The sequence below is a fragment of the Cupressus sempervirens genome, chromosome 5 (assembly GCF_028749045.1).
Source record: "Cupressus sempervirens isolate cs-2001-9-10 chromosome 5, ASM2874904v1, whole genome shotgun sequence".
Classification (NCBI taxonomy): domain Eukaryota; kingdom Viridiplantae; phylum Streptophyta; class Pinopsida; order Cupressales; family Cupressaceae; genus Cupressus; species Cupressus sempervirens.
Window position 1 is genome coordinate 1009874590 of NC_143122.1, and position 144179 is coordinate 1010018768.

General features: G+C 35.3%; 1 pseudogene; it reads left to right on the forward strand.

Annotated features, from left to right (window-relative positions):
* The first annotated feature begins 109906 nt into the window (after nt 1–109906).
* LOC149559359 (uncharacterized) lies at nt 109907–112140 on the forward strand (annotated as a pseudogene).
* The last annotated feature ends 32039 nt before the right edge of the window (nt 112141–144179 follow it).

Consider the following 144179-nt stretch of genomic DNA (forward strand, 5'->3'; position numbering starts at 1 on the left):
GAGGTACAAGTTTCTTCATTATTAGCAGTCACTATTTCTTCTCCCCAAAGGAGGGAAGTGAGAGGAACAAAGTCTTCATCTTGTGCAATAGTAGCAATTACGAGAGAGTCATCATCCTCCGATTCACTAGACATGAGCAATCTTCGATCATAGGTTGGTATATTATTGTTTAGCCCAAAGCCTAGACCAGCGTTGTCTTGAGCATCACGACCTTGAGTGTGACTTAAAGGTTCAACTAGAGCGTTCTTACAACCAGTTAAGGACCCTGTTGGTCTGACTTTTTCTGTAGTAAAAAAATTTTCAGTTAAACCATAGAAAGGTCAGGTGATCTATGTCTAAATGAAGTATAAGGTTTTGGATAAACCATCTGTGAGAAATATTCGCCTTGTAAGCCTTACATTCATCTCTATTTATGAAAGGTCGGGCGCGAAAATTTTCAAAATTCAAAAGAAGCGAATATGCTTCCATATTCCTTTTCCTCTCTCCCGGGTTACCTTTCTTACTGTTTGTCCCAACCGTCAGATCTGATTAGATCTACCGCTGGCGTTATCTCGCTATTGAAAGTTGCATGCTCATTAAGTATAGCGAGATAGCGAGTGTCGAGTTTTTTAAGCGGTGGGACCATGAAGTGAACGTGCGGCGATCGAAGATTTGCTATTTAATTGCTTTATTGTGCAGGTACACTTAGCAATTCGCCGTAAAAAGGGGGAAAAGGACCCACTAGAATATCTGACATCAGAGCCGGAATGTTGATATTTTTTCGGAAGTACCGCCACCTCGCTATCGGAAAATTCAGGCACTTCACCGTTAGCGAAGTAGCGAGGCCACGTGAAAATCTTAAAATGATGACATTGCATCTTGCTTGTGTCATAATTACACCAGGTGGCATGACCTGTCATAAATACTGTTGTCAGAATCAGTTTTAATTAAACAGAAGTAATTACCGGGTACCCCCTTGCTTTTTCCGGCACGGAATCCTTTAAAGTGCCGAAGCTCGCTACCTCGCTATCGGAAAATTGAGGTTCTTCACCGTTAGCGAGTTAGCGAGGCCCCGTAAAGTGGTAAAAGATCGGCAAGATCTATGATGACGTGTAATGACAGGTGACTGATAAAATTTGACATGTGCTAGCTGTGCAGAGATCCGATTCTCATTAATGCCTACCTGACTAAATGTACAAGAAATCTGGAACGTCAGTTTGAAGTGAATCAACGGAGCTCGCTATCTCGTTATGAAGAGTAGCAAGGAAGATAATTATAGCGACATAGCGAGATGGGCCCATCGCCTTCTTTCTTAAGAAGCCCTGTAGCGTATCTTTCGATCATTTCTTGATCCGATCAACGGTTGTCGCCGCCTCGTTATGGAAAGGTGCTTGTTCTTTATGCATAACGAAGTAGCGACATGCTGACACGTGTTCTCCGTCGTCAGTGGGTTTAAAGGTAAGCGCCATCAAAAGAAAGAATTATGTACATGGCAAGCTCTCATTGGGTAATATGACTGACATGGCAAGTGTAACTCCTAGTTGTTCTCTTTGTACCGCATGATCGTAGGATCTTTGAAGATCAACGGCACAGTTTTAAATTAAAAATGTAGTGCCACTCTCTGTATTAATTAGACAAGAAAGCTTCGTCCGTGAGAAAAAACAGAGTATAATACAGAGAGATTGCATCAGTTTCATTTCACGCGAGAAAAGATTTGAAGCCATTCCTGTGCAGAAGCTATTACTGAAAGAAAAGCGTGCCAAGGTTGATAAGAAATTGTCAAGTTATCTGTTCGCTGAAATTTTGCAGGAATTCAAAGGAAAATTGAGACAGAATTCAAGTAAGTAAAACTGCCATCATCTTTGTGAGCTTTTAAGTTTTAAAGAGGATAGCTCAAGATGCCTCCTAAGAAGGGATTTACAGGAGCAGTAAACTACCTGGATAGAAATGTGCATGATGATTTGCTTGAGTTACTTCCTGAGTCCACTGTAGAAACGGTGCAAGTTAAGAGGTTGACCTCACTCAATCCTAGGCTTAGGGTAGCTGATGGATTGTATGATAAGGGTAATTGGGTCCGGGATGCTCAAACTGCTCAGACTGGTTTGAGTTTATTCAAGAAATGGTTTGCAGAGAGAAAGTTATATGCCCCTCATGCCAACATTTGGAATTTTGATCTTGGGAAGCTTGTTGTTCCCAGCGTGTTCATGGATTTTGACCTGCTTGAAGCCATAGCAAAAAACTATGACCAAGCCACTAAGGTAGTGAGGAGAATAGATGGTGAGGCTTTAGTTACCATCAGTCCCGAGGAGATTAGGAAGGTATTCAGTCTGGGACCCCTCACCATGTATCATGTGCCCATTAATCTGACAGATTTAGAAAAGGAATATATATCCAAGAGGGATGTAGTTAGACAGGGTGCACTGAAAGCCCACATAGGCCGAATTGGAGGCCTCCCAACCATAACATCATCTTCTAAAGAGCCCTTCAAGAAATCATGTTTTAATGCCAGGGTAGTCGAGATATATAGAACCCTGTGCAAAATCTTCGGAGAGGGCGAAGAAGATTTTATTCCGGTGAGCTTCATGTATATGATCACCCAAATCTCTTCTTTTGGTGTGGAAATAATTTTTGATTTTGCATCTTACTTGGCAAATGAGATCCATCATGGATTGGTGGGGATTGCACAGGGCAAGGTGGAAAAGGTTTGGGGTCAGTATTCCTTACTGATGCATATGTTTCTTTTTAAAGGGGCCACTTATTTTGGTAAAGAAATGGTTTTAAATAGAGAACAAGAAGGGGAAGCACTACCAGTCCAATTATGGAGTGCAGACATGACCTGGGAAGCAGAAAATGCTAGCTTCGTCAGATTTGATAGGCACTTTGCCTCCAAACTAAGGTGCCTCTTATTGAGTGACAATCCCAGAATCCCTAAGGCATTAATGCACCTTATCAGGCCTATGGACAAAACCCACAATCTAAAGGTTTCACATAATTGGGGAGATATTATCCCATATTCAGTCTCAACGGTCATCAGGGTCTATGGTTTCAAAGGAACACCCCATGTGTTACCCTATCAGGTACCCTTGAAGGTAGGGATAGCTGAATTTTTGTGGCAGTTAGGAGGAGTGGAGGAGGCCTTTTTGCACAAAAGGGGGACAGGATCAATTTTTCCTACTTGTACTATAGCCCACCAATTTGTGATAACTAAAGAAGGGTGGGCCTTTCTCCATAAATTTTTGGATCAATACAAAATGGCAGTGTCTCACTCTCATTTTTGTGATACAGAAGGTTTCTTTAACTCTGCCCTTAGATTGAGAATCAAGCTGCGTCCAGTTCAGCATGAATTCTATTTTCCAGAAGATGTAATAAGAAATGAATATTCTCTCCATGAGCAAGAAATAAAGAAAGAAAAATGGAGAGTCTATTCAAAAGTTTTGGAATTCATTAATTGTTTTGATAAAAATTTCAGTCCTCTTAGTAATGCTGCAAACAATGCAGATAAAGTACATAAGCTCATGAGTAATTTCTCTGAGATAATGGAGGTAATGAATGAGAAGAAACAACATTTTATTAATTCTTTTCCAGATAAAGCCAGAGAAATTATGAGAAAATTGGGTTTCACTCCCAATATTGGAGTAGGTCCACTGGTGGTACGGAAGAAAACAGGATATACTATTGTCCGACAGCAGGTGCCCGTTGTGCATAAAGAAAAACAGATTGTTGGATCTTCCAGCACTGTCCTAGAAGAAAGACCCCCTGAACCTTCCCCCAAAAGAAGAAGAATAATAAGGGAGGAAGAATCCCCTGATGAAAGTGGCTCACCTTCTCAAACCCCAATGAGAGTGGAGGAAGAACAACTCACCAGTGAGCAATTTGAACAAATGGGGTCACAAGGAGAAATTTTTGTTACACAAGCAGAGATTGATGAAGGCAACCCTCAGGAAACCCCTGTACCAAGTTTTGAATTAACTACAACAGATTTCAGAGGAAGGGAATTGGACCCTGTTTTGGAACAAGCCAGTCAGCATTTTTTGTCTGATAACAATTTTGTAAGATCTAGAGCTTTCCATCAGTTTGCGTGGAGAGTAAACATGCACATTTTTGAGCAAAGGTGCAATAATATGAGAATGGAACATCCAGAAATGGATGAGACCTCCATTCAAAATACAATAAAGGAACAAATGGTTCAAGAGTTCCAAAATATAACCCCTGATGAGGGAAGACAAATGGTAAAAAATGCTAATGTTTTATTATTGCCCAATTGGGACATTGCTGACGCATTAGTTTTTAATTCTGTTTCAAATAATTTAGGACTCCAGGATCTGAATAAAGAGGAATTCTTGGGTACAACATTCAACAATGATCAAGCTGCCCTTGTTATGTGGTCCCTGAGAAGAGGATCCAGAGTTACTTCATCACAGCCTGATGACTCAGGATTGACAGGGAGTATCATTGTAAGAAGAGTTGCTGACACTTCAAATGTACAGGCAGCCCACATGAATGTGGATTATTCTAAATTTGCCCTGGCTACTGCGGAAAGAGAAGAGAGGGAAATGATGGATATGCATAATAAATATGAAGTAGTGGTGGAAGCATATAATCAAGAGGTGAAGAGGAGAATTGAGTTAGAAAACAGGATATCTCAACTGGAAAAGGTACTTGGAAAGAGAAAAGTGGGAGAATCCAGTACATTGAGAATTGCATATCCCCCACAGTCATCTGTGGGATTAACCCCTATTATTGAGATACCTGACACCCCTGAAAGACCCCAATTCTATACTGCAGAGGAATTTGAAGCAGAAAAAACCAAATTACATGAGTGGCAGATAGAATTTAGAAATCAGCAGGAAGAAAAATGGAAGCAGGGTGTGACATACTTGAGGGATAAAATACAATGGTCAGATTTTTATGACCAGCTGACCAGGATTGTAACCCTCATAGATGAGTTAAATAAAGGAAAGAATGGACTAGACTCCCTTGCACAGAAGTGGAGACAGAGGAATAATGATGTCACGATTGTTTGTATCTCTGCAGTTCAAATGCCTTACCATTAGGTTGAAAGAATTTTTGATTTATTAAATCAATTAGATAACTTTGAAAATAAAAGAGATTCTTTACAGAGGAAATTGACACTCTGTTTTTCAAGATATCTTGCTAAAAAATTCACCCTATTCCCTTGTGCCTTAGAAACTGTTGATACAGTAAAAGAAAAGGACAAATGGAAAAAGGAAATGGATGAATTATTTGATAACAGAATAACAAACATCATCAGTGAGACTGGCTGTTGGTTTTGGGCGAAGACAAATGAAGAGCTGGTAAAGATACAATTGTATTATGCTGATATAAGAAAAGAATTCGATGAATTAGAAGATAATGCCAATTATTTAATAAAGATACAAAGAGAAACCCTAAGTTTTGATTGGCTAGATGATGATACTTTCAACAGATGGAAAGATCAGTTTAGTGAACAGATGTCAGGAGAAGATGACGGTGAAGATGTAAGAGTAATAGTTACTCTTGTAGTCAGCAATGATGACATAGAAAATCCCCAGGTTAAAGTGATTTTGCATGCAACAGAAGATGATACATCACTTGCAGACCTTATGGATATGTACTCTGAAGATGAGGAATGATTGCAAGAACAGACCATAACAACCAAGAAGCATAACAGAAAGGGACCCGCCAAGAAATGCTGTTGTAATCAACCGTTCTGTTATTCTTGTTTTTTGTTTTTCAAAAGAAGGACACCTGTCACCTACTGTAGCCTGAAGCTTGTTGCATCTCACATTATTTAAGTGAGATCCCAAGGCTAAAGAAGGGTCCGAATTTGGTTTTCACTAAGTGTTGTGCTTAGTTCCTTTTTGGTCCAAACATTTTTGGAAAGAAATTTATAGTATGCTTTTTCTGTCAAAATCTCTGAGAGATGGATGAATGTAAAAAGGACTGTGCTTCTTCTCTGAAGGTTTTTCTGGGTCTTTTGTAAAGGATATATCATTTTCAAAGGAAATGAATACAAGTTATGAACTGTCCCCATATCTGTTCTTCTCTGAATTTTGTCTCCTTTTTAATACTGAGTTACCTTGATGTTGTGTGAGTAAAAGCTTATGCAATTGATTGCAATTTAGTAAGACTGTACATCCATTTGTTATTGCTGTTAATTCAATGAATTAAGTAAAGGCTTTTATAAATGTGATGAGGTTGCTTGGGTGTTAATAAGGATTCTTGAATGATAAATTCTGGTAAGAATTGCTGATGAAAATTCGTTGCAAGGCAACAAATTAGATCTAAGAATTTACTTGAATCTGAATTCCCAATGGATTAGGCACTGATCGAGAGTATTTCAGCCAAAAGAGAAGTATATTATAACTAGCTTTTTTCAAAATACATCATAAAATCAATTTTCATTTATCTTTCCTGTAAGATTTTCAAAGTTGGCCAGCACTTGCCTGCCTAGATTGTTTTAGCTTCATTTAGCCACTGTTGTTGGAAACATCTGCAGAGCTATAGAAGATTTCTTGGCCATATCTGTTCAAGGGATGTGTTTATCAGTTATTTACTTATATGTTTAAGGATTTAGAGATGAGAATCAAAATGAAACTAAGGATAATTCTCATACAATTATTCCATCTTTGAACCATCCCCGGGTGCACCCGCCCTGGTTTTACAGAGCCACAAGAGTAGAAAACCGTCTAAGGTTTTATTGAAGTTGGGTCCTAATACTTTGCATATGCAAGTGATAATGACAATTGGCTATTCTTTAGGTTGTGTATGTACTGATATCTAGGTACTAAGCCTTTTGTCGCCTAGTAGTTTTAGTACTGTTAACATCAAAATAAAACACCAACAGACCCGTCGCCTTGGTAGCCCATTTTTGTCAAAAATTTATAGCCTTTTCCATATTTTTTGGGAGAAATAGGGGTAGTCATTGAAACCTCCTCATCTTCCTCTTCTTTGTAGATCCAGTCCCTAATGGCTTGTTCTTCCTTCTCTACTTCTAGTGGTATGGGAGATTGCACAAAAGCACCAAAAAAAGTCATAGCAGAAGCAGAAGACTTCTTTGTAATAGTTGGTTTCCCATAGGACCGAGGGGAAATTGGTAAGGCAACAATAGAGTCCAAAGTGTACTCGCCCATACCAAGGCTCATCATTTTAAGTTTTTGTTCACATTCTATGAAAGATGGTGCTAGCTCATGAGAAGAGCGATTGTGCGGGACTAGTGTTTCAGCAATAGATAATGTGTTGATAGCCATGGAGTTGTCACTGAGGACAACTACTTTAGTACCATTAAAAGGGAACTTAATGCACTGATGGTATGTAGAGGGTACTGCTTACATATTGTTAATCCATGGCCATCCCAACAACAAGTTGTATGCAAGTGGTATGTCTAAGACTTGAAAAATGACATTCTTCTCAACTGGACCAACTCTGATTGGAAGTACAATTAGAGCTTTAGAAGGCCTTTCAACCTCATCATAGGCCTTTATAGTGATCTTGCGCTTAGGATCGATGGAAAATTTAGACGTGCCCAATTATTGAATTACATTGAACAAAATGATATTTAACCCTGCACCATTGTCTATCAGGACTCAGCGGATGTAGGTACAAAAGATTTGAACTTCAACATGAAGAGCAAGATTATGGGGATGACTGAGAGCTCAGCCATCTTCTTCAGAAAAGGTGAGATAGTGAGGCGAGGAGATGTGGTTCACCATAGCTTGAAATCATTCTACATCAATATCTGTGGGAACATTGGCAGAATGTAAAGCTTTCTCAAGGATATCCCTGTGCAAAGGAGATAACTCTAGCAATTCAAAAATGGAGATTTGTGCTTGTGTGCGTTGCAGTTGGCTAACAAGATCATAGTTGGAGATCTTGGAAGTAATTGGTTGTTTAGATGATGAAGCATTTTTAGGATCATTAGCAACTTTTAGGACAACCTTAGATTGCCCCCTAGTGACAACGTTAAGTGGTTCACCCTGAGAAGATGAAGACTCAGTCACTTAGAGTACCACCTTGGGTCTAGTATCAGTATGATCTTGAGGAGTGGATCGTGTCCTTAAGACCTCTCTTGGTTGTTCATCTTCAGCATCATAATTTGGCCAGTTGTCATTGTTGGAGCTTGCCATAAATATGTATTCAACAAGCTCAAGCATGCCTATAACATTATCAGTGTTAGCATAAGTATAACTGATTTTGGCGTCATGATTCTTTTTGGTAGCTACCCTTGAGGTCTCACCCTTTTCATATTCAAGTAATGGTTTTTGGAAAGCCTTATGATCAATATTCTTAACAAGGCCATCTGTAACAACTTTTCCAGCTTCGATGAGGTCTTGAATTACATCTTTGAGTTTGAAGCAATTCTCTGTGTTATGTCCTTTACTTCGGTGATAGTTGCAAGTATGATCTTCTCTCCACCATGGAGGTCTAATGGGTGGATCATAAGGACATGAGTTGTCTAGTAAGGTAACCAATTTTTTTGCAATTAAGGTTTTTAAAACCACTTCATAAGGTTCGACCATAGGTGTGTAAACACGTCGCTTCTTCGCAAATTTAAAGCTTTTGTCAAAGGGTTGTGGTTTTGAACCTTCTTGTTGCTTTGCTACATAGATGGCATTGGAAATGTTAAACACAGGCTCCTTAGTCTTAGGAGTGTCCACTAATTTGTCATTGACAACATACTTGTTTTTGTTGCAAGGTTTGCCTTTGTCTTTACCATTTCCATTGTTAACTCTATCCTTGTTTATGGAAATGTCACCTCTTTTGATAGCAACATCCTCAATGCGATATGCACTTTCTACCATGGCGTTGAAGGATGTGAATAACTATTTTCTTAGATCAAAGTATAATTTGGGTACAAGCGTATTGACAAAAATGTCAATTTTTTCAGCCTCAAGCACTTGCCAAGGATACCGAGAGTATAAATATCTCCATCGTTGAAGGTATATTGCAAAAGATTCTCCTAGTTTTTTTTTGATGTTGCATAAGTCTAGCATAGTCACAGGATGTTGAATGTTGTATGAATATTTCTGGATGAAGCGTTGCACAAGTTCATCAAATGTTTTAAGAGGAGGACTTAATTTTGTGAACCATTCCATAGCTTGTCCTCTTAGACTTCTAGGAAACAAACGCCTAAGAAAGGTGTCTTCATGCATAAAGTCCATGCTAATAGCATAGAAATGTCTCACATGGTCATGAGGGTCACCATTTCCATCGTATTTGTCATACTTAGGAACCTCTATATCCTTAGAAAATGGCAGCATGTATAGACTCCTATCAAATGGAAGAGCACAAATTGATTCAACAAATGATGTCTTAGGAGGCGCTTTTGAAGTTTGTAGTTGTGCAAATTGTTTCCTTAGTTCCTTTATTTCTTCCCTTAAGATTTCAGCCTCAGTGGGATCTCATCTTGGAATAATATGTTCAACATTAAAACCTTGAGGGAGTTTCCATCCCCTAGCTGCCATGTATCTTGTTGAAATTTGATCACATCTTCACTAGTTACTTCTTCATCACTATCATGATGAGATGGTTTAGGTGAAGGACATGCGCTAGCGTCATCTCTATGAGTCCTCGGAGGCGTGTGATTACCATCATTGTTCTCAAAAGGATTTCGAGGACAAGCTCCTTTATATCCTTCATAGCGTGCCTGATCGTTAGTTTCAACTTGTTGATTTTCTCTCTCCCTAGCGTATATAGCCTCCAAAGTCTTTTGGGTTTCACGTGCTTTTTCTTCTAAGCGACATTTAATTTCATCAGGGTGCACCATAGTGACTATACCACTCGTATCCTGGGGTGTCTCAAAGGGTGTACCAAATGGATTTTCAAAACTATAAAGTGGGTTGTGCCAAACGTTGGCCGTTTGTGTTTGAGAAAATTTGAGATTCTTATCACAAGGTTGTTTGCGAGGACATTTGGGTGGTGTTTCCAATTGCTTGAAAATGAAAGGCATGTGGCTATCGTTACCAACTTGATATCTAGTTGTGATCGGCATGTAAAGAGTTGTCTTTGTTTAGTAGGACAAGAAAAGTGAGCCAAATTTGAAGCTTTTACAATTAGGACTAGTCACTTGTCAAAATGTGATAGATGGCTTGTCAAACAGTGCTCAAGATCTTATAGCACGGGTGACTCGAGCCGAGCGGATGACCGAGAAGCTCAATAGCAGATAGCTAGAATAAAATAACAGCTAAATTTTGATAAGTGATTCATCAAGATGTTTCAAGACTTACATTCGATGAACTAAACCCATCTTTTCAACCTAGGACAAATTCTTCACATACTGATACGTAGCCAAGATCAAGGGTGATTAACGTGACGCTCCTTAGACCAAATAAATCCAACTGCAAACTCTGTTTTGACCCAAAATGACTCTAGGCGATACTTTCTCAAAAGGAGGGTGACATAAGTTCAAAAATAGTTTCGCATGATAGAATTTCAATAGGGGTATGACACTTTTTGTCTAAGCGACAGATATTTGAACTGAGTGCGATAGAATCTTGGACACAGTGTGACAAAATTTACTACTGACATGCGACATAATTTTTGAAAAAAAATGTCGCACGATATTTCTCATGAAAGCGTGTGACAGAGTGCCAATTTTGTGCAAAAAAAAGTCAATTTTTGGTTTGAAGTTCATTTCAAATTGTCAATTAGACAGTCGTTTCAATCAGACAATGTTTCGTTTCAGTTCATATCAGTAAACATTAAGGTTTGCAAACAGTAAGTGTTGTAACATGTCTCATAACAATTGATCAAGGGTAAAAATAGCCTTGTCAATACGCATTTGGGATATTAGGATGGCCTTCCTAACAACTTTTTATCAAAATGTTTATGTTGCAAGAATGTTAACACTGGTCAAAACATCGAAAACAATTGCCAAGCAATCTACCTTAGAGTCATGGTTCATTACTCAACAACTTGGCCCACGCTTGATGTTCCTTTGCCTCACACCAAGTGGTTTCCCACAAGAGATATTGGCTTTGTCATGGAAGTGCCATAAGCACAAACAAGGGAACACATATGGTGAGTGTAAATCTTGGGGTGATCCGGGTAGTCCACTAGGATCGATCCATGCACCAAAAAGTTGAGCGACTAAAAAGGTTAGTTAGTAACTTAGGATTTTTAGATCGAGCTTCTATTCATAGTGTTCCTCTTGCTGCTAATTATGGGACACCTCACCTTGTGATGAGTAACCGATCTCACGATCACAAGAGTACCTTAAGCATTCTTGCCTAGTGATCTCCCTATGGTTGAAATCCCATAAGTGATCACACTAGGCGAAGAAAAATACTATGTCTACCAAAGTTTTGTGTCCTTGGTAGCCTTGAGTTTATAGTGGGTTGGAAGAGCTAGGTAATCGGCTTGTCCCCACTTGGGTCGTTCCTCTTAGGTTGTCTGAGAACAGACCCTCTAAAGGATTCTAACTACACAAAGTGGATCAACTTTCGGAAGTCAAGATTTCTGGTTCACCACAAGGGTGAAGAACATACTCTCCTATTCCAATTGTTTTCTCCCAAACATGCCAGGAAGATTCAGTTACCCCTTGATTTTGAAACCAAATGGAAAGTCAAGATTTCTGATTCACCACGAGGGTGAAGAGCATACTCTTCTATTACCAAAAGACCCCAATCACAAGTTTTATGTGCCTACAAAAATGAACAATTATTCAATGCCGCACATGAAAACCAAAAAAGCAAGAAAGTTTGGGTTTTTATGCTTTGGGCAGCCCTGCAAACAATGTTAGTAGCCCTTGCACATTTGAATCTTTGACATGCATTCTTTTGTATGCAAGGTTTCAAATTTCTTTTTTTTCACAAACAAGGCAACCTGCAATCACAACTCGTTATCCCACAAGTTAGCACGAAATAATCACAAAAAATGTGAATTAAACCTCTGTAAAATAGCCTATAAATCTGCTTAAAAACAACAGTTAGCCAGCTAAGAAGAAATTTGATCACAAGCCTCAAGGAACGAGGAAAAAATTGTCAGGCAATACTTTTTGCTGAATAAATGTCACGCGATACTTCACAGTATAGCAGGGCAACAGATTCTATTTAGGTGATACTTCTTCTTCAGCCATGCGATAGAGTTTTGGACAGTAGGCAATAGAATGCAAGCTTAAAGTGCCACACTATTTCCAAAAAAGTGTCACACGATAGTACTGTGAACTGTCACGCAATACTGGAAAAATGTCGCCCAAAACTGTGACTGTAAAAAAAGAAAAAATGCAGAGCAGTAAGGGAAATGCAAGTGGAAATAGGAAAATGTAGGGTGAAATGTATAGTCCAGCCCCACGGTGGGCCCCAAAAATGTACACTTGATTTGTGTCACACTCCAAACCATTCTATCCAAACGATTTCGTGAGTTGGAATGCTTGGATGCCGACTTAGAGCTCCCTATCCACTGAGTGCAAGAAGTTAGTATTCAAACATGAAGGCTCTTAGCCAAGCCTTAGAAATTTACTTCTTGCTAGTAAACCATGCAATGGGAGGTTCCAAAGACAAGATGCAAGAATGCAAATGTCCTCAAGGAATCCCTCAAGAATGCAATGCACGTATGGAAACTAGGCTAAGATGATAATGCAAAATGCAACTATTCTAAGCATGTATAAGAGTGTTACAATCCTTGTTATTTAAACTATGTGAGATAGATCATTACAAGAAAATGACTAAACTAGCATGTAATTATGAATCTAAACTAGTGTGCAATGGTAATGAGAGAATGAAACAAGAAATGAGAAGTTCTCCACAAAGCTCCCAAGAAACCTATTAGAAAACTTGCAGCATAACAATATTCAAAAGATGGATGGATCCTTTGAGGGGGAAAGCTCTCTCCCTTTTAAAGTTGTATGGATGGTAGAGATCAAGATGAAGATGGTGGATGATCAACGGTGGAATTTGAAAATAGGTGTGATCCATGTGCACACACAAGTCAACCAATAGAATATAAGTTGACTTGTCACATAAGACAAAAGTCTCACAAGCCTTTTCTTTTAATTGTAAAATAGAAAAAGGACTTTATGTGTGCACTCTAAGTGGGTTAGAAGAATGGGGTGTTTTATTTAATTAAAAGGGGACACGTTCTTTTATTCAAATAATGAATTTAGGATAGCATAGTCAAACTATAGGTTATAATCAAATAAATTGATTATTAGCAAATTGGTCTAGATAAATGGTTAAATTAATTTAGACAAAATGCTGAGAAGGGGGCTAATAGTCTAGATGACCATTTTTAGGTGATTACACTACCCACCTTCCCACCTAGAGATCCAATTCAACCAGTTAATGAACCACAAATTACCAAGTTACAGGATTAGTTTGGGAGGGACTGGGAGGCTAGTGGACTAGAGTTTTAGGTGGATATTTCCCTCAGAGATTATATGGACTTGAGGATGAGACACATGCCCAAATCAGGAGGGAGAAATAAAAACTTTCAGCTGAGAAATAAATTTGGGAAAATACTTTCTTTACCTTATTATGATGCTTTAGGGAAGATGACTGCATGAGCTTTGGTGCAGAAGGTAGATACATACTTCTAGTTGAATCCTATGCTTGAGGAGGAGGCTATCCAGTATGTAGCTATTCATTTGTATGGTCTAGCACATGAGTGGTGGTACCATGGCATGGCAAGCTTGGGACATAATTAGATTGCATCTTATGAGGAGTTCATTGAGAGACTCATAGAGAGATTTGATACCAAATTGTTAGGATTAAACCTCAGATAGAAATAAGAATTACATGCAAATATAACCAATATCAAAAAATAATAGATCACATAGAATAGAACACAAGACACCACGATTTAACATGGTTCACCCAATCCTTGGGCTATGTCCACCAAATAGCAAGTCCAATATTATTACAATCTTGTGATTACAGCTTGATTACAATCCGTAATCCCTTACATCTCAATACCACTGCATTAACCAATTTTTGCATCATACTTTATGGAACAATCCCTAACCCTAAGCCCTTTTATACAAGTATTTTTTCCACTTTAGGGTTAAAATTAGTTACAACATGTCAACCATACATTGGAAAATATAAATAATATAAATAATAGCCAGTTGGCAAATAGTAACCCAAAATTTTGTGCCATTGGCAAATAGTAGCCCCAAAGAATTAATGAAGTATGTACAGTACTTCCCTGATCAGTCATCACAAACTAACACAAAGATCCAGAGTTATAGTTTAAGGAGTTGGCACAACTCAAGTAGCGGGGATTGGTTGAGACATATATTAGTGAATTTTAGAGGTTAGCTATCTTGGTCATAGGTATTTCAAAGATGAGGTTATTAGTGTTGTTTATGGACAGACTCTTAGATCCCTTGAGGGGTTGGGTCAAGGGGCATGACCTAGCTACATTATAGGAGGCCACTAAAAAGGGTCGCAACCTAGCACCTTCTTCTTTTAGGAGTAGATTTCAGCACAAGGATTCATATATGAAGGACAAGGAGAAGGACAAAAAATCTTTTCACAAGGATGCTCAGCCAAAAAGGGATAATAAGTTGGATAATGAAACCCTAAATGAGTTGAGGAGGAAGAAGCTATGTTTTCATTTCAAAGAGCCTTGGGACTTATCATATAAGTGTCCTCTCAAGGCTAAGGAAAAGAAAATGGAGTATTTCTCAATAGAGGAGTCACAGTCATAGAGGGAGGATCAACACTCTAACTTAAACGAGGATAACACTATAAAGGAGAACAACATTCTCGAGGATGAGAAGTCATTGGCATGATTAACAAGGGCTCAAAAGGTAATCACATTTAAGGTTAGGGGTACTATCCAGGGACATAAAATAATCTCACTCATTGACACTGGGGCTACACATAATTTCATAGGTGCACGATTGGTAGCCCAGAGAGGTTTATGGACTAAGGAGTACACTAGGTTTAGAGTCATGGTAGCTAATGGTGACAAATTATTATGCACTCAAAAGATATCTAATCTTCACATTAGGTTTGGAGATGGCTATGAGTTGGAGGATGAGTTCTATGTAGTAGACATGGGAGACTATGATGTCATCCTAAGCATGACATGGATGGCCTCGCTAGTCAAGTTCACACTTAACCTAGCAAAAATGGAGATGATTTTTTAGAATGAGGGCATAACAATTGTACTTAGAGGACTTTCAGATGGGAGCTGCAGAGTAATCTCCTTGAGGAGAATGCAGAGACTGTTTCAACATGATGATGTAGAGTGGGTGGTAGAATGTTTCACTATGCCAGCCTCACAGGAGCCACAGTTGAAGATTCATCCACTTGGTATCCAAGAGATACTTGATATGCATGCAAAAGTTTTTGGCAAGATTTCACATGGGGTTCCTCCTAATAGAGGGATGAAGCATGTTATTGAGCATGAGGAGGGAGCCAAACTAGTTATGATTACTCCCTATCATCATCCTAAGAAGTATAAGTATGAGATAGAGAAGGTAATGATGAAGAAATTTCATGATGCACCTATAGATGGACATCTAGAGGTCTTTAAGACCTATAGGTAGATCCATGAGTGATTCACATGGAAAGGGCTCAAGGATGATGTTCAGAAGTATGTCAGGGAGTGTGTAGTTTGTCAAAAGAATAAGGGAGAGCACACATATCCTACAGGGTTGTTATAGCCTTTTCCCATTTTAGATAGAAAATGGAAAAGTATTTTTATGGACTTCATCATTGGGTTACCATGAGTACAAGGGAGAGATTTCATCTATGTGGTAGTTGACTGGATGATGAAGTTTTCTCACTTCTTTGCTATTCCATCTAGTTACACAGCAACACAGGTGGCCGATCTTTTCTTCAAAGATATATTCAAGTTAAATGGGCTACCTAGTTTCATTGTCAGTAACTAGGATAGTAAGAAGAATTTTTTGGATTGTGTAGCACAAATCTTACACCTAGCACTAGTTATCATCCATAGATAGATGGATAGACAGAGATTGTGAATAAATGGGTGGAAGGATATCTGAGAAACTATGTGACTGCACAATAGAGGGCTTGGGTCAAATGGCTACCTATGGGAGAGTACTGTTATAATACCACTTATCATATGTCCATCAAGATGACTCCATTCATGGCATTGCATGATTATGAAGCACCTAGTTTCATGGATCTAGTTTTGGAGGATAGTAGAGTGCCCAAAGCAAAAAAATTCTTGCAAGATAGTTAGGATATTTTGAGGGTGCTCAAGGAGAATATACATCAAGCCCAAAATAAAAAAAAATTGTATGCTGACCAGCACTGGATAGAGCATAGCTTTGAGGTTGGGGATATGGTTTACTTGAGGCTATAACCATACAAATAGTCATCACTCAAGAAGAGCAGAGCATAGAAGTTAAAGCCTAGGTTTTATGGGCCCTACAGAGTGATTCATAGGGTGGGTGAGGTTGCCTATGAGGTTGAACTTATAGAGGGCAGTTAGGTGCATAATGTGTTTCATGTGTCGAGGTTTAAGAAATCCATCTATTAGAGGGTTGTGCCTTCTATAGATTTTCCACCATTAGATTGGGGGAGGGGGGGGAACTCATATTGATTTCATTGATTCCTAAGGTTATGCTAGATACTAGGGAGAGGACTATAAGGAATAGGATGATTAAAGAGTATTTAGTCAGATGGAGAGGCCTACCAAAGGAAGATGCTACTTGGGAGAGTGAGTAGGTGTTATAACAATCAGGAATGAGATTACTTGAGGACAAGAAATTTTGAGGGGGCAGACTCTAATGTCCCCACTTTTGCATTTGTCCATTTGTGTGACCATTAGCCTTTTATTTTATTTTATTTATCTCACATTACTTGTGAAAAGTGGTCGGCCCTATGAAATAGGAATAAAAGGAGAGCTTGTGGCTATTGTTAAGTAGGTTGAATATGAGAAGAAATTGGATGTGTGAGTTATAGATCTGTTCTTGGAATTAGAGGACATCTATCCTCTCTTGTGACATTCTAGACATTATTCCTTTGGGGTTTGGCCTTTGGAATTCATTTCTATTAGCTTCATTAACAAGTAGCTTGGGTGCATTTCAAGCTATAGCCAGATTGGGTGTTTGTTCATACCATTCTCATTCCTTGTCTGATACTTATGCCATTGTGGAGGAATGTTTTTATGAGAGTCTTGGACTTATTGAAGGTAGTTTTTACCATACCATCACTATAGCATGGCACTATTCATATTATTGTAGCAACAAGTTGGGTAATCATGATTGGAATAACATGTTATAATGCTAGAGTAATTAGTGAGTTGGAATGTTTGCTATGTATTTGATTTATTAGCTTGAAAACTAATATTATTTCAATAGTAGTTCAATCTTCAATATTGTATAAATTTCTTCTTATTCATGTTATGTGGTTTCAAATCCATGCAAAGACATTAAAATCACTATCAGGAGTTGATTCAATTTTTTGGGCATTTCTAGGGTGCTCATTACATATATGATATGTATTGAGTCATGAAGGACTTTGGGGATTTCGTATTGAACAGTGTCTTTGGATACTTGAGTTGGTTAATGATTTGAGTAGCTAATTAGCAATTGGTATGTAACAATTGGTATTGTGATTCACACCTTTGACATTGATGTCAATGGGGGAGAGAATGTAAATGAAAAACATTTTGAGAGAATGTACATAAGTGATAACACTTGTTGAGATGGCAATGGGGGAGAGTTATCTCTTTAGGGAGATTGAGAAAAATTCATGTAAGTGCACAGAAGGATGTGTAAGTGCACATATACAACCATAAATTATTGTAAGTTGTTTATTGTGAACAACTACTACCTATCCCAAAAGAAGAAGAAGAACAGTACAACATTCCAGAAAGTTTCAGATTGATGAAGAGGATTTGAGATGATGACAACAATAGAGTATAGTTTGGTATTCTTAGAACTTAGATGTTTTTCATCTATGTTTCCATCAATTCCAAAGGGGGAAATCGTTAGCATGAATGCTAATGATACTACATTGGGGGAGTATCCTAAGCATTGAAGAGTATTGATATGTTGTATTCATGACTCTATTTGTCATTGATGTCAACATAACAGCAATTCGATTAAGATTGGAAGAATAGCAATTAGTTATCTTAGTATGCAAAAAATATGAGGAAGTTTTAGATGATGCATAGTGGAGGACATGTTCCTAAGGTTTTTTTGGTGATGTGGTTTAAAGGACTATGTTTGATTCGATGTTGTATAGAAGTTACACTTGTTTTACTAGAAGCAATGCAAAAATAGAGCATTGGAAAACAAAGTTCTAATGATCTATCACTATCTTTCATTTGAGATGTAATGAAGGTGATTTATCAGATAATAGTGATAGAGAAAAATCATGTGGTGATGCCAGCATGTGTGCAAGATATGGTTTCACATGTATAAAGTTTTGTACAAACTGTGAGCCAACAATGTTGTTGTAATTGTGAATTAATTAATTTTAATTAATTGGGAAAGCCTCAAGGCTGACTCAAGAAATTTTTATGAAGATATGGTATAAAGGAAAGTTGTTTTCTTTGTTTTTAAGAAGAATTAGATTGAGAGGATCAAGTGGAATGTGAAGTATTAGTGCGTAGTGAAAGAAGGAGTAGAATTCTTGCTGAATGCATGTAAGAAATCCAAGGGATCATTGGATGTGCAATATGAGATTTGGTTACAAGATCTGAAGGAGAAAAAGTCTGGTTGATAAGATAGAGATAGAGGAAATAAGTACATTTTAGTTCTATTATTCTGCAAGGTATAATATAGAGATTATTTGGATGGTGGGTTCTTTGATCTTAACCTTGAAGCTATTTCGGCAATGGGTCTAGCTGTCTTCTAAAACTCATAACAGGGTTGGCACAACTCTTAATAGAGTTGGAATCCCCTAATAGGGATTCAAAGTCTCCTAGCATGGACTTATACGTACTAAATGTTGTAATAGACTCCTAACAAGGTCTATCCTCTAGCAAGGAATATTTATATTAGTACATAATCTTGTGGGTACCATCTACACTAGGGTTTCCCCACTGATCAAGTGTTTTCCTAGTTAACATATTTGGTGTTAATTATGTATGAGTATCTTGTTGTGGTTTCAGTTTATATTAATCACATGGTTAAGTTTGTTTATGGTTAATGTTTGTGATGATGATTGTATAACTGATTCACCCTGCTTCTTCATTATATCAATGGACTTTATATTCTAACACAAAGTTTGATGAAGCTACACCTAGGAGGTCTTGGAGATCATGCACAATCTACCATCGCTACAAGGCATGTTGATCTTGTTGGAGCCCTAACTACCAAAGATCTAAAAAAGAAGAAAGAAGACAACTAGACAATGTTAGAGATTGCTTCTACCCTAAGTTATGCTGACTTTGATGATATTTATTGTTGTGAGAATGCAAAGAAAATTTGGGATCCTCTTTACACCATCTATGGAGGTGATGCAAATGTTTTGAGAGCCAAATCTGAAATTCTTAGAGGTAAGTTAGATGATATGAGAATGCAAGAAGGTGAGAAAGTTGCTCAAAATTTCTCTAGGATAAAAGATGTTGTTAATGCAATATGAGGATCTACTAGTAAGATAGATGATGAGACTGTACTAAGAAAAGTTTTGAGAACACTATTGCCCATCTATGCTATTTAATTTTATGCAGTACAAGAATTGAGATGTGTACTAGGTTGTAATCCAACTCTTGAAGGTTTGCTAGGTAGACTCACTACTTTTGAGCTATTTAATTTTGAAAACTTCAAATATGAAAAGATGGATCTTCTTTCAAAGCCAAGATATCTTGAAGGAACCTAATGAAAAGAAGAAGAAAAAGGTAAAATACATTTTCAGTGATAGTGATACAAATGAGGACGATGTAGAACAACTTGAAGCACTACTAGCAAGGAGATTTCATAGAGGTAAAGAAAAATTCAAAAGTAAGTTACCTATAATGTGTTTTAATTGCAATGAGGTTGGTCATATTATTGCTAGATGTCCAAAGAAGAAGAATTGTAGAGGTGGAGACAAGTGTAAGGAAATTCAGGTGCAGAAACAACTTCCTACACTAATCTCTTAAGGAAAGTATTGTGCAAATTCTTTTAAAATCCTTACAATTATAGTTTCAATATTATGTAAACAATAATATTGCAGTTAATCATGAATACAAAAATAGATAGAAAAAGAAAACACAAACACAAAGATATGCAATTGGAGAAAAACCTTTTGGTAAAACAACCCCAACCCTCCAAAACCTGCACAATGTATTATCTTCAACTCAAAGATTACAACACACTTGTAGTGCAAGCTCTTTCAAGACATGGAAGGCTTATCTATTAGCAACCAAAAATTCACTACTCACTCACTCCTAACTATCTACAGCCCTCAAAGTGCTTATATAATGCACTTTCCATTTTCAGGGTATCTTCCAAAGGTAGCTCTTATGCATCATAGGAATCTGTCATAACTGTCTGTCATGATTTCCTTACACACAATTAAATCTTCCAAAGATAGCTCTTACACATCATAGGAATCTATCATAACCATTTTAGTCATGATTTCCTTACATAAAATTCAAGATGCTGACACATGCAAGTGGAGTGACACATCGACATGCCAACTAGACATGTACACTCACACTTAATTACACTATTTGCAAAAATAAATTTACAAAACAAATAATAAGAATATGAATTATCCAAGTTTGAGACACATTATTCCTAACATTCTCCCACTTATTGAACACCTTGTAAGAGCAATATGAACATAACAAGAACTAACCACTATAGGCCGAAAGGCCCATAGACTTTGAACACCATTTGAACTTGTTTGTGTCTAATAGTTTCATTAATGCATCTACAACATTCTTTATAGTATCTACTTTCTCCAAATTTACCTTTCCATCTTCCACCATATCTCTCACAAAGTTAAATTGCACATCAATGTGCTTCATTCTGGCATGGAAAGTTGAATTCTTTGCAAGACAAATAGCACTCTGACTGTCACAACAAATAGTAATTTGTCCTGCATCAACACCAATATTAGAACATAGTATCATGAGCCAAATGGATTCCTTACAAGCATGAGTATCAGCCATGTACTTAGCTTCTATAGTGGACAAAGCAACCATAGGTTGTTGCTTACTCATCCAACTAATGGCACCACCAAACATAGTGAGCACATAAACATTGGTGGATCTCTTGCTATCAATATCACCTGCCCAATCTAAATCCACTAACCCACAAATACAAATTGAATGCGAAGCTACAAAAGAGTTACCATGATATCAAATAGAGTAATCTAATGTACCCATCAAATATTTGAATACTCACTTAACTGCATCTCAATGTACCTATCCAGGATTAGCCATAATTGGCTTAGAACTCCCACTACTTGGGCAATGTCTGGTCTAGTAAAGACCATAGCATACATAAGACTGCAACCTATACTAGAATAGGTACTCTATTCATTTCCTCCACCTCACTAGGAGATTTTGGACAATCATCTACATATAACATTGTTCCCATAGAAATAGGAACACACAATGGTCTACAATCTACCATGCTAAACCTATCCAACTCAGACTTCACATACTTACTTTGACTCAACCAAAGTTTTCTATTAGACTATCTCTACTGATTTCCATACCCAAGATGTACCTTTTTGCCTCAAGATCTTTTATCTCAAACTGTGTTGACAACTGAGATTTAAAATCAAAAATTATATCCTTACCCTTCCCAAACAAAAACATATCATCAACATATAATGCAAAAATAAGAAGGCAATTATTTTCAACTCTAAAATAAACATAATGATTTGATTTTGATCTTACAAATTCAATTGACAACACAAAGGCATCAAACTTAAGGTACCACATCCTAGGAGATTGTTTCAAACCATACAGAGACTTCTTTAATTTGCAAACCAAAGATTCTTTACCTTTAACAATGTAGTGCTTAGGCTGTGACATAAATCTCTTCCTCCAAATCACCATGAAGGAAAGCTATCTTCAAATCCATCTATTTTATCTCTAAATCATATGATGTAGCAAGAGATAACAAAAATCTAATGGATGTAAAATTTTCAACAAGAGAGAATATTTCACCATAATTTATTCCCTCTACCTAGGAATACCCCTTCACAACCAATCTTGCTTTGTACCTTTCAACACTGCCATCTGCACAAAATTTCTCTTAAACAACCATTTTCTACCAACAATTTTTCATCCTTTAGGCAAAGGTACAAGGTCTAAAGTTTTTTTTTAATCCAATGAAGCCATCTCATCATCCATGGCCTCAATCTAGGAACCTACATCTTCCATATCCAAAGCCTTGTTCACAAATCTAGGCTCTTCAATGTTAGTAATCAAAGCAAAGGCACAATTGGAATCTAACATAGAATAACCAAACTTTTTTAGTTGCTCTCTTACTCTCATGGATCTCCTCAAGGGATGAGGTTGAGGTTGTTCTTCCTCTTCTTTTGAACTATCAGAGGTACTAGAGCTCTCGTTGTCATTAGACCCAACATGGTCTTTCTGTTCAGTCTTCTCAGGGGTAGGAGGCAACTGAACAATATCTTACTTCTTTTGTTTTTCATTTGGTTGTAGCAAAATAGGAGAAGATGTTAGCTCTCTAAAAATAACATTTCTACTATACAACACCTTACTAGTCACAGGGTCCCAAAGTTTGTATCCTTTCATACCAACACTGTATCCAATGAAAATACATTTGACAACTTTGTTTTCCAAATTAGATCTTTTCTCCTTTGGAACATGTCCATAATCTTCACAACCAAAACATGAAGACTTCTAATTGAAGGCTTCTTACCAAACCATACCTCCATGGGTGTCTTACCAATAAGAGCTGATGTAGGAGATCTATTAACCAGATAGCAAGCAGTGGTCACAGCTTCAACCCAAAAATTTTGTTCAAGACCAACTCCACTAAGCATACTCCTAGCCTTCTCCATTAGTGTCTTGTTCATTCTTTTTGCAACTCCATTTTTTTGTGGGGTATAAGGAGTTGTCTTATGCCTCTCAATACCTCATTCTTTATAGAACTGTTCGAACTCTACTGAGCAAAACTCACTACCACTGTCAATTCTCACACACTTAATCTTCTTACTAGTCTAATTCTCTACATAGGATTTAAATTCCTTGAATCAACTAAAGACTTGTGTCTTACTTTTTAGAAAATAAATCCATGTCCTTCTATTATAATCATTTATGAAAGATACAAAAAATATAGACTTGGAGGTTGAAGGAACTTTTATAGGACCAAATACATTAGAATGAATAAGATCCAAAACATCAGAAGATTTGTGAGAACTAGCGTAAAATTGAACACAATTTTGTTTACCATAGACACAATATTCACAGAAGTCAAACTCGAGATCACAATCATTTCCCTCAATAAGATTCTTATTCTTCAGGGTTCTAAGACCCTTCTCACCAATGTGGCTAAATCTCATATGCCACAACATTGTCTTTTCTGTAGGAAGCTTTCCTTTCAATGTGTTTACACCCTTAGTTACAAATACTACACTACCATCAAAACCAATAACCATAGTCTTCTTTATTGCTCATTCAGATGGTGGGGATGAAGTGATAGCTTCTCTCTTCTTTGAAATAGAAGAACTATTGCACTAAGAAATGCATGCATCAAGCTGAAACAAAGTACCTCTCCTAGTACGCTTAGTAAGCACCTTAGCTCCTCTCATCATCTTACATCCATCTTTAGAAAAAACAACTTGCAAACCTACATCTTTCAACATACTTACAAATAATAGGTTTCATGCCAAACAAGAGATGTGCATTACCTCATTGATCCCCTTTCTCATCCATCAGGGAATTTGATAGTGACCCGTCCTTGTCCAACTATCTTTAGGTGCGAATCATCACCAAAGTACACCTTTCCACCATCAAAAACTTCATACTTTGTGAACTAGCTTCGATGAGAGGTCACGTGGAAAGAAGCACCCAAGTCTATCAACCACACATCATCAGATGCATGAATTTCCAAGGCTACAATGAAAGCATTGCCATCTTCTTGAGATTTTTCTGAACCTGAATCTGAGGCCTTCATCTTCTTCTTTGGCTTTTTATAGTCTTTATAGAAGTGCCCTGTCTTATCACAGTTCCAACATTTTGCCTTGGAATTTCTAGGAGTCTTTGATTTTCCACAAGATTTGGATCTATCCTTTCTACACTTGTCATTTTTCTTGCCTTTGTCATTGGATCTACCATGAACAAAAAGAGCTTACTTAGCTAAATTTGATGACTTTCTCCTCATCTCCTTATATAACAGTGAAGACACCACATCATCCATTCTAAAAGTGACTAAAGTACTTCCAAGAACCATCAAAAGATGGTCCCATGAATCTAACAAGGAACATAACAAGGTCATACATCAATCCTCCTCCTCTATCTTGACATCAAATGATTACAACTATGCAATTAGAAAATTAAAAGCATTTAGATGATCTATAACAGATCCTCCTTCCTCCATTCTTAGAGAATACAATTTCTTCCTCAGGAACAACTCGTTCACCAGAGATCTGGCCTGATACATAGACCCAAGCCGTGTCCACAAACTATTTATGGTCTTCTCATCAAGAACATTTAGGAGAACTGAACCAACTAGATAGATTCTAATGAGACCCTTAGCTTTTTGATCCTTGAGATCCCAATCCACTCAAGATACTTTTGCGGGTCTCACATTAAGTGAAGTAGCCTCCCATAGATCACAATCTTCAAGAAAGTCTTCTATCTTGAGTTTCCATAACTCAAAATTAATGCCATTAAATTTCTCAACCTCAACTTTCCCATATGATGAACTAGCCATCTCAATCTATAAATAAGATTCAAAATGCTCTATGCAAAAATCACACTCAACTTGAGATTAGCTCAAAAAAACCTACCCAACAACTAGGATGAAAAGTTGATCAAGCTTTGATACCACTTGGAAGGAAACTCAAGTGTAGAAATAACTTCCTACACTAATCTCTTAAGGAAAGTATTGTGCAAATTCTTATAAAATCCTTACAATTATAGATTCAATATTATGTAAACAATAATATTTTAGTTAACCATGAATACAAAAAATAGATAGAGAAAGAAAACAAAAACATAAAGATATGCCCGTGGAGAAAAACTTTTCGGTAAAATAACTCCACCCCTCCAAAACCTGCACAATGTATTATCTACAACTCAAAGATTACAACACACTTTCAATGCAAGCTCTTTCAAGACATGAATGACTTATCCAATAGCAGCCAAAAATTCACTACTCACTCACTCCCAACTATCTACATCCCTTAAAGTGCTTATATAATGCACTTTCTATTTTTTAGGGCATCTTCCAAAGATAGCTCTTACGCGTCATAGGAATCTATCATAACTATTTCAGTCATGATTTCCTTACATACAATTAAATATTCCAAAGATAGCTCTTACACATCATAGGAATCTGTCATAATTATTTCAGTCATGATTTTCTTACACACAATTCAAGATGCTGACACATGCAAGTGGAATGACACATCAACATGCCAACTAGACATGTACACTCACACTTCATTACATTATTTGCAAAAAATAAATTTACAAGACAAATAATAAGAATAGGAATTATCCAAGGTTGAGACACCTTATTCCTAACAACAAGTACAAAAGTAGAAAAGATGAAGACAACAAAGATTACAAAGACAAATGTGAGAAGTCTTTCTATAGTGCTGCAGAGGAAACTAAAGATGGATCTGATGATCATGATGATGAAGTGGTGTATATTGCAATGAAGAGTGAATTTGATGAGGATGAGGAAATTGCATTAGTGTCCTATGTGAATAAGAATGATAGATGGATAATTGATAGTGGATGTTCACATCATATGAATAGAGATAAAAGTAAGTTTATTACCTTGAATTATTATGATGGAAATAGTGTAAGGTTTGGTAATGATGCACCCTGTCTAATAAAAGGAAAAGGTTCTACCAAACTCACATAAAAGATTTTATGTGATAATGCTTATAATGTTGAAGGACTCAACTATAATTTGTTGAGTGTGTCACAACTAAATACTTTAGATTATAAGGTTGAGTTTGAGAACAAGATTGCTAAGATATATGATACTGATGGAAAACTAATGGGAAAAGGTGATCAAACTAGAGGTAATATATTCTACCTTGATTTGTTTAGTTGTAGAATTTGATGATGTGTGGCTATGACACAAGAGGTTATGTCATGTTAATTTTGATAACTTGGTTAGTATCAATAACATGTTAAGAGCAAGAGGTTTTCCTAAGTTGAAGAAACCTGACAATATAATTTGCAAACAATATCAGTTAGACAAAATGACAAAGTCTTGTTTTAAGAGTAAGACTAATACCTTTAAAGGAATATTGAAGATTGTTCATACTAACTTGTGTTGACCAATTGATGTGCAAAGCTACAAAAGTGATAAGTACATTATGCTATTTTTTGATGATTATTCTAGGATAATGACAATTATGTTTTTGAAATAGAAATCTAATGCTTTCCAAATGTTTAGGTGGCACTTAGAAAGAGCTGAGAAGGAAACAAGTAAAAGTCTAAAATGTTTGAGATTTGACAGAGGAGTAAAATTTACATCAAATGAGTTTGAGATGTTTTTTAATGACAGAGGAATCAAAAGGTGGAACCCCTCTACAAAATGGAATTGCTGAAAGGAGGGATAGATCTATAATGAATTGTGCTAGGACACTCATGATGGAGAAAAATATTTCTTTGAAATACTTGAGAGAAGTTGTAAGTACAGTTGTATATACTTTGAACCATGTGCAAGTCAAGAAAGATACTCAACACCTTTTAAACTATGTTATGGATACTCACCCAATGTAAAATAGTTTAGGTATTTGAAAGAAAGTGTTATATTCTCAAGGATTTCAGGAATGGTAAACTAGATGCAAAAAGTGAAGAAGGTATATTCGTTGGCTATTCCACAAGAAGTAAAGCTTATAATTTTTTAAATACTAACATTAAAAAATTTGTGGAAAGTGCAAATGTAAAATTTGATGAATATATAGAAGTACATGAGGATGAACCTATAAAGGAACTAGAGGAATACAAATCATTTATATATTTTTATAAAGGTATGCCTACTAATGAAGATGTTGTAAATAAAGTTAAAAATCAAGAAGTTTTAGTGGCTGCCGAGTCACATACAATGAATGTTGAGTTGCATTCAGGAATTGAGATACATTCAAGTGATGAGTTACAGAATAAAGTTGAGGCACATTTTGATTATGAAATTGGTGTACATGAAAGATATGTTGAATTACTTGATATAGATGTACATAGTGATTCAGAAGTTGATAAACCTAATGAAGAAAATAGAGCAGAACCAAGATTATCAAAGTATGTCAAGAGACATCACCCTGCTACACAAATCATTGGAGATAAAGATGTAAGACCAATGACAAGAAAAAAGTTGTGAAATGATACATGCTTTCTTAGCATGCATGGAAATAAAATAGTAAAATATGCCTTAGAAGATGTGGATTGGAATAAAGCCATGAAAGAAGAGATTCAAAAAATTGAGAAAAATAAGGCATGGACTCTAGTTCCTAAACCAAAAGATAAAACTGTAATTGGCACCAAGTGGGTGTACAAAAACAAGTTAGATGAAAATGGTGAAGTCATAGGGAACAAGGCAAGATTATTTTATAATGGATATGCACAAGAAGAAGGGATAGACTATGGAGAAACATTCACTCTTGTTGCAAGATTGGAAGGAGTAAGAACTCTGCTTGCTTACTCTACATAAAAAAGTTTCAAAGTTTATCAAATGGATTTTAAATCTATATTTCTGAATGGAATATTGGAGGAAGAGATCTATTTAGAACAACAAGAAGGATTTGTTGATGCTAACAATAAAAACATGGTATGTAGACTACACAAATCTTTATATGGTTTGAAGCAAACACCAAGAGCATGGTATGAAAGGATTCACAATTATCTTGTGAAGATTGGATTTGGGAAGAATTATGATAACAATAATCTGTAGTTGAAGACAAAGAAAGACACATTTATTTTACTATTTGAAATTTTTGTTGATGATATCATATTTGGAGGTCAAGATACTTTATGTAAATCTTTTGCAAATGAAATGAAAAAAAATTTTGAGATGTCTATGCTTGGAGAAATCAAGTTCTTTGTGAGTTTACGAGTACATCATATGAAATATGGTATATACATCACTCAGTCAAAATATGTAAAGGAGATACTAAAAACTTTTGGATTGGAAGATTCCAAGCTAGTAAGCACACCTATGGTGATAGGACATAAATTGTCAAAGAATGATGATTCAGTTGAGGTGAATCAAACATTGTATAGGTCTATGATTGGAAAATTACAATATGTAGTACATAGTAGACTTGATACTGCATTATCTGTTGGGATAGTTACAAGATTCTTTTCTAATCCCAGAGAGAATAATTTGATGGATATTAAGAGAATAATGAGATATTTGAAAGGAATAGAAGGCTATGGTTTTTTTACAAGAAAAATGATAAATTTGAATTGAGAGCCTACACTGATGCTGATTGGGTTGGAAATATTGATGACAGAAAGAGAACTAGTGGAGGAGCATTTTTCTTAGGAAAAAGGTTGGTTGCATGGACTAGCAAGAAACAAAATTGCATATCTCAATCTACTGCTGAAGTAGAATATGTTGTTTCTATATTAATTTGTATAGACATTGTATGGATCAAATAACTACTCAAATGTATGAAGGAGGAAATCACTCAACTTGTGATACTTTATCATGATAATACAAGTGCTATAAACATATCAAAAAATCTTATGATGCATACAAAGACTAAGCACATTGCAATCAAGTATCATTACTTCAGAGAATTAGTTCAAGATAAAGAGGTGAAGATGGAATATGTTAAAAAAAGAGAGAAAATAGCTGATATCTTTAGCAAAGCATTACCTAAGGATGCTCATGAGTATCTAAGAGGTAAATTGGGGTGATACCCCTATCCAGGGCTATTTAAGAAGCATGAGGAGTGTCCTGCATCAAACAAGATGATTAACATATGTTACACATTGATGTAGTGGATCTTACTTTAGGAGCTACCCAAGGTAATCAAAGATCTGGAGCTAAAAATCAGTCACAAGCTAGGTGATAGAGGGAGAAACTAAAAATGTTCATATCTACAAATTAAGATGTGTAGTCTTTGGAATTATTGTCAAAGAGGGAGAAAGAAAAAAAGAGCAATAAATAAAGGGAGAAATCCAACAATCCAAAGAGGGATATTGTAGAAGATACAAATAGAAGAAACATGAAATATCTACTCAAAGGGAGATAGTGCTGAGGGAGATATAAGGAGTGATCAAGATGGAATAATAAGGATGAGTTGATTGTCTGTTGATCAAAACAAAATTTTATAACTTATACAGAAGATGAAAGTTGTTGATAGAGGGGGAGATTTCAATATAAGGAATTATTTTCCTTTTGGTATTATTGTTGGTTGTATTGGTTAAGCTGGTTTTCCATCGATGCTAAAGAGGGAGATTGTTGAAAACAAATTGATACAAGTATGAGAATGTGTTTCAATGATTGTTTTGTCACTGATGTCAAACCTACTACTTGTTGGTAAGACAATTGCTTAGATGATTTGAGTACTATCATTTATTTTATTGATGAATAAGATTTGATCAAATGAGGTACCAATAACACCTAGAGAAAAGGTTGAGTAATGATATGTAAAAGGAGTATAGAGATCAGTTAAGACAGTGATATTATAATGCATTGATTATCTACAAGGTTGTAAAGGACATATACATTGATTAAGTTTAGAAGAACAAGTAAAACAAATTGAGTCTACCAAGATTAACAATCTACATAGTAGGTGCCAAGAAAAGTTAGTGTAAGTCGAGTAGAAAATTAGTTGGAGCCAAGAAACGTTAAATTTTAGTGTATGCCGAGTGATACAATGTAAGTCAAGTAAAGTTTAGTTGATGTCAAGCACCAGTGAACTTTAGTTCATGTCAGGTGATTTGATAATGGATGCTAAGAAATGTAGTATGTGCTCAGCATCAAAAGCAAGTTAATGTCGAGTGACAACATTATGAGAAAGATCATGAATTTGATGAATCTGAGCCAACAACTTTGATTTCTTGGATTATGTGTGAACCGTGTGAAAGACAAGCTTAATGAGCTGGTGGCACAGAATTCAAGATGAATTGTTTTGAAATGAATTAAAAGAGGATAGAAGGAGAAGTTTCTAGAAGAGAATAAAAGGAAAAGATGTGTAGAATCATTGAATCCTACCTAACCCTAAAATGGAAAATAAAGGTTGAATGAAAAAAGATCTTAATTTTCTATTTATAGAGATGGCTGGTTAGAAGAAAAGGTTGTCATGTGTGAGAACCTAAGGAAGACAAGGAGTTTAAGGTATTGCTTCATTCAATGGCCAAAGAGAAGAGACTGCTATTGGAAAGCAAAGAAAAAAGGCTTAAGGGTATGGATACTTTAAGGGTGAACAAGCTATTAGAGTTGAAGTGTGTGAAAGTTGAGAAGAATGGAGGATTGAAATAGAGATCTGTAATTTGCAAGTGCGTTGTAAATTGTTATCAGATCAAGCCTTACTACTACTCTCTAATCATTGTACTTGTCTAGGGTAAATCATTTGGATTAAGGTTGACCTAATAGTCATTTGTAAATCCTTTAACCATGTGACATTCCAAGTGAATGATCTAAAGTCCTCTAATAAGGTTCACTCCTAATAGGGTGATTGAAATTCTCTAACCAGGTCACATTTAATAGTGTGCATTGTAACATTTAAAAAGGTTGGTCTTCCATAGGGCATCACTTCAGAAGAGTGAGAATGAGTAGCATGTTATTGGTGGTTTTTTTCAAATTGAGTTTCCACATAAAATCATTGTGTCAAATTTGCTATTGAATTTGTTATGTTTCATGCTTACATTTTTACAAAGTTGATTTGACAGTAACCTACAAGTTTAAGTGATTGTATGATCTAATGGATGCATGCATGATGAATATGTTTTATGGATATGGGTTGACTAAGCTGTGAAAAGTTTTATTTGTACATTTGGACCTTGGATAATTGATTCACCCCCCCCTCTCAGTGATTCTAAAGAATTCCTACAACAGACCTATAGCTAATGTAGTTAGCCAAGAACTTGGGTACCGTAAGGAAAATAAATAATATTTTGTGTTAATTTGGTTCTTTGATTATTTGTATTTTCTTCTATGTTCAAAATTTATTTCCTACTATTAGTAATGTTGTTTCAGATAAGAAGAAACTAGTAACTCAAAATGTTGTTTCAGATAAGAAGAAACTAGTAACTCAAAAAATAAACAAGATCATTAGTCAAATGGGTGATAATTTTGAGATAATAATGGATGGATATTTTGAGAAGTTTAAGAGAAAGATGAAGAATAGAATGAGGATTCTTCAATCCCTAGTAGATAGGTACTACATGTTGAGATAATGGGTGTTGCTCACATTGCATAATATTATTATATTTTATTATTTTATTTTATTATGTAATGTTGTGCCTAGATGGATGTGCAACATGTAAAGATTCCCATGGGATATACTTGATGAGTTGTATTGTAAAATTATGATAATATTTTATGTAATTATTTAATATTAGGAAAAATAATTAAATGCCCAATATTAAATGTGGGGTCAGTGGGTTAGGTAGCACATGATTTTAGCACATGGTTTATGTAATACCACTTAGTGGTTTTGTGGGACTTGCTACTATATAAGTAGCCACAAGGGTAGTTGTTGTAGAGAGAAAGAGTGAGAAAGGCAAGAGTTGAGCAGGACAAGGCTTGACAGGTTAGCCAAGGGAGCATTTGTGAAGGTTGAAAGCATGGCATGAGATGTGTGGATTCATGCTTGTTCACATAGTTTGCTCGATTGTGGCTATGGCCATGAAGCCTTCCATGGTTGTATTGCAATGATATTTTTTGCTGAATAATACATAGTGATGGATGCTTTTGGAGGCTGGGTTTTTCCCTCAATAAGGGTTTCCTAGGGTACATCTTGTGTCACAATTTCGTGGGTATCCTGTCTATTCTCTTGCATGCGGATTTTAATTCCGTGTTTATTTCAGATCTAATATGTGTTATGTGGAAACAATTATATTCTTTCTTGCTAAGTTTCCTTACACTAAAATGATGTCTATTTCCTAGTTGATACATATTATACATATGCCAAAGTAGTTATACCTAGGGTTTCATGGTTGAGACCTCTAACATATGAGGTTAACATTGATGAAGTGACATAAGCAATTACTGCATTATTGGCTAAGGAAGTTGATAGGATGTTGAGTCATTCGACAGGTATGAGATATAGAAATTGAAGATTACTATACAAATAAATGTCCTAACGATAAATAATAAGGGAATGAGTATGATTTAGAACTTGGAAAAAGCATTAGAAGAAGGAGCTAAGAAGGAGATGCCTCAACAATTAACTAAAGGTAAAGGTGAGTACATGAGTAGTGAGGATAAAGGAAAATATGACAATGAGGAAGAAGAAGTAGAAGGAAAGGGAAAAGAGAGAGTGGCTATCGATCCACATGAGAGTAAAAGTAAAAAAATTATAATTATCGAGCCTCAAGTGAAGAAGAGCCTAAAGATAGTCACTAAGCCTGCCCTAACACCAACAAGGGTCACTAGGTAGAGGACAGGTGCATCCACCACTATAGCTACAACTCAGCCAAAGAAAGGAGTAGCTACGGCTACAAAACCTATTCAAAGGAATATTTTGACAAAGAGGAAGGGTACTGGTGATGAGGAGGAGCCAAGAAAACTTGTGAAGAAGCCAAGGAGAAGGCTTGCAATTGAAAATGATGAAGATGATGAAGTGATGCAGTAGCATCCTTGGTGTAAGAGAAATCTTGCATCACTAATTTTTAAATTTTTTTTTTCAGTCTTTTCTATTTTAATAAGGACTAGTAGAGAGGGGGGTTACTATTTCTGGGAACTTGCTATTTTTAGTAAGTTTTTCATATGAGCTTAGAATGTTCTAATTTTCAACATGAAGGTTCATTTTAGAATTATAAGCCTACCATATAAATCTCATTGCTCCAGCTTAAGTATTAGAGAAGTTATTGTAGATTTTGGTGGAAATTTTTGGAGAAGAATCTTTGAACTCAGTTTTGAAGGCCTTAAAGGCCCTGGATGAGGTCTGAAAACTCAACGAAAGGGCACTTGCACAATTCTAAGCTTGTAGATCAGGCGCTAGCATTTCTAAAAAGTGGTTATAATAGCCAATCAGAGCAACAGTTCGAGAGTTTTGACCTTTCAAAGTTGGGCTACCAAAAATTCCTAAAATAAATGTCAAAAATGTATTTGGTTGACTCTATATGTATTGTTAGGGTCTGTTGGCCCTAGCTATTAAGTTTGAATGTCTAGAACCTTACTGGGTGGAATAAAATTGCCTATTTAAGAAAGACCCAAACATTGTTTAGCACAACTCTGGGTGGTAGTTCATAGCTTAGTCTTGCAGATTAATGTAATGAAGTTACCCATGTAGGTTAACATATTGTACTTGTGAATTTTGTAATTTTGCATTTGCAGTGATAATAAGAAGTCCATATTTTTTTCTTGCATATGTTGTTATTTCTTTGTTTCTATAATGTGTTTATGGTATTAAGGGGAGCACCATTTTATTAAGTGGTATCAAAGCTAGAGTTCTTGAGTGTGTGGACATATTATCGATTGTGAGGCAGTTCATACCATGACTGTGGTTTGTGCTGAGCATGTAGACAGATCATTGATTTTGAGGAAGTTTGCGCTAGGGTTTTAGTGAAATCACAAAAATACCTTCACAAAGAGAGCATGATAGAAGATTTGTAGGTATTACACTTGAGGGTTTTCAAGCCCTCTAAAGATAAATGCAAGCATTTGAAAAAAAAATGTGCAAAGGAATAAATCTTTCCATAAGAGATGAAAGTGAGGATGAGGACGAAGAAGAAGAAAATGCCGAAGTAGAGGTAGTTCTTGTAGACACCTAAAAATCCTTTAGAAAATAAAGTATTTTTATTTTCTGAAAAATTCCCGATGACATCATCATTTATTAATTAATTAATTAATTAATTAATTTTTATGCCATTAAATCCTTTTATCTTAATTAAAAATATTTAATTAAGGAATCCCTCCCAAAAATGTTTAAATCTTATTTAAACATTATTTCCTTATTTATTAATTATTTAATTAATAAATTGACCAAAAATCCTAAAATAAATAAAAAAATTATTTTTTTCCCAAAAGTTGGCCAATTTCCTTATGACCAATAACCTCTTCCAAAATCTTCTAATCCTTCTTTAATTTTGATTAAAGGCTAATCCCATCATTTCCTACCCCTAATCCCAACTCAAAATATTTAATTAAAATTAAATATTAATCCTCATGTTTATTAAAAAAGTTTTAATAAATATCTCCTCAACCCAAACCCTTGAAATAAATAAAACTTTATTTATTTCCTAAAAATCTAATTTATCCTCATCCTAAGAAGTTCTAGACTCTTCTAGAAAGTCTTCATCCTCATCCTAGGAAATTCTAGACTATTCTAGAAAGTCTTTATCCTCCTCCAAAATCTAGAATCTTCTAGAAGATGTCTTTAAACCTAATCCTAATCCCCTCCTAACCTTGTCACATTCCCTAAACATGGGTTAAAACTTACTAACCCAAGCCAAAGCTAACAAATATCTCCTCCTTCACCCACCCTCATTAAATGCCATCCACTTGCCTATCCCTAAGCTAATCCTAAACCATCCTAATCCATCCTCTAATCATTTGCACAAGCCTAAGCAAGCTTAAAACTTTCCTAATCAAGTCCAAGTCGAATTTTCTCTCATCACCCTCAAAATATCTCAAACATAAAACTTTATGAAGTCCACTAGGCCATAAATGACTCTTACAAGCCCTTTTATTGCTCTTACAAGTCATTATGAGGGTCTTTATGAAGATTTTATCCCTTGAGCCTCCTTTGTTGACTCATCCTTCCCCTTTCCTCCATCCTCTCACCATGTGACATGTGTCACTCCTTGATTGGCTATAAGGAAGCACAATCCATGTGCTCTCCTCTCATGCAATCTGAGCCCTCCATAAGCTTTTTCCCATCCTTGCATCTTAGCCCTCAAACCCTCAAGCCTCTTGCCTATAAATTGGATCCTTCCCCTTTGCAAAATAACACAATCCATGAAGTAAAGTTATAATGCTATTTTGAGAGCCAAATCCATACTAAAGCCATCTATCCACACAAAAAAATCCACAATCATCCATTGAAGCCCTTTTTGAAGCATAAAGCTTGAGCATACATCCTATCTATTTAGACAAAGCTACTCAACAAGAGAGCTTCTTATTGAGAGAGCCCATTAATGGCTCATATTCTCAATTAAGAGCTCATCTTAGTCTATCTTGAAGTTTATGAATTTTGTTTAGTTTGTAGAAGCTTTATTTAAATTTGGTTTCTATTAGCATACTAACATTTTCTCATATACATTTTGGCACGCCCGGTGGGACCCCGCATGGGTCATCTTCATTAGCTTTTTTAGTCAAGTTTTGTATGTCATTTGCTGATTTTGGCTAATTTTTCTTGTTTTTGTGATTGGTAGGATTGTATAAATTGGTTTTGTAGGTCCACATGAGCATGAAGAAGACAAAGGAACTCATAGTCTATCTCATAGTATTTGCAGATTTTTCAAGCTTATAGGTGGACAAAGCACTTGGAATTCTTCTTCCTCTTCTTGTCTATATTCTTCTTATTCCATCTACTTCTTCTTCTTCTTCTTGTGGGAGATCTTGGCCATTTTTTTTTAAGAAAGCAAAATCATACACACTTCTTTTTAGTGCTTAAAATGAACCCCCAAATCATACTTAAATCCATTGAAAAATTAAAAATTTGCAAAAAAGAAAAAATCTTTTAACAAGTGAAACTAAACCAATCTAATCATTTGCATCCTTGCAACATCAAGGTTTTAGATACATTCATGCAAAATTAGGAACACTTCATTTTTGGGAATTTAAAAAGAACTTCAAGTTTCCATTTCAAAAGGTTCAAAATCAACACTAAGTGCACACTAAAGTTCTTTTAAAAAAAATCTCATAAAAACTAAGAGTCCTAAAATGGTTGCCAAAAATTGTCCTAAAAGCTTTGTTATTTGTTCCAAACAAATGTCTTATTGCAAAATCTTGAATGTTTCTTAGGATTTTCATGCATCAAAACAATCTAGGAATATCATTTTTGGGCTTAAAATATGCAAACTAGAACACAAAATCTTGAATGAAAACCAAAGTCCAAAGAGTCATTTTCAATTTTAAGTCCAAAACAATCTTGAATGATCTAAGGTTAAAACAAAGCACTTCAAAGTTTTTAAAACAACACGCAAAATCTCAATCTTGAATGCTCAAAAGAAAACACTTGAATGTTTAACCACTTTTCTTTGAATGCATGTTGCTAAAATCACTCTTGAATGCTATGGATTAAAATAAAATTTTCCTTGAATGCATGGTTAAAACAACAAATCCAATCTTGAATTCTAAGGATCAATTAACTATTGCAATATCAAACACTTCATTTGGAGCTTCTAAAAATTGAACAAAACAAATCTCTTTTCCACATGCAATCTAGGTAAAGTTTGATTTTTGGACATTTAAGAAACCTTGTTAAGTTAAAATACAAATTTGCAAAAATCAATTTGAGTAGTTCCTTGGACTCACCTCTTTTCTAATCACCCATCAAATATTAACCATTGGTTGCAATCTCAGCGCCATTTATGGGGATGGGTCTACTTGAAAAAGGTGTTAAATGTTCCACAATCTAACTCACTCACTTGGTCTTTGAATGTTTGCTTTAACTTTATCAAAATTCTTAAATGATCAAAAATCTAGATTAAATCGATCACACTTCAAGTTTGGGCACTAAAATTGAACAACAACTGATGTGGAGAGCCTCCGGGCGCGCGCTTGAAATCGAATCTCACACACTTTTGTTTTGGGCTTAAAACAAACTCACACTCAATCTTGAATGCCTTAAAGAAAATTAATCGATACTTGACGTGGAGGGCCCCTGGGCGCGCGAGTTTGCTTTTGTTGACCCTAACTCTTCTTATTGTTTGCATTCTTCGATCGATTTACTTTTGTTGGCACTTCAAGTTGGAATTGAACATTGTCTCTTAAACATGAGTGCTTGCAAAGTCTAGATTAGCACACATAAGAGTCAGTTGGTAAAAGAACAAGCGTATTTTTTAGCCCAAGGTCATCCAAGTCTTCTCTCCCCTTGTCGTCTTTCGAGGCCATCTTGGGTGCATAAGATTAGGATCCAAAACCTTGTTTCTTTTTAGGAGGCCTGCTTGGGGATTTCATCACCCCTTGGACGACCTCAACTCCAGCGTTCTGGCGGAGTATAAGAATTGGGAGGTGAATCGAAAGACACCTCTCTTTGGATCAAGATTTTGTCACTCGGGCTAAGCCTCAAGGAACTTTATACCCTTGAGAAGTGAAAGAGGAGAAGTGGGTTACCGCTCCTCTCGGCTGTGTGACATCTTTTTGGTCTCATCTACGGATTTGGGCCTCACGTACCTTGGGTATATCGAGGACTCCTTAGCTAAACCAACTGTCAGCCTTGTAGACAACCATCTAGGATGTTAATGTGTTTGAGGTGACTGATCGAAACATTTGTAGAACATACACACTCCTTGGCGCAAGTATCACTTTCTGAGAATCAAAAACTTCTATCTGGTTGTTTCTATCTATTGCTTGATCTTTTATTTGTTGAATGAATGTTTGCCAAACTTAGTCAATCCTAGCTTAGGGCATACTTAGCGTAGTCACTGCCTATTCCAGAAGTTGAATGAGTTGAAGCAAAACAACCAAGATCTCTCAAAGCCAAGCAAATTCAGAAATTGATGTCAGAGCAACCCAAACCCAAACAGAAGTTCCACAAAGTTAAACTCAAACCATCTCTAGCATACCAAGAACTTTCAGCCAAGAGAAAAGAAATAACACCAAGCCCACGAATTGCCAAACTCCACAAAGTAGAGGAAAAAGCTACCGACGAAGCACTTCAAGAGGCCTGGTTAGAGCGCACCATCAAATTTAGCCAACATCCAGGAGTTAATCCTGCTTATGCCTTACCAACTAGGCATGATTTCTATGATTAGACACCCTTGTTTCTCCACATCTTCTTGGATAAGCTTCACTTTAGAGTCATTTTTGTAGAAAATCCAGCCATCTTAGGTTATCCCCTTAAGCATTATTAGCTCATCCATCTCATTTAGAATCAAACCATCTAGCCAGCAATCAAAACCTCACATCCAAGCCTTAAAAATTGTTGTCACTTTTGCCAAAAGTTTGCCACTCCTAAAATCTTCCAAATCCATCAATCTCACCAAGGTTATCCCTTTGACAGAGCTTTGTCTAGGGTGATCCAGCTTTGTCACTTGTTATCCCTCATCACCTTGAGCTAAAGGTTGGGATCCACAAGTGGTCAATCTCGTGTTCTTCCTAAAGGATCATCAGTCTATCCTTAAGTTGACACAATCACCACCAAGCTTACACATAGGAAAGTAGACCTTTTGTGCTTTGACAACATATCTTTGAAGTTAGAATCTCCAACCCAATCCTCCTTAGGTTTTGTCGTATAGCTTTGCCTTAACCTAGGAAATCATTTGCATAGAGAAGCCTTCCCCCTTTTGCATCCATTAGCATTATTGCATCTCATCCCTAGGAGCATTTTTCATGCCACCCGTCACTCGCTTAGCCAAGAAGAAAGAAACAATGGAGCCCTATCATTTGGATCAAACAGCCTCACCCCCCTTGAGCACTCAGCCATCCTTCAGCACAGAGAAAGCTATGCCATCACGTACTGACATTGAAGCTTTCATGAACCAACCAGGAAATGCAGTATTGGTAAATGCCATTATAGACAAAAACAAAGAGACAATCATGGCTAATTTTCGAAGGGAAAATGTAGGAACCTTTGACTTTGGAAGACCCCCTCCATTATCAGATCCATCTCACCCATTGTTTGGGCAGCTACCACCACCCATAGGCTCTTATGATCCAAATTATCCTCAATATATGCCAAAAGAAGAGCCTCCAGCCAATCCATATGATCCAACAGACCCAAACATACCATCATCCACCCAAGTTGAAATCTCCATGCCGCAAGCCAACCCAGCCACCACCACTCCATCCTTGGTTCATACCTCTCCGCTCCAAACCCCCTTTACCCAAAACAGCTCACCGTTCACCCCCTTCACTATTGCTGCTGCTGCTCCCCAACCCAGCCTTCCAAATCCACCCATCTCCCAAATCAGTGCTAGCATCTTTGGCCAACCTCAGCAATATACAACAGGGATGCCACCCATGGGGCCAAGTAATCAACCTTTCATCACCCCCAACTTGTTCACTGCAGCCCAACACACAATCCCATCATTTCCATTAGGTCTTGGGAGCTCAATACCATTAGCCACAAATCTACAAGCTACTACCCTCACTCTACAAAGCTATCAAATCCCACAAGCTACTACCAATTTTCTACCAAGCTCCCAAGTGACCCCAGCCCCTGCCACCACTCTACCAAGCTTCCAAATCCAACCACAAAGCTATCAAACCCCATCAGTTCCATTCCCAAGCTTTCAATTCCCACCACCTCCACCACCAACTAATCCATTACCTCCAATTACCAACTACTTTTCAATGCCACTTCTAGGAGGTAATCCACCACCCCAGCCAGCCACCAATTATTTGCAGATACCATCCCAAATGGGGGCACAACCCACATATATTGGTCAAACCCCACAAGCCCCCCGATCCTTTCCCCAAGCCTCTCAACCATCTTATACCTTACCTCCACAAAGCAATCCATTTATCCCACAGCCAGCTTATGTTCCTCAATCCCAACCTCAAATCCCATATCAACAGCAAGCCTCACAGCACATGCAGCAATATGCGCCACCTCCCCCTCAGCAACCTGTCATCCACCATGCAGCTGCCCAAACAATGTACAATCCCTATCAGCAAATCCCTCATAGCCATCCATATTCAGTGGCCCCATCCAGTACATACCTACCTCAAGGCACTCCTACATTGGGGGCACCCCAGCCATCACCTATCAATTCAGAATGGGAGCAAATGAAGATAGCTCTAAAAGCCATCCAAGAAGGGAATGATCCGAAGACATTCAAGTTTGAGAATGTGTGTCCTTACCCATTTGACAGAGCCATTACCATGACACCATTTCCCGAACACTTTGAGGTACCCAAATTTGACAAATTCAGAGGAAAAGGAGACCCTGTCACACATATCAAAGAATTTTACATGCACTGCCAGGATGTAGCATACAATGATGTCTTCCTCTTGCGCCTTTTTCCCAAAAGCTTAGCTGGACCAGCTCTTGAATGGTTTTATAGAATCCCCTATGGTACAATTAAAAACTTTGCTGAATTATCTGAGGCATTTGTAGCCCAATATGCCCATCTTGTTGAAACAAAGCTATCAATAGTTGATCTTGTCCACACCAAGCAAAAAGGTGGAGAAAGCCTTGCCGAATACCTGCAAAGATGGCAAACCCTTACCACCCGCATATCCTGCACCTTGCCAGAACGCCATGTTGTGAAAATGTTTATTGATAATGCCCATCCTAGCTTGGCTCACCACATGACCATGAACTGTTTGCAAACCTACAAAGATATCAAAGAGAAAGGAATGATCCTTGAGCAAGGACTCATTAAAGATGGTGTGGTCAAGCTTTACAAGGAAGCCAACCAAAATCAATCACATTCCAATGACAAGTCTAGGTATTGGAACAAAAACAAGCACGTTACAACAGATGGCGTCACGGACACCAGACATGTGAATATTGTTGGTCCTTCTCACAACCAGTCCAACCCACCATATCAACCAAAAAATCAACAAGCTATCAACTACCAACAACAGAATAACCAAAGCTATCAAAACCACAATCCAAGACCCAACTTCCAAGGGTCTAGCAATCAAGCTAATGCCATCAATGTAGCTACAGGACAAAAGCCTAGATTCCAACCTACACCTAGAAACTATACACCCCTTGGTGAACCATTGGATGTCATTTTTGAGAAATTAGTCAAAGAAAACCTCATCAAATTTCCCCCTACCCAGCAAATTGACCCAAGCCAATCCAAAGCTGCATGGTACAAAGATAACGAGTACTGCAAATTTCATAGGGTAAAAGGTCACACTACCCTCAGATGCATGAAACTAAAAGACTATGTGCAAGACCTCATTGATCGGAAGGAAATCACTGTTGGTGCCCAAACCTCTCCCAATGCAGGCTTACAAATCTATCAAAATGCTTTTCCTCCACACCACAACCAAAATCTTGGAAAAGCACCTATCCAAACCAATAACAACAACACCAACAACCGTCAGCCAAACCAACAGCATGGGAAGAACAATGACCACACTTCATCCTATATAGACTATGGTAGCCTTATAGGTTGTATATCCGAGAAAGGGCCTTCTGTCAATGTTATCAACATCCAAGGACCAAACAATGAGTGTGCAGTCACCACTCGAAGAGCGCGATTTAACATCGCAGGCCCACCTGTTACACCAACACCATCAGCTCCATCAAAAAGTCAGTACAATATCTTGGAACACCTTGGGAACATGCCAGCCCAAATCTCCATTTTAGACCTTCTTCGCACTAGTCCTGTGTACAAGAACATCCTTGACAGTGCTCTCATAGAATCCTGTGTCCCTTCTGATATCAATGCTACTAATTTTCGTAATCTTGTTGGACACCTCTCATCCTCATGTGCCCTATCGTTCAAACCCACCGACATACCCGTGGTCGAGCCAGATCACACCCTTCCGCTTCGCATAGCCATCATGGTATCCAACTTTGCTGTGAAAAGAGTAATGATAGATAATGGATCAGCCTTGAATATTTGCACCCTAAAATTCATAAAACAAGCTGGGTATACTGAGGCAGATATCATCAGTGAGGTTATCACCATCAAAGCTTATGACAACTTGGAAAGAACCACAGAAGGAACTATTTTGCTGCCAATCAAGGTTGGGCCAGTCATCCAAGAGACACTCTGCCATGTTATTGATCTAAACCTACCATTCAACATCCTCCTTGGTCGCCCATGGATTCATGCCATGAAATCCGTTCCATCCACTTACCATCAGTGCGTCAAATTTCCGCATCAGGGCACTGAGGTAACCATCCATGCCGATCCAGAACCCTTTGCTTACTGCAATGCGGTTGAAGCCTCATATACAAACCATTGCCCTGGAATTGATATCGGCACATCCATCGCCAGCTCATCCCACACTTATAATGACCCAGAAACCATCCTCGCCTCTACCCTGTCTACCGTGAAGATCAATAACAAAGGTTGTGGAGAGTATAGTCTGTCAGATGCATTTGCTGTTGGAGCACTCCCACTTGATCCACATGCCCATGGACGACCGACATATCACAAAGCTAAGGAAATTCCACCTCCTCGATACAAACAGTTTGGCCCAACAACCTTTGTATCCTCGAAAATCCCTCTTCATGAGGAGCTCACTCCAGATATCAACAAATGGTTACATAAGGATGCACCTCAAAGAAATCAAGCACGCCTTGATCACTTTAGCCAAAAGTATCCCCAAGAACATAAGCTCATCACTAACAAATGGAACTATCAAGGTGGTGGTCTAGGACCAGAAGAAAGAGGCATGCAGTGCCCCATCAACGCACACAAGTGGGAATCGAAGTCAGGTCTTGGCTTTGGCATACCCACAACTGGGGGCACCAATGAGAATGGTCACGCTTTTTCAAACATTCACCGCGACCTTGTTGAAATTGAAGACATTCCTGAGGAAGTTGAAAAGAGAGCCTACGACGATATCCTAGACCAAATCTCCCTCGGAGACTCTGTTCTCCAAGAACTATCCATCCACCTCATTGACCTACCACTCGCCCATCCACAACTCATAGATTGGGACCAACCAAGTGTCATACACATCGATGAGTTCACATCAGAGGAGGCACTTCTAAGATTCATGGGAGCTGAAACTCCTCACAAGAAAACAAAGCCAGATTCTGCCTATATCTACAAGCTAGATCCCAAGGGGTATTTTGGAGAAAATCCCCAACCTAGTTCCGATACACCCAAAACTAGAACTAAGGTGAATCTAAGACTAGCTAAGGCAACGAAGAGAACCCCTCAGCAAGAAAATCCAGAGCCACAAGAAGAACATGAGGATTTAGCATTGCCTCCTCAAGATAATCGACCAGAGGTGTCTTCTATTCTAATTGAGGATACTCGAGAAGTCAACATTGGTTCTTCAGAGATCCCCAGACTTGTTCACATTGCTGCATCCCTATCACAAGACCAAGCTGACCTCCTCTTTGAGGTCTTAAGAGAGAATATTGGCCGATTTGCATGGTCATATCAGGACATGCCAGGACTTGATCCAAAGCTTGTAGTTCATCATCTTGCAGTTGATCCAAAGATCAAGCCCGTCAGACAAAAGCTTAGAAAAATGCACCCCAAGGTGGCATTATTGGTCAAAGCTGAATTAGAAAGAATGTTAGCTGCTAAGGTTATCTGACCTATTGACTACTCAGAGTGGATCTCCAACATGGTCCCTGTCACTAAACCTTCCGGTGACATCAGAATCTGCACTGATTTTAGAGATCTTAACAAAGCTTGTCCAAAAGATGATTTTCCCTTGCCCAACATAGATATGATTGTAGATCTTACAGCTGGACATGAAATTTTGTCCCTCATGGATGGATTTTCTGGGTATAATCAAATCAAGATTGCAGAAGAGGATCAACATAAGACAGCATTCACTACCCCTTGGGGAACCTTTTGCTACAACATGATGCCTTTTGGCCTAAAGAATGCTGGGGCTACCTATCAAAGAGCTATGACAGCCATTTTTCATGATCTCATCCATAGCATTTTGGAGGATTATGTGGATGATATCTTGGTCAAGTCTCATACCTTCATGGATCATCTTGCTGACTTGGAGAAAGTCTTTGATAGGTTAGCCAAATATCATCTCATGCTGAATCCCAAGAAATGTGTCTTTGGGGTCACATCTGGCAAGCTTCTAGGCTTCATAGTTTCTAAACGAGGTATAGAGATCGACCCCAAGAAGGTCAAGGCTATCTTAGACATGCCTCCTCCCCAAACACTGCGACAACTTCGCTCTCTTCAAGGAAAGCTCCAATCTGTTCGGCGCTTCATCTCCCAGCTTGCAGATAAGTGTACACCATTTTCACATTTACTAAAGAAGGATGAGAACTTCAATTGGGATCCTTTATGTCAGCGCAGCTTCAACCATCTCAAGCAGTATCTCATCAATCCCCCTATCTTGGTTCCACCAATTCCTGGTCATCCCCTAATTTTGTACATATCAGCAACACCTACTGCTCTAGGGGCACTTCTAGCACAGCTTGATGACTACAAAAGAGAAAGAGCCATCTACTACATCAGTAGAACCCTAGTTGGTTATGAACTCAATTACACTCCTATGGAAAAAGCTTGTTTGGCAGTTGTCTTCTCAACTCAAAAGCTTCGCCATTACATGCTAAGTCATACCATCCAACTAGTCTCCAAGATTGACCCTCTCAAGTATATGCTCTCTAGAACAACACTTACAGGCCGTTTGGCCAAATGGGTTATGCTCCTTAGTGAATTTGACATCCAGTATGTGGATAGAAAGGCAATCAAAGGGCAAGCTATAGCAGATCACCTAGCTGATGCACCTCTAATAGATGCTTATCCGTTGATCACAGAATTTCCAGATGAGCATATCTGTCTAATTGAAGAACAACCCCCATGGAAACTTTATTTTGATGGCTCATACACATCTCATGGATCAGGGGCAGGAATATTGTTGGTCACACCTCAAGGAGATTACATTCCAAAAGCCTTCAAGCTACAATTCCCTAGCACCAACAATATAGCTGAATATGAGGCCCTCATAGCAGGATTAAAGATAGCTGTAGAATGGAACATTGTTGAGCTACAAATCTTTGGCGATTCTTAGCTCATCATCAAGCAAGCCCTAAATGAATATCAAACCAAAGATGAAAAGCTATTACCCTACAAAGAGCTAGTTGATCAGCTAAGCCAACATTTTACAAAGCTTCAGTTTACACAAGTGCCTCGAATATAGAACAAAGCAGCAGATGCTATGGCTACTATAGGCTCACTCTTGGAAATTCCCCAAGCAGCTACACAGTATGAGTTTTTAGTGGAGCAGCTCCTCACACCCGCCTATGCGAATGAGGATTCAAACCGTGTTTGTATCTTGGTTGGTTCCCAATCCCCTTGGTACCATGAGATTCACGCTTACCTTAACGATGGTATCATATCCCCTCACCTCACACGTACCCAACGCCAGAACCTCATCCGAAAATCATCCCGCTATGTTATCATAGCCAATACCCTATATCGTCGGGGTTATCACGATACTCTCTCTCGATGTTTAGACCAAAATGAGGCCGCAATGGTGTTAAAGGAAGTACACTCTGGACTTTGCGGTGCCCACACGAGTGGTATTGTCCTAGCGCGACAAATCCTTAGAGCAGGCTACTATTGGCCTACCGTTGAAGAAGACTCCTGTGACTTTGTCAGAAAGTGTCTCCCATGTCAGCAGCATGCAAATCTTGTGCACGCTCCAGCACAGGATCTACAGCCTATTGCACCACCTTGGCCTTTCGCTTGTTGGGGCCTTGATCTAGTTGGAACTATCACACCCCTCTCATCTGATGGACATAAATGGATAATAACAGCTACAGACTATTTCACTAAATGGGTGGAAGCAGTCCCCCTAGTCTCAGCTACAGGAGTTCAGGTCTCCAAGTTCATCTTGTACCACATTGTTTGCCGCTTCGGCATCCCATCCACCATCTTCACTGACCACGGAGGTAACTTTGAAAATCTCAACATGGAAGAATTATGCACTTCCCTCCGCATCCATCACCGCTTTTCTAGCCCATATTTTCCACAAGGTAACGGCCAGGCAGAGGCAACTAACAAAACCCTCCTCAAAATTCTAAAGAAAGTTGTCAATGATTCCGGCCGTGATTGGCACCTACAAATAAATCCAGCCCTATGGGCCTATCGAACTTCCTTCCGTACATCCACAGGCACAACTCCATACTCCCTAGTCTATGGTGCCGAAGCAGTACTACCTATAGAGGTTGAACTTCCCTCCTTGCGCATATCTTTGCAAGGGCAAATATCAGATGAAGAATATAGAGTAGCTCGGCTCACCCAGCTAGATCTCTTAGATGAGAAGCGACAACAAGCCTATGATCATCTCACAGTCTATCAAACTTGTCTCAAAAGGAATTTCAACAAGAAGGTGCTTCCACGACACTTTCAGCCAGGTGACATGGTCCTTAAAGAAAACATGAAAGTCCAAGCAGATCGAGAAAAGAAAGGCAAGTTTGAACCTACATGGCTTGGTCCTTATGTTGTCACTGCTTCCTTTGGCTCTGGAGCTTATCAGCTATCTACACCAGAAGGAGAACTCTTGAATGATCCTACTAACATCATTCATCTCAAGAAGTTCTATGCTTGAAGATCCTTGGTATACCAGGCTTTTGAAAAATACAAAAGAAAAAAAATAGTAAAGAGAAACAAGCGTCCAATGGTGAAAACTTGGCAATTCAAGCACCTTGGATAGGTACCTTGGTGAAAACCTGGTAATTCAGGCGCCTTGTGTACTAAAGACTAATCCATTATCTATCACTATCCTATCCCTCATCCATTTACCCACCATCCCATAAGACACACTTTCTTGTTCCCTTGGTGTTCCAACCAAATATCCAAAAATCTGATGAAGCTTGTAAATACCTCCTATACACCTTGTAAATCTTGTACCAAAGCTTGTATTATACCTTGTAAATCTTGTACCATACCTTGTCTATCCGAATCTTGTCCAAGGTTTGTACCATATTCCAGCCTATAAATAATCTTGTATCCTAGCTTGTATACTATCACGTGCACACACAAAACCCCATTTTCACTTAATCTTTTCGCAAACCATCTACCTATCCACCTATCACCTATTATAGACATCCCATCCTTCACAAACATTTCCATCTCACAAAAACCAAAACATGAAAAAACTTGTACATTTGTAACATATCTTGGTCCATCATCTTGTACATCCTCTTTAGCTTAGTACCATTGTATCTATCCAACGTTCGTGTCAGTTCGTCCTTGGTCAACATCTTGCACACATCACACACTTTGGTTAGATATTTCAATGCATCCTTTAGCTAGATTTCCTATCACCAAAGTGTTATCTTTCTTAGTTCAGCTTGCCAGATGCATCACTCATCCAAATCCACCAGCTTAGGTGCTCTCCGATAGGTCCTTGCAGGATTTAGCTTTCCTCATGTCTGATCTTGGTCCGTTAGTACCTCGTCCTACCCATCTCGTTGGCAAACGGTTCTCTTTTGGATTTTCACTTTCTTTTGATTTGGGATCTTCCCTTTTGGGTTTTGAAGTATCTTTTCCAAGCAATCTCCTTGTTCCCTCCTCAAGGTTGCCACGATCTTCCATATCATGGTATGCTGCGAATGGGGCAATTAGAGCGTAAGGTCTTGATCAGGTCTTTCGTTTGTTTTTCTTTTCTGCTTGTGGGTTCTCCAGTGTCGTTTCCACGCTGCTTCCTCTAGGATTCATGTGTGATGCTGGGGCAATCCTTGTGTGTTTGTTTTGAGTTAGTTTGTCAGTCCTTTGGACGGTTGGTGAAAAGGCCTTGATGTTCTTGGTAACCTTGGCAATTAACCAATAGTCCTATAGCAAATCTAGTGCTCAACTACATGGTGGTACTTCTCTTTGAAGTATCCCCCCGCTCAAAAAGCTTCAGTGGTTTTCCTTCATCTCCATTATCCCCCATCCATATCCAGCATCTGTCTCTCCTACCCCAGCTGATGCATCAGTATCTCTTTGAATCACTCATCACTCTTAGCTTTATTGATCCACAATCCTAGTCTTAGGGATCCACCAATCCAAATCAACCCACCAAGCCTCATCTTTCGAGATCCACAATCCTAGTCCTAGGGATCTCCGAAACCCATCTTCCGCCAATCTAACTCTTTGAAATCCTGTTGCATCAGCTTTATAATCCCCTCATCCATCTCCCTATCTTGGATTCCTTTTTATAGCACTCTGCTCCTTCATCCTCCACCTTCCCTAAGGTCTTAAGCTTGCTTCCTCTTGTGCATCTGATTCTCCTTTATCATTCTCCCATAGTGAGAGTTTGAGCTAATTCAACCTCTTCTCTTAATCCAATTTGAGTCTCCTTGCTCATCCCAGATTCTTGTATTTTTCAAGAAGCCACCAAGCCTCGCTTTCTCTCCCCGCTGCCTTCTTGAGGGGGCATCTCATAGTCCATTCTCTCCTCTTCTGCTCTAGCCTTGGGCATCTTATTTTCTTATCTTTGATGTCATGCCACTTGCGGCATCACATCAAAGAGGGGCAAAATGTAGACACCTAAAAATCCTTTAGAAAATAAAGTATTTTTATTTTCTGAAAAATTCCCGATGACATCATCATTTATTAATTAATTAATTAATTAATTAATTAATTAATTTTTATGCCATTAAATCCTTTTATCTTAATTAAAAATATTTAATTAAGGAATCCCTCCCAAAAATGTTTAAATCTTATTTAAACATTATTTCCTTATTTATTAATTATTTAATTAATAAATTGACCAAAAATCCTAAAATAAATAAAAAAATTATTTTTTTCCCAAAAGTTGGCCAATTTCCTTATGACCAATAACCTCTTCCAAAATCTTCTAATCCTTCTTTAATTTTTATTAAAGGCTAATCCCATCATTTCCTACCCCTAATCCCAACTCAAAATATTTAATTAAAATTAAATATTAATCCTCATGTTTATTAAAAAAGTTTTAATAAATATCTCCTCAACCCAAACCCTTGAAATAAATAAAACTTTATTTATTTCCTAAAAATCTAATTTATCCTCATCCTAAGAAGTTCTAGACTCTTCTAGAAAGTCTTCATCCTCATCCTAAGAAATTCTAGACTATTCTAGAAAGTCTTTATCCTCCTCCAAAATCTAGACTCTTCTAGAAGATGTCTTTAAACCTAATCCTAATCCCCTCCTAACCTTGTCACATTCCCTAAACATGGGTTAAAACTTACTAACCCAAGCCAAAGCTAACAAATATCTCCTCCTTCACCCACCCTCATTAAATGCCATCCACTTGCCTATCCCTAAGCTAATCCTAAACCATCCTAATCCATCCTCTAATCATTTGCACAAGCTTAAGTAAGCTTAAAACTTTCCTAATCAAGTCCAAGTCAAATTTGCTCTCATCACCCTCAAAATATCTCAACCATAAAACTTTATGAAGTCCACTAGGCCATAAATGACTCTTACAAGCCCTTTTATTGCTCTTACAAGTCATTATGAGGGTCTTTATGAAGATTTTATCCCTTGAGCCTCCTTTGTTGACTCATCCTTCCCCTTTCCTCCATCCTCTCACCATGTGACATGTGTCACTCCTTGATTGGCTATAAGGAAGCACAATCCATGTGCTCTCCTCTCATGCAATCTGAGCCCTCCATAAGCTTTTTTCCATCCTTGCATCTTAGCCCTCAAACCCTCAAGCCTCTTGCCTATAAATTGGATCCTTCCCCTTTGCAAAATAACACAATCCATGAAGTAAAGTTATAATGCTATTTTGAGAGCCAAATCCATACTAAAGCCATCTATCCACACAAAAAAATCCACAATCATCCATTGAAGCCCTTTTTGAAGCATAAAGCTTGAGCATACATCCTATCTATTTAGACAAAGCTACTCAACAAGAGAGCTTCTTATTGAGAGATCCCATTAATGGCTCATATTCTCAATTAAGAGCTCATCTTAGTCTATCTTGAAGTTTATGAATTTTGTTTAGTTTGTAGAAGCTTTATTTAAATTTGGTTTCTATTAGCATACTAACATTTTCTCATATACAGTTCTAAACTTAGAGGAAGAGAGGCTTTTTAAGGCCATCTCCAATATTGAAAAAAGACCTAAGTTTGAGGTTCCCACATTCTCTAGAAATATTAACCCAAAGGAGCTAATTAATTGGATTAATGAATTGGAGGAGTACTTTGAGTATGAAGATATTGAGGATCCTGATAGGATCAAGTTTGCGAAGGAAAAACTGAAGGGATGTGCAAAGATTTGGTGGTAGGAGGTTTAGTTGGAGCCAAATAGAAAGGGAAAGGAAAAAATCATCAGATGGGATTAGATGATAGCTAAACTAAAGTGATAATTCATTTCCATGGGTTATGAGGTTGATCTATTGAAGAAAATGCAAGGGTTGAAGCAAGTGGGAAAATCTATTCAAAAGTATATTGAAGAGTTCTACTGAGTTCTCATTAGAACCGACCATGCAGAAGTTGATAAGGAGAAAGTGGCCCATTATCTTAATGGGTTAAGGCTAAGTATTCAAGATGAGTTGAGTCTAGTTCGAACGAATAGTATTAAGGAGGCATACCATTTTTCCCTAAGAGTTAAGGAGAAACTAAGCAAGAAATTTGACAACAAGAACAATGGAAGAGGACACGGTGGAAGATATGGCACATGATCTTATGGTGGCCATAATGATGATCAAAAGAACAAGGATGAGGCAAAAAGTAGTAGTCATAACTTGAGGGGAACAAATTCCAATCTTTTCCATGATCAGAACAATAGAGATTAGAGAGGAAGCTACAAAGGACAAGGAACTGTAAGAGGAGGCTTCCGTGAGAAATATTTTCACTACAGAGAAGGACATAGAGCATTTGAATGTTTCAGTGTCAAGGAAGGATAGATCATAGAATAGAAGGCTAGGCTAGAGGTTCACATGTTCATGAAGATGTAAGATCATAACATTTTGAAGATGCTAAAAGAGGAGAAGTCCTAGTTAAGAGAAGAGTCCTATTGAGTGGTGAGAATGAACCTAATCAAAGAAGGAGCTTTTTTGCACAAGGTGCATATGTAAAGATAAGTGTTGTAATGTGATCATTGATGGTAGAAGTAATGAAAATCTAGTGCCAGAAAAGATGGTCACAAAGTTGAAGCTAAAGAGGCAAAAAAACCTATTTCCATACCATGTTACTTGGGTGAAAATGACCACAAGGTCATGATCAATGGGTAGTGCTCAGTAAAGTTCAAGATTGGAAGCTACCAAGATGAGGTACTATGTGATATCATACCTATGGACATATGTAATATGTTGCTGGATAAGCTATGGTAGTTTGACAAACATGCTGTACATGATGGGTGAGCAAATACCTACACTTTGACCAAGGATGGAGTGAAGCATAAGTTGATGCCGTTGAAGGGGAAATAAGAAAATGTATGTAGTGCTGCCAGAATATGTTTTTTTGATGGAAAAGAGTTTCTCAAAGGTATGAAGTGTAAGCATATGTGTTTTTCTATAATTCCAAAAGATAGTAAAGAAGAAGTAGAGGAAGTACATGCATAAGTTTTTGATATGTTGGGAGAGTTTTATGATATTGTATCAGATAATGTACCTAATGGATTTCCCCCAATGAGAAAGATTAGTCACTAGATGGATTTGGTTCTAGGAGCTAGTTTTCCAAACAAGGAAGCACACAGAATGACACCAGCAGAAAGTGAAGAGTTGAACAGACAAGTTCTTGAATTATTGTAGAAGGTTTTGGTTCGAGAGAGTTTGAGTCCATGTGATGTACCAGCTATATTAGCACCAAAGAAGAATGGAGAATGGAGGACATGCACAGATTGTCATGCTATCAACAAGATCATAATCAAGTATAGATTTCCATTGCCATGGATGGATGATATTATGGACTATTTGAGTGGAGCTGAGTATTTCAAAAAGATAGATCTAAAGAGTGGATACCATCACATTGTATTAGAGATGGTGATGAGTGGAAGACTACTTTCAAGTTATGGGAAGGACTGTATGAGTGGTTAGTCATGCCTTTTGGGCTAACCAATGCACCAAGCACTTTTATGAGGCTCATGAATGAGGTACTGAAGGAGTTTTTGGGTAAGTCTATCATATTTTACCTAGATGATATTTTGATCTTTAGTAAGACATTGGAGGAGCTTTTAATCCATATTCACAATGTGTTTCTCAAGTTGAGGGAGGAAAAGTTATTGATAGACTTGAAGAAGTGTAGTTTTGTAAAGAAGGAGTTGGTGTACCTAATATTTGTAGTCTCAACAAAAGGTTTGAAAATGGAGCATATAATAGTTTTATTCTATTGAAATAGAAGGTTATTGAGCAACTTGTTTTAGCACTTCCTAATTTTAAGAAGGTGTTTCAAGTAGACTGCGATGCTAGTGGTATTGCAATAGGAGCTATTTTGAGCCAAGAAGGTAGACCTGTTACTTATTTTAGTGAGAAGTTGAATGATGCAAAAAGAAAATATTGTGTTTATGATCAAGAATTTTATGCTAGCCGAGTTGGAAATGAGCTCTACTAGGGTTTGCATGGCTTTCGTCTGAATCCTTGCTGGTTTTTGTCATCTGTCATATCACATTTGCTATGGGAATACTTTTTTATTTATAATGAGCTCAACCTTCTTTGGCTTAGCAGTTGATCCTATTGCTGGAGTTGCTATTGCTACTAGAGAGAATGGCTCCATTGACTAAGTGCCTACACAAGTTCGTATCCAAGGTGTTTCATGAGGTAATTCCTCTCCTAATATTATTTTGAATGTCAAGAAGTTTGATAGTACATGCACATGGCTAGAATAGCAAACCCTCATTAGGTATTTTGTGGGTCTTACTCCTTCTAAAAGCATGCTTTGGGAATGGGTTTCCAAGGTTTGCAAAACCTTAGGGCGTTCACCTTGAAGGCATCCAAAGCCTTACCAAAGGCTTTTTTCTTTTTCACTTTGGCAATGCAGGCCAAGTTGAACATTATTTGTGTGAGGTCTTTAGACTGTCAAGTCCTCCCTCTTGGTTTTTCAACACTGGTGGCGAGATCTTACTATTTTTGATGATTAGAAGCTTAAGGTGCCTATTTGGGTAGAGTTCCCTGGGCTTCTTATTGCTTGATGGTATTTTTAAATTGCTATTTTATAAACCATCAACAAGGTTATGTGTCTTGAACCAGACAAGTTTTTCAACACTTGACCCTAGCATAGGGTTTGTGTTAAGGTCAACTTGTCTAGGGACCTCAAAGATATAGTGGAAATCCAAATAGGTGGTACCACCTTTAATCAAAAGGTGCTTTACCTTAACCTTTTGAATACTTGCTATCAGTTCTAGTTAGCTGAGCATAAGATTAGATATTGTTCCTTGTTGGACCATAACTGTCCCCTATTTTGGAAGCTAAGCCGACTACCACTGCTAAGAAAGATAAATGGACTATGGTGGTGAAAAAAGGGAAGGGTTTGAGTGCGGCTGAGGGGAGCTCAAGCTAGATACCAATAGAATCCTTATTTCCATTGCTCCCTCCCCCTTTGTTAGAAGTAGGGATTATTGGGGGTTGAATCAGTAATCTACAAACTTTAGTCACCAACTAAATATTATTTCTTACTTTAAACCATTCACAAAAAAATAATAAAGTAATGCTAAATAGTAATAGTAAAAATGCACAAAGACAACTCATAACACCATATTTTGTTAATCAGGGAAACCCCAAGCAATGAAAAACCCTTTTGGGGATGATATTCACTAGATAATATACTGATATATAAGTTCCTTGTTAGAGGATGAACTCTATTAGGAGTAAATGAGAAAATTTAGTATAAGGAGTCCTTGTTAGGAGACTTGGAATCCCTATTAGGAGATTCCAACCCTGTTAGGAGTTTTGGTACAATAGATGCAAGATGAGCCCATTACCCAAACATGCACTTCCAATTACAAGAAGAGCTCACTGTCTAAACAAGTAATCAGTCTTCTAGAATAGGTACTGTATCTTCTTCCTTGCCTGATCTCTATTCTTTAGCTTGATCTCAAATCACCAAATAGATCATATAAAACTTCACATACATCATTTTCACAAATGTTTTCATATAATCACAATTAAAAGATAGCACTTGCAATCATAATCACAATCTTATAATTCTCTTACACTTCACATTTCTTATCGCAAAATGTCCTTTGCATAAATACCATGCAATTACACAAACTCTTGTTGGGTCGGCTAAGACCACAAAACACTATTCCAACTTAGAGTAAACATCTAGGATGTTAGCCCTAATTGTACAAGTAATTATTTTGTAAACAAAAAAATTCTTTCCTTCAATTCCGATGTCTTGTTTCACTTCAAACATGATTATCTCTATTCTGTACAATTTGTATTGACTTTTGAGGTTATACATGTCATCACCAACATGTATACTATCTCCATCTAACTTTGCTAGTCATAATATGACATCAACAACACTACTGTAAACCAAATTCTATACTTGGACAATTTTCTGAATACCAAACATGAAATATCTTTATTTTTGAGGTTTCCTATGAGCATGCACATCATGTGTTTCCATAAATGACAACAATCACATGTCACTATTAGCCAATTGTCAACAATCTCCCCCTTTGGCATTGATGGCAACAAAATAGGGAAATGTGGCTAAGTGACAAAACTTAACACAACAAAAATAAATAACACCTTAGATTACATCTATTGCAATTTGTCCAACTTTACATATGCTCCCCCTTACAATATACTTTACAATATTCTGCAACTACTCCCAATTTTTTGCAATTACTCCCCCTTTGACATTAAAGACAAAGGTCAAAATGTCAGAAATCTATTCAAAAAAAATGTTGTCCTTCCTTATGCTAATATGATCTTCATGCAATCATCAAAGTTTGCCTTCAGATTATCCATATCATTAGTCCATGTCTCCTTGATAGATTTAGTTGAAGTGAGTATTGTATATACAACATATGATGCAATCTCAACTACATTAAGATCAGAATACAAAAAGTTAGAATATGTGTCCTTGGTATTAACACATTCCTCCAATTATTTCTCAACAAAAGATAATTTTAGAGCAATAGATTCTCTAAAATCTAATATCCTCTTCAAAATTTATTCCTTTTGAAGTTCTAATTTCCTAATATCACTACGAATACTAGACACTTGTCCTTCAAAATCATCTACTTTGCAAGATGGACGTTGGATCTTGCTGGATAGAGCCTCTAGCTCACTCATCTTTACTTCTATCTAACTATCAACGTCTTTAGTTAGTTTTTATGATAAGGTACTTTGACATACAAAGTTTTCCCATCTTGTTGGCATTTCCAAAGTTCCTTTATACAAGTATCAAGATTAACCAAATCATTCTTGATGTTTTGATAGATGGTGCTAAACAAGTTAGCATCATAGGAAATCCGTGCCTTTGCCTCTATAAAATTTAACAAATTGGTAAAATCTTTATCAAATGATTTCAAAACTTCTTGTGTAGTGCCTCTCCCATTTGACTTTAGTAAGTCATCATGATAGATGCAACCTTGTTGATCTTTTGTTCAGATTGGATCATGATTGTGACCATGAGTGGTCTACACCATTGAAGTGATTTGATTTGTGTTTCTATATCAGTTGATTTGATTATGGTTATGGCTGATTTATGAGATAATGAGGTGATTTATGGTTCATTGAGGTTTATGCTAGTGGTTATTAAGATCAATGTGATATCATGATGTTATTTCATGATTACTTTGAGATGTGTGCAGAGATTGCACTATGTGCTTTTATTGTGCTATGTTGGACTAGGTTCCTATAGCAATGGTTAGTCATGTTTATGTCTATGTTCACTTATGTGTTTTAAGTGCCTTCTTATGTTGTTTAAACAACCATTATTAAATGCTTAAATAATTAGAAATGGATTGTCCATGTTGGGTTCTTTGGTTATGTACTATAGATATCTACTTATGTTATGTTTAATATGTGAGAGGAGCTGAGGGTCAAATGTTATACCTTGATTTCAGTATCATAGATGCTAGAATACTATGTTGCTCAGTTGATCATATTGCATAATGATGCCATTTTGAGATGACAGTGTGTTTTATGATGATATCTGGTTATCCGGTATTTGGACATATCACTGATTATGTTATGTGATGGATTTAATGCTATGATTATTTACTTCATTCCTGCATTGTTATGCTTTATGAGAATGTGAGTGATGTAAATAGATTATTTTGATATAATTAAATAAATGGTTAAATTAGGTGATTTAATGAATTTATTGCTTCCGCTATGTTATTATATGCAATTGGACTTGATCATGTTGTTTAGTGTGCAGGATTTATATCCCTAGTAGTGGCACATGGAGTTAATGATTTAGCTATTCATATTTTACCAATGTCATTCCTGTATGGTTGACATATCCTTATTTTAATTGTTTAATTAATCCTTTTGGTGATTATTAAATTTGAACTCATTTGCATTATGTGATTAGACTAGTGAGTGTGTTTATACATTTAGAGGTTCGCATTGTTGCTAAAGTTGTTAAGGAAATTTTTGTGTTTTTAGGTTTTCGAGCTTTTAATTGATTTATTTTAAATTTTTGTCAGCTTTTCCATAGATTTATTTCTATTACTAGGAATAGCCTATTTTCGTTTGGGTCAATTTGGGGTTTAACTAGGTTGGCTGGTTATTTACCCTAATCAATTATTCACTCGAGAAGTGAATAAATATCCAAAAAGGAATTTAATTCCTCACTTCTCACTTTTGAATTAGAAAGTTGAAGAGTAAAACCTAAAATCCTCTTCATAAGAATTTACTATTTTGTTCATTGTGGGAGCTACGAATGTGGGATCATTGTGAGGTTGAGCTCGTATGATCCAGCTCGAGGAGACCTTGGATTGCTGCGATTTTCAGCCACTTCTGCGAGATTTTTATTTTGTGGCTTAGATTCTCATTTTTCCCTTTTGGCTGCGAGGTAGGGCTCTCCCATTTTATTTTTTCTACTCCATTTTTGCTTCTATTTTTAGTAGCCATTTGGCTGGAGGTTGAGAACTAGTGTTCCCCTCTATTTTTGTTTGCTAGTTCTACCCTGTTGGTCAGGTATGAACATTTCCCTATATTTTGGGATGAGGGTTTGGGGTTTTGTACTGTTATGCTAGTCATTTTTTCCTATGGTGTCCAAACTTATTTATTTTTGGATTTTTGGAGTTTTTGTACCCAAAGGTCAAATGCATTTTAATTTCAAAGTTTTTCAAATTTTGGGGTTTTTGCCTCATTTTGCATGCCACCCTATTTTCTCAAGTTTTCTTGGCACAATGTGGGTCGTAGACCTAGATGATCTATTTGGATATCAGTCAAACCACTATTGCACTTTTATATTGCATTGGGATGCATGTAGCACCTGTACTCTTGACTTTGTGTTTGATTGAGTGATTTTATACTTGGTGTTATGGTTTCTTTTGGACCTTTGCTTTTGTTTCATGGACACTAGAATTCGTGTAGAATCCATGTTCTTGGATTGAGGCTAGCTGAGTGAGTTCATGATGTTTGATCTTGTTGCATCATTGGGATTCATGTAGAATCCATACTCCCAGATTAAGACCGATTGAGTGACTTCATGATGTATGGTTTTATTGGTTTTGGGATTTGTGTAGAATCCATCCTCTCGAGTTTCTTTTAGTTGGGTGTTTTATTTTGCATTATGTTCTCATCCAATCCTTGTGTTATGATCTTTGTGATGGTGGTGCACACACACGAGTATGTGCACATACCCTTGTCGAAGGACTTGTAGGTCTCAACCTCTTGTGGTACTTTTGGATGTTATGATCATTGGGGTTGGGTTGGGAATATGCATGCCCATGAGCAATTGTCATAGGATGAGCATGGGTAGGGCAGGGTAGCATATGGAGGGGGCTCCTATCTCATAGCTTGGAAATCATGGCACCATGGATTGGGAGAGGGATTTTTAAATAAGTGATAACTAAATAAAATGTGTGAGTGGTAATAAAACTTAAGATAATAAAATGTATGTGCCGAGCCTTTCCATTGAGGGATGTTGCATCCGCACAATTTGAGCTTGGGCTTGTTGATGCCAAGTGACTCTCCATGATGTTAGCCCATACTTAGTAGCCTATTGAGTGTCTGACTAGGACCTATACTACTCGCATTGTCTTAGGTTCTTGGTTACAACCATCATACTATTTGGCATGAGTGTTAGCCATGGATGTTGTTTTTGCATGTTTGTGGTTGGATCATTATCTCCATCAACATGGTGGGTAAGGACCTATGGGTGCCACATGGTTGGGAGGCATAGGTACCTACACCATTGCTAGGGACTGGTGTACAGAGATGGTCTTTTATCCTAGTGTGACCATTTTCTGATGTTTTCACTTGATGCTTCGAGTTCCAAAGTATGCTTTCTTGTGATTAAATGCTTTCATTAGAATGCTTGGATATTATGTTTAGATGATGTTAGTTTATTTGATACATTCCCATATTATGATGTTTAGCATATGACTTGATGATGTGAATTATTGTATTGGATTATCTATTTCTTATTGGTTTAGCATGTTAGATTTCCTTATTATGATGATCAACATGTGATAGGTGACGTTATCTACTTGAAGGATTATCTTATGCTTTACTACTAGCATGTTAGATTTTCTTATGCTTATATTGTAGCATGTTTTAGTAGTGACGTCCCTATTAAAATAGTACCGATGATATGATCAGTGGCTTGTGATGTTATGCACAAGGGATGGGTAGGATCCACGATGGTCTTATGATGCTATAGATGGTTGGGAGGAACCATGTACTTAGTTTGGTTGTTCTGTTATTGCGATGTTATTTCCGTGCACTGTGATGTTGCTTTTAGTACTTTATTTTATTGCTATGATTTAGATGGATAGATGCTCCTCTTTCTTGTTTCATGGCATATTGTTGATTATGCACTCGACTGTTCGTTCCTTGATTTATGTGGATTTAGTACTCCTGGGTGTGGAGGAAATTTATTCCCTATCCTTTTACCTTTATATTTTTTGGTTTACTATTTTGAATCCTCACACAACATTGTACTTTCTTGCGTGCGAATGTAATTGTTCGTGCGGTGTACTGGGTTTCCTCGTGTAGCTTGGTGAATCCTTGCACAAAACCCCACACCAATTTGGGTGTTTTGTCTATTGGACTAAGCATGTCCTCATGCTAGATGGTGTTTCCTTATGTGGCTTGGTGTATTCTTGTGCAAAGAGGCACTTCCTCATGCAAGACTGTCAGTTGTTATTCTCTCACACAAAAAATATGGGGCCTCTCCACTGTTCTTCGGGGAATGTAACTTGGACTTTTGAGTACCCTTTAGGATGGCTTGTGGTTCCATGTTTTGATAGTTCAAAGATTCTATGTTCTGACATCATCTTTGGTTTTTGTTCTTGAGTTGTGCATGTCAGTTTGGTAGTGGCATTTGGAGATTTGTTGGTCACCAAGATTGTTGGTGAAGTCTTTCGTTGCGATTTGTGTGATCCCTGTATGATGTTGACATGTGCATTCATACTTGTAAATTTATTTATTTTTGGCTTGAATTGAATCTTTTTTTCCAAGGATCTTTGGGTGGGGCATTACATCTGGTATTAGAGCTCATGTTCAAACATTGGGATCTCTATGTATATGTTTCCCATATGGTTGTTGCTGCATTGGTTAAGTTTGGGTGTCTTGGTGAAGAGCTCTTGATCTTTGTTGCTTTGGTATCTACTTGTGATAGGCTTGCTCGTCCAGTGGATGCAACTAGATCAATGTGAGGAGAAGGAAGTTAGTCTTCCCTTGTTTTGTGGATGGAATCAATGTGCCTTTGTTTGGTTGGTTGCCTGTGTGACCTTTATGGATGGAGCCACTAATTGGTGTCCATGTGTTGGATTTGAGTGCCTCTTTTGTTTATCCTTGTAGAGAAAGGTGCATTATTTCCCTATTTTCTCCTAATTGTAAGTAAATAAATGAATCTTATTAATGATTCTATGATATATCATTATAGTAATGAAATTGTTCCTTTCATTGAGAAATGAGTGTTATTGTGAATCATTGCAAAGAAGTAGGTTTGCATTATATCCTTGGGTTAATGACTTAAGTCCCCAATCTCATTACTTCTCAAGCTTATGAAAATTTTCATTAAATTGGTGAATATCTAACTATTGCATTGCATGGAAAAATAATTAAAGAAATTATTATTGTTGTATGCATTTGCATGGGATTATTGAAGGTATATTTCCTGATGTGTGTGAGTGTGTTCTCTAACACTGCTAGGATGATGTATTCCTTAGCATTGGTGGTGATTTATCCCTCTTGTGCAATTGCCCTTAGTCATCACATGTAATGTGATTTTATTGATGCCTTATTTTATTTTGCTGGAGGTACTTTCCTCTGTTGTTGGGCTAGCATTGGTTTTCAATATTTTTCCTCTCTTGGAATAATCATCAAATTTGATCTATCGCTCTCTTTGTGATAGTTTTCATGTTTGAATTATTGTTGAAATGTGCACTTTTTTATTTTATGGTTGGAATTGACAATTCTCCATTTGGGCTTTTTGTTATGGTTCTTGATGACTATTCTGAATGTGTTTTAGTTGCTGCCTAGTTGTGTGTTATGATTCTACCATGTTCATCTTGAACCTCTAGTAGTACGTATAAGGGATAATATCATGGAGAACAAGCTAGTGTGTCTTTGATAGATTTAAAGTTGTTAATGTAATTAGATGGTTTAAAAAAAGAGAGTAAACCTTGTTGGTGTTTTAAATGGTACTAAAACTACTAAGCGACAAAATGCTTAATACCAGAATGACAGTACATACAAAATCTAAAGACTAGCCTATTCTTATCAACAATTGCATATGTAAGGTATTTGGACCCAACTTCAACAAAACCAAAAATGGTTTTCTACTCTTTTGGCTCTACACAACCAGGGTGGGTATACCTAGGGATGGTTCAAAACTAAAACGACTGTATGAGGATTATTCTTAGTTTCATTCTGATTCTCATTTCAAGATCCTCAAATATATAAATAATTCTTACTAACTTGCTAAACACATCCCATAAATAGATATGGCCAAGAATTCTTCTATAGATCTGCAGACGTTTTCAACAACAATGGCTAACTGAAGCTAAAACAAATTCCATGCAGACAAGTGCTGGCCAACTTTGAAGATCTACAGGAAATAAAAGTAAAATTTGATTTGATGATGCATTTGAAAAACCATTTGCAAGATATTTCTCCTTCAGCTGAAATAACTTGATTAGTGCCTAATCCATTCGGGGTTCAGAGTCTATAGCAAAATCTAAGATCTAATTTGTTGCCTTACAACAAATTTTATTAGCAATTCTTATCAAAATTTATCTTTCAAAATCCTTTTCAATACTTAAGGAATCTTATCACATTCATCAAAGCTTTTATTTAATCCATTGAATTAATAGCAATGATAGATGGATATACAACCTCACTAGATTGCATTCAATTGTATAGGCTTTTACTCATACAACATCAAGATAGCTAAGTATTGAGAAGGAGACAAAATTCAGAAAGAACTGATATGGGGACAGTTCATAGTTTGTATTCATTTCCTTTGAAAATGGTACATCTTTTACAATAAACTCAGAATAGCCTTCCAAAAGAAACACAGTTCATTCTATCTTCATGTATTTTCACAAAATTTGACAGAAAAATACATTACAAACTTGCCTTCAAAATTTGGACCAAAAACTAGACTAAGCACAATACTTAGAAGAAAAAGAATTCAGACACTCTCTTTAGCATTGGGATCTCACTTAAATAGTGTGAGATGCAACAAGCTTTAGGCTAAAAAAAAATGATAGGTGTCCCTCTAAAGACAAGAACAAAATAATAGAAAGGCTAATTACAACAAACATTCCTTGGTGGGTCCCTTTCTGTTATGCTTCTCATTTGTTGAGACAAGAAAATATCATCTGATCTTACAATCATTCTTCATCTTTAGAGTACATAGCCATGAGGTCTAAAAGTGATGTATCATCTTTAGTTATCTGCAAACTCACTTTAATCTGGGGATCTTCCATGTCTTCATTACCAATTACAAGGGTAAATGTTACTTTCGCATCTTCCTCCTCATTGTCTCCTGACATCTGTTCCATAAACTAATTTTTCCATTTATTAAAAACATCATCATCTGGCCAATAAAACCTTAGAGCTTCTCTTTGTATCTTTATTAAAGAATTTGCACTTTCTTCTAAATCATCAAATTCTTTTCTCATAGCAGTATAAAATAACTGTATTTTTACTAGCTCTTCATTTGTCTTTGCCCAGAACCAGTGGCCAGTGTCACTCATGATGTTTATTATTCTTTCATTGAATAACTCATCCATCTCCCTTTTCCATTTTTCCTTTTCCTTTACTGTATCAACAGATTCTAAAGCACAAGAAAATAGGGTGAATTTTTCAGCAATATATTTGGAAAAACAGAGTGTTAATCTTCTCTGTAAAGAATCTCTTTTGTCCCCAAAATTCTCTAGCTTATTTAACAAATCAAAAATCTTCTCAACTTGATGATAAGGCATTTGGACTACAGATATACATATGATTGTAATATCATTATTTCTCTCCCTCCATTTTTGCGCAAGAGAAGTCAGTCTATCCTTTTCTTTATTGAACTCATCCATAAGGGTTATAATTCTTGTCAACTGATCATAAAAAGTTGACCATTGTATTTTATCCCTCAAATATATTACACCCTGCTTTAACTTTTCTTCATATTGATTTCTCAATTTTATCTGCAACTCATGCAATTTTATTTTTTCTTCTTCAAATTCCTCTGCAGTATAGAATTGTGGCCTTTCAGGGGTGTCAGGTATTTCAATGATAGGGGTTGATCCAACAAATGATTGTGAAGCGTACGTAATTCTAAGTGTACTGGATTCTCCCACCTTTCTTTTCCCAAGTGTCTTCTCCAATTGAGATACCCTGTTTCCCAGCTCAATTCTCTTTTTTTACTTCTTGATTGTAGGCATCCACCACTATTTCATACTTACTTTGCAAATCAATCATTTCCTTTTCTTCTCTTTCTGTACTGGCCAAGGAAAATTTAGAATAGTCCACATTCATGTAGGCTGCCTGTACATTTGAAGTATCATCGACCCTCCTCACAATGATATTCCCTATTAGTCCTAAATCATCAGGCTGTAATGGAGTAGTCCTGGATCCTCTTCTTAGTGACCACATAACAAGGGCAGCTTGATCATTCTTGAATGCTATTCCCAAGAATTCCTTTTTATCTAGATCCTGTAATCCTAAATTATTTGATACAAAATTAAAAATTAAGGCATCAACAATATCCCAATTGGGCAATAATAAAATATTTGCATTTTTCACCATCTGTCTACCCTCATTAGGGGTTATATTCTGGAATTCTTGTATCATTTTTTCCTTTATTTGATTCTAAATGGAGGCTTCATCCATTTTTGGATGCTCTGCTTTCATATTCCTACACCTTTGTTCAAAAATGTGCATGTTTGCCCTCCATGCAAACTGATGGAAAGCCCTAGATTTTACAAAACTGTTATCAGACAAAAATTGCTGACTAGCTTGTTCCAAAATAGGGTCTAATTCCCTTCCTCTAAAATCTGCTACAGTTAATTCAAAACTTGGTACATGAGGCTCCTGGGGGTTCCCTTCATCAATTTCTACTTGAGTAACAAAAACTCCTCCTTGCGACCCCATTTGTTCAATTTGCTCATTGGTGAGTTGCTCTTCCTCAATCCTCATTGGAGTTTGGGAAGGTGAGTAACCTTCATCATGGGATTCCTCTTCCCTTATTATTTTTCTTCTTTTGGGAGAAGGTTCAGGGGGTCTTTCTTCAAGGATAGTATAAGTAGATTCAATTACCTATTTTTTTTTGTTTACAATGGGCATCTGATCCTGAATAACAGTATATCCTGTCCTCTTTCACACAACTAGTGGACCTACTCCTATGTTAGGGGTTAAACCCAATTTCCTCATAACTTCTCTGGCTTTATCTGGAAAAGAATCAATAAAATGTTGTTTCTTTTCATTCATTACCTCCATTATTTATGAGAATGTACTCATGAGCTTATTTATCCTATCTGCATTAGTTGCAACATTACCAAGAGGACTGTAATCTTTGTCAAAACAATTAATAAACTCCAAAACTTTTGAATAGACTCTCCATTTTTCTTTCTTTGTTTCTTGCTCCTAGAGAGAATATTCATTCCTTATTATATCTTCAGGGAAGTAGAATTCATGCTTACTTGGATGAAGCTTGATCCTATGTCTAAGAGCAGAATTAAAGAAATCTTCTCTGTCACAAAAACGAGCATGAGATACTGCCATCTTATACCGATCCAAAAATTTGTAAAGGAAGATCCACCCTTCTTTAGTTATTACAAACTAGTGAGCTACAGTGCAAGTAGGAAAAATTGATCCTGTTCCCCTTTTGTGCAAAAAGGTCTCCTCCACTCCTCCCAACTGCCATAAAAATTCAGCTACCCCTACCTTTAAAGGTACCTGATAGGGTAGTACATGGGGTGTCCCTTTGAACCCATAGACCCTAATCACAATTGAGACTGGATATGGGATGATATCTCCCTAATTATGTGAAAATTTTAAACTATGGGGTCTATCCATAGGCCTAACAAGATGCATTAGTGCCTTAGGAATTCTGGGATTGTCACTCAATATGAGGCATCTTAGTTTAGAAGCAAAGTGCCTATCAAATCTAAAAAAACTAGCATTTTCTGCTTCCCAAGTCATGTCTGCACTCCATAATTGAACTGGTAGTGCCTCCCCTTCTTGTTCCCTATTTAAAACCATTTCTTTACTGAAATATGTAACCCCTTTAAAAAGAAACATATGCATCAATAGGGAGTACTGACCCCAAACCTTTTCCACCTTGCCCTTTGCAATCCCCACCAATCCATTGTGAATCTCATTAGCCAAGTATGATGCAAAATCAAAAAATATTTCTACATCAAAAGAAGAGATTTGGGTGATCATATACATGAAGCTCACTAGAATAAAGTCTTCTTCACCCTCTCCGAAGACTCTGCATAGGGTCTTGTTTATTTCTATTGCCCTGGCATTAAAGCATGATTTCTTGAAAGGTTCATTAGAAGATGATGTTATTTCTGGTAGGTTTCCAATTTTGCCTATGTGGTCTTTCAATGCACCTTGTCTAACTACATCCCTTTTGGACATATATTCTTTTTCTAACTCTATCAAATTAATGGGCACATGATACATGGTGAGAGGTCCCAGACTGAAAACCTTCCTAATTTCTTCTAGACTGATGGTAATTAAAACCTCACCATCCATTCTTCTCACTACCTTAGTGGCTTGATCATAAATTTTTGCTACAGTTTCAAGTAGGTCATAATCCATAAACACACTGGGAACAACAAGCTTTCCAAGATCAAAATTCCATATATTGGCATGAGGGGCATACAATTTCCTTTTTGTGAACCATTTTTTGAACAAACTCAAACCAGTTTGAGAAGTCTGAGCATCCTGAACCCAATTACCCTTATCATACAATCCATCAGCTATCCTTAGACTAGGGTTCAATGAGGTTAACCTTTTAACTTGTACTGTCTCTACAGTAGACTCAGGAAGCAACTCAAGCAAATCATCAAGCACATTCCTATCCAAATAATTTACTACACCTAAAAATCCCTTCTTCGGAGGCATCTTGGGCTTATTTTTTATAGAACTGAAAAGCCTACAAGGATTATGGTAGTACTACTTACTTGAATTTTGTCTTTTTTTTCCTCTGTATTTCCGCAAACTTTTTGTGAACAGACAACTTCACAATTTCTACCAGGCTTTGGCACACTTTCCTTCAGTAATTGCTTCTGCACAAGAATGGCTCCAAATCTTTGCTCACGTAAGATGAAATTGATGAAATCTCTCTATATTATACTCTATTTTTTCTCATGAATGATGCTTTTATGTCTAATTAATATAGGGAGTGGCACTACATTATGTGTTTAAAATTGCACCGCCGATTTTCAAAGATCCTACGATCATGTGATATGGAGAGAACAACTAGGAGTTGTATTTGACATGTCAGTCAATTTACCTAATGAGAACTTACCACGTATATAATTCTTTCCTTGATTGCACTTGTATCTGGACCCATCGACAACTGAGGACACATGTCAGCATGTCGCTACTTCGTTATGCATAAAGAACGAGCACCTTGCCATAGCGAAGTAGCAACAATCATCGATCTGATCCAGAATCGGTCAAGTGATATGTTACTGGGTTTGCTTAGAAAGAAGGTGGTGGGCCCTATTCGCTATGTCGCTATAATTATCTCCCTTGCAACTCTTCATAGTGAGAAGACGACAACCGTTGATCATATACTCAATCAAGGGTGAGGAAATTGCACGGGGTCTTCTGATTCATATTCGCTATGTCGCATGGCTTAAAAAGCATGCAATTTTTCAAAGCGAGGTAGCGAGGACTGTTGATTCCGTTCCAATCTGACGTTCAGGATCTCTTTGTACATTTGGTCAGAAGGGCATTAATGAAAAATGGATCTCTGCATAGTTGGCACCTGTCAAAAATTTACTGTAGTCCTAATTATCATTCCATGTCACCAAAGGTCCTACCGACCTTCAAATTTCACGGGGCCTCGCTACTTCGCTAACGGCGAAGTATCTAATTTTTTTGATAGCGAGGTAGCGAGCTCCAACACTTTAATGAATTTCGGACCGTAAAATGCAAGGGGCAGCAAATAATTATTTCTGTTATTTAAACTGCTTCTGACAATGGGATTTATTACTCTTCATGCCACCTGGTGTAGTCATGGTACCGAAAAAATGCAATGTCACCGCCTCTTGATTTCATGGGGCCTCACTACTTTGCTAACGGTGAAGTGTCTGATTTTTTTGATAGCGAGGTGGTGAAGCGTCAAAAAAATCATCATTCTGGCTCTTATTTTAGATATTCTACTGGGTCGCCTTTCCTATTTGGATGGTAGTTGCAACGTATATCTGCACAATAAATCATTCAGAAAACAAAGCTTCGACCGTCGTATCTTCACTTTGCGATCCTGCCTCGTAAAATACTCAGCATTCGCTACCTCACTATACTTAAAAAGCATGCAATTTTGCATAGCGAGGTAACAACAACGGTAGATCTACTTGGATCTGATGGCTGGGAAAAGGTAGAAAAAAGGTGTCTCGGGGGAATAGAAGATAAAAAGTGACAGAATATTCATCTCATTTGAAAATTCATAAATTTCACGCTCGACAATTTATGAATAGAGAGAACATAGGGTTTTCATGAGTTTTTTCAATGGATGGATTATCCAGAAACCCTATGTTTCACTTAGAAATAAAAAAATTTGACTTTCTACAATTAAACAAAAGATTTCTGTTACACAAAAAGTCAAACCAACAAACCTAATGTTATTCTTGAAAGAAATTGAAAGATATGCATTTGTTTTATGGTGACTCTTGGACCCTTGCTTTGAAAACCTTTTAGTTTCATTGTGTATTGGTGCTTATATTATGTTTAATTAATGAAATTATGAAAGAGAAGTAATGATGGTTTTAGTGTATGAACTACCTTTCATTCCATGTCTTATGTTGTTCTGGGCATGTGTGTTCTTGAGTGGTTTTGGACATTTTATCTGTTGCTTGTCTTGGTGACTAAGACTATTGTTTTTGCTTATGTTGTTTTGTCTTGAGTGGTGACTCAAACTCTTAGGTCTTAGTACTCTCTTAGCTCCATCTTGTTGTATTCCTCATTGATATCTTTCTAACACTTTTTGAACAAAGTCAATCTGAGTCCAGACGTAAAAGTTATTGTCTCTAGAGTGAAGGCAATTTTTGTTTTGATTTGAAATTTCATGCGAGAAACTAGTGGTCATGCACTTTCTCACTTGGTTCATTGCACTTTCTCACTTGGTTTAGTGAGAAACTTCATGCGAGACTGTGCTAATGCAAGATTTTTCCTAGGGAACAATGAGCAACTCGTTTGCACTTTTGAAGGAGCAAATTGATGTTCCAAGTACCCTTATCGAGTAGGGGCCAATTTAGTCATGATATATCATATTTATGGCCATTGGAGAAGTTTAACTCTTCATGATATTTGTAATATAAGAGTTATCTAGTCTTCATAATCTACTAGGTACTTGTTGGAGTTCATGCTTGGGTTTGTGTGTTTCCTATTGTACTAATCCACGTTCGTGAGGTGAAGTGTAGCTTGTAAGTGTACCTTACTCAAGGTTGATGCTGCCTTGTCATTTGTGAGTGACTTAGTTCTTTGATGAGTCTAGATTCTCCTTTTTGGATGTTGTCTTTGGTGCATCTCTGTATTCTTTTTTCTCTTAAGAGAGTAGGCTAGCATGGTTATGCCACTATCTCGGTTAGTGTGAGTTCCCTAACACATCTTGGGATGATTTAGTATAGAGGTTGAGAGAGAGACTCCCTCTCAGTCCTAATACTTTGTATTTTCTTTCTCCCTAAGCTTGTTTCTTCAAGAGGATTGTCTTAGTCAAGTTTTCTCATTGACCATTGACTTGAGGCTGGAGATTGAGTTTAGTGGTAGGTTGGGTGTGGTATTCCCAGCACGGTGCTAGAGGGACATGGTATCATTAGACACATGTTACCATCTAATGAGTTGGTATGCAGATATTACTTGATTGTGTCCACTGACAAAAGTCTTTGCAACCTTATGGAAAGGTGATATCTTGTTTGGTTGGGTTATGTAATCCTAGTTCCTAGTGATAGTTGAGCTTTTGTACCTTGGAGAGGTGTTGCACTTCTATGCTTGGTGGTTAGAAGTGGTGAGTATCCTTTTTGGAGTGTGTAATTTTATTATTAAACTATCATCCTCTTTGTTCTAAGGGTGAGTTTACTTGGATTCAAGGATGCTCATGTGTGACATGATAGTACTCTTGGGAATTTTGGGATGGTTATTCCCCATGATCCAATACTTGTTGAAAATGTGTCATGTTTTGACCTTGTTTTGTGGTCATGTGGTAGGTGCATGTCATAGTTGGGTACCTATTGACGAGGTAGAGTGGGGTTTTCCTTACCTTGTATGATTGACATTATGGCTAGATGGGTTTTTTCTAGCACATAGAAGGTTCCTTGTTGGAGGACCTTGCATTAGTGTAACACTTTTCTCTTATGGTTGAACAATTTTGGGGTTGATGTAATGGTTTGAGAATGTAGGAGTGATTTGAGTTCGACTTGTGGTGAGTTTCTTGAGTCATCCTTATTGCTCAGTTTTTTTTTTTTCTTAGTGTGTTGTGTTTCTATTCTTAGATTACAAGCTTCTAGGAGTAAGCCTAGTCTTTGGGGGGGATGATGTAGTGCCTCTGTCATTTGACTTCTATAAGTCATCCTAATGGATGCAACCTTGTTGATATTTTGTTGAGATGGGATCATGATTGTGAGCATGAGTGATCTACACTATTGAGGTGATTTGATTTATGTTTCTATATCAATTGATTTGATTATGCTTATGGCTGATTTATGAGATTATGAGGTGATTTATGGTTCACTAAGGTTTGTACGAGTGGTTACCAGGATCAATGTGATATCATGATTTTATTTCATGATTACTTTGAGATGTGTGTAGAGATTGCACAGTGTGCTTTTATTGTCCTACATTGGACTAGGTTCCTGTAGTAGTGGTTAGTCATGTTTATGTCTATGTTTTCTTATGTGTTTTAAGTGCCTTTTTTATGTTGTTAAACAACCATTATTAAATGATTAAATAATTAGAAATAGATTATCCATATTGGGTTCTTTGGTTATGTGCTATAGATATCTACTTATGTTATGCTTTATATGTGAGAGGACTTGAGGGTCAAATGTTATACCTTGATTTCAATATCATAGATGTTAGATTACTATGTTGCTCAGTTGATCATATTGCATGATGATGCCATTTTGAGATGATAGTGTGTTTTATGATGATATCTCGTTATCTGGTATTTGGACATATCACTGATTATGTTAAGTGATAGATTTAATGCTATGGTTATTTACTTTATTCTTGCATTTTTATGCTTTATGCGAATGTGAGTGATGTAAAATGATTATTTTGATATAATTAAATAAATGGTTAAATTAGGTGATTTAATGCATTTATTGCTTCGGCTATGTTATTATATGCAATTGCACTTGATCATGTTGTTTAGTGTGCATGATTTATATCCTTGGTAGTGGCACATGGAGTTAATGATTTAGCTATTCATATTTTACCAATGTCATCCCTATATGGTCGACATATCCTTATTTTAATTGTTTAATTAATCTTTGCGGTGATTATTAAATCCAAAATCATTTGCATTATGTGATTAGACCAATGAGTGTGTTTGTGCATTTAGAGTTCGCATTGTCACGAAAGTTGTTAAGGAAATTTCTATGTTTTTGGGCTTTTAATTGATTTATTTTAAATTTCTAGCAGCTTTGCCATAGATGAATTCCTATTACTAGGAATAGCCTATTTTTGTTTGGGTCAATTTGGGGTTTAACTAGGTTGGTTGGTTATTTTTCCTAATCGATTATTGACTTGAAAAGTGAATAAATATCTAAAAAGGAATTTAATTCCTCACTTCTCACTTTTGAATTAGAAAGTTAGAGAGTAAAATCCAAAATCCTCTTCATAAGGATTTACTGTTTTGTTCATTGTGGGAGCTACAGGTGTGGGATCATCACAAGGTTGAGCTTGTTGGATCAAGCTCGGGGAGACCTTGGATTGCCGCAATTTTTAGCCACTTTTGTGAGCTTTTTATTTTGTGGTTTAGATTCTCATTTTTCCCTTTTGGCTGCAAGGTAGGGCTCTCCCATTTTATTGTTTCTACTTCGTTTCTATTTCTATTTTTGGTAGCTGTTTGGTTGGAGGTTAAGAACTAGTGTTTCCCTCTATTTTTGTTTACTGGTTCTGCCTAATTGGTCAAGTATGAGCATTTCCCTATTTTTTGGGATGAGGGTTTGGGGTTTTACACCATTATGCTAGCCATTTTTTCCTATGGTGTCTAAACTTGTTTATTTTTGGAATTTTAGAGTTTTTGTACCGAAAGGTCAAATGGGTTTTAATTTCAAAGTTTTCCAAATTTTGGAGTTTTTGCCTCATTTTGCATGTTGCCCTTTTTTTTGGGGTTTTCTTGGCATAATGTGGGTCTTCAACCTAGGAATGATCCATTTGGATATCAGTCATACCATTATTACACTTTTATATTGCATTGGGATGCATGTCACACCAGTACTCTTGACTTTGTGTTCAGTTGAGTGATTTTATACCTGGTGTTATGGTTTCTTTTGGACCCTTTCTTTTGTTTCATGGACACTAGGATTCATGTAGAATCCATGCTCCTGGATTGAGGTAGATTGAGTGAGTTCATGATGTTTGGTTTTGTTGCATCATTGGGATTCCTGTAGAATCCATACTCCCAGATTGAGGCTAGTTGAGTGATTTCATGATGTATGGTTTTGTTGGCTTTGGGATTCATGTAGAATCTATCCTCTTGAGTTACTTTTGGTTGGGTGTTTTATTTTGCATTGTGTTCTCATCCTGTCCTTGTGTTATGATCTTCATGATGGTGGTGTGCCACACACGAGTACGTGCACGTACCTTTGTCGAAGGACTTGTAGGTCTTGACTTTCTGTGGTACTTTTGGAAGTTATGATCATTGGGGTTGGGTTGGGAATATGTATGCCCATGGGCACTTGTCATAGGATGAGCATGGGTAGGGTAGGGTAGCACATGGAGGGGGCTCCTATCTCGTAGCTAGGTGATCATGGTGCCATGGGTTGGCAGAGGGAGTTTTAAATAAGTGATAACTAAATAAAATGTGTGAGTGGTAATAAAACTTAAGATAATAAAATGTATGTGATGAGCCTTTCCATTAAGGGATGTTGTATCTACACAATTCAAGCTTGGGCTTGTCGATGCCAAGTGACTCTCCATGATGTTAGCCCCTACTTAGTAGCCTATTGAGTGTCTGACCAAGACCTGTACTACTAGCATTGGCTTAGGTTCTTTGTTATAGCCATTGTACTATTTGGCATGAGTGTTAGCCATGGATGTTGTTTTTGCATGTTTTTGGTTGGATCATTATCTCCATCAACACAGTGGGTGTGAACCTATGGGTGCTAGGTGGTTGGGAGGCATGGCTACCTACACCACTGCTAGGAACTGGTGTATAAAGATGGTCTTTTATCCTAGTGTGACCGTTGTTGGATGTTCTCACTTGATGCTTTAGGTTTTAAAGTATGCTTTTTTGTGATTTATGCTTTTATTAGAATGCATAGATATCATGTATAGATGATGTTAGTTTATTTGATGCATTCCCATATTTTGATGTTTAGCATATGACTAGATGATGTAAATTTTTGTATTGGATTATCTATTTCTTATTGGTTTAGCATGTTAGATTTCCTTATTATGATGATTAAAATGTGATAGGTGATGTTATCTACTTGAAGGATTATCTTATGCTTTACTACTAGCATGTTAGATTTCCTTATGCTTATATTGTAACATGTTTAAGTAGTCATGTCTCTATTACAATAGTATCGATGATCTGATCGATGGCTTGGGATGTTATGTATGGGGGATGGCTAGGATCCATGATGGTCTTATGATGCTATTGATGGTTGGGAGGAACCACATACTTAGTTTGGTTGTTCAGTTGTTGCGATGTTATTTTTGTGCACTGCGATATTGCTTTTAGTACTTTCTTTTATTGCTATAATTTAGATGGATAGATGTTTCTCTTTCTTGTTTCATGGCATATTTTTGATTATGCACTCCAGTGTTCTTTCCTCGATTTATGTGGATTCGGTACACCTCAGTGTGGAGGAAATTTATTCCCTATCCTTTTACCTTTATATTTTTTGGTTTGCTATTTTGGATCCTTATGCAAAATTGTACTTTCTCACATGAGAATGCAATTGTTTACATGGTGTGTTGGGTTTCCTCACGTAGCTTGGTGAATCCTCGCACAAAACCCCACACTAGTTTGGGTGTTTTAGCTATTGGACCAAGCATGTCCTCATGCGAGATGGTGTTTCCTCATGTGGTTTAGTGTACTTTCTCATGTAAAGAGGTACTTCCTCATGCGAGACTGTCAATTGTTATTCTCTCATGTTAAAAACATGGGGCCTCTCCACTATTCTTCAAGGAATGAAACTTAGAATTTTGAGTGCCCTTTAGGATGGCTTATGGTTCCATGTTTCAATAGTTCAAAGATTTTATGTTCTGACATCGTCTTTGGTTTTTTTCTTGAGTTGTGCATGTTAGTTTGGTAGTGGCATTTGGAGATTCGTTGGACACCAGGATTGTAGGTGAAGTCTTCTGTTGTGATGTATGTGATCCCTATATGATGTTGATATGTGCATTCATACTTATAAAAAAAAATTCTTGGCTTGAATTGAAGCCTTGTTTCCAAAGATCTTTAGGTGGGGCATTATAGCTTGTTCCCTCTGTTCAAGCTGATTCAGTGTGCTAAATTTCCAAGGTACTATGTATTCTATTAGTAACTTCCATTAAAGTTGTTTGTAAACTTTTCACTTTCCTATTATTCTCAATAAGCTTGGATAGGGATGAGATCAGATCTATTTGATCATTATCATTAGTAGCTAAACTAGCAAGACAGAGCAGAGTGGATGAACTAGATGGTTTAGTATCATCCTCCCTTTGTTTCTTAGCTATCTCTTTTGTTATTCTCTTCTTCTTCTTTCTTTTCTCTTTCCTCTCTTTCCTTTACTTTCTTCTCCTCCAATCTCTTCTTCTCATCTCTTCTTCAAATAACCTCTTCTCCTCTTCAATCTATCTTAATTTATCCTCACTATCATCGATGTCTAGTTCATTAGGTTCGGAACCACCAAATGGATTGGTATCATAAATGTTAATAGTAATATTGGTTTGATCAATTTTTATAGTGTCATCACTTACTAACACTTCTAAGGTTCTAGGTGCTCGAGGAGATGTTGCCTTTAACTCTGTCAACATCTCTCTAATTACTGCTACAGTCTCACTTCTGAGCAACCATAAATAGAAATGGTCTCAATTTATTCCTCAAATATGGTGCAAGGTTATTCAACAATCTTTTGATTTCTTCTTCATCATCAATCTTGCAAATAGTTCTAAGCATAGACTTCTAAAGTTCTAGATCTTCTTCCCTTGCAAGAGCCTTCTTTTGAATGAGTCTTTAATAGACTTTCTAGTTAATTATGCTCTCAAGATCCTTCAATTTTAAATTGTTTTCTATGATATATCTCACAATAGATATATCAATCTAATCCTTCTCAAAACAATTATACAAATCATAAAACTTTTTCATCTGAACAAAGTTACCTTCATTAGCAATAGCTATTTTGATCTTCTCTATCTTTGACTTCCAAGGTTGTAGAGCTTTGCTTTTTGATTGCTTTGATGGAGTTACTTTTTTTCTGCTTGCTTGTCTCTTATTCCTCTTCTTTTTTATCACTAGACTCAACAATTGTAAATAATGTTTTCTATCTTTTTCCTAGTTTGATGGCTTGTTGTTTGACTCTCACTATCTTAGTGGTCACTGCTTCCACCAATCTTTAAAATTTTCTTTTTGGTTCACTAGGTTGAACATCTGATATTGCTGCATACAAAATACTCTATTTCAAAGATGTCTCTACAATAGATATTGTCAAATGTTGAATATTCAGTATTGCTTGCTTCAACATTTACCTTACAACCTCAAACTCACTCTCTATCATTTTGGCCTCTGATAGTGCTTTCTTCATTATAGATTCTATCCTTTTGTGCGATGCCTTCTCCAAGATTTCTTGATGAGCTAACTATGTGATCTCATCATAAGTACCAAATCTGTATACTATTTTGTCTTTGTCTAAATTCAATAATAAATAAATAAAACTAACTACAATATCATCATTTAATTCATAACTCAATGGATCAAGAAATATTTTTCGAGGTTCCATTGCTTGAACATAGGTATAATCTATATCAACCAAAATACAAATGTCTTCCTTAAATCTGTCAATAATTGCAAGTGCAGTTCCAAATCTTTGTTTCATTTCATTCCAAAATGTTCTCATTATCAGGTTGCCACTATCTAATATCTTATCTGCAGGATGGCTTTTTCATACTTCTGTAATCTTCTTCACTATCCATCTATCACTACTGAATATGTCTGTGACTAATAAGTAAAGAAATATTTGAAGTATAAAAAAGAATATGTGATTAATCAATGACTGGAATCTAAACACACAATTCTTTGTCCTCTTGATCTTTTCTAGGTTTTCTAAGAGTTGCATTCTAAAAATTTCACTAAGATTCACTTGTTCCTTCTCTATACATATCTTATATGTTGTATAGATGAATCCCATTGAAAGTTCATCAATCTTAGAACTTGCACAAACATTATAGGCAATAATTCTAATAAAAAATCTTACATCATCTTGCTTGATGGTGATGATCACCATAGCCTTTCCATTATACACTACTTTAGTATAACTCTCACCTTTCTTCTTGACCATTTTCTCACCTATAGGTAAACTGCCTTATTTACTAAGACCAATTACCTCATGAATAAGGTTAGTAGAAATATCAATTACATTATCTTGCATCCATAATTTTCCATCATGTATCTTACTCAATATGATCTCTATCCACTCATTTATGTCTAATTCATGGTAGAAGTGATATTTAAATAGGTCTAGTTCCTTTAGATGTTCAAATTTGAGCTTCATAGTCATGTCGTGATTGAAGAACGATTCCATATCTTTGTTCATGAATTCACTACCAATAGACTCAAACTTACTATTCAGATAACTTCCTACATCTTCAAGATATACTACATTGTTTAAAGTGATAGACAATGCTAAGTTAGGGTTTCCTTCAGTAGGTTTTATAGAAAAAACCTTTCACTTGGGCTTATCCTCATTCTCAACATTGTGCACTACTGACATATCCATGATTCTATCAAGTATGAACTTTTACCGAACAAATTTGCAGAAAAACAATAAAATACCTCTTTCTGAAAATAAGGTTTGCTTCAAAATCACTCTAACAAGTTGCTTCTAAGTGTTCTTCACTTTCGATGTATTTGCAATGAATTGAAAATTAATTTTGTGCTCCATTTATTTCATCAAATTGAACTTGCATTAATTGCATACTTTGCAAACACAAAAAAAATTGTCAACTACATTCTATAATCAAATAACTACTAAAGAGCATATGTTTTATCTTTAAATGCCACCCGAGGTTTGCCATAGCTAGTTTCCATCATTAAAAAATTCCAGTGAACTTTGCATCATGAAATTCTCTGCAAAAACATACTTTTCATCTTTTGTTACAGAATTAATCTTTTGCTATAATACCAATAACTCTGAATAACTTCATAATTTTCTTAGATGAGCTCAAATTACAAGAAAGCTTTGGTACCATCTTAACTTATCTTGATACACCTTTTCCACAATTCACTATCTCTAATTTGACTTTTGGATAAGTTCTCGAATTATGATGCCATGATTAGGCTTGATTCAACTTAATTGAATCAAACTCAACAACTGACTTCAATCTTCCTATCTCATCATCATCTAGCTTTTCCTTTGAGATATCTACTCCTTTTACAAATGCCTTGTTAAGTTCTTCTCAAAGTTCACTAATGATGTTTCTTTGTTCCTCATTGTCTCTATTAGTTTTGGAGTTCCTTTTATCATTTCTGACATTCTTTCCATCATTCCTTCTGTTCCCAAAGTCTCTTCCATTGTTCCTTCTATCTCCAAGGTTTTTCCCCATTTTGCAGTACTTTGCTGTGTGTCTGAAGTTGTTGCATAACTAACATACTAATGCTCTACTTCTAGGATTTTGCTGATCATCAAGTGTATGACTATTCCGAGCAATGTGTCTTTATAAGATCTTCCTTCTCTTGATGTCATTTCATTAGATCTTCTTATATCTATAGGGTTAGTATTTCTAGACATTTTACTATTCCTTCTATCATTATCATAATTAGGTTTCCTACAATTAATTGCATTATGACCCATACCATGACAATTATGACAATAAAAGTCCTTAACATTATTAAATGACTTATTTATACAATCTCTTTTCATATGACCTATTTCATTACATAAAAAACACTTACCTCTAAATTCATACTTGGTTTCCTAAGGATATTCCACTTGCTTTGGTTCATCCAAAATTTCAACTTCCTTGTCTTGTTCAACTTCTTTGGATATATCAGAAGATTGACTAGGTTCAATCTTATCATCAGATTTGTCCTTATCTTTAGGATCTGATCCAATCTCAAGTTTCTTCTCAGGCATGTTAATAAGATAACCAAGACCAGTCTCATCAAGCTTTTCTCTACTAGAATAAAGCTTCTCAAGCTACTGCTTGCACTGAGTTAATTCAACTTTCATAATAGTATTGTACTTATGGAGTTCTTCATGATCTTCTTTCAATGTTTCAAACTTAGATGTTTTCTTTGCTAGACTTGCTCTCATATTTGCATTTTCAATCTTCAAATCATATTCAAATTTTCTAGGATCATTTCTCAAAGTCAACTTCAAATTTGTAAACTTCAATTCATGCTTCAAGATCTTGTACTTTATCTTCAGCTTTGAATAATCATAATTACTAGTTCTAGATTCAGAAAATTTAGGCTTTGATTTGAGATGTTCAATCTTTTCCTTCAATTGACCAATGTATACTTTGGAGTCTTCATATTTATCCTTTATCTTGTCTCTTTCTTTAGTAAGGAGATCAATTTTTTCAAGAGCTTCTTCAAGGTTCCTCATCAACTATTCCATATCCATAGGGATCTTACTCAAGTTGTTAAGCCTCTTCAAAGTAATTGTGCTATGATACCAATTGTTAGAAATAGGGATTACTAAGAGGGGGAGGGGTTTGAATTAGTAATCTACAAACTTTAGTCACCAACTAGATATTATTTCTTACTTTAAACCATGCATAACAAAACAATAAAGTAATGTTGAACTATAATAGTAATAATGCACAAAGATAACTCAACACAATGTTTTGTTAACTAGGGAAACTGTGACCAAGGGAAAACCCCAGTGGGAATGATACCCACTAGATAATATACACATATATAAGTTCCTTGTTAGAGGATGGAATATATTAGGAATCAATGAGAAAATTTAGTAGAAGGAGTCCCTATTAGGAGACTTTAAATCCATGTTAGGAGAATCCAACCCTATTAGGAGATGTGGTATAATAGATGCAAGATGAGCCCACTGCCCAAACATGCACTTTCAATTACATAAGAGCTCACTGCCCAAAAAAGTAATCAGACTTCTGCAATAGGTACTATATCTTCCTCCTTGACTACTGTCTAATCTTTAGCTTGATCTTAGATCACCAAATACCTCATATAAAACTTCACATATATCACTTTCATAAAAGTTTGCATATAATCACAATTACAAGATAACACTTACAATCATGATCACAATCTTACAATTCGCTTACACTTCACACTTCTTATCACAAAATTTCCTTTTCATAAATCTCATGCCATTACAAAAATTATTGATGGGTTGACTAAGACCACAAACCACTTTCCAACTTAGGGTAAACATCTAGGATGTCGGCTCCAATTGGACAAGTAATTATTTTGTAAACAAAAAAATTCTTTCCTTCAATTCTGCTGCCCTGTTTCACTTCAAACGTGATTATCTCTGTTCCATACATTCTATACCAACTTTTGAGGTTATACACATCATCACCAACATTTATACTATCTCCATCTAACTTTTCTAGCTATAATATGATGTCAACAACACTGATCCAAACCAAATTCTATACTTAGACAATTTTTTGATTATCAAACACTAAGTATCTTTATTTCTAAGGTTTCCTATGAGCATGTAAATCATGTGTTAAATGACAAAAATTACATATCACTATTAGACAATTGTCAACTCCCTCCTATTTCAAACCCTGGATGCTAGGGGAGAGTGGGAATTCATACCCAATATCCGCACCCTCTTTGGACTTGAGCACTACAAGCAGTGTCAATGATTGCCTAGCAAAAACTACATCAGTCTCATAGCCTAGATGGCCATGATGAGTTTTTTGATAATGGGGAGAAGATTTAGAGGGTCATTGCTCTTGATAACTCCTTGCTTGTGGCTCCCTCATTTTTTCACAACAACTTCTCCTCTCTTGGGAATGAGGATGGGTTATCATGAATTGAATTTCATGGAATGTGTAGGGGCTAAGATAATGAGCATCGGCTTGATCTTGATGTGCTTTGTCTTCAGGAAGTTAAAATTTTTGGGTTTCTTCTCACCTTAGCTTGTTGTGTTATTTGGCTAGATAGTGTCGTGTTTGCTTCTCAACATGAAGTTGGTCGAGGTGGTGTTGTTACTCTTCTCTCCCCTAATTTAATTTCCTCTATTATTTTGCATGGTTCTCACCTTTTGTATAGGGTGGTTTGGATTTTGTTATCTTTTTAAAATCATTATTTTGGTATTGTTAACATTTATGTCCCTAATGATGTTGCTGATCACTCACACCTATGGCATTGGTTGGTGGATCATTTTCTAGCTGTGACTTGGAATTTTTGTGGGGATTTTAATATGGTTGAGTTGGCCTCTAACAAGGAAGGTTTTTTGCCTTTTAGATGGGCAAGTGGTGAGTGAGAGGCTTGGTTTTACATGTGGAACAAGCTAGGCCTTTTTGATCCTAATGCTAGCCACCACTACCCAAATGAGATTTAGCATACTTGGTCCAATTTTCAAGCTAGGTCCGACAGAGTCTTCAAGAGACTTGATAGGGCTATGATTTCTATGTAGTCCTTTTTTTCCTTCTCTCAAAAGCATGCCCTACCTGTTACTCCCTTGCCAGATGTGACACTTTCAGATCACTCCCCCATTCTCTTTTCTATCACCTAGTAGATAGCTTAGCCTTGTCTGTGTAAAACCCAATTTTACCTCAACACTTCCTTGTTGTCCCATCGACCAACTATTGCACACATCCTATGCATCTAGAATATTGAGCCTTGGTCCCACAATAATTTTGGATGGATTCAAAGGTGGAATGATGCTATTCTCTGTATTGCAATATTTCTTGGCATTTATGATAGACAACTAGTTCTATACTGCAGAAGATATTATGAAGCCACAACTCAAGATCTATGTATGGCCTTAAAGGCTCTTGCCATAAATCCATTTGATATGGATTTCTAGGTTTGGCTTGCTAACCTTCAACACCAAAAATAGGTTGTAGACAACTATGCTACTTGAGGAGCTTAGATCAAGGCCTATCTCCATTGTTTGGAGGTTGGTGATTAGGCTTCCGAGAATTTTTTAATGTTGTGAGGGCTTGTCACTTTGTGGTGGGTATTAAACATACCCAAGAAGATTAGCAGGTTCTCACCAACTTGCTGAACATTCTCCAAGATTTTGTGCACCATTATGAGTAGGTTTTTATAGCTCAGGGGCCCTCTATTGTGCATGATCAAGTTTTATAATCATGCCTTGTTGTTACTCCCAATAGGCTTGCTCTTGAGCAATATGCCTTTTGTGAGAAAAAGCTAATGCTTGAAGACTTGAAGGAAGCTATCCTTTCCATGGTTGATGACAAAGCCCCTGGATGTAATGGCTTCCCTTTTTAATTTTACAAGATGCTTTGGGATGACATTGGCCCTAATTTGCTTCATGTTTATCATAAAGGATACAACTCTAATTCATTGGGTAACATCATTAATAAAGGGAATATTAAATTCATACCTAAAGCTAGTGATCCTAAAGAAATTTGCAACTATAGGCCCATCATTTTGTTGAATGTCTCCTACAAGATCATTGCAAAAGCCCTCTCTCTTAGAATTTGGCATTTGCTCCCTCATATTGTTCAACCTTAACAAAATGGTTCTATCAAGTCCCACTATATCTTGGACAACATTATTATTGTCTGGGAAGATATGGAATGGGCTAGGCAATCCAAACAACATGCCTTATTCTTCAAGATTGATTTTTCCAAAGCATATGACCGAATTGAATAACCTTTTATTTTAGCTATGCTTCAAGCTCTGGGTTTTGGCCCAGTCTTTCGATAGTTAGTACAAATGATTTTTGGGGATGCCTTTTCTTGCATCACCATCAATGGATGATAGTCTAAATCTTTTGATCTCTTTAGGTCTATCTGACAAGGTTCTCCTCTTGCACCTTCTCTCTATGTTTTGGCGAGTGAGGGCTTTGGCTAACTTCTTGCCAATGCCATATCATCGGGTTTGGTGTGTAGCATTTCTCTACTAGATTTGAACACTTAGCTGGTTAATGGTCATTTTGTAGATGACTCTTTCCTCACTTTGATTGAGGATGAGGAGAACATTACCAATGCCTTGCAATGCTTAGATACCTTTTTAATGGATTTCAACTTAGGTTAAGCGCCCTACTATTCTAAGGGCTTACAATTGCGGAGTATCCATCGATCAAGTAGGTTCTTCAAACCATCCTGAGATACTCAGTAGTAGCGGCAAATGCTCCAGCCTCAGCATCCCCAGGCCATGTTGTATAGGCCCCCGAGTCATCAAGGTTTTCTATTCAATGGTACAAAACCATTTTCTACTGACAATCCTTTTTGCTAGTCCCTTAGTAGTTCCAGTAGTATGGGTTGAAATGGGTAAAAATGGTAAAAATTTTAAATTCTTGGGCATTCCCTTTGCGTTTCAAGCCTTGCATGTGGAGTTGTGGAATGTTTTGCTTGCTCAAATTGAGAAGAAGCTAGAATATTGGATCACTAAGCCCCTTTCACTTGCGGGGAAGTTCCAAATTTGTTCCAAAGTTCTTATTGCTATGCATGTGTATTATTCTTCATGTTGGGCTCCCTCCAAATCCTCATACCTTAATCTTGAACATCTCCTTCGGGACTTTCTTTGGGCCTCTAATGCTGCACATCATGGCTTTTATAGAGTTTCCTGATATTTTTGTTATTTTCCCAAAGATTCTAGTGGCCTTGGACTACTTTTCACTCATAAACAAGGGATTTTCCTCTATGCCAAGTGGGTCATATGGGCTCTTACTAGAGATGTGGCCTAGAAAATGTTGTTCAACACTACATTTCTTTAGGCTTTCTGATTAACCGATTGACCTAGAAGTAGATTGGATTTCAAACCCTTCTTATGACTTCTGAGCCTACTTGGATTCAGGGAGTGTTTGTTGCTAAGAGCATTTGGAAATCCTGGGAAGCCATCAAGCCATGACTTTGTTGGGCTAGTAATGGGTTTAGAGATGGGCTCTTAATGAACCAACAAAACCTTTGGTGGTCACCCTTGTTTGCCACTCAAGGTGTGTCTTTAACCAATATTCAAAGACCCAATGCTTTACATTTATTTTGCAAGGGTATTAAAAAGCCCAAAGATTTATTCTCCAGGATTACTATATGCCTTCTCTCATGGGAGGATCTATAGGTGGAGTATAAGCTTATCTGTTCATATTGATAGACAATTGATCTTCTAGTTTTTGTGACCCCTACCAATTTGTTACACAAATATGGAATTCAGTCATCCCACTCTTGGTGGGAAGATTGGAAGTGGTATCCGACCACTCCAATGACCAATTACAAGCCCAGGATGGGGTATCGGTGGCTGGTGCCCCATCTTTCAATGGTTGATATTCTCAACCAACATTGAGATTTGCATTCTTCTCATAAGATTGGGAGTCTTAGATTTTCCATATTCTAGCATACCATTACAAAGCAAAAGATTTCTCACTTTTCTTGGTGTCTCCTTTGGGTCCTCAACTTTGACATTTGGGAGTTCCAGATCCTAGATGCTCTTTTTGTGGTCAAACTAAAAGCTTTCTACATATTTTTTGGTTCTGTAGACGAGCCCAGAATTATTGGCTCTGGATTTATGATTTTTTCAGGCCTTTTCATCCACAAGCTTTCACTTGGCATATGGTGGTTCTAGGTGATGCTTCCAGACGTCATTTTAGATATGCTCAGATTAGGCATAGTTTTAGAATAGAGATTTTGTTTACAATTTGGAAAGATCGCAATGATGTATTATTCTCCCACAGCTTTCTTGATATTCATGTTGCCGTGTACTCTAAAGCACATATATGTAATAATGTCATGTTGTAGATACAAGTACAAATTAAAAAATTTGTGTTGGAGGTGGCTCACTTGTAGGAACTACTTGCTCAGTGGGGAAATTCCCCTCGTATGGTTGCTCGCATGCCTCTAGATGTTTGATCTGGTGACTGCACCCCTCCTAATGGTCACCAGTGAGGCCAAAGCAAATCTTCTTGCCAGTCAAAGACCCCTAGGTCGTAGCCTCATCACCACTCTCCTAGTGGCAATTTTTGTGGTTGTTGATTCTTGGCCTTGCCTCCTCGAAGGCTAGGTTTAGGTTGGTCCATAGTGGCTCCTGCTACTGCTGCTGATGCAAGTTGGTTGTTTACTCACTGTGACCCCAAGTGGGCTTTCTCTTGGCTAGAGTTCGCCATTTCTCCTCCCAAGGCTGAGGAATATAAAGAAAATGATGCTAATAATGATGTTACTGATGCCAAGGGTTGGGCTCCCCTTGAGCCTACCACTAACCCCAAGGATTTTTGGGGTTCTAATGATAAAAACCCTCCTTCGGCTGGCACTGCTCTTGTAGCCTGAAGGCTTTATTTTTTTTGCTTATATATGTTTTTTTTGATGAATATTTTATCTCCAACCTTGGGCTATTTGAACTTGTAAGGTGATCTTGTATCCCTCAACCCCTTTTTATGAATATATATCTTTAAATTACAATTAATGGAAAAGGTCTATTCATCAAAAGAAGTGAAGATACTGTATTCTTCCTATGGATTTTTTTTTATACTAATCATCAAGCTTTGCAATATTTGAATAGTCAAGGAAAATTAAACCAAAGACATTTGAATGAGATTGAGTTTTTGTAGAGTTATACATTTTTTTTAAAACACAAGAGTCAAAAGTTTAATAGAGTTGTAGATGCTCTTAGTAGAAGACAAGTTTTGCTGATAGTAATGTAGATAGAGGTGGTTGGGTTTCAATTTTCAACAAATTTTGGTCAAAATTTTGACCTAGGTTGGTCAAAATTTTGATCAAGAAATTTTTGGTAAATTTTCTCGTTGAAATTTCAACCAACCTAGAAGTTGGTCAAAATTTTGACCAATACATTCATTGATTTTTTTTTTCTAGCTCTGATTTGTCATTGTTGGTCAAAATTTTCACCAATGTTTGGTCAATTTTTTTAAGAATTGGTGGAAATTTCAACCAATTATTGGTAGAAAAGTATCAAGAATTGGTCAAAATTTCCATGAATGTTTGGTCAATTTTTTTTATAATAATTGGTGGAAATTTTGACCAAGTCTTGGTAGAAAACTATCAAGAATTGGTCAAAATTTTCACTAATGTTTGGTTGAATTTTTTTACATGCTGTATCAAGCAATTGTTTCTTATCCAAGCCATTTAATTTGCAACCTTTTAAATCTCTGCACAGTTAAAGTTGGAGCAGGAGAATTTTTCTTCTCAAAGGTGTCCTTTGATTGTAAAGCGTCCATTCCATTATCTATTCAACAAGAACATGAACACTTTACAATCAGAAGACACCTTTGAGAGGAATTTTTTTCCTTCTCCAACTTTATATTTGTAAAGATTTAAAAGGTTGCAAATTAAATGGCTTTGATAAGAAACAATTGCTTGATACAACATGGAACAAATGGACATTTATGCATAGGGCACCATCAATTATGTAAGTGATGCAGATGCAGCTAAATTTTTTGGCATCAAAGCCAACAATTAATATAAGACTTCTAATCTTCACGAGTTGGATAGTATGGTTGTAAGGGCTATGGAGAGGGCACTTCTTGATTGTCTACTTCATCACTGATTAACTTGTGCCACAAACTAATGGTCTTCATCTTTGTTGTGGGCTCCTATCCCCTATATGAGTGCTGATGTAGAAGCCGAAGCAAAAAAAGAAGTGAAAGTGTGTTGAATAAGGTTTCTAATCTTAACTTGGTCAACATTATGGATTTAAGGGCTATGGACTAGGCATGTTAGATACCCAACAAAAGCCTTACATTGAGATCTTTCTCAAATCGTCATCACTATGTCATAATTGGACTAATTATCTTTGGGATGTGCTCATTTTGGATAGTAATAGGATAATTTTAATACAATTATTATATTATTCCACATGGGATAGCAAGAAATGGTAATTGAGTTGAAATCGATCTATACAACTATGCTTTAACATAATGTACTAGCCAAGTTTTCTGTAAGAAAAACACACCTATCAATAAACAAATAACCATGCACTAGAAATGTCATGCTGTAATAGATGGTGTAACTAATGTGCACATTTCTTAACTTGCTCCTTGCACATCATATATTAATTTCTATTTTAAATATCTTTGCTGAAACCATAATTTCATATAGGTAATAGAATACAAACCAAGAGAATTGACCACAACATTTTGATTATCTTAGTGTAGAACTGGCCAAAGTCAAGTGACTAGAACTTGGGAAAGATTCAACAAGTCAAGATGTAACCAACTTATCCCTTAAAAACTTTTCTTATGAAAAAAATTCTTCAAATTATCACAAAAGAAAAGGGATTCCCATGAAAAGTCCACAACGTGAATAACTAATACCAAACAATCCAGTGTCTAAAGAAAAGTAAAATATAAAAAATAGGAAAAATTTTACAGTCCAAAGCTTTAATCTATTTACACTTTACAAGGCATTGTAAGTGACTTCAACAGAACTAAAGGGCCTAGTCCAAGAAGATTAATGACACAAAAGCTGCCAAAGCTACATACAGAGACCAAATTTAAAAATCCATAGGTTGCCATTGGTCACGTTATTTTATGACCCTAACTACAAAGTTGTTATATTGTTGCTAATTATATGGAAAATGCTTCTGATCTATAAAAGATGTTTGAACTTGCAGAAATAATATTGTAATTCTGAAAGTTCCCAATCCTATTTTGAATTTTGGGAATAAACATAAATTTTTGGGATAACATTCACAATTCCAGCTATTGGGAATGATAATAGAAAGTGTCCATTACTCCAATATTTTGCAATAGCCCTCAAACAAGTCCCAATTATTATTGACAACATTGATGATGGATTTGAAGAATTCACAATGCACAACATGGATAAACACATTTTCTATGATGACATATGGTAATTTATGTTTGTGTCTACAAAGAATTGAGTAGTTTGACTTTGGCATTTTTGAGCTAAAGATTTCCTGACATAGCACAATAACCACCAACATTGTTGTTTTAGTTCTTAAATTATCTGCCATTCAGTGTAAAAACCTAGAAGCAGCCCCACACCTCTTCTCAACTTCAAATGATGCAGATGAAGAAACACCCTTTCAAAACATTTGTTGAGACTTTGAGAGAGCTGGTAGTGCTACTTGTACCTTTACCTTTATCTAAAACTTGTTGAAACATGATTATGTATTTTATCTTTGATAAAATAAAGTATTCATTATAGAAACTATATCCTCAAAGATAATGCTTAATCAAATAGTTATCTCTAGACCCAAGTCATTGGATTGAATTTTATTACAAGGTTTTCTTTGAAAATAAGTCACACAGATTAGAATATAAATAATTTTTGGCATATAGCTTCACACATCCAAAGCCATAATACAAAATTATAATAAATATAAATATAGAATATAGATAGCTAATTATATGAGAATTACTAGTGGTAGCATTATTAATTGTATTGTATGAGTAACATTTACAATCACTAAACCTCAGTTAACAGGTTAAGAGAAAAATAGCTTAGCATAAAAATGTGTATTGTAAGCCTTTACTTCCAGTATATCAAAGTAGGATGGTGGTCCTAGGGCCAATCCAAGAAAGCCTTACAGTGTCGAATTTCATGACAAGAGTGGAAGTTTCATCATAAGGTATCTTTGATTCCCTAGAATGAATTCTACTAATGAGGTGGAATGGCTTGTGGTGATTAAAGGCTTTCAAATGGGGAAGGTGAATGGCATTCATAATTTAAAAATGGAAGAGGACTTGAAGACCATAATTATGGATCTAAAATATAAGAGATGTAACAATAGGCAAGCTAAGATATTACTCTCTAATGCTTATTAACATGGCAAATACATTTGCAATATTTCTTCAACAATGTGCTAAGAGAAGAGAATAAGGTGGCAGATCTCTTTGTCAATCATGAAATAAATACTAAAACCATGCCTATCATTTAAAAATATGGTTAGGAAAAGTTAGAATGTTATATAGAAGAAGACAAAAATCATGTATGCAATGAGGATTATAGTGTGTTTACATGCTTTTGATTTGCCATTTTTGGAAAGATTCCCAAGGCAACAATGGTTTTGCTTCCTATCCAACTTGTATTTAAATGGTATCCAATCCTATGTGATGCACAAGCTTGCATTGCCATCATACTTTAATTTATTCAAGTAGGGTGGCTACATTTGTGAAGGATTGTTATTTTGAGCTTGCATTCTCATGGTGGATGATAGTGTATTAGCTATTGCTTAGTGCATGTGTTCAATTAAATGTTTCTCTATCTAGTGTTGATATTCCATTGGTTGTTGCAAGTGGTTGGAATGGTCCAAAGCTGTAAGAAGGCTCCTAGGACCCATTACTCTTCACTCAATCTCAATCATTGCCTTAAAGAAACTTTTGATTGCTAGTACCTAGCAACTCTAGAAAAAGTAGTGTTGGGAGTGAAGGGAGTGTAGGATATTTGGTGAATGGAGTAAGCATACAACTAGAGAAAATTTCTTGGCTTAGTTGAGTTTCAAGATATCAAACAAAGCCTTATAGAAAGTGGATTTATTGATGCCAAAAGAGTTGTGTTGATGTCTCATGTGGTTTCCATAAATGTGGAGAACAAGGTTAGTATGCATAAAGCATGACTATATTGCTAGGAGGAAATGAAAGTAGTTCTAAAAAAGAAATATGTGCAACATAGCTTCTCTGAAAGAGAATCTTTTTAACCATTGACCAAAAATAAAGCATAAACAATCGACAAAGAAATGCTGGAAATAATACTTCTAGACATAAACCATTGGTTTTCCTACAAAGCTATTGCCATTGGTAGGATTTTGTTAAACTAATTGTAAGCAGTCATAATAAATTTAAAAAGAAATCTAAAGAGATTGTCATTCAAAATAAAACTATTTACTTACCAACATTCCATCAACTGTCTGAACTTTAACTTGCTAACCTTTAATCTCCAAGACTTCTCCATAAATCTAGGCTACTTCAGAATCTTGCAACCATTCTTGAGAACCTACAAGAATGTTTATAGGAGCTGCCTGTATTCAACCAAAAAGAGCAAGATTGTTATGATCACATCATAAAGCCCATGTGAAAATTATTAAAAACTACTTCAATGGCATGAGTAAGCATTGGTTGCTAGCATTTATGCCAAAGAATGATGTTAATCAATAGAACTAAGAATTCTCATAATGCAAGATGGCATTGCTAGTGAGACAAAACAAGGGTTGTCTGGTCTACATTTATGCCTTAAAATGATGCTATTTGATAGAACTCAACATGCCCATAATTCAATATTGCATTGCTAGCAAGACTCTAAATTATCTGTAAGATTTTTTGTTATCTGCATAACCTTACATGAATTCGGTCACACAAATTTCTACATTGAGTTGATAAGAGATATTGCTACAAAGCCTTAAAGATATTTGATGCCATAAATATAAACTTAATCAAATGAACATTATTATGAAGGTACAGTTATCACTTCTTAGAGTTTAAAAATATTCCTTTCCCAAGTACGCAAACAACATACATATTTTTTCAAAAATTCATAGGAAAATAGCTCTTGAGATCCTATTTATTGAACTTGAAGACAATCAAAACATGATAACATTACACTAGTAAATTTGGACTCAATTTTTGATGAATTTTGGTCAAAATTTCTATTGCTATAAGCTTTTTCAATTTCAGATCCTTAGCAATCATGAATAATATTCAAACTTGTCATCTATACTAAAAAGGTAAACATAATCCATGGATCTATGTTTTTTAGATAACACATAATGAAAGAACATATGCTAAAATATAACAAATTTGTGGCATGGTAATCTTTAAAACCCCAAACTTGCAAGAAAAAACACCAAGCAGACAACAAAATATTGTGGCAATAACCCTACAATATATGAAGTGGGACCTCTTCAAGTATAAGGTTTTTTCAGTGGCCTTGTGATATAGCAAAAAAAAAAGTTTACTGAGTAGCAATATATCACATAGATATCATAATTTTCATAAAGCAACAAACAAATTATTAACATTGAACTTAAATAATTTCAATACCTTAATTGGATCATAATTGATAATAATAGCTTCATAAAAGCTATTGTCTTCTGGCCACCTTGTCCTCACTTTCTTTCCCACCAAGGGGTCAAGAGCTGCAACTTCACTCAAACTTGGAGGATCTAATGGTCCTTGGTTCCCAAACTGTCCTCTCCTTGCTACTGGAAGAGTAGGAGGTAACAAGTGAGCTTGTTAAGAGTTCCCTGTCTCCATTCTCTAATCAAACATTTAAATAGCTAATAAGAAATCTTTCATCATGTACAACTTTTGGTGATTCTCTAGTGTTAAACAAGCAAAACTTTAAACTTCAGAGATCTAACAAGGAGTCTCACAAATAAAAATGTGCATAATAGTTAATAATGTTTCATCATAAGAATTTGTCCATCTCCTTAATCAAATGAATGAAACTACCTAAAATGTCAAAATGAGCACAAATTTAATTTTACCCATTAAAAAAATGTTTCCTATAATTGTATGTATTAAAATGAGCATGAATTGAACCTTATTGGTCTCAATAAATCATCTACATTGATTATCCCCAAGAGTTCCCTGTGTTCCTCATTAGAAACTCTAAGTTCTTTTCTCAACTTAGACATGAAACCCTCTTTTGCCTGAAATAAATTATTTTTGATTTCATGTGCATCCTATTAGGCTACTATGATATGCATCAAAATTTTAGAGTGGATGAGAAATGGGGATTATAGTCCCTCTAGATTTCAGGCATAGGCAGACACAATCAATCTCATTTGTGGGGCAAAAACCCAAGTTTGATTATCCCATCTGCTCATTTTTTTGGTCCATTATCCAGGTTCTATTACAAATTGATTTAGGAAAACAAAAGTTTGATCCATCATGTGTTGGTCAATTTTTGTAGTCAAATCCTGAGAACACTGTGGGTGTAATGACTTGAGTTGGGAAGAATGCCCATGTATTGGTCACACCCACAACTGATCTTGGAAAGATTCTTGCCTATATGCACGGTGCAAGTTTTCTTCATTCTCTTTCTGAGATGTATTTAAAAGATTTATTTTAGTTTCTTTTTAATGTTTCATTTGGTTTTCCATTTTTGAATAATAAATATGTCTCGAGATGGTGCATGTTTTTATGTAGGGTAGGTTGTGAGATCAATACCATGATTTATTTCCAACTTGTCAAAGGCTAGTTTTTGAACCTTATCTTAAGCTTACTAGGCAACCGTGCTCAAGCCTAGGTTGTGAAGAAATTTAATAGAGGGGAGCACAAAAAAATAGTTGCCATAAAAATAACTCTATTTCTTCCAATAATAGAATCAACGTCTTACTCTTGCATACTTGCATCTATATAGAGGCTTAGCATTAGGTCTTGGAAAGGTGGATTATTGTTATGGGAATCAACTACTTATATATTCATCAAATAATAGGGCTTTCAGTTGATTGGGGAATAGTTTAAATATTAATTGGGTTGTAAGTCTATATTAATGCTTATTGAAGATTAAAAGAAAACAATGCTTTCTGCATACTTTTCTATCAGGGTATAACATCAGGAGAGCCAGAGACATCTTTGATGAGAGTGTTACACTTTTTCAAACATATACAAGGTATAGTGCAAGGAATATAAAGTAAACAATGATTTTGAAAAGAGAGGGAAAAACTATTAAGGGATAAATATGCAACTATTTGGAAACAATTTTTGTGAATAGTAAATGTTTACCCTTCCATGTGTTGTTCACTTCTTTATGCTGAGTGTCAAGAAGTCTTTCAAAAGGTGCAAGTAAATGTTAGAGGTATTTACTTTGAGAAAAAACTCTATTTAGATAATTTGATGCACCTTAGGCATATTGCTTGTGCTAGCCCTTGCAAAGAAATAGTTATTTAAAATTTTTGAGCCAATGATACTATTGTAGACTTAGAAAGTATGTCTTAGTTTTCTTAGATCATATCTGTACAGAATATTCCTTTGCTTCAACTATTTTCTGTTGTAAAATGTAGCTAGGAGTAGAGAAAAATGACATCATTAACAAACAAAATAATCTCAATGTATTTTTCTCTACATGGATGGTTCCTCAAATGTGATGATCCCTCCCTGTGTGTGTGTGTGTGTGTGTCTATCTCTCTCTCTCTCTCTCTCTCTCACACACACACACACACACACACACACACACACACACACACACACACACACACACACACACACACACACACACACACACACACACACACACACACACACACACACACACACACACACACACACACACACACACACACACACACACACACACACACACACACCAAATCATACAAAAATTAAAGGTATACTTGCACATTGTTTCTATTGAAACCCATTTCTTATGGACTAGGTTAAAGGTCCCTCCTTCCATTCTATCTATAATTGGAAATATTTTTTAGTTCAAATTGGAGACTTGTTTGTTGTGTAAGCACTAGTTTTAGTTTTGCATGGTTGCAAGTATCCAAGTATTGATCAAAATATTGTGACTTCCCTTATGGAAGTTTCTTTTAGACTGGTATCTAGAAAACACGTTCAACATTTTGAATCCAGACACCTTTAGGATGGTTAGAAGCGTGTTTGGATTTGAACAACTGGAAAATAGGAAATTCAAACGAACATGGTTATCTATTATAACAATATTTAAGAGAAGCTGTGTAGTAAGCAACAAGGATGTTTTTCTAATATGGTGTTGGAAATACTTCTAATGGCTTATTCAATATTTTCTTGGAAAAATGTTGGGAATGAGCATTGAGAAGATGGAGGTGTTGTAGAGCTTGTATTGAAGGGCAATATATAGAATGTAGAGGATGAAATTTTTAATCTTTACTTGGGATTCAAATTGTCTATAAGTAGGAGGATGAGTTTGTTAGGGTGTTTTTTTGGCTATATTGCCCAGTTTTGGTTTTTATAGGTGATATTGTAGCAAAAAATGTAACTAAAGTTATATTTAATACATAGATAGCAGTTTTTAGATTTTGGGCTTTTAGATTTGTAATGGAGAAGTTGTTCATTTTTTATCTTATGATTGGGAGACCAGTTTTGGGATTTTCTTTTTATGGATGAGGGACTCAACAACCTTCATTTAATGCATCATATACAATGTATATGTACTTGAATTTTCAAAATAAAAATATTTTTTAAATATCTAACCATAGCTTGAAAAAATCAAAAGAAGTTGAAGAGTTCAAGTGTAAGGAAATCAATTGAACTTGGAATCCATTTGATAAACTGATAGTAATAATTATAGACATATGCAAGAAAAGAAATGTTGCATTATGCATGATACATAGCTAGTGGGAACATTGAGTCATTGGATTAGAAAGCATAGGCATCATCCAATGGATATGTTGGTAGCCACTCATTGCTAGAACTTTGGGATTCAAAGTTGCACACTTTCTATAATGGGGCTCTAGTTGGCTACATATCTTGGTTCTTATCAAGTTGTATTGGATTCTTTGGCTCTAAAATTCCATTATGTTGCTAGGCTATACCCATACTGGGATGTCTTGTGAGGTATGATACTCAAGGCATTGTGTATGAGCACATGCTTCTTTTCTTTTCAAGAGATAGGTTATGTTCCTCTTAGCAAAGTGGCTGAAGTTATATGGTAGTCTACTCTTTTTTGTAGGAAAGGATCTAAATACTTGGTAGAGAAGGAAAATTCCATGTGGATGCAATAATATTCAAGGTTTAAATATTCACCACCACTTATTTGGCTTTTTGTGTGCCTTGATGGCCCTCTCTGTATATGCTAATTTATTTGGAGGCCTTTAGAAGGCTCTTCTTTGTTTCACTATTATCAATGGGAACACCTCTATTGGGCTTTTTTGCACATCATTTTGGATTCAGTACATATTTTTTCATTAGTCAATGTGTGTTCAACTTCTCTCACTTCTACTGAATATTGTTGTATTAGGCTTTTAAGGTAGGGTCACTCTCATGAATTGCAACTTTATTCCAGGTAAATATGTTAACAAGGCACTTGTACATACAACTTTAAGAATCCCCAAATTTGATGCCAATGGAAAGTTGCACATAAATCCAAATTAACTTAGACTTGATCCAAACACATTGCTGAAAAAACCTCCTTATCCCATTTCCTTCCCTTGCCTTGAATTTTTAATTCCTAGCTAGTCTTTTGTCTTGATTATAACTTTCTAGGACTTCTACAACTTAGTCATTTTCTGCAAAAAATAAAGTAGGAAACATACCAAACCTTAACTAGATTGAGGAATTCTTTCATCAAAAAGGATTGAAGCAATGTCAAGGAGCTATGATGGTTACACACAAGTATGCACACCTCCTTTCTCTTTGCCACTACCTTCTTGAACCATTGAATTTCACCAATGTCCTTGATCTCATGACATACACCTGATAAAGGGTACACTAGATGTGCATGTAGTTGGACACAACTAATTTACTTGGTTTCTCAATGAATATATGTCACATTTGTAACTACTTGAACTTCATTAGAAGAACATTCTCCTTAATGTGCTCTCTAAAAATTTGTTATTGGAACTTTGCATCCTTACATTTTCTTGAGTTGATGATTGCCCTAAGGAAATAAGATCCATTCTACATGAAATTGTAATATTTTTTTATTGGCTTAATAGAAAATATTGCTTAGAAATAGATTACAAAGGAAGTGACCCAACATTAAAAAACTTGAATGAGAGCAAAAGTGAGAAAGGATAAAACTAAACAAGGAGAGGAACCAAAAATGACATGATCAACACAACTGAAAACAATGATTATTCCCACAAGAACTTAAAGTAAGAACAACATTCACTACAAAATCTAGAGATTGGGCAAGAGCAAAGAGAATTATAAGGCTTGGTTACTTTTAGAAGGAAGGATCATGAAAGTAAGATAAAGAACTAAATCACTCCAAACACCACCAAATTAGAGAAGACAATAGCATAAATCATCCCATGCATTCAATGCATTCTCATAATACAACACCTACCAAACCATATTCTCATAAATCAGAGCAGGCAAGAGGATAAATTAAATTGGAGATTGCCATATTCTTGCCAAGAAGAACATAACATTTAGGAAATACAAACACCCACCCAACCATGATAACTAATTTTTTCACAAACTCTTCATTAATGTAAATCTTTTGCCTCAGTTGCATTATGTGAGCTTGTAGGTTGAGCATGCTTCTTTTGAGTTTAGGGTAGTCTTGGAGAGAAGACTACACAACGAATATACAAGAAGATTAAGTTCTCATAGGAGATTGAAGTTTTAGATTGTAGGGCATAGTAAGCATGGGAGAAGATTAGTTGGCCACAAAAGCTATTAGGTTCCCACATTTTCCTTTCTTGTTATCCTTGTGCCATGCACTCAATTGCATCAAAAATAAAATTCCATTAGGCACAAAATGCTCAATTGAGAATATTGTAGTAAATAGCCTGATCGACTAATGAGCACACCTATGTTTAAAAGAGTAGCTAATGGACATAGGTAAATGTCAAGTTGGTCTAACTCTTAAGATATAACTTACAGGTGCATCTACAGAGATTCAAATTTGTTATCAATCTCCTTCCTCCTCTTGGAGTTTTGAGACAGGATGTGGAACAAAATATCTCTACCTCTTCTTTTGGCTTTCATAGTAAATGGTGAAAGTGTGCTAAAACAAAAATTTCATTAATTTGTGTGTCAATTTCTCAAATTGAACTAGTGTTTCAAGCTATTGTTGTGTTGACAATTTGTTGGACCTAGACAAGAAGAATCAAAACATACTGAGCCTTATCAAGGCAGATGTTGATTCTTTCACTCACGAGCTGAAAATTACTGACATAATTTCATAAGTATTTAACATGATTAAAGAGTAGTATAGAGCATACAGATCATAGGTAGAGCACCTAGACCTTGATTTTACTATGTTCTTGTGTTGACAATTTGTTGGACCTAGACAAGAAGACTTAGCACATATTGAGCCTTATCAAAGATGTTAATTCTTTCACTCATGAGCTAAATATTACTAACATTATTTCATAAGTTGCTATCATGATTAAAGAGTACTATAGAGCATACAAATCATAGGTAGAGCAGTTGGACCTTGATTTTACTATGTTCATATGAAAAGATCAAAAGTTAGATACTTTCATTGTGCTAGTTCAATGATAATGTTTTGGTCATCTTTCTCTATGTTAGTTGGAAATTCTTTACATTAGTTTGATGATAGTTATATCCAATGATGTTAAATTTACTCATTAGCACCATTTTTATATGGGTGTCTCATTTTTTTCTATCAATATATGGTTTTACTTTCTTGGCTCTGCCAAGCAAACACTAAACATAGAAGACATGAAAAGGTGGAGTAGGTTCATGGCCTATTTATCATTGTATGCCCATGATCATCTAATTTTTTTATAGATTATTTTATTGAACTTTTCATATATCATTGGTTTGAGAAGCTATGTTTTTCTTTCCAACTGTGTTGTTAAAGCTGAGACATTTTGCCCTGAGAAGCTGAATTTTTTTTTTCCAACTGTGTTGTTAAAAGTTGAGACTTTTTCCCCTCAAAAGCTTTTCTTTTTTTCTTAAATTTGAATTAGTTGATCATAAACACAATTTTTATTTTTATTTTTAGTGAACTTTATAGATATCATTGATTTGTGAAGCTATATTTTTCTGTCCAACTATGTTATTAAAAGCTAAGACATTTTTCCCTCAAAAGCCTTGCTCTATTTCTTAAATTTGAACAAAAAAATGTTTGTTCTTCTTTTCCATAACATAAAATAGAAGAATAATTGGAAATCAAGAAAGTGTTGGTAAGCAATGACTGGCAAAAAAATAGCCATTCTAGCTTCTGCTCATGGAGCTTTATCCTAATCAAGTGAATGCTTATATTAGGACCTACAACATCCTTTTCTTAATGGAAGTTAGAACACATCTCACTTTATGTATGGCCTAATGGAAATGAGCACTTTTTGAATTAGGTCAGAGAAAACTCATAAACTCAATTTTTGTGTGTTGCTATAGTTTGGTGGATGCCTATAAAGGATTTTCTCATGAATTTTTTGATAAAATTCCTCTAAGAAATTTAGTCTTAGGAAATTCCATGATTGAAGAATGTACGCATAGTGAATTTGTTGATAATACTTAAGAAACTTTAGAGAAACTGAACATCCATGAAATCACAAGTTCAGTGAAAAAATGAGGTGTGGAATTTGATTTTTTTTATCTCTTCATTTTTGTATTTGATGATCTATTGTAGAAATATTGGTCACTCACACAATCTAACAAAATTGAATCAAACAAATGATGAATTTAAAATTTAGACAACATCTATAATGGAAAATTGTTAAATATTTTCCCAAAGTCTCCTGATCATGCACGAGTATAAATAAATTCTTAATAATATAAATTCATAGAAAGCACCCAAAAATCTAAAGTGAATAAATGTTATTATGATTGAGTTGGGTTATTGGGATAAGAAAAGCTTTTGATGCTACAAAAAACCTTCTTGTTTTGTTTCATAATCAAAACTCCCTAGTTCTATTTTGTGCGTAAAAGAGTGCAAGTATGGCCACCAAATTTAACCTCTCAATTTATCAATGGGGTAAAAAACATGGCTTAAATAGATCTACTAGGCAATCTCTAGATTTTACCTTGAAAAAATTGAATATAACTGATGCAGAATTCATGTGCCCCTATTATCTAGAGTGAGTACTTTGTTACTATGCTCCTCATCTCAAAACCCTTTTGGAGTAAAATAAAAACTATTTTGAACATCTCCACGATCTTATTGCAACTTAAAAAAAGGCCAAAACACATGAGGATATGCAAGGTCTTTTTCTCATTCCATCATTCTCTGGTACAACAAACATTCAAAATAATTTTCAAAAGTGTGAATTAGAAGAAAATATAGGCTTCTAAATTTGTATGACTACAAAAAATTTGTGACAAAGTTTCTTTAGCAATGGAAATTATTTCTACAAATTATAATAGGAACATCAATCCAACAAACAAAAATGTTATGAACCAACAATAGTCTTTTGAAAAGGGTGTATTTTTACCTTGAATAATGTATAATGTCATAGATGATCATCTATTGGTACATTCATTTTTACAGTCAATGGAGATGGTGGTGGTGCAATGTTCATCCATTTATTTGAGTCATAATAGTCAGCCATGAAAGTTGCTTAGTGCCCCATAACCTCTTCCTAGCTATGTTTGTGTGATGCTCTTTGCCTCAATAGAAAGCAAATTCTATTTGTCACAAAAATGGGATTTTGACTTAGGTGGGACAATTCCCAGTCAAGAATCTAATCAGCTAATAATAATTTCATTCACCTTTTCTTTGTTATGACATTTTTGACCAACTTGCAATTTTATTTGTTATGTGATTGAGTTGGTCAAAATTTTGACCAACTCGGGAAAACTAAGGAAATTTTTTACCAACACGGGGATGAAAATTGAAAAAAGAGAAATAATAGCTCTGGTCAAAAATTTTGGTAGAAAACCAAGTGCAAATGTACTAGTGTATGTTGTTCAAAAGAAGCCAGTTGTGCATTCCAAGATGTTCAATGAGAGAGAATTTCATCAAGGAGAATCACAGTGGAGGATTGGCTAGACATTTTGGTAGAGATAAGACCATAGCTTTGGTTGCTAGGAATTATTACTAGCCATAGTTGTAGCAAGATGTGAAGAATTTTGTACATAGTTGTATAGTATGTTAGATGGCAAAAGGAGTGAAGTAGAATACAAGGTTGTATCAACCATTACTTGTACCAAAGAAGTCGTGCAAGGATGCCAACATGGATTTTGTTCTTGGATTACTCAAGATTTGATGAGGGCATGATTCTATTTTTGTGGTGGTTGACAAGTTTTCAAAGATAACACATTTTATTCCTTGCAAGAAGACTAGTGATTTTGTTCATGTGGTAGAGTTGTTTTTTAGAGAAGTGGTGAGACTACATGGTCTACCAAAGAGTATAGTTTTAGACGAAGAGACCAAATTTTTTGTGTATTTCTGGCATACGTTGTGAAAGAAATTGAAGATATAGTTGAAGTTTAGTTCAACCTATCATCCATAGACTGATGGATATATAGAAGTTGTGAATCATAGTTTGGGAAATTTGCTGAGATGTTTGGTTGGAGAAAAACCAAAAGGATGAGATCTGATTTTACCACAGGTAGAATTTTTATATAATAATTTTATCAATATGAGTACTGGTAAATCACCATTCCAAATTGTACATGGAAGTAGTCCCATAAATGCTTCTATATTGTAGCAGTTGGATAAATGAGAGATAAGTATTGCTGAAGCAAAAGAGTTTACTAAACATTTGAAGAACATCCATGAGGAGATGAGGAAGCACATCATAAAGATGAATATACAGTACAAGGCTAAGACATATGTGAGAAGGAGGCATAAGGAATTTCAAATTGGAGATGAAGTCATAGTTCATTTGAGAAAGGAGAGTTTTCCAGTGGGTGCATATAATAAGCTAAAGATGAAGTAGTTTGGATTGTGTAAGATAGTGAAAAGGCATGATTATGAAAATGCTTATGAGGTGGAGTTGCTTGTTGCATTGAATATTTTTCCAGTATTTAATATTTCAGATTTGACAAAGTATTATGAAGGAGGTGATGGAGATGAAGTTGCAAAAGCATAGTGGAGTGTTCCAGTACCTAGTTTGGCTACAAAGGAGATTGAGGAGATACTAAACAGTTGTGTTAGAAAAAGTACAAGGAACAAAACTTATCAGGAATGCCTGGTCAAATGGAAAGGGATGCTAGTAGAGGATTGATCATGGCTAGAAAGGGAGGGGGTTAACTATCTTGGTTTTCCTTTGAACACCTGAGACATGACAGAGTCACTTCTCAAATTATCTTGGGTGTCTAATGTAGGAGCATCCTAGGTGTAAGAACAATATTTTATTACCCAAAAAAAATAATTATTTTCAGCCTTTTCTATTTTAATAAGGAATAGTGGATTGGGGGGTTACCATTTCTAGGAACTTGTTATTTTTAGTAAATTTGTCATATGAGCTTGGAATGTTTTGATTTTCCACATGAAGGTTTATTTTAGAATTATAAGCCTACCAATAAAAATCTCATTGCTCCAGCTTAAGTATCAAAGAAGTTATTGCAGATTTTTGGTGGAAAATTTTGGAGAAAAAACTTTGAACTCAGTTTTGAAGGCCTTAGAGGCCTCGAATGAGTTTCAAAAACTAGATGAAAGGGAACTTGCATAGTTTTGAGCCTATAGACTAGAAGATGGCATTTTTGAAAATTGGTTATAATAGCCAATCAAAGAAATGGTTCAAGAGTTATGGCTTTCCAAAGTTGGACTACTTGAAATTCCTAAAATAAATGTCAAAGATGTATTTGGCTGACTCTATATGTATTGTTAGGTTCTATCAGCCTTAGGTATTAAGTTTGAATGTCTAGAACCTTCTTGGGTGGCATAAAATTGGCTATTTAAGAAAGACCCAAACATTCTCTAGAAAAACTCTGGGTGGTAGTTCACATTTTGGTCTAGCAGAGTACTGTAATGAAGGCATCCATGTGGGTTAGCATATTGTACTTATGAATTTTGTAATTCCACATTTATGGAGATAATAAGAAGTCCATATTTTTTTCTCTCATTTGCTATTAATTTTTTGTTTTTGTTATGTGTTTATGGTATTAAAGGGAGCACCCTTCATCATGACGAAATAACATAATGAAAATATTCAAGTCACTTTAGAGTTGTAGCGCACAAATCCCCACAAACAATTGATGAGATTTGTCACAACATCAAGGAAAGTGCAGGATTGTTAGGATTTCATTTCATTAAGTAAGCAAAAATAGATGGTTCTAATCATAATAAAGTTGATGAAGCTACTTTGGATACAATGAAAAAATTCAAATACACCCCATTAGAATTAGGAAACACGATTCCTAATGAATTGTATGGTAAAGTTGATGGGAGGTGGAAATTTTCATTAAGGGATAAAAGATAAATTAGGGAAGGTGCACTTGCCACTATTATGCCAAAATTGAATAGGAAATAAATTGAGAAAGCTATGAAAGATTATACTAAGAAATTTATTCCTAAAACTAGAGCTTTTGTGATTCTAAAAGCCAAAATTGAACATGTAGTGGAAGTGAGTAAAATTATATGGAAGAAGATATATAGATTGATGTCTGTAGTGTTAAAAACAATAGCCCACCAAGATAACTGAGAGTGGGGGGGGGGGGGGTAGTGGGGGTGGGGGGTGTGGGGGGGGTGAATAAATTATCCAACAATTAAAACATTCATCTTCTTTAAACAAATAGTAAACAACAACCATAATAAGATGCACATAAACAATTATACCAGATATGTTAACTAGAGAAACCCTTAATTAGAGGGAAAACCCCAGTGGGAATGGTGCCCATAAGATGATGTACTAATATAAATATTCCTTGTTATAGGATGGACCTTGGTAGGAGTCTATTAAAACATTAAGTACATATGAGTCCATTTTAGGAGACTTTGAATCCCTATTAGAAGATTCCAACCCTATTAGGAGTTGTGGTACAATGTATACAAGATGAGCCCACTACCCAAACATGCAATTTCAACTACAAAAAGAGCTCACTAATTAAACATGAAATTTATTGTTATCTTCTTCTTTCCTTTATTCTATCAATCGAACCAATCACTATTAGACCTTGCAGACTAGGTCACAAACCTCAAATCAAAATATCAAACCTCGGATCACTCAGCAAAACCTCAGCAATGAAGTTTCCTTCACTTCCACTTTGCTCTTCTCAACCTTGCATTCCAATCTTACTGCCACTTACAATCAATCCAAATCCATACTCATGATACAATGAAATGTCATTCCTTTATACTAAGTTTATAAAACAATTCTCTAAGTCAAGTGTTATACCTTCTCAATTAATTATTATAGGACTACGTTAAGAACACATTACACTTAGCGATAACATTATTCTTTTGCCTTGCAACTTGAATATCTTTTTGTACACACAGTATTATGAAGAGAAAACTTAGCCATGTCATCACCAACATGTCTTCTTCATATCCTCAACTTCAATTCTTAGAATAAAAAATCTGCTAAGAGATATATCAAGCTTACTAAAACATGCCTCTATAAACTCATCTCAGAACAACCATCACCAAAACTTACATAACTTCTCCTAGACTTATTATTTATTCTTTTGATGTTAACTGGATATACCATATACTCAGATGTATCTCCCATAACATTAGATAGTTAGAATACTCAACTAGCCATCCATACCAACTTGATCTTTCTGTTTTTCTTTTGTTAGATACCATAGAAAAGTGTTGTGTTGACATCAATGAAAAACTCAGTCATGAATGTAACATATAATCATATTAAAATATCTACAATAATCCCCCATAGGAATATCATTAGTATTCATGCTTCCAATAATCTCTCAACAATCTCCCCCCTTGGTATTGATGCCAACATAGACGAAAGACATCTAGTTCTAAGAATACCAACAAACGACTATTCATCTTTCTTTTTAAAATCCTCTTCATCAATCATTGTCCCCCATTGATATACTTCAATTTTATTTTTGTCAAACTATCATTCTATGCTATGCTTCTTTCAAACATACTATAGTCATGCCAAATTTCTCCCAACTATCATATTGCACATTTTTGAAGCATGCTATTTTTCATGCCAAACTTCTTCCCCATTGACATCAATGTCAAAGGTTTCAACAACCATCAAGATCAACAACAACTAATTCTTACTAGATCGACTATCCAAAGACACTGTTCAAAACAACATCCAACAAGAGTCCTAGATGACTCTATCCATCATAGATACTCCCCCATATAGGAAGCATCAATAGTTAGTCTAGACAAAAATGGTGCTATGTTACACTAGATTGATGCACTCTTGCATCATCTACTCTAATGTAGGAAGGGGCATAACCACTATCATAACTCGCAAAATACTCAAGAGTCTCTTTGGGAAGAGGCTTAGTGAATATATTTGTAATTTAATCTTTAGTGCTCACATACTCCAATCTAATTTACCTTTCTACAACTTTCTCTCTCATGTGATACTTAATAGAAATGTGCTTGGTCTTTGAATGTAACACTAGATTCTTAGACATATTTAGTGTACTTGTGTTGTCACAATGTATGACAGCAAGTTCACTGATTTCTATCCTTATATCCTTCAACATTTTCTTCATCCGAACAACTTGATAAAAATTATTTGCTTCCAAAACATATTCTACTTTCATTGTACTTTGTGATGTATAATCCTAATTCTTTCTTAACCAAGAGACCAATCTTCCTCTAAGAAAGAAGGCTCCACCGTTGGTGCTCTTTCTTTCATCCATACTGCCTGCCCAATCAACACTAGTATAAGCACTTAGAGTAAAGTCATTAGATCTATTATACTACAATCCAAACTTAGATGTTCCCTTTAGATATCTAAATATCCTTTTGACTACTACATAATTTTCTTCTCTTGCATCAGCTTAGAATCTTGCAACAATTCCAACTGCATTTGATATATCCAATCTTGTGTGAGTTAGATATTATAATCCTTTGATCATAGATCTATACTTTTTTTGCTCAATAGTAGGTCTCTCATCCTTTGTAGATAACTTGTGTCTAGTTACCATAGGTGTTCCAATGAGTTTGCATGTTTCCAAACCAAACACTAATACATTAGGGGTCAATTTGCGATGCCAATTTGTGACGGTGGGAAAATGTTATGTGTCACAATTATAGCCTGACGACATCGCAATTGTGATGTCAGGAAACGTAGGTGTCACAATTGTGACATTGCCAAGCTATAATTGAAAAAAAAAACATTTGGCACGCGGGTTTTGTTCTGTGGCATACAATATATGCCATTTCAAACATTCTGCCCTTCTGTTGCGTTATATTGATTTGGAGAAGGATGCACCACCAACATACTGACAAAACCAGAAGAAGAGGATATAATGTTCTTGCACAAACCCTCCAGTACTAGCTACAAAATGGCCAACATACATTTCTTCCTCCAGAACCTCAGACATACTCATATTCTTCATAGAAATCAAGGGCATCTTCAGGAAAAGGGAACAATCTATGGTAAGAACAATCTTCACAAAATCATTGCAAAATCATTCACAAAACAACCATTTTTACATTTTCCTTGTTGATAGTTGTTTGATTTCACATTCCATGACATGTAAATGGTCTAAGGACATTAGTAGATCTCTATAAAAGTGCTGTGAATGTTTTGAAACCATTGTTGCTACCTTGGTTCATTTATTTGCTGACAAGGTTAAGGAATTTGTTTTCTTTTTCTAACCAGTTTTGAGTTTCTACATGGAAGAATGATCATTCCATGGATGTGAGAGTCTAATCATCATGGAATGATGAAGAATTAATTTTTCAAATATGTAACTAATAGTAATTTTATAGAAAGTGTTGAGGAAGTTGGTGATATCTCACTGTTTAAGAGATGCGTACTGTCTTAAAGCACTGTTGATATCACTGTTACATTGAATATCACTGTTTCATTGAATATCACTATTTTCTATCTTCAACATATTTTAAATCAATGGTTTGATCTTCATTTTATGACTACACATTGCCCTTCACCCTAAGAGAAATAAATGTTTATGTTAAAAAAGAGCCACATTCAAGTTCAAGTAAATTAATAATACATGCCCTAAAAATATTTTAAGATTACAAAAGGAAGTTACCTGGTGGGGATCATTTGGGGTTCCTAAACAAAGGACAACAAGCTGGCCATGGGCAGCCATGAAAAAGTTGGGATTGGCTTCATAATAAATACTAACCATAGGACCCCGAGGTTCTTCCTCTTCAACTTGAGGGTATAATGAATGATGCTCAGACCCTCCATGAGATAAGCTCACTTATTAAATTTAGAAAAACATAATTAAAGGCTAGTCCTCATAAATAAGAACATATAACAATCAGAGAAATAAATCAAATCTTTTGCAATAGATATTAGAGACATTATATAATACTTTCAAAAATATACAAGTTTCTATTGGAAATGTTTAGACGACCTTTCTTTGATCAGATCACTTGATTCAATAGAGACATAATACAACATATAAAAAAATAGATAAGACTTTCTTTAAGATTTTGCAATGACCTCTCCTTGATCAGACCACTTGATCCAATGCAGACATTATTGAACATAGAACACTTCCTTGATTAGACCACTTGATCCAATGGAGATAATATTGAACATGGAACATTTTCTTGATTATACCACTTGATTTGATAGAGACATCATAGAACATATGGAGAAATTGATAAAACTCTTTGGAATTTTGAGATAACCTCTCTTTGATGCTTGATCCAAGAGAGACATGTTGGACCATTTAGAAAAATTGGTAAAACTTCTTTGAGATTTTCTTATGAGCTCTCCTTGATCATTGATCTAATTGAGACATCATAGAACATTTAGAGGAAAGATAAAACCCTCTTTGAGATTTTGTGATGGCATCTCCTTGATTAGACCACTTGATCCAATGGAAATAACACAAAATATATAGAATGATAGAACCCTTCTTAATTTTGTGATGAACTGTTCTTGATTTTGGTCCAATAGAAACATTATAGAATATTTAGAAAAATAGATAAAAGCCTCATTATAATTTCCTAATGATTTCTCATTAAATAGATGACTTGATCCAATAGAAAATAATCCAATGACAGAAAATTAAATGAAAATAGTTTTTCGATTGAAAATATATATTTAAAATATTTAAAAAATATAGACTACAGAGAAGAACTAATCTCACTTCTCAAATAAACTCTCCGATTTTAGAGGAGGATACATAAAACTAAAGAAGATGGCTCAGCCAACGTTGATTTTGGTGTCTAATTTAAATTTTCTACCATTTCTTCAGAGGGCAAGACAAATTGCAAAACCTTCACCTTGCATTTCACACTTATCCTCATCATGAGATACTAGCTCAATATCTCCTGTGAAACTATCCAAATTACTTGAAGCAATCTCAACATCATCTAATTCAACAAGAATCTCTCCCTCTTCAATATCTGGTGTATCAGAGATCTGATTACCTTCAATGGCTTCAAAATTAAAGTTATTTGTCACATTTTTTTCATTCTGAATATCAACACTAGAATGTACCCCTTGAGACTCAGGTTCTTTAGAAGCAGAAGCATTAGCATCAACTCTAGCAACCAACTCCACAATTAGCAACCCTTCTTCATATTGCTTCACAATATCATCACTCTAAGATAGTGGTGCAGAGCACCTAAACAATTGTTTTGTTTTTTTTTGTTTTATGTTTTATGCAATGTCATAAGGCCTAGTATTAATAAATATCCTCAAGGCCATCCACCATTGTAACAAACACAAGACCCCAGGTAACAATATTAACCTGGGCATCAATTGGTCCTAGGGTGGCTTTGGATTTATTCCTTGTTTTCTAGGTTGTTTTAGGGGTCTAAAGTCTTAGAATAAGCATTTGGAAGGTTTAGAACCTTTTTAGAATGGTGGGTAGTTAAAATATTAAAAAATGCACAAAATTGCAAAAGTTGCATTAGCAACTTTTTGCAAAATGTTACAACTCCTAATGAAAACCACTCCCAATGGATGCAACTAACATGGGGTGGTTCTGCTTGCATTTTGCAAGCCTATAAAGCCTCAAAACATCCATTGGATGCACAAGAATCGATGCACTTGCTTTGAAATCAATAAAATTTGCTATTTCTAGGCCATTTTGACTATTTTTTCTATACTATATAGACTCCTGAAGGTTGTACGGTGGCTGTTTTGCATTGAAAATTTGGACGTTGCATTTTAAGAGGTTTTGGCATTGGTTTCAAAAAAAGATCAATTTTCATTTGCAAGATATCTATTTTTCTTCCTTGCTGCCTGTGAAACCCTCAAAAAAAGGGTTTTGGCCAAAGAAATGGCCCTAGTTTGAATTCCCACTGTTGGAATTTTCTCTAATTTGGCATGGAGCAAACTAGGGCAATGTATTATCAAATGTCAAAAGCCTAGAGGTAGGAGACTATAGCAGGCATTTTTAAGAGCAAGCCCTAGGTCTAATAAGACCCATGTATTAGACCTTGTTTTTGCAATTTGATGAGTTAGAGTGAAAAGGGGAACTTGGGACTTGGTGTGGAGACAAGGCATCTTAAACTTGACTAGGGGAACATATTGGAGTTGAAGAACTAATCCATGCACCCATATTTTTAGCCTTTTTATTGTAGACCAAGCCTAAAGTTGCTAATTGGGCCTGAGTGCAAGATTAAGGTTATGGTATGCTGGAGTGGAGTTGGGTTTTGAAACTTTGGAGTCTTTTGGTACTTTGAAAAGGGTGTTTGAATGTTTCTTTTTTTTGCTTGGTCCTTTGTAAACAATTTGAGTTATTGGTGAAAAACAGTGCTAAGAAACCTAGGTACTTGTTTGGTTGGTTGCAACAGTTTGCATGGTAAGTGATTGGTAGGGTTTCCAACCTTTGTTTCAACTTATTTTGGTCATGTTGGAATTTTTTTAATTTTCCAAGGTGTTTAGAAGCCCTGAAGTGTCCAATTGCATTCTTGGTGTGTGTATGGTATAAGAGTCAAGTGCTGCAATTTACCTTATGACTGGTAACAACAGGTTTTTCATAAGACCTGATTTGTTTGGGTGTATTGATGTTTGTTTTGGTTTCCATTTATGCTAGGAAGGTTGGGGTTGCGTGATCACCTTGTGCCAAGGTTGGTGTGTGATGCTTGGGTTGTATAAGTGAGAAGAAGAAGAGTTGCAACATTTCATGAAGTGTTAGGTCTGTGAGTTCAAGTAGTAGTAGCAAATCTCAGTAAGGTCCTCCTTGTAAGGTGAGTCAAGCCTTGTATAACTTGGTGAAGGTTGTAGAATACTGGGTGGTGATTTTAGTTGCTTTGTTGTTCCAAGGTGCCAAAAGTTTGTTGGTGCTTCCAAAGCATTTTACTCTGCATTAGACAAGATCTCAATTGATGATTGAACTATGGTTGGAGATTCCTACTTTTCCACCAGGTGCATCTAAACCTCTTCAGTTATATCTTGTTGCATGGGAGTCTCAAAAATTTCAAGTCTTTTTTCACTAGAATCAACCTTAGTAGAGTCATTATGGTTATATGAATGGATTCTTTGCCTTAGGACACTAACATCTTCAAAATCCCATATGAAATCTATATGACCATTTCATTTCTTCAATATGCCCTATGTATGTCAGTATCTAACTATATACCTTTTAATTGCATATAATAACTAATTTATGTGCTTTTTCATGACTATGTTTGACTCGTATAATTGTGATATCTCTAGCACTATGATGTCATTTAATATGTCTTGCTAAAGCTTGTAAATTTTGTTCCTTTTGCCATGTCATGTAATATGTCTTGCCTTGTAGCTTATATGTTTTGAAATTGTTGTTAGGCCTTGTAGCTTGTATAATTTGATTGTTGGAGAGCTTCTACAACTAAGCAAAAAGGCCGTTGCACGAGTTATAGCTGAGCACTCGGTGGGTATGAAAATTGTATATTTTTTTATCTAATGTATATTTTAACTAGACTTGTAGCTTATATGTTTTGAAATTGTTGTTAGGCCTTGTAGCTTGTATAATTTTATTGTTGGAGAGCTTCTACAACTAAGCAAGAAGGTCGTTGCACAAGTTATAGCCGCATGCTCGGGTATGAAAATTGTATATTTTTTAATCTAATGTATATTTTAACTAGACTTGTAGCTTATATGTTTTGAAATTTCTGTTAGGCCTTGTAGCTTGTATAATTTGATTGCTAGAGAGCTTCTACAACTAAGAAAGAAGGCCTCAAACTTAATGCTTTTGTAATGCTAAACTATCCCTTGGACTTTGATTTTTATGTTTCTATGCAAATGGATCCTACCATTAACTTAATGCTTTGTAATGTAAAACTATTGTGCATAGTTTTTTGCATCAATGTTTCGGATCACATTTTCTCCTTCTGGATGATGGGTCACATAGTGTGATCCCAAACATTAATGTGAAAAAAAGAACACAATCATATCCATAAACAACTATGCACAATAATATGGATTGTAGAAACTACTAACATTAATGCAAAACAATCATTGGACATTAGCTTTTCATGTCATTGTTTAAATGGTTTTAACCTCCCATTTAATGTTTTTTTAATGTAAATTTAACTCCCCATTTAATACTTTTGTAATGTAAAATTATCTCTTGGGCTTCAATTATTTATGTTTATGTTTTTTTGCTTTGCTGTTGGCTATAACCAAGGACACATTATGCCCTAGTTGTTAGTTTATATTCTAATATGTAGCAATACATTTCAGAGTAATAGGAGTTTGTCTGCCAAGTACAAGATCTAGCGCCAAGAATAAGAACAAATAGGTATTATTGAATTGAGTTAGTTTTTTTGTGTTTTTCTATAATCCAAGTTTTTCATGATAACAAAGGCTTCAATATAGAATAAAAAGAATAGTTGTTTGTATTTTGAGATACAAAGGTAGTTTACACTTAAGCTCACTCACGATTGTCAACATATAAGGTCTTGGAACATCTATACTAAATGCAATTGGAAACTGCCTCAAGCTTCAAATCATTGAAGAGTGACCATTTTGATGCAAAATTACATTGGCATGTAGCCAACACAATCATTTGACAACTATAATTTATTATGTTACTGATTTGGCAAACAAACCAGGCAGTCCTTTGTAGGTTTTGTGTGAATAGCAGGTGGAACTGTCTAAGCCTAAGGTGCCTTTTTTGGGGTTGGATCAATATGGAATCATGCGTGTACATACTTGGGTGATTCCAGCTCCATCAAGACACTTCTAGGTTGTTTTGAAAGTCGATTTAGTGGTGGTCATTTTTTGTGCAGGAATAGATGGGCCCTATAATTGGACTTGGTGACGTGCACATCTATATAAGCTTGGACATTTTTCACATTTTTTATGACTAGTTCAAGTTGACAAACATATTGACATTAGTTGTTGGATTGGAGTCCTTGTACATGGAGGAGGTGTTGATGAGGCACATGTATTGGGTTGTGAAGGTGCTATAAGGTTGAGGAAGTTACAGTGAAGGCTAAAACATGGCTGGCCAGTTGTGTAGTTGTGAGTGCTCCAGCTTTATGTAAAATACAAAGGTTGCTGAATGAAAGCTATGGAATTTGTTGAAGGCTTGTCATTTAGTTGGTTGAGCGTAATTGATGAGCGTTATGGGATTTTTTGAAGGCTTGTCATTTAGTTGGTTTTAGATTATAAATATGTATGTATTTATGATTTGTATATTTTTAATACAAATATTCATGTATCTCTATTCATACCTAGCTATAAATTAATAATCTAAGAAATTTTTAATGTATTTTTATATCTTAAAAGATGGAGAAACTCCTTTAAATGGTCTGTGAGCACTTATTCACCTCTGTAGTTATGATGAGGTCTTTATTTTCATTCATGGTCATAGAGTAGAATATTTCAAGTGATAAAATGCATAGTACTCTGATAGAATTCATTTATGCTTGATTTATTGACAAGTTTGAGTTAACTGTTGAGCTTTATATGAGGTCAAAACTTAACACTATAAAACTTCAACACGCAAAAAAAATTCTTAAATACGTAGGTTTTGGTACAACACAAAAGTCAAACCAATATTTTACTTTAATCTTTTAATTGCATAACTTTTCCCATTTTCTAATTAGTATATTGGTATGATAAAAAAATGTTTCTCTAAACTCGATATATGATGAACAGGCACAATGGCTTTGATCGAGGTTGGGAAAATTTCAATTACTATTGCAACACTCGATATTTTGGCATTCATCTTTGGAGTTGTGGCCGAGAACAAGAAGGTTTCATGTCTTTAACTTTTTCATCTCTTGAAAGATTGGTATTAGTTCAATATTACGAGGACAATCAATATATTTTAACCATCCTAGCAAATTTTCATAAATTTTTTATCAATTGCTTAGGTTGGGTCTATTTCTTTAAATTGCAAACCAACAGTATATAGAGAGCTCAACTGAAAATCGCATAATAGTCATTTCAACATTTCATTACAACAAATCTAAGTTACCATATTCATTCTTCGACGTAGCAAAGTATGGTAAGATTTTGATGGTGAATTGATGAGGCTTTAGGCCCTTCCAAATAGTGCAACCTCCAGCAGTTAGCTTGTAGCCTATGCTAAAGTGAATATGTTATGTACAAATGCGAATCATTTGTTCTGTAAAAAAAAATGCTTAAAAAAACTATCCATTGACCAGCGAAGGGGTGAAACAAGAGTGTTATCCATCAACATGGTTCCATTGAATGGAAAGGTCTGCTGATTTGGAATCTTTGAAGGCAGAATTAGGGAAAAAGAATTTGTAACTTGGCAAGGTGTTAGTGGAATAGAAAAGCTAATCCGATGGAAAGCTAGAAAACAATTTTTCCTTGGCATATTTTTTTCCATCTTTCAAGGCATTTTTTTTCATCCTTTTGAATTTAATAGTTGTCTAACGATGGGTATCCTCCCCATGAATCGTCTCAAAATAAAGCTTTACTTCCCTCCATTATGTTCCATGTGGTGTGGTCTAGTATTATTTTTCTAGAGTTAGATATAAAGATCCATATTTAGGATCCTTTGGGAAATTTCATAATTCTTAAGGCTTCCTCCCTATTTAGGTTTGCAAGGTATATCTCTCTTAAGATTCTAACCCATTTGAAATGTGGTTCATGATGAATTTTCCAAAAATAATTTTCCCCTAAAGCTTGGTTTTGATGTAGTTGATTTTTGATACTAGTTCCCCCATATCCCACTAGTTAACAAATTCTGTTCCAAGCCATAAATACAAATTTCTTATTCGTATTTGTTCCTTGTAAAAAAGAATTTCCTCATTTTCTTTACAATATCCATATAATTACCCATTAGTAGCAAGATGCATGACATCAAGTATATCGAGATTGTTGTTAGTTTAAATTTCTAGGGACCACATTGCATTTTACCAATCTACTTTAGTATTCAAAATAAATTGATTATTCGATTATGTATGTAGAAAAATTTAAATTTTACTTTTTCCTTTGTATTTGAAAACATTGACTTAGTTTTACAAAGCTATAGTTAATATTTTACTTCCTTTATGTGTTCTACAGCCTCCTTTGGGAACTGCTATTACAGGGAAGGGCATTGTCATTTGCAAACACCCTTATGATCCAACTATTGCATTGGGCAGCTTCTCAATCATATTGTCATTCTTATCAACTATGTTTGGGGTTGTAGTTGTATTTTATCCCTACAAAGGGAAAGATGTTCCTATGTATGCTCTCCAGAGGACCACTTCTCTGGTGGTGTTTTTCACTATTGTTGTGTAAGTAATCGCAAACATATGTCTTGATAGCTTTTGAATTTAATTGTGTTAGCATCTTTTATCATCAATGTTTGGAATCTTAAAAAGAAAATAGAAAAATGATAGGTGCATTTTCAATATACTAGTCAGTACATTTTTAATATTCTCTATCTACAGTGTACAGGTAGTTTCTTTTCCCTGTTTAGGTGTTTGAGGACGTAAATATTGAATGGAAGAGAAAATTCAAGGATTGGATAACATTGTTATAATTTAATGTGACATGAGCCATTGGAGTTTAATCAACAAGCTATTTGAAACAACTTACTACTTTAACCTTTTCAATTTTGGATATAAATAAAAGGGTGTCTAGATAGCTAAATGTGTTCTCCCATGCTAATATCATGTATCTTTATACCAGGGCTGTCTCTTTTCTTGCAGAAGCCTTGATGATGTGGGCTACAATCACAGAGAGTCTGCATAGAATATGAAATTTACATCATGATCTCACAACAAAATGCCTAACTGCAAAGACTGGCTTATATGGTGGAATTTCCTTCCTGGCTTTAGATGCTTCTTTGTTTTCTCTTATATGCCAAATGCTTTCCCTTAATGCAAGGGTAGATTATGAAGAAGACGAGGAGGACATCAAAGGTTAGTATGGGTAGGTATTGACAATTGAATATAACCGAGGATTTTTTTTTTTTGTTTTACTTTACTTCTGTCACAATTGTGATGCCTCCTTGGCAATTGCAACAGGGTTGCTATAGAGGTGATGCCAACTGCCTTTGCAATTGTGACATTAGTCTCTAGAATTGCCACCACAATTGCCAGGGCATCTGTAGCAATTGCAACGGACTCCCTGGCAATTGTGACGGGCTTGTTGTAGAGGTGACGCCAACTACTGTCATAATCGTGATGTCAGCCTCCAACATTACCGTCACAATTGTGATGTCAGACACAAGAATTGTGGCGAGGTTGATGTCACAATAAAATGGTTGCATAGTGATGGATAAGCATTGTAATTGTGATGATAAAGGATAGACGTCATAATTTGTGACTAAAAAACTATGACGTCTATTACTGTCACAGTGGCGACACATTTTTGTCGTAATTATGACACATAGCCATCGCAAATCGATGCCAAATGTATTAGTGAAACATTTTTAGTAAATCCTTCAAGTACTTAGTCTAAGAAATAAAGATTCCTTCTTGCTGTGAGTAACCTTTACATACCAATCTTGCCTTGTTCCTTATAACTTCACCTTGTTCATTCATCTTATTCCTAAATACCCATTTAGTTCCTATCACATTCTTGTTTGCTGGTTTGGGTACAGATTCCCATGTTTCATTTTTTACTATCTGATCCAATTCCTCTTTCATAGCTTGTTTCCAATCATCATCTTTACATGCTTCATCTACATTCTTAGCTTCAACTTGCAATATCAAATATAGTTCTTCATTGACTCTACTTCTTATCATCACATCTTTATCTTTGCTTCCGATGATCTCTTCAAATGGATGATTCTTTATCATATTCTTTCCTAAAGTAGGAGTTTCTATCTCAACTCTTGGTTTTGTTGAAGGTTCTAAGCTTTGTTCCTACCTTGGATCTCCTTCATTTTGCAAATCATTGTTAGTCTCAAGAAATAATTCATCATTCCTTGGCTTAGCAATAACATCATCATATGAATTGTAATCAACTATTCTCTCTTGTATCTTGAATTTCTCATCAATCATCTCATTTGAACTTTCCATAATAGTCTTAGTTCTTAGATTATAACATCTATAAGCTTTTCTTTTCAATGAATAACCAAGAAACATACCTTCATCACTTCTAGCATCAAACTTACCAATATCATCATCTCTTTTGATATAACACTTACTCCCAAAAATTCTAAAATACTTAACTGTAGGTGAGTGACCAAACCATTGTTCATAACGGGTCTTGTTTATGTCTTTCCTAACTTGCACTTTGTTCATAGTGTAGATTGTTGTATTCATAGATTCTCTCCAAAACATCTTGGATACATCATTCTCACCTTACATAGCTCTTGCAGCTTTTGTAACTAACCTATTCCTTCTCTCTACAATGACATTCTGTTCAGGGTTTCTCAGAGCTAATAACTATCTTTTGATTCTATTTTCTTCAGAAAACATGTTAAACTCATTTGAAGTAAATTCTCCTCCTCTATCTCATCTTAAAAATTTAATCTTCATACCAGATTCATTCTCAACTCTATTATTGAATATCTTAAACTTATCAAATGCCTTAGATTTCTCTTTAAGAAATGCAACCCACATCATTCTAGAAAAGTCATCAACTAGAATCATAAAATGCCTCTCACCATTAAATCCTTTAGTCTTCGTATGATTGCTGAGATCTGTGTGTACAATCTCCAAATTTTCTATAGTAGTAAACTTCTTGTAGTTAAAAGAAGTTATGCAATGCTTTGCCAACACACATTACTTGCAAATTGTGTTAGTAGGCTTTACAATCTTTGGAAAATCTCTAACTGCAAACATACTACTAGTTTTCACAATATTGTCAAAGTTTATATGATAAAATATCTTATGCCATAACCAACTATCATCTACCTTTGTAACCAAATATGTCATTTCAATAGGATTAAACTAAAATGCATTACCTTTAGATTTGGTTCCTGTTCTAATTACCTTTCCATCTTTATCTTTGATCATGCATGCCTTCTTTGTGAACTGCAACTAATAACCTTTGTCCACTAGTTGTCCAACACTCAAAAGATTGTGTTTTAAACCATCAACAAAGAATACATCCTCAGTTTTAGTTTTACCATCAAGAGTTATAGATCTAATACCTTTGACTTGGCATGCTGCATTATTTCCAACTTTGACAATACCTCCATCTTGAATTTTGAGGTCAAAAAACTTGTTCATATCACTAGTCATATAATGTGAAAAACCACTATCAATTATCCAATTAGATTTCTTCTCAACCTATGACACTAATGCTACTTTTTCTGGACTTTCTTCTTTAATTGCCACAAATCCAATTTCATCATCACTGGCACTTACTGCTTGCTCATTAGAATCATTATCTTCATTTAAATACAAACACTCTCTATCTTTTATAGGTTTGTAATTTCCTTTATACCTTTTCTCTCTTTTAGGACACTTAGATGCATAATGACCATATTCATCACAAGTCCAATATTTAAAGATTTTCTTACCTCCTTTTTCTCTTCTTACCAGAAGTGCTACTCCTTCTTCAATCTTTCTATCCTACTCAGATCTACTGCTACTAGCAAAATCTCCGCTAGCACTTGTGCTTCTTGATAAACTAGGTTGAATGTTCAAGGCACTAAAAGTTGTCTCTATTCTGGTCAATTCTCCAAATGTCTAAGCTCATTTTCAACTGTTTCAAGTCTTCCAAGTAATGATTTCCTTTGTTGTTTTTTTCAAGATCCAATATCCTAGACCCATACACAATAAATGTGTCTTCATCTTTTCCTTCCATCTGTCATAATTTGTTCCATCAAACTTCAGACTATCTCTCCTGAACATGCTCACCATGGATCTCCCAAATTTGTTAAACTTTATCTTCAAGGACCTAATGCTCTAATACCAATTGTTAGAAACAACAGTCCACCAAGATAACTTTGGGGGGGGGGGGCAGGGGTGGTTGTGGTGAATCAGTTATCCAATAATTAAAACATTCTTCTTTAAACAAACTTAACCATTCAACCAAAGTAAACAACAACCATAATAAGATGCACATAGAAAATTACACCAGATATGTTAACTAGGGAAACCCTTGATTAGAGGGAAAACTTCAATGGGAATGATGCCCAGAATTTGATGTACTAAGATAAATATTCCTTGTTAGAGGATGGAACCAGTTAGGAGTCTATTACAACATTTAGTACATATGAGTCCCTGTTATGAGACATTGAATCCCTATTAGAAGGTTACAACCCTATTAGAAGTTGTGCCAACCCTATTAGAAGTTGTGGTACAATGTATGCAAGATGAGCCCACTTCCAAAATATGCAATTTCAATTACAAGAAGAGCTCACTACTCAAAAATGAAATTTACTGTCATGTTCTTCTTTCCTTTGTTCTATCAACCAAACCAATCACTATCAAACCTTGTAGACTAGGTCACAAACCTTAGATCCAAATATCTAACCTCAGATCACTCATCAAAACCTTAGCAATGAAGTTTCCTTCACTTCCACTCTACTCTACTCAACTTCACATTTTTCTCTTACTGCTGCTTACAATCAATCCAAATCCATAATCATGATAAAGGAAAATGTCCTTCCTTTATACTAGGTCCATAAAACAATTCCTTGAGTCAGTTGTTAGACATTCTCAATTAATTATTGTAGGACCACATTAAGAACACATTAAACTTAGCGATAACATTAATCTTCCACCTTGCAACTTGAATATCTTTTTGTACACACAATATTATGAAGAGAAAACTTAGCTACATCATCACCAATATGTCTTGTTCATATCCTCAACCTTGATTCTTAGAATAATAACTTTGCTAAGAGATATAACAAGTTTACTAGAACATGCCTCTGTAAACTCTATCACAGAAAAAACATAACCAAAACTTACATAACTTCTTTCAGACTTATCATTTCTTTTTCTAACATTAAATACATATACCAAGTACTCAGATGTATTTCCCATAGCCTTGGATAGTTAGAATACTCAACTAGCCATCTGTACCAACTTGATCTTTTCACTATTCTTCTGTTAAATACCACAAAAAATTACTATGTTGACATCAATGAAAAAATCAATCATGAATATAACATATCGTCATAATAACATATCTACAATACTCCCCCATAGGAATATCATCAACATTCATGCTTCCAACAATCTCTCAACATGTAGATGAAGAGAATAATGAGGATAAGGAAGATAAATAGATAGAATTGGACAATCAAGAAGATTCCAATGACAAAATGGTTCAACAAGGTGGAGAGCAAACTAAAATAGTTACAATAGAATATGAGCCTAAGGAGAATCCAGTGAAGGTTGTGACCAATGAAGAATTTGAACTAGAAAAGGCTATGTTGGCCGAGAAAGAACAAGAGGGAGCTCCACAACTCAAGTAAGTACAAGAGGTATCATTGAACCCAAATCCCATGTTAGTGGAAGTAAAGGACTATCCCAAGATAGACACACAAGTATGCACACAAGTGGTAGACACTACATCAATTATTCCAACAATTTATATGTTTTTAGTAAGTTTAAATGTTAGCCAAGATGAAGCAAGAGATGGAGATGTTGAGCAACAGGGTATGATGAAGGAAATAATGCACTTGAGCCAAAAAAATAAGATGTCACTAAGGCAAATATCAATGTAAATATAGAAGGTGAGAAAGAAGAAAAGAGCCTAAATGATCAAGCAAACTAGCTTGCTACAAGTAACAGACCGAGCACCATAGGACCTCATCAAGAGGGAGAAAAAGAGGCAAGAAAGCTGAGTTTACCTAGTGAACTCCATACAAATGACAAAGATATGTTGTTAGCATGAATGCTGATGATACTTCAATAGGGGAGTATTGTGTAAACATGATTAGATCATTATCATGATGATATATTATATTCATGATAGTGTTTGTCATTGATGTCAACATAGCAGTTTTCTATGGCATCTGATAGAAGAATAGTGTAAAGATCAAGTTGGTATGGATAGATAGTTGAGTACTTTCGAGTAAGTGCAGGATCATGGTCAACCAAACTATGCTCTTAAGTGGCAATAAAAATCAAAAAATCAAGGTTATGTCAACTTGACATGCAATTTTCTACTTGTTATTAACTTTATATAAAAAAGTTGAGAGAAAAGAATCTCTAGCAAATTGAATATAGTTTCTAAAATTCTAGGACTTATCTCAAAAAAAAAAAGAAGTTGATTGGTCAAAATTTTGAATTTTAATGCAATATTACAAAAATTTCAGAATAAAAATAAGAAGTAGACGTATGTCTGACCATCTTAATCAAAATCAAATGATAATATTTTTTAATAATATTCTAGATATAAGTAGTAGGCTCATGCCTAGATGTGACACATATTTTTTAGTATTTTTATTCTAAATATATAATAAATAATTAATTTTTGACTTTAGTATTTTTGGAATAAAAAAACTCTTGTGTATGACCACTTTAACTAATTCAAAACTCTACAAAATTTAATTTTTCATTTTTTTTTTTCCTTATAGTAGAAGAAACATAGAATGTGATGCATCTTTTGGATTTAAAAAATGTTGTACCATTTGAAAGTTATAGTTATTTTTCAAGTAGTGTGTCAGTCAACACTTTATACGTAACTCCATTAGAAAATAAGTAATAATTACTTACTAAACTCATAATTTGACAAACCTTATATTTATGGAAAGATAAGAACATTCTTAAGAAATCCTTTCCATTTCATCAAATTTTGGTGAAAAAAAGTCGTTAGCTACATGTTTGAAGTAAAAATCACATAAAAATAGGCCAAAAGCTCATTTTAAGGATGCTTTTAAAGTTGACCATATAGATTTGGTATCAAAAGATATAGTAGACCTTATAAAGATATTAATTTTTTTCACTTAGTATCAAGGTGGGTGGAAAAAAAGTTGGAATAGATTTTGAAATGGTTTGAGATATTTTAGAACTACAAATTTTTTAGATCACCACTTTTTGGCACACCATGATCCTGCACATACCCCTTTACTAAGAAATTTTAAAGGGAGATACTACTAAGTGTCTAGTATATGCAGCTAACCTCAGAAGTACAAGATATTAAGTTTGGAAGAAGTTATGCAAGTTTTGGTGAAGACTGTTCTGAGATAGAGTTTATAGAGGCATTTTCTGGTAAATTTGTTATATCTCTTAGCAGAGTTGTGCACTAGGCCCCTAATAAATTCTAGATCAAACCATGGATTGAAATCATAATATTTGTGGTGTTACTATACCAAAATAGGGAAGCCTATCCTAACCATGTTTTTGATATGTACCTATGGAGCCTTCCTCTAGTGCATGCATTACCTTATGGGCTTGCTTTGTTCTCTAGTGCTATCGTTAATCCTACACATTATGAATATGAAAGCATAAATAGATCGATCTACTTTTTTGAAGTGCACATCCATCTCTTCTCCTCGATAACTATCTATACATCTGGATCAATAGTGGGGGCCCTACTATTCTAAAGGGTTTCTAGTGCATGGTGTGCATGAAAACATGGTAATGAAGTTACTAGGTCCCCCCCCTACTATTCTATGGTTGATCCATGAGATGCCCTACTCTTCTAAAGGTAGCGCTACTATTCTATGGAGTGACGATCTCTAAGAAACCTAAGTTAAAGATGTGAAGAAGATAATGGACATGACACAACTAAGCTCACTTGTCATAATATTACATGTATGAAAATTTATTCAAGTTACAAGGCAAAAAATTAATGTCAACACTAAGTGTAAAATATTCTTAATGAGGTCATATAATAATTAATTAAGAAGGTGTGATAGCCGACTTAAGGAATTTTTGAATGGATTTGGTATAAATGAAGGACATTTTCCTTTATCATGAAAAGAAAGATGAGATGTAAGAATAATTGTAAAGAGTGGAATGCAAAGATAAGAAGAATAGAGTGAATGTGAAGGAAAATTCATTATTGAGGTTTTATTGTGTGATTCAAAGTTTGATACTAGGACCTAAAGTTTGTGACCTATTCTACAAGGTCAGACAGTGATTGGTCTGTTTGACAGAACAGAGGAAAGAAGTTAAAGTATAGTACAAACAATTATTCTACAAGGAATATTTGAGAGATTAGTTGGACAGTGAGTTCAGTTATCTTGCCCCTAAAGCTATTTGGATAGCGGGTCCTTCTGTCTTCTACAACTCCTAATAGGCTTGGCACAACTACTAACAAGGTTGGAATCTTATAACAAGGATTCAAAGTCTCTTAATAGGGACTCATATGTATTGAATGTGTTAATAGACTCCTAATAGGGTCCATCCTCTAAAAATGAATATTTATATTAGTAAATCATCTTGTGGGCATCATTCCCATTGCGGTTTTCCCTATGATCAAGGGTTTCCCTAGTTAAAATATTTGGTGTAATTGTGTATGTGCATCTTATTATGGTTGTTGTTTACTTTGGTTAAATGATTAAGATTATTTAAGGTAGATAAATTTTTTAATTATTGGATAACTAATTCAAACTCCCCCCTAGTTATCTTCGTGGACTATTATTTCTAATAATTGGTATCAAAGCATTAGGTCCTTGAAGATAAAGTTTAACAACTTTGGGAGATCCATGGAAAAAATATTCAAAAAGTATAGTCTAAAGTTTGATGAAAAAAATTATCATAGTTGGAAAGAAAATATGAAAAAACATCTATTGTGTATGGGTCCAGGATATTGGATATTAACAAAATTAGAAAAGACAATGATTGCTGAAAAAGATTTGGAAACTTATATCAAGGAAGAAAGGGAACTTTTCATGTGCTACATGAGATCTAAAGGAGCACTATTGTCTACACTTCCTAAAATTGAGTACATCCAGGTAAAGTCACTTATTACTTCTCATATGATTTAGAAAGCTTTACAAAATAGTTTTTAAGAAGATGAAAATTCTAAGAAATTGAGGTTACAAAGCAAGATTTGTGCATTTCAAGATGCTAAAATGGTGGAATATGAATCTAAAAGAACATATGTAGGTAGGATATCATAACTTAATGTAGGTATTAGATCTCAAGTAGGAACCAAGAAAGATGATGAGGTGATATGGAAGATATTGAAGAGCTTAACACCATCATTTAAGCAAGTAGTTCAAATGATACAGTTGTTGATCTCCTATACCAAATATTTCACAAAGGAAACATTACTTGGGAGACTTGAAGTAGTTGAGAATGATCTTAGATAGTCCTAAGAATTGAACAAAACTAAAATAGCTTTCAATTCCCTAAATATTCAATCTAGTTTATCGAGGAGCACAGGTGCCAGAGGAGACTTTGCTAGCAGTAGCAGATTTGACAAGGATAGAAAGATAGAAGGAGTAGACCTTCTGGTAAGAAAAGAAAAGGATGGTAAGAAAATATTTAAATTTTGGACTTGTAATGAATTTGGTCATTATTCATCTAAGTTTCCTAAAAGAGAGAAAAATTATGGAGAAAATTTCAAACCTAGAAGACATAGAGAGTGTTTGTATGCAAATGAAGAAGATGATTTTGATGAACAAGAAGTAAGTGCTAGTGATGATGAAATATGATTCATGGTTATCAAAGAAGAAAGTTTAGAGAAAATAGCTTTGGTATCATAGCTTGAAAAGAAATATGATTGGATAATCGATAGTGGTTGTTTGCATCATAAGAGTGGTGATATGAACAAGTTTGTTGACTTCAAAATTCATGAAGGATGCATTGTCAGAGTTGGAAACAATGTAGCATGTCATGTTAAAGGTATTGGATCTATAAATATTGATGGTGAGACTAACACTATGGATGTATATTTTGTCGATGGTTTGAAGCACAATATTTTGAGTGTTGGACAATTAGTGGATAAAGGTTATTAGTTACTGTTCATAGAGAAGACATGCATGATTAGAGATAAAGATGGAAAAGTAATTGGAATAGGAACCAAATTTAAAGGTAATGTATTTCAAATGAATCCTCCTGAAATGACATGTTTGGTTGCAAAGGTAGATTATAGTGTGTTATGGCATAAGAGATTTTGTCATATAAACTTTGACAGTATTGTGAAAACTAGTCATATGTTTGCAGTTAGAAATTTGCCAAAGATTGTAAAGCCTACTAACACAATTTGCAAGGAATGTGTGTTGGAAAAGTATTACATAACTTATTTTCCCTATAAGAAGTTTACTACTACAGAAAAATTGGAGATTATACATACAAACCTTAGTAGTCCTACAAAGACTAAAGGACTCTATGGTGAAAGGTATTTCATGATTTTAATAGATGAATTTTCTAGAATGATGTGGGTTGCATTTCTTAAAGAAAAATATGAGGCACTTGATAAGTTCAAGCTATTCAAGAATAGAATTGAGATTGAATTAGGTATGGAGATTAAATGTTTAAGATCATATAGAGGAGGAGAATTTTCTTAAAATGAGTTTAACACCTTTTGTGAAGCTAATGGAATCAAATGATAGTTGTCAACTCAAAGAACCCTTGACCAAAATGTCATTATAGAGAGAAAAAACAAGTCAGTAACATATGCATCAAGACCTATATTAGTTAAGAATGATGTATCCAAGATGTTTTGGAGATAAGATTTGAATACAACAGTCTACAGTATAAACAAAGTGCAAGTCAAGAAAGACACAAACAAGACCCCTTATGAATTGTGGTTTGGTCACTCACCTACAGTTAAATATTTTAGAATTTTTGGTAGTAAATGATATATCAAAAGAGATGATGATATTGGTCAGTTTGATGCTAGAAGTGATGAAGGTACATTTCTTGGTTATTCATTGAAAAGAAAGGCCTATAGATGTTATAATTTGAGAACTAAGACTATTTTTTAAAGTAAAAATGTAAGAGTTGATGAGAAATATAGGATATAAGAAAGAATAGTTTACTACAATTCAAATGATGAGAATGTTGTTTCTAAACCAAGGAATGATGAAGCATTCTTTGAGACTAACAATGATTTGCATAATGAAGGAGAGCTAAGCTAGGAACAAAGCTTGGAATCTTCAACAAAGCTAAGAGTTTAGATAACAACTCCTACATCTGTTAAGAATATGAAAAAGACTCATCCACCCAAGCAGATCATTAGAAGTAAAGATAAAGGTGTGATGACAAGAAGCAAAATCGGTAAAGAACTATGTTTGATATCTCAAGTTGAACTAAAGAATGTAGATAAAACATGTAAAGATGGCTATTGGAAGTAAGCTATGAAAGAAGAATTGGATTAGATAGTGAATAATGAGACATGGGAATTGGTCCCTAGACTAGTAGAGAAGAATGTGATAGGAAAAAAATGGGTATTGAAAAAAAAAATGAATGAAAAAGGTCAAGTTGTAAGGAACAAAGCAAGATTGGTATGTAAAGGTTACTCAAAACAAGAAGGAATAGACTACAATGAAACCTATGCTCCTATAGCAAGAATAGAAGCAATAAGGTTATTCTTAGCATATGCAACACATAAGAAATTCAATGTATATCAGATGGATATCAAGTCAACATTTTTGAATGGAGAACTTGAAGAAGAGGTATACATAGAACAACCTAAAGGTTCTCCTTTAACAGATGGAAAGGACATAGTACAAAAATTGAAGAAAGCATTGTCTGGCTTGAAGCAAGCACCTAGAACTTGGTATATAATGTTGGAAAAGCATTTGACAAAGCTCAAATATAGCTAAGGTATGGCATATGGTAATTGTATATGTGTAAATGTGGCCTCTATTTAAAACACACACTTCGACACAGTCCTTGAATGCGGATTCATCCTGGAATGAACATGAGATTGTTCACCCAAGAGGAGTCATACAAGGTGACCTATTTCCTTCTATCTAGGTGGATTTTACCTACTTATGCTCTCATATTTGAGGTATAGGTAATAAAACCATGCTAGAACAAAGGGTTTAAATGTGATTAAGCTTATACGAGTGCAATTATTCTAAATGTTATGCAAACATTTATCTAAATAATAAAAGAAATTAAGCTATATGTAATGCATTGTTTAATTTAAATGATACTAAGATGTTAAGTAAAAGTACATATAAAACTTATGAAAATGGGTATGCAATTTGATAGCAATTAAATTCAACCTCTATAATGAGGAATTATGAGCCTCTTAAATAGAATTCTTGGAATCCATCAATGGGTGAGATCAACTCAAATCGACAGTCAAGATTGAAGCAAAGATTCAGTTAAGATGGAAACTTCCTTGTGCATGTGAAGTGAACTTGTTTTTGATTTGAGTGTGATGAGTAGTTAACTGAACTTGTCATAAGTGTGAGAGCAAGTTAACTAGATTGATTCCATTTTTGAGAAATAGTTCACTCAAAGTTTCCATTTAGAATTGAAGAGTAGATTTTGAAGATATTATTTAATTTAATAAAGTGAGATATGATCTCATAAATGCATTTTCTATTTAATTGAATAATCATATCCAATTAATTAAAATAAGCATAGTATTAAATTAAATAAATTTATTCCCGTAGTACATTAGTCTTAGGATATAATTTAATTTAATTAAAGTATAAATAATTTAAATTAAATTAAATCTTAATCAATAGGTTTAATGTGACTAATACGAGTCAATACTTTAGGAATTAAATAAATAGCCTGATTAATGCAGATTAGGGTTTTCTACATTCGACACTTAAGTCAAGTAACAAATATCAGAATAAGAATTGCCTAGTAAAATATGACTTTAGAACTGATTAGAATAGGCTAGAATTGGTGATCATGGCAATGAGCCAATTTTGAGGTATTACATTTTGACCCTCTTTGAATGAATGTGCAAGCAACACATTTGATTCAAAGAAAATCAGAAAGTGTGATGCACAAATTTAGAAAATAAGATTGGTTCTGAAATTGATGTTATGGAGACCAATTCATAAGATTTTAAGGACCATCTCTAGAATGAAGCTTAATCCCAAGGAATCCAAGTAGAACACCTAGATACTTGATATTGATAGCATTTAAAAGACTATCTCCAGAATAGAGCTTAATCTTTAAGGATCCAGATAGAATATCTAGATAACTAAGAGTTGATAAGCATTTAAAAGACTATCTCTAGAATGGAGCTTAATCTTTAAGGATTTAGATAGAATATTCAGATACCTGAGAGTTGATAAGCATTTAATTTACTATCTCTAGAATGGATCTTAATATTTAAGGATCTAGATAAAACATCTAGATACCTGAAATTGATAGCATTTAAAAGATTGTCTCTAGAACAGAGCTTAACCATTAAGGATCCAAATAGAACACCTAGATACCTGAGATTTGATAAGCATTTAAAAGATTATCTATAGAATGGAGCTTAACCTTTAAGTATCCAGTTATAACACCTAGACACCTGAGATTTGATAAGCATTCAAAAGATCATCTCCAGAATGGAGGTTAACCTTTAAGGATCTACATAGAACACCTAGATACTTGAGAGTTGATAAGCATTTAAAAGATTATCTCTAGAATGGAGCTTAACCTTTAAGGATCTAGATAGAACACCTAGATACCTGAATCGATGAAAGATATCAAGATCAAATTATGAGTCATAGAATCATCCCCATAATGAGGCTTGATCCTCAGGAGTCAAGGTTTAGATTGTCTCAATACCTGTCCATTGAACTTTGAAAATAATTACTATAAAGTGTGATCAACTGATGATAGGATAGAATAGATGACAAAGATGTTAGATAGAGGGAAACATGATACCCCTAGTGATGAGATACATTGAATGGTGAGGACATAAGATGGGAACAAGATGCCCCAAGCAATAAAGATTTAGATTGATTTGAAATTCTAGTTCAATGAAGTAATCATCCTACCCCCTTGGGAGTGAAATTGAAAGATGACACACCAGAAAGATGTTGTAACATAGTATGTTGAGAGATATAGAAGAAATACAAGATTCAACAAAATATAGAAGAGATCAAAATGATTAGAAGAAAATATGAAGAGATCAAAATGATCTAAAGAAATATAGAAAAGATTAGAATGATTTGAAGAATATAGAAGAGATCAAAATGATCAAAAGAAAATATGAAGAGATCAGAATGATTTAAAGAAGATACAAACATATCAAAATGATCTGAAGAAATATAGAAAAGATCAAAATGATCTGAAGAATATAGAAGAGATTAGAACAATCAAAAGAAAATATGAAGAGATCAGAATGATCTGAAGAAAATATGAAGAGATCAAAATGATTTGAAGAAATATAGAAAAGACCAAAATGATCAGAAGAAATTTGGAAGCTGATTCAATGTGATTTTGAGGTTTGAAAGACCAAGTTTGACCTATAGTTGACTAGATTTGACAATAATTGACCTCTTCCTAAATAAATTTGGAGAATTTGAAGAATTTTGAGTTGAAAAGATTCCAAGAATCATAAAGTACTAGAAAAAATGGACTGCACAAGTGTTCAATCACGTTAGTCCCAAAAAATGCAATTTTGAGCTATTATAGTGTGTTAGGTTTTGAATTCGATCTCAAAAATGGATTTAGAGCATCTAAAGTAGCTAAGAGGGTGACTAATCAATCATTTGTGTAGTCATAAAGAACATGATGCTTTGAAGAAGCAAATAATTCCTCATCATGAAGGATGGAAGTAGATTTGCAATTGAATCATGTGCTCGTGCAAGTGAAATATGCAATGCAACCCTAGGTCTGGTTACCAAGCTTCAACAATTATCATCACCAAGTGTATAGTGAAACCCCAGATGTCATACAATCCCCATAGATATTGCAATCATAGGAATATGAATAGGACATCTGTTCTAGTTTTATCATGATTAAATGTAAGCATTTGAGGCACAAGAAGCCAGAATGACCAGAACATTTATCCCTTTTAATGTAGCAAGTTAACATAAGCATTAGAGCATAAATGCTAGGATGAATAGAATGGTTCTTGTGTGCAAAGATACTAGACACACGAAAGATCCTTCTTATGCTAAGTAATCAATAAGTATTCTGTTAGCAATGACCCTTGCATTCGTAACCTGAGACAAAAGTATGCTAGATATACTCTTAGTGACCCATACATTCACTTAATAGGATGAGTATTAGTATGTACTGTAGCATCAAGAGTTCACTATAATAGACAAGGAAAAGAACCAACATTATTGACATATTCATGTAAAAGGAGTCAAGGTACACCTAGCCATCCAATATGAGATGGAGGCTCTTTTGGTGGACACCCCTCTTATAAGAATATGTCAACTTATTGGAACTAAACTGCAAATAGAAAATAAAGAAAAGACCATGCCCTCAGTCATTACTTCTCGAGCTAGAAATGACATCATCGAGTTGCTCGAGGAGACATGAAGAAAGCAAAAGAAAAACAAACAAAGAAAATGCTCAGCATATCCAAACAAGTCTGTCATTTTGAGTTCAATGTTTATCATGGGATTGATGTCAAGTGTCAGTGTCTAGAATATAGATGAAAGCAATCTCTTCAATAGGGTGACAATAGTAGGCAAATAGAGTTAGAACAACTAGTGACTGAGGGCAAAGAGGCATCTTTGAGGTGAAGAATCTAAAGAGGACTAAGCGATAGTAGATAGACATAGCCAAAATGACTAGTGACTATCACAAGAGACATCTTCCATAAAGGGATCTCAAAACATGAGCCAAGAAATAGTAGGCAGACATAGCTAAAACAAATGGTAACTATTGCAAAAGAGATTATATGAGGAGAACCTCGAAAAGAGTAACATTGGCCATAGTAGGCAGACATAGCCAAAATGACTAGTGACTGTCACGAAAGAGATTCTATGAGGAGAATCTTGAAAAGAGTGACACTAGCAATAGTAAGCAAACACAATCAGAATGATTGGTGATTGTTGTGCAAGAGATTCTATGAGGAGAGTCTCAAAAAGAGTGATGCTAGTGATAGTATGCAGACAAAGCTGAGATGACTGGTGACTATTGTGAAAGAGATTCTATGAGGAGAATCTCGAAAAGAGTGACACTAGTGATAGTAGGCAGACACAACCAGAATGGCTAGTGACTATCGTGCGAGAGATTCTATGAGGAGAATCTCAAAAAGAGTGACATTGGTGATAGTAGGTAGACACAACTAGGACAACTGGTGACTATCATGAAAGAGACTCTAGGACACTGGAGAGTAGTGCCCCCAAGCTGTAAAAAGACTCAATCCATGGATACATGAGCAAAAGTAGCAAACTAAAGTAGGAAAGCAACTATATAGGAAGCTAGAAGATGTGCTGCAAGATGGAGCATTGGGAACAAGAGGCACCTATTTGCCAAGTTTTCACCTTCTTGGTAGAGCTTTCATTTTTTTGCTACCATGGTGCCTATTTCCAGGTTTTCACCAATGGCACTTTTTTTGTTTTTCAATTTTTTTTGTATTTTTTTCTTTTTTCCTTTTAAGAGTTATTAATTTTTCCATATTTTTATTATTATTACCAAGGCACCTATTGCTAGGTGTTTACCAAGATAAAAGATTTTTTTCATGACTTTTTGCAATTTTTATGATTTTTTCAAGATATTTTCAAAATTTTAGAACTTTTTTAGAGATTACTAGCTCTCAAGCAAGATTACCTTGATTTAGTTCTAGTGTCTAGCAAGGTGTAGGATAAGATGTAGTAGCAAGCTGGTGGATAAGTGGAGATGGATAGGCAAAGAGTATGAAGTAGTGAATGTTATCCTCATGGAAAGCCTTCACAAGATTACCCAAGCTAGGGAAAATGATATAACAATATAAGCTCATGGTGTAATGAAGGTGTCACATAAGGAATCCAAGAAAATGACCATGTCAAGAGATTGCTAAGAGCTGAGTTTTATTATTTCTTTCATTGATCAATACCAAAGGGTTAACTAAATAAGATGGCAAATTTTTTTTATGGAGGTTATGAGTGAATGACTTTGGGAATGAGGACATCTTAAGGATAAGAAAGATCATGATAGGATGTCATGGATGGAAGAATTATGCATGACACCTGTTTACCTAGTTTTCATCATGGTACTTGTCCAAGGTGCCACAAGAAGTGGTTTTCACCATAAGATGGCTTTATCTATCTTTAACTTTGCCACCAAGGCGCCTGTTTCAAAGAGATCTTGGATCTTGTTTTTCAGCTCCATACAATGTGAAGTTTTATGGAAATTATATCTATGATAAGAACAATAGTATCTCATAAAGGAAACTCCCACCAAATTGACCTTAGGTAACATAATGAGTTTCTTTTGAAGAACTTCTTCAAAATTTTATTCATAAGATCTTCCCAAAGGGGTGAAATCATGCTTTGGTTTAGGTTCCCAAGGTTTTCCTTCAAAGATATTTCTAGATTTCTTGGGTGTTTATGAAGTGTTCTCAGATATCTTGGATTCAAGATCACAAGAATTTGATTTTTGGTTGTGATAGGATGAAGGAAAATTTTCTCTCAAGGAGAATTTGTTTGATGATCTTTCATCTTCTTCCTTCAGTCTTTGAAGTTGAGTGCTCATTTATTGGATTTGTTGCTTCATGTTTGCAATAAGTATCTCTTCTTCCTCACTAGGAACATTGGATTTAGCACATTTGTTGTTAGCCATTTTGATGCACTATGTTTCAAGTAGTGACAACCAATTTTTAGAACATAATTCAAGTTGCCACAGTCATAGACAATGACAAAAAGAAAAAGCTTAGACAAGGACCACTCTAGAATGTAGTCTCAAAAAAGCAAGATAAGAGTGCTGTGTACTAAGACACGAATAGTCTAATTTGATGTCTAGAATAGCCAAAGATTATGACTATCATAATGCAGAGTATGACAAGGACTAAAGAATGAGAATCAAGACAATTAAAAGATGAGACTAGTCAAAGTTTAGATCATAAATCTTTAGTTAAGAAAAATGCCATTGTTTGGGACTATTCATAGATAGAGAAGAGACAACTTGATGTAGAAAGTAGAGAGGGTATAGAATGCAGATAGCTCTAATAGACCAAAATGATAGTTCACACTCAAGGTCTCATGTGAGAATCCTCTATGGGTTGCATGAGAAAGTTTACAGGACCATGTGAAGATTTAGAATAGTAGGAAAATTTATCGCGAGGATGTGCTCCAAGCCATGCGAAGAAGTGCAAAGTTGACATCAAAATAAAGAAATTTGAGGCAAGATCTCACACAGAGATGTGCAACTATTCACACAAGAACTTGGACAAAGCCGTGTGGAGAAGTGATAGGAAAAAAGCTACTCACTCAAAATTTTAAAAACTATGCATGAAAATGGAGACCAGATTGACAATAGACTTGGATTTCGAAGAGATTTCGCAAATAGTTTGGAGGTTTGTTTGACAGATAATATATAGATTGAAGGGTTGATTTCTAGATTTGTGAAATAATGTTGGGTTTCAAGTAAGATAAAGTATTTTCAACAAGACATAGTAAGCAAGCAGTAGTCAAATACAATCCGATTGAGGGTAAAGCAACTCAGAGGGACAGGAGAGTCTTGACTTTCAGTTTGTTTAAGTAGGTTTGGACTATTTATGACTCGATAAAAAAAATGCATTATCCCTAGAAATAGAAAATGGTAGAAAAGGAAAAACCTTTTTCCCACATCTTATGCACATGTGTGTACCTCACATAGTCGTGTCACCCCCTAGAGGGCACCTATGTTTTTGACATATTCAAAGGACTCAATAGTATACACTAAATGAGCACCCTTGTGGCAAGGGAAAAGAATGTATACCTCCTTCCAACATCCAATAGCATGCCTATGGTGAGTTGTATAGGAGAGATTCTTCCCCCTCCTTGCACAAAGATTATGCCTCCTTTTGGAGGTGAATCAGGTAGCTTCTAACTAAGAGATTTTTACTTGGCTTCCATTCAAATTGATAACCCATGGCTTTGCAAGTGGAGTTGAGACTAGTAGCCCACACTAGCATCTAAGAGTGCACACACTTTTGGGCTCGGCACTAGCCAATGCAATAGACAGAGCTTCCCCTTGATAAGCGATATCAAGAATTAAGGGAAAGAAATTAATCTAGCTTTGGAGTCTTTCACTCTACAAAGAATCTTGATTATAGTGAGTTGGAATCTTTGGCTAAAGGAGTGTGCTCACTTGTGTCATTCTCGAAGGTTGGATCACTGTGACAGGCCCTCTAAAGGATTGAGTCAGACTGGTGGTTCAAACGTAAGGGTCAAAGTTTCTGATTTCCCTCAAGGGGAAAGAGCATACTCTACCTTGCTTTCTCACCAAAAAATGTAGAATAGGTTAATTACCAACTTAGCTTAATCAATCTAGACTCATTATTCCTAACGATTTTGATTCCCTTGAAAGGAAATCACCATCTTATCATAGAAAAGAATAAGCTCTAGAGAACCACTAAACTGCTTGCCTTCTTTGGAATGTCATCTTTCAAAAGTGTCTAAGTTTTTGATTCACCCTTGGTCATGACCTCTAAGTGGTGAAGAGCATAATACCCTATTCTTCTATCTTGCACCCTAGGAAGTTCACAAGCCCTAATTAATCTATGTTTTGAAAGCAAGAAAGAAAACATGTTATTTTTGTGGGTTTTAAAAAGTAGTCTTCGTCAAATGTGTCTTCAAAAATCATCCTACAAGAAAACAATTAGTCTATGTTTGAGTGGGTTTTGTAAGGAATCTTCAACAAATGTCTTGTAGACAATAATTAAGCTATAGAAAACTAGAGAAATAGAACAATAAAGATCTAGGGAAAAACACGTTAGAAAAATTAAACAAATAGGATATAGAAAAGTGATAAAATTAAGCTTTCTGTTGTAGAATCTCACATGAAATTTTACATAGGGCCACGCAAAATATTTCATTGAACCGGGCGAGAAAATGATGTGTCATGTGAAGACTTGTGCAATGGGGCACTTTTTCGTGTGATACAGTTTGAAACTTTGTGCGAGAGCTTCAAATCTTCATATGAAAATGGAATGTCTCACGCAAAGATTTGAGTGACTGTATGGAATAGTATAGATAGAATGCTAAAATAATAGAAGAAAATGTAGATGAGGCAAGAGAAATTGATTTCCTCGGCCCCATGGTGGGTGCCAAAAATGCATATGTGTAAATGTGGCCTCTGTTTAACACACACACTTGAACATGGTCCTTGTATGCAAATTCATCCTGGAATGAATATGAGATTGTTCACCTAAGAGGAGTCCTGGAAGGTGACCTATTGCCTTCTATCTAGGTGGATTTTACCTACTTATGCTCTCAGATTTGAGGTATAGGTAATCTTACCATGCTAGAACAAAGGGTTTAAATGCGATAAAGCCTATATGAGTGCAATTATTCTAAATGTTATGCAAAAATTTATCTAAATAATAAAAGAAATTAAGCTATATGTAATGCATTGTCTAATCTAAATGATACTAAGATGTTAAGCAAAATCACATATAAAACTTATGAAAATGGGTATGCAATTTGACAACAATTCGATAGCAATAAAATTCAATCTCTATAATGAGGAATTATGAACCTCTTAAATAGAGTTCCTAGAATCCATCAATGGGTGAGATCAACTCAAATTGACAGTCAGGATTGAAGCAAAGATTCAGTTAAGATTGAAACTTCCTTGTGTAGGTGAAGTGAACTTGTTTTTGATCTGAGTGTGATGAGTAGTTAATTGAACTTGTCATAAGTGTGAGAGCAAATTAACTAGATTGATTCCATTTTTGAGAAGTAGTTCACTCAAAGTTTCCATTTAGAACTGAAGAGTGAATTTTGAAGATATTATTTAATTTAATAAAGTGAGATATGATCTCATAAATGTATTTTCTATTTAATTGAATAATCATATCCAATTCATTAAAATAAGCATAGTATTAAATTAAATAAATTTATTCCCTTAGTACATTAGTCTTAGGATATAATTTAATTTAATTAAAGTATAAATAATTTAAATTAAATTAAATCTTAATCAATAGGTTTAATGTGACTAATACGAGTCAATACTTTAGGAATTAAATAAATAGCCTGATTAATGCAGATTAAGGTTTTCTACATTCGACACTTAAGTCAGGTAGCGAATATGAGAATAAGAATTGCCTAGTAAAATAGGACTTTAGAATCAATCATAATAGATCATAATTGGTGATCATGGCAATGAGCCAATTTTGGGGTATTACATTTTCCCCCTGTTTGAATGAATGTGCGAGCAACACATTCAATTCAAAGAAAATCATAAAGTGCGATGCACAGATTTAGAAAATAAGATTAGTTTTGAGTATAACACCTAGATACCTAATATTGATAGCATTTGAAAGACTATCTCCAGAATGGAGCTTAATCTTTAAGGATCTAGATAGAATATCTAGATACTTGAGAGTTGATAAGAATTTAAAAGACTATCTCTAGAATGGAGCTTAATCTTTAAGGATCTCGATAGAATATCTAGATACCTAAGAGTTGATAAGAATTTAAAAGACTATCTCCAGAATGGAGCTTAATCTTTAAGGATCTAGATAAAACATCTAGATACCTGAAATTGATAGCATTTAAAAGATTGTCTCTAGAATAACCTTTAAGGATCTAGATAGAACACCTAGATACCTGAGTTTTGATAAGCATTTAAAAGATTATCTCTAGAATAGAGCTTAACCTTTAAGGATCTAGATAGAACACCTAGATACCTAAGATTTGATAAGCATTTAAAAGATTATCTCCAGAATGGAGCTTAACCTTTAAGGATCCGGGTAGAACACCTAGATACCTAATATTTGATAAGCATTTAAAAGATTATCTCCAAAATGGAGCTTAGCCTTTAAGGCTCCAAATAGAACACCTAGATACTTGAATTGATGAAAGATAGAAAGATCAAATTATGAGTTATAGAATCATCCTCAGAATGAGGCTTGATCCTTAGGAGTCAAGGTTTAGATTGTCCTAATACCTATCCATTGAACTCTAATAATAACTTTTATAAAGTGTGATCAACTAATGACAAGATGGAATAGATGGCAAAGATGTTAGATAGAGGGAAACAAGATGCCCCTAGTGATGAGATGCCTCAAATGGTGAGGACATAAGATGGGAACAAGATGCCCTGAGCAATGGAGACTTAGATTGATTTGAAATTCCAATTCAATGATTTAATCATCCTGCCCCCTCGAGAGTGAAATTGAAAGATGAAACACTAGAAAGATGCTATAAAGTAGTATGTTGAGAGATATAGAAGAAATATAAGATTTAGCAGAATGTAGAAGAGATCAGAATGATTAGAAGAAAATATGAAGAGATTAGAATGATCTGAAGAAATATAGAAAAGATCAGAATGATCTAAAGAATATAGAAGAGATCAAAATGATCGAAAGAAAATATAAATAGATTAGAATGATTTGAAGAAAATATGAAGAGATCAGAATGATCTGAAGAAATATAGAAAAGATCAGAACAATCTGAAGAGTATAGAAGAGATCAGAACAATTAGAAGAAAATATGAAGAGATCATAACGATCTGAAGAAAATATGAAGATATTAGAATGATCTAAAGAAATATAGAAAAGATCAAAAGAAATTTGGAAGTTGATTAAAGTGATTTCAAGGTCTAAAAGACCAAGTTTGACCAGTAGTTGACCAAAGTTGACCATAGTTGACCTTTTCCTAAATAAATTTGGAGAATTTGAAGAATTTTGAGTTGAAAAGATTCCAAGAATCACAAAGTACCAAAAAAAATGGTCTGCACAAGTGTTTGATCATGTCGATCCCAAAAAATGCGGTTTCGAGCTATTAAAGTGTGTTAGATTTTGAATTCGATCCCAAAAATGGATTTAGAGCAGCCAAAGTAGCCAAGAGAGCGACTAATCAATCATTTGTGCAGTCATGAAGAACATGATGCTTTGAAGAAGCCAACAATTCCTCATCATGAAGGATGGAAGTAGATTTGCAATCAAATCATGTGCTTGTGCAAGTGAAATATGCAATGCAACCCTATGCTAGATGCAACACTAGGTTTGGTTACCAAGCTTCGATAATTATCATCACTAAGCATATAGTGAAACCCAAAATGTCATACAATCCCCACTGACATTGCAATTGTAGGAATATGAATAGGATATCTAGTCTAGTTTTGTCTAGATTAAATGTTAGCATTTGAGGCACAAGAAGCCAGAATGACCAAAACATTTATTCCTTTTAATGTAGCTAGTTAACATGAGCATCAGAACATAAACGGTAGGAAATATATGTTCTAGCTACATATGTTATCTATAACATAGTCTGAGATCAAAAGGAAATAAATTAATTTTCCTATAGTTTTGTAGTGGGAACTAGACCCCCAATTTTCAGCAGCTAAAAAATTGTCTATAAAAATTAGGAAAATATATCAATTTTTATTGCAAAGAATTATTAAAAATTATAATCCTAAACTTCATCCATATCTACTTATTTGATTAGTTTACTTTGTTTTCAAATTTAAAATAATAGTACCAATTTTATGTCATTGAAGGTGAATAGTTATATTTTTGTTAGCCTTTTCCTTTACAAAAGGGTGACACAGGTTTGTGCTTTCACCCAAAGAGTCGAGTGGGATAAGGCTTGATAGGTTAGCCAAGGGAATATGTGTGAAGGTTGGAAGCATGGCATATGATGTGTGGATTCATGCTTGTTTACATGGATTGCTTGGTTGTGGCTATGGCTTTGAAGACTTCAATGATTGTATTGCAATGGTGTTTTTGCTAAATAATACATGGTGATGGATGCTTTTGGAGGCTATGTTTTTCTCTCAATGAGGGTTTTCTAGGGTATATCTTGTGTCACATTTTGTGGGTATGTTGTCTATTCTCTTGCATGTGGACTTCAATTACATATTTATTTCATATCTATTATGGATTATGTGGAAATTGTTATATTCTTTCTTGCAAGTTTCCTTACAAGTGGTATCAGAGCTATGATTTTATTTTTGTAACCCTAGATTGAGTCCATGGGAATGTAGGAGAGGATAAAAGAAAGGGAAAGATATATGGGTTTGATATGTTGTTTATTGCAGATATGAGGGTTTTAGGTTTGTTGTTATGATGGGATGTTGGTAGATTTTGGGCATGTGAAATTGTTGATCAAAAGGATTTTTTAGATGTTTCATTTAATTGAAGATTTTAAGGGGGAGCTTGCAGCAATGACCTCTTGGGTAAAAAAAAATCTCACCATTGGATCCAGGTTGATGTTTCCATAAATTTTGTTATATAATATGCCCTAGTTTGGCTATGTTCAGAGGAAATGAAAAAAGATTTTTAGTTTCAGCCCATGATGGCTATTAAATTTAATCTCGTTAGAATTTTCATCACAAAAAAAATCATAGTGAAAATGGAAAAAAGTTAATTTAGAGCACTACAATTTAGTGTAAGTTTGGATCTATGATTTTAATTTTTTTTAAGGTTTTAAGAGCCTTAAATTTAGATGTTATATATTTTAAGCACCGATTAGGGCATAACTTGTGCATACGGAGTCAGATTTTGGACTTCGAGTAGTCAACAAAAAGCTCTTAGAGAGCTCTACACATTGGTTCTAATTTGGTGTAGGTTTGATATAGTTTATTTGGTGATATATTAATCTAAATAGTTTATGGTATATATTGACTATGGTAGCATTGTGAGTTTATGATATTGTATATTTTGGAAATTTAAGATTTCATGTCATTGTATACTTAGTTCATATTTTAGATTGGTCTTGTGATGATATGGTTATCAATGTTTTTTTTGGATATGTAAGATGACTTGTTGGGTATACATGTTGTTTAACATTGTAATGGTCTATACTTATAAGTTGCATTTATAGCTTGGTTATAGGTTGTCTTTTCCCATTAATCTTTCATTATTGATACACATTGCAACTGGTGGCTTGGATTTGGGTTGTCTATGCCCTAAGTCACATGATTTTATGATTTTTTCTTTATGTAGAAGGGATGAGATGTTGTTACCTAGTACAATCATGGTGGAGGATTGTGTTTGACTATTTTATGTTGACAAGTTGGAGATGCTCGGTTCATGGTGTCATGGATTTTGGCATGACATGATTGGATATACAGGTAAATCCTTGATGTTAATTGGTTTGGATTCCTGATTTGGTTATGGTTGTATATCTTCTTGGTTGAGGAACATGGTTATTTGGTCTCTTTTGAGGAGATCATAATGTGCACTTTGAGTTCTTTGATAGTTTGATGCCTTGGTTAATTCTCATGGTTAGAGGATGGTTTTTTCATCATGATGTCATAGATAACTTGTATACATAGTTTAGTGGGAGCTTGTGATAGTAATGAGGTGGCAGTGCAAGATTAGTTCCTAGTTTGGTTTGTATCTTCTTAGTTTGGAGATTTTGGTTTCACTTGGTACTGACTCTTTGTTGTGTGAGTGTAGACCTAGAGGATATTCATGTAGGAGATTTATTTTATGATGCCATAGGTGACTTGGTACCACAATTGAGTGGGATTTTTTGGCATTGATATATTTATTGAGTGTTTGTAGATGTTGAAGGTTTGTCTTAGGTCCTATTGCTACAGAAGCATATTTAATATTTGCATGGTGCACTTGGTCATCTTCATGGTCTATGTCATACAGATTTGTATAGATTATTCCAAAGTTTAAGACCTAAATTTTAGGAGAGGTGGATGAAGTAACTTTACAATTCTTCTATTTTTAAGTCTCCATCTATTCCCCAATTCAAGATACTCACATTTTTGTATAAGTAGGTCTTAATTTCTTGCTAATCTAGGGTTTTGAAGCATTTTCCAGCTTAGAGGAGGATTTCACAATGGTAATTTAATGGCCTCTAGTGAAACCCTGGTATTGTAAATTTATTTTGATATGAAAGTGGATTTGAGTTTGTACTTGCAAGCTTCATTGAGAAATTTGATGCCCTAGACATATATTCCTCATGTGCATGCTAGCAAAAGGATGTAGCATCTCCCACAACTCCAACTAGACTTGGCATCAAGACCATATTTTTACTACAAACTACCTCTTGTTCTATGTCATACAGATTTGTACAGATTATTCCAAAGTTTAAAACCTAAATTTTAGGAGAGGTGGATGAAGTAACTTTAAAATTCTTCTATTTTTAAGTCTCCATTATTCCCCAATTCAAGATACTCACATTTTTGTATAAGTAGGTCTTGATTTCTTGCTAATCTAGGGTTTTGAAGCATTTTCCAGCTTAGAGGAGGATTTCACAATGGTAATTTAATGGCCTCTAGTGAAACCCTAGTATTGTAAATTTATTTTGATATGAAAGTGGATTTGAGTTTGTACTTGCAAGCTTCATTGAGAAATTTGATGCCCTAGACATATATTCCTCATGTGCATGCTAGCAAAAGGATGCAACATCTCCCACAACTCCAACTAGACTTGGCATCAAGGCTTGAAATCAAGTTTGTAACTTGTCTAGGGTTTTACTCACATGTTCCCATCCTTTTTTTGTAGGATGGAGTCCTAAAACATGTACTTCCTTTGATAGTGGAGGCCTAATTGCCCTAGTTGCCTAAGCGATAAATTAAACAAAAGCCCATTTTTTATTTCATCAAACCTTGGTGCCTTAGTATGTTTTGTAAGTCCCAAAAGGGTGTCTAAAAATGAAATTTTTTTCCATAGTTTGTGTGGAGATATTTCATTTAAATTTTGATTTTTGTCAAAAAGGGCTACTAGTCCTTTTGGGTGGTTTAATACAACAACTACGTGGGAAAACTTACATACTTTGGTTTTAACCATTATTTCACGTCATTGGTGACCTAAATAGACTATTCCAATGTGTTGTTGGAGTCTTCCTTGGTCATTTGAAGAAGTTTAAGGTTGTTTTCCATAAATTGGTTAATTTGCGCATAGTAAGCAACTTGTGATAAGTTGTCTTGTTCATAGGGTTCCCTAGTGATTAGGGTTTTCCTTGTTTGGGTGTAGGGTTGTGATAACTTGGTATCATCCTTGTAGCACTTGTGATTGGTTCCTATACATTGATTATCTTTACCAAGAGATTTGGTTGAAGGACTTCAGTGAAGAGGGTTTTTGGACCAGTTGATCACCTTGTGATCAATCCTACTAGGGTCCATTGCATCAAAAATTCTCAAGAACACATCCATAGTCTTGACAATAGTGACAATTGTACCTTTTATTTTAATCCCAATGGTAGGATTTTCCATTTTTTTGTACCTTTTCTTTCTTTTTTAATGTCCACTTTGCATTAGATCTACATTCATATGCTTTATGTCCATGCTTCTGACAATTGTGGCAATATCCTTCAAATATTTGTGTGCTTAAGGTATTGGTCCTATATTCATGTGCATGATGTCCTTGCTTGTTGCACTTATTATAGTAACCCTTGAATTTCTACTTAGGGTTCTGATTTGCATTGTTGCTCCTGCAAACATTTATTGTATGACCTAACTTTCCACAATTATGAGAAGTGAGTTTATAGTTCTTACCTTTGTTATTTCTTTGTTCACCACTTTTGGATGATTCTCCTTCTTTAGAGCTAGTGTATCCCAATCCAAGAGTATCACTATTAGATCTAGGAGATCTCATCAATCTCTCAAAATATTTGGTGGCTTCACTAGTTTTATTGAAACTTTTAGCAAATTCCTTTTCTTTTCTCATTTCATTCCTTAGTTGTTCATTCTGTAGTTATAGGGTTGTGATCTCAATGTCCTTTCCATTCAATTCATGATTGGCCATCATCACTTGATCAAGGTATTTTTTAGTGGCTAATATTTGCAAATTAGCTAATTTTAGAATTTTTTGGCTAGTAATTTGGCTAATAATTTAAGATTTGATACAACCTAAATCACCATATTTTTATAAAATTTAGTTCTAGAATATTTAAAATCACTCAATAATTTATTTTATTGAAAAATTTAAACTTAAATATTCGTTACATGATTAGATTTGAGTCACCTAAATATAATATATTATTGGAAAAATTAAATTGAAATGAGAATAATTATTAGTTACTTTAGGGATATATCACTAATATTTAGTTTTCACTATTGATTTAAAGTCTATGAAACAATCATCATAATATTCCATAAGGTTAAAAAAATGTTCAATTTGGATTTGTAATATTCCATGGTGATTAATGAACTTCCTATTATTATTGAGATTCATAAATATTTTATACAATAAATTTATGATTCAAAAATAATCGCCAATATTAATCATAATTAGAATAAAAATTTGAGAGATTCGCTAATAGAAATAAATTTGTTTATTCAAAATTATGATAGATTTGCTAATATTTTATATCTCTTTTTGGAGTATTATTTCTAGTTTCATGTTAGCAATCCTTTGTACCTCTAATGCCTTCTCTTCTAGTCTATTGGTCAGTGTCCTTTTGTTATCTTCAATCATGACCTTGTCTTTGTCAACTTTATTTTTCTACTCGGTTACCTAACATAGAAATACTAATTGGACTTCTTTTTCTATCTTAATATTTTTGACCTCTTCAGCTCCATTAGATCTACAATTGCTACATCAAACTCACTTAAGTTTCCATTTACAAACAATCTAGTAGTGTCTTCCTCTTGGTAATCAGTGTCATTTTTCTTAATAGCCATCTCTTTTCTTCTCTTTAATGAACACTGTAGTTCATCTCTTACTTCCATGAGTTGGTGTAGGACAAGCTGAATTTCAATCTTCTAGATCTCAATAGTCTTTCATAATGTGTAGACTTCCATCTTCAAGATCTTTCCTCAAAGCTGCAAAGCTTTCCTTTTCCAAAGAAAAAGGCCTTGATACTAATTGTTTGAATTAACAATCGAAAAGTAAACTCTGAGAGGGGGGTGAATTAGTACTTCAAAAGTTTAACCATAAAAAATTCACCACATATCCATCTCACAATTTAGCATATTAATTAAAATAGATAACTACACATATTTATCCATAGCATGAAACAAATAACATATAGCACAATAAATTTGTTACCCATAAACCCTCCAATGAGAAGGTAAAATTGGAGTGGGGATGACACCCACAAATCTTCACTATTGTAGTTGTAAAGTGTATCCAATGAAAGTTATAATTATTTGATCATAAACTATGATCTACATTATGAAAGGTCTACCCTATTAAAGGCTTACAAAGATTGTTAAATCTTACCATGTTAAAGGATTTCAACACCTTGCTAAAGTGTGTCTTGTTAGAGGATTTAAACTTGTAACAAAAAATACCTTGTTAAAAGATTTACAAAAGCATTTTAAGGCTACTTGATTAAGAGATTTTCATTGATTCACTAGTTAAAATGTTTTACAATTGATCCTTCAATTAGCACCTCTCTACTAGATATCAAATATCCTCTTTCCTAATTTGTACTTGATCTTGTTGATCAAATGTATCTCTTATGTCCTTTAACTACTCTGCATTGTTCTCTCTAACTGATTTTGCAATTCATATCTTTGTCATAAACTCCATAGTCACCATGAATGCTCACTCTACACTTAGCATTCAACCTTCTTTTCTCATCTGCACACTATAAACTTTTTAGGGTTTTCCCTCCTTAAGAAGACTTAGGTGAGCTAGGGTTAGGTAGCAATCAATGATTTTGATATATCCATTTTGCCATGTAGAACATCCCTTTATCTAATTTCTTGCATGTACTGCATAGGGATTCTCAATATACCTTTGTATATATCTTGTAGAATCATTAAAAAATCCTTATGTTAGTCCAAAAATGGTTTACATAGGAGTTTGTGCTATTACAAACAACTATGCCAAAAATTATTTACTTGGAACTTGAAAGTTTTGATGCTTGGTATCCATTATATCATTAATGTTGTAACTCATCTCCTAAATTACTCAACATCTACTATTTTACTTAGCATATGAATCACTCAACATATATGACTTTTTTTCCACATGAGTGATTTAGCACATACCATCTACTCAGAACATATTGGTGCTTGGTACTAATTGCATATATTGCTTAGCATACACTACTTACTAGACACATACTAAGTTTTGTTAAGTAATGACATAAGTGTTTTGTCACTACCTTGTCAAAACCAAAGTGAGATCAATAGTCACATCCTACATTCATTCAATCTTTGGAACTCATAATGGCTCTTGCAGATAACTATGTGACAGAAGAAAAGGTTGTCAAGAGTGTCATAGGGGAGATAGTCCTAGACCTTTGACCTAGGAATATCGAGAAAGTATTCCATCTTCCAAGAGTCAATCAATATGTGAAGATAACCTATGGACTAGGTAGAAAGATGGTATCAAGAGAATGAAAAGGAAGCCAAAGAAACAATTCAATCCTCCTTCCTAATAGACAGAACACCAGTAGGCCATAGATTTGGCAAAGTGGACATGACCTAGGGATATACGAAAGATGATATTAGTTATGCAATTGTCCTTTTGAGTAGGTTTATGGGACTACCAACAAAGGGAAATCTTCACACATGGATGGTTCATTTTATTGATACCATGAGGATGACAAAAATACCAATAGATTGGGCTACTATCATCAGCAATAATTTACATGAGAAACTCATAGTCATGAAAGTTGATCCAGGATTCTATATGACATTATACATGGTGTACTTACTTACGAAAAGGAATACATGGTGTACTTACTAGTGACAAGGACCACAAACTACCCAAGACATTATAGAAAGGGGATCATGAAAGATCCTAATCCCTAGCCTTATGTGGTGTACCCTAAATTGGTAAAGAAGAAACTCTCAAAGAAGAGCATGGAATATAGGGTGGTCAATGATAGTTTCATATTTGCAATCATCCAATTTATTGAAGGTGATCATGCTAAATGACTGTCAGTAGATGCAATGGTCAAGATCATAGAGATTGCAACATACTACATCTATTTCAAAACATTCACCTACCTAAGGGTAGTCCATACATTAGATAACCCAAAGAACTCAATTTGCATATGATAGAATAAGAAAACAGTACAAAAAGACATGGGTATGGCCTATTATGATCAATGCTTTTGAGGTCAAGAAAAAGTAAGATATTGCCATTCTAAGTGGTACCAATATGTTAGAAATAATAGTCCACCAAGATAATTGAGAGGTGGGGGATGAATCAATTATCCAACAATTAAAACATTTATCTCATTTAAAAAAACTTAACCATTCAACCAAAGTAAATAGCAACCATAATAAGATGTGGTCCATCTCACAATAGGTGTGTGATAATCATGCAAAAAGCCTTACTTAGGAATAGTTTATTCAATATAAGGCTTACTTCTCCCACCATGAGGTGTATTTAATTTGTCAACCTAGGGACATATACTTTAAATGGTTGGCATGGTATGTGCACTAGGTTCCTTGAAGAGTCATTATGCTTATGCTGCAGGAAAGTAAAATGCAATAAAGAACCTACAATAGTGCTACAAGAAAGTAACACACTTAACTCCTTACTAAAATAAATGTTGGAAATTCAACTCTATGCTAACCTATATTTCAACCAAGACCATCCACTATAACTACTCTTGGAGATGTTGTAGGAACATTCACAAAGTACGATGCTATAAGAAGAAACTGTAACTTCTATCTAAAATACTAGAAATGCTTGAAGTAAATCTACACCACTCTAATATAATCAACCTCCCGAGTGGGCCCCTTTGGTTGGCTTCTACTAACATAAAATGTAAACCAAGAATTACTTCATTATATTTCAAAAACTCCTTACATAAGAACAATATATAAAATTGCAAATAACTTGCTACAAGACACAATAGTGTTTTTCCATAAACTTTGTTCCAAACTTCTTAAAATATTGATCCAATCCCTATAAATAGAGGATTGAAACTTATTCTAAAATAGAAAAGAAAAAAAACTGACTGAAGATTTGCTAAAGAAGAAGAGGGAAATATAGTAGCCTGCAGAATAAGTAATAAAGTTTAGGCGACCAATTTAGGCTCAATAATAAATGTAGAGGGAATATAGAAAGACTTCATTCCTACTTTCCTAGAATAATGGCTTTTCCTTTGTAGTAGTTGAGTCTTCTAGTGCCATAATGATTCCTCTACCATAGCCAGGCCTTGACACTTCTTCTTGAATGTTGTCGACTACCCTTCAACTTCTTCCTTTCCTAGCAACTTAGTTGTGATGCAAAAATATTTATGTAAATAATCATAATAAAACTAAATATAGATATTAGAATACACATTCTAATGGTTATATGAAATACTGAATTATATGTATAATATTGAAAAAATATGACATAACTATCTTCCCATAGTTTAACAGTTCTATCTAGACTTTATCATATGTTCAACTGGTTATGAGTTCACAAATGTCCTAATAGTATTAAAAATAGAGTATTAAAATTAATATAAAGTAGAGGAAATAATTTTCCTCATCAAGATGTACATAGAAAATTACACCAAATATGTTAACTAGGGAAACCCTTGATTAGACGAAAAACCCTGATGGGAATGATGCCCACAAGATGTACTAATATAAATATTCCTTGTTAGAGGATGGACCCTATAAAGATTCTATTACAATATTTAGTACATAGAGTCTCTATTAGGAGACTTTGAATCCCTATTAGGAGATTCCAACCCTGTTAGGAGTTGTAGCACAATGTATGCAAGAAGAGCCCACTACCCAAACATGCAATTTCAACTACAAAAAGAGGTCACTGCTCAGACATGCAATTTACTATTATGTTCTTCTTTCCTTTATTCTATCAATTGAACCAATCACTATCAAACCTTATAGAGTAGGTTACAAACCTCATATCCAAATATCAAACCTTGGATCACTAAGCAAAATCTTGACAATGAAGTTTCCTTCACTTCTACTCTACTCTTCTTAACTTCACATTCCTCTCTCTCCACTACTTATAATTTCATACAATGCAATACTCCATGATAAAGGAAAATTTCCTTTCTTTATACTGAGTCCATAAATCAATTCCCTAAGTTGGTTGTTAGTCCTTCTCAATTAATCATTAAAGGACCATATTAAGAACACGTTACACTTAGTGATAACATTAATCTTCCACCTTGCAACTTGAATATCTTTTTGTACACACAATATTATGATGAGAAAACTTAGCCACATTATCGCCAACATGTCTTCTTTATATCCTCAACCTTGATTCTCAGAA